At 34.6% G+C, this 144,179-nt stretch overlaps 3 protein-coding genes across 3 annotated transcripts; 1 reads left to right on the top strand and 2 right to left on the bottom strand.

Annotated features, from left to right (window-relative positions):
- Positions 1 to 33,439: 33,439 nt before the first annotated feature.
- LOC111047199 (sodium-independent sulfate anion transporter) lies at positions 33,440 to 59,668 on the top strand. Its single transcript, XM_039434719.1, is given in 14 exon segments — positions 33,440 to 34,068; positions 39,523 to 39,710; positions 42,708 to 42,903; positions 44,296 to 44,516; positions 46,134 to 46,287; positions 48,810 to 48,882; positions 48,884 to 48,975; positions 51,699 to 51,860; positions 52,484 to 52,624; positions 54,452 to 54,597; positions 55,307 to 55,426; positions 55,428 to 55,478; positions 56,834 to 56,987; positions 58,183 to 59,668. Coding segments are annotated over 14 exon segments (1,863 nt in total). The 5' UTR covers positions 33,440 to 33,983; the 3' UTR covers positions 58,263 to 59,668.
- Positions 59,669 to 61,450: 1,782 nt separating this feature from the next.
- Positions 61,451 to 72,321, bottom strand: LOC111047198 (evolutionarily conserved signaling intermediate in Toll pathway, mitochondrial). Its single transcript, XM_022332889.2, has 4 exons — positions 71,564 to 72,321; positions 68,210 to 68,436; positions 65,254 to 65,464; positions 61,451 to 61,825 (listed from the first exon to the last, which is right to left on the bottom strand). The coding sequence occupies exons 1-4, from the start codon at positions 72,006 to 72,008 to the stop codon at positions 61,509 to 61,511; spliced, it is 1,200 nt and encodes a 399-aa protein (XP_022188581.2). The 5' UTR covers positions 72,009 to 72,321; the 3' UTR covers positions 61,451 to 61,508.
- A 3,355-nt stretch (positions 72,322 to 75,676) lies between these two features.
- LOC111047197 (structural maintenance of chromosomes protein 1A) lies at positions 75,677 to 121,976 on the bottom strand. The gene is given in 23 exon segments (XM_039434717.1): positions 75,677 to 77,434; positions 78,914 to 79,092; positions 82,032 to 82,211; positions 84,181 to 84,322; positions 86,766 to 86,896; positions 87,911 to 88,033; positions 90,101 to 90,282; positions 91,797 to 91,894; positions 94,641 to 94,798; positions 96,772 to 96,837; positions 99,611 to 99,733; positions 101,549 to 101,602; positions 101,604 to 101,718; positions 106,033 to 106,268; positions 106,270 to 106,459; positions 110,196 to 110,410; positions 111,676 to 111,927; positions 113,089 to 113,301; positions 115,009 to 115,177; positions 117,586 to 117,734; positions 119,027 to 119,126; positions 120,418 to 120,538; positions 121,725 to 121,976. Coding segments are annotated over 23 exon segments (3,564 nt in total). The 5' UTR covers positions 121,849 to 121,976; the 3' UTR covers positions 75,677 to 77,190.
- Between the last annotated feature and the right edge of the window lie 22,203 nt (positions 121,977 to 144,179).

Below are 144,179 nucleotides of genomic sequence, written 5' to 3'. Positions count from 1 at the left end.
TGTTGGTGTCAGTGTATTTATGTCCTCAAGATGCCTTTGTTGTGGTGCAGGAATTTTTGCATCCCTCATCATGTTGTGTAGAATACACAAGCTAAAATTACATTGTCTACTTTCTCTGCGTTCAGAGGAATCGGAGAATGAAATATTCTAAAATATGAAGTCATTATGCCAAATGCATTTTCAGTAGTGCGTCGTGCCCGACTGTGTCGACAATTGTAAATTGCCTTTTCTCTGTCATTCAGGGCTTGTTCTCTCGGGTATGATTTCATGAGGTTATCTTGTAAAGAGAAGCCTCATCACCCAAAATCACATGGGGTACTTTAATTTCTGTACCAGCTATCGTGGCTGGTTGTGGTAGATTGAATTGATTTTTATAATTTTTCCCCCATCTTACTCTTCTTAAATATCCCGGCATCCCCTTCCCGACCATAGGATCCCACATCTACCGCAACAAATCTGTATTGTGCATCCACTATTGCTAGCAAAACTACCGAAAAAAAACCTTTATAATTGAAATAAAGGGAACCACTTTTTGGAGGACAGACGATACGTATATGTTTTCCATCGATCGCTCCACAGCACATCGGATAATTCCAGAGTCTTTCAAATCTGAAATTTTTTTGAACTGTTCTTCTGTTGGCTCTGGCATGACAACATGTAGAAATTTTTTTACAATGCTCTCTAAACATTTTGAGATTGCTTTACTGATCCAAGAATAGTGAATCCGGTAAGCAAATGCCAATGATCGGTACGATTCACCTGTTGCCAAGTACCTGAAAAATGAATGATTACAATTCTGTATTATTCTTGAAGACATCTTTTGATAAAATCTTATTAAAGCTATTACTTTATCCTTAATTTCAGTGGAAGATTGCAAATCAAGACGGAAAGTAATGAGAGATTATCAGAGGCGCCAAAAAGCAGCAAATAAGAAAGGTACTGGGTCATCCTCCGACGGAATTGTTCCGGCTGATGACAAATTAGCATTCCTAGATGGATCGCATTTTGTGCAGAGACTGTAAGTGTTGCAACTCTTTTCTTTTTTATTAGTTAGTCTTTGATGTCAAGTAACCCCGATATGATTTTCAAAATTTTAAATCTAGGCTTCTTGAGTTTCAGTGTTAATAATAATAATGAGTGACCTGGCTGGCTCAGGTTCTGGTGTCAGAGTTTTCAGGTCGCTCCTGATCAATTTCAGGGCCTCTTGGCATAACCTAAAGACTTTTTTATGCACACAGTGTTATGAGACAGTGTTCAGTATTGTGAGGCAGAGAGCTTTCAAAATATTATTGTACATTAGTTATTTTTCTTATACATGGAAAATTTCCATTTCTGTCCATGAATACTTTTGAATATTATCATTTTCAAAAGAATTGCTTTTATCAATAAGCTACAAAGTAATATCACTATTCACTTTCTTGGTAAGGGCTTACTCATATATTTATGTAATAATTGAAAAATCAAAATACCATTCTTCCAACTTCATTTTATTTTCTGCATGATTGTTTCGACTAATGTCATTTTCGTACTCACTCTCTTGAAAATGACATAAATTGAAACATGTAGAAAATTTTAAAAAGTAAAGAATGTCTCTAATTTTTTAATTTTATCTAATTTTCTTATAAATCCATTGAAAAATAATGAAATCTGAAAGCATATTTCTATTATTCAGGACGAAATCAAACTTCTTAACCGATTTGGAGAAGGCGCCAGCAGTGGAGAGGTTGATGTTCATGTCGATGAGGGACAAGAAGCGATTGTTCTTGATTTGCCCGTTCTTCAAAGGATTCCTACTTCAAACTCCAACAAGAGAGCTCCGCCGCCACAGAACGAGAAGGACGAACTAAGGGTGAAATTGATGAAGAAGATGGTGGATAGACCCAATATTCCTCTTCCTCCCCCACCAGATAACCTAGAGAAATTTTTCAGTAGTCTAGCGGATACCATGCGGGGTTTCCCAAAAAAAGAAATAGCCATTTTAAAAAAAATGAGTGACCTGGTTTCAGAAGTTGAGATTAGGTTGGCAGAAGAAAAGGAAGGAGAAGAATAACTTTCCCAACCATTACAGTAGAACTCCAATTATCCAAATGCTTTTAGATAAAATAAGCAAAATTCCCACAATTTTTAGAAGTGTTGGAAAAGCATTCACAATGTTTCAGCAAAGTTGATTCATACAGCATTCAACAGGTTATAATTAAATTAATACTACTATAATATATTTTAAAAAAGTTTTTATCCAATTCCCATTATTTTTCTGTGAAAAATCCAATTATCCAAATACTAGCCGACAGGCTCGCTTTGCACGCCTTATCCGTCTAGCTAGAGGGCTCCGCCCCCTGGACCCCCGGCTGGATCATCCAAATATAGGATCAGCAGACTCACTTCGCTCGCCTGCATTTTTCATTTGAGCTTTGTTCTTTCCGTCAAAAAGTCAGTCTATTCAATCACCAGTTTTATTTTAATTATGTAGTGTAGGGTTGCAGAATTCTTTATTTTATCACAATTGATAAATATTCATTTATTTCTGAACTAGAAACTTGGTTAGGATACTATGATGATATTGTATTTCAGTCTAATAGTTCTTTGAAATTTGAAACAGTAATGATATGGGAAACTTAACAAACATACATATATAACCCTCTCAAATAAGAATATGCTTGTATGAATTTGCATGAGAAATGTAGAAAAATTATTTTAAACTTCAATGAAAAACTTGAGAAAAGTAACCCTCTAAAAAACGCTTGGAAAACGCTTTAAAAGTGCCTATATGGGGCATATCTTTGGCGTAATTCTGAGTCCTCTTAAGAATAAATTTCTAGACTCTTGATGAACTTCTGTACGAAATTTAAACATAATCTGTCAATTAGTTCTTGAGAAGTTCTTGAAAACACAAGAAAAACGCTCAAAATCCGCCAATCTTGGGCGTCTTAACTTTAGGCGGAACTTAACTCACAATACAACTTTTCTATTCCTCAGCTGAGCCTGTGTACCAAGTTAGGACATTTTTTGTCAATTAGTTCTTGAAAAAGGTGGGAAAACGCAGATTTTGAGCGTATCTTTTGATTTTTTCAAATCTGTTCTTAGTGCGCCTCTAGATTGCCAACTGAACAAACCTGACAAATTTGAATTGTTTGGTCCAGTAGATTTTCAGCTCTTTTGATTATGAATGAGTGAGTGGGTGAATGAATCAGTGCCATTTCGCTTCTACATATATATTATGTTCAAATATTTGATTAACCTAATGGGGTCAGTCCCAATTAATTCGGATAATTGGAGTTCTACTTTAATTTATTTTTTTATTCCTTCGTGAACGATTTTCAAGATGAAACTTAGCAAGGATTGTAGTTTTTTAATTGTTACTCTCATAATATATATACAGGTTGGGTGAAAAGTCCGAGAACGGCTAAATATCTCATACACAAAGGTGATTTTACGGTGGGTGTGATTGGGGATCCTACTCAAATTAAAAATAATTTTTTATCATGACTTTAAAAATCTAGTCCGCCATCTTGGATCCGCCATTCTGAATGCGACTTTATTTTTTTTTTAATGTAAAGGTTTTAATGCGATACAAGACTTCAATACATAATGTCAAGAAATCTACTTTTATACTCTTTACGAAAACACTGATTTCTCATTGCTTGTGATTTTTTAAATAAGTATTAAATTCTTGACTATGATTACCATAGTATAGTATAGTATTAAAATAGAATGACTTTAATTTATGACATGGCGTAAAACCCGCGGTGCTGATCCAACAACCTGATGGATTTTATTTGATAGAAGAGACATCAAGTCTGATGTACACCGTGTTTCCCATGAAGAGGTTTACACATTTGATTTTATATTACGTGCCCATTCATGCACAGAACTTTTTTGAATTTTACACAGTCTACAAAGTAGGTTCTAAAAATATTCTGGGAAAATTTCAACTTCCTAACCTTCGTAGAAACAAAATGGTGGCATATTGAAAAACGATACTTCAAAAACATTAAAAAGATGTTTGTGGCTTTTTAAAATATTTATTGTTGCTTTTTAGGGCAATATGACTTTTATTTAAAAAAAAAATAGAACATAGCCTAATGAAAAACCTTAAAGTCCAAAATTATTCAATTGAAACCCATCCACAGTAACACACTGATACTCACAAAATTATTCATAAGCTCTTACAAAGAAACTCCGCCATATCCGGGAAGTTCCTCTTCTATTGATCGTTCTAGTTCCCCATCATTATTGAAGCTATGGGTATAAACGTTTTCCTTCAAGTAACCCCATAGAAAGAAGTCACAATCAGTTTAATCTGATGATCGGGGTGCACAATCTAAAATAATCACTTTCACGATCAATCCAACAGCCATGAAGTTTGTCATTTAGTAATTGCATGACATGATTTGCGAAATTAGGTAGAGCACCATCTTGTTGGGAGATTGCTTGATCCATTCTGGTACCATCCAGATAACTCATGAAAGTAGTTTTTATAGGAAGCAAATTTGTAGAATTTTCAATATGCCGCCATTTTGTTTCTAAGAAGGTTGGGGAGCTGAAATTTTCCCAGAATATTTTCGGAACCTACTTTGTAAACTGTGTAAAATTTGAAAAAGTTTGGTGCATGAATGTGCACGTAATATAAAATTAAACGTGTAAACCTCTTCGTGGGACATCCTATTATATTAAGCGAGCAATTTCTGTATATCTGTTTATATTTTTATATCTGGTTATCTATGTTTAACTGATCTCGATACCGGCTCTAACGATTTTCACGAAATTTGGAACATAGTGGGTTTATGATATAAAATTCGATTGCACTAGGTCTCATCCTAGGGAAAACTCGCTGAACGACATTAAACGGATAATTCATCCTTGGCTGAAACAGCTGAGACTTTCAAGTGTGGACTTTCAGTCTGTGGATAGTAAAAAGTGAGCGAGTGATTCTGTGGAAAATCAAAATATCGCATCCCCGAAATTCATAAGCTGACGTATAGCCGGATGTAAAATATAAACACGATTATTTTAGAAAATGGTGTTCTGTTTATCAATAAATAAAAATAACGAGCGAAGCTCGGTGCCCCGATATTGATGTATAATATAGAATAAATCTGTCTAGAATAACTATGTCTTTATAGAAGTAACTCTCTGTAAATAGTTATTCCTAGCAACGTTTATATATGAACTATTTTAGTGTTAAAAGTATATCAAAATTGAAAAGATTTTGACTTCTCAATAAAATTTTATGATTTGGTAATATATAGTGAATAATCTCTATTTTTACAGTACTGTTGTTGTTACAGTATTATTCAATTGAAAGAACATATCTGGACGAAATTAGTTGTACCACACATTGAGAACACTGAGCCAAATAACTATGGTAACTTGAGACTGACTCATGACTAATTTATTGTCATCGTGGGAGGAGGATTTGATCAATATGTCATCATCTCATCTAGAACCAAAGAAATTAGAAAGAACTCTGTTCTGGTAAATTTTCTCTACTTTACTTTAACCTCCTAGTAGTAATTTGGCCAAGTGATTCAGTATTATTTGTACACTGTATTGTATGAATAAAATACCGTAGAGGTAGATTCGTTATTATCTGACCACGTAACGGTTTTGTACAGCAGATAATTGATTAGACAATGATTAAAATCTGATTAGCACTTTGAAAACTTCTGAAATGAATGTGCATTAACTGATTAGAATGAGCAAATATATCAATAGCACTCATGGCAAAGTTGTAGAATATCATTTTATGATTTTCACTTATTCTATATAGGGGCACCACTATTATTGAAATGAAATAAAAATATCGTCCTGTACCATATCATATAATGATTACATATTGCATGTTTAAGTTTAAACTCACGGGAGCAATAAAAAAAATTGAATCATTATAAATTAATTCAAATTTATGTTAATATTTTGGACAATAGCATTAAGCTGAAAATTAGGCTATATTATCTTTGTTCTAAGGTATTATAATGATACGAGTGACATCTTAATAATATAACTAATAAAGTGTAACCTTCTATTAAAACATTGTAATTTTGTAAGTTGTATTATATAAAAATTCTCAAGTTATCAAATAATCATTTGATTTTATTATACAGAGTGAGTCATATGTATGGGAACTCTTCATCAAATTGGAGACTGTTGTAGATATAGTACTGTAACTTTCAGGATAAGTTATTGGTCGAATACTCTACCTTTTGAAGTACAACTGAATTTCAACCCCTCATAAGGGGGTGACTTGGGGTTTAAACTCAAAGTGTTCTATGAACAAAGTGTCTAATCAAAATGTTCTATGATGATTGAACTTTATAAATTATTTCTTTGAAAACTATAACTTCAATCAGCTGCCATTCTGGATACAAGTATCATATAACATTTTTTATTGATGTTTTTTTTCTTGTTCTGAAAAGGCCTTTAAAATGATGTATTACATAATGGGTGTTGACGTTCGAAATATTTTAGTTACAACCCCTCATTTCCTTGAAAACTGAAAACTCAATCAGCCGCCATTTTGGATACAAGTATAATATAACATTTTGATTAGTGTTATCTTTCTTGTTTTAAAAAGGCCTTTAAAATTATGTACCACATAATGGGTGTTTACATTTAAAATATTCGAGTTACAACCCCCAAGTCACCCCCTTATGAGGGGTTGAAATTCAGTTGAATTTCGAAAGGTAGAGTATTTGACCAATGACTTATCCTGGAAGTTGCAGTATTATATCTACAACAGTCTCCAATTTATTGACGGGTTCCCATACATATGACTCACTCTTTATAAACATTATGAACATAAATTAGCATTAATTTATATTGATTCAATGTGTTCAGTTTATCTTTGTTGATTCAATGTTGTTTTGTTTATTTTTGTTCCAATTTAAAATTGGCTCTCCTGAGTTGAAAAATATAATACATTCAGTGGAAAATTGTTCAATTCTACTACTTATAATAAATAAAAAAAATGTTATAAGTTGTAGGAGTCTATATTTATTTATTGAATACAAAACATCTCTTTCATCATAGAAAATATGTTAGAATATAATACTAGATCACTTTCTCTGTTTAGATTATTCAATGGTTATTAAAACAATTAGAATTAATTAGGTAAACCAGAGAGCATTATTTAACTTTCAATTTGTAACTTCTTGATTGTGATATAAGTAATTTGAATAATTACAAGGGTGCAATAATTTTATTTCACTCTTCATAATCTGTTAAGTATTTTTTACCATATTCTAAATAAATCGAAACACTACTGTTGATTTTTCTTTTTTCTTATGAATGTTGTTTTTCATTGATACTATTGAATTAAAACTGAAATGTATTTATTCCACAGTGTAAAGGAAAATAATTTCCAATATCAACTGAGAATGACGAAGATAATCACTTCATTTTATTAGTTGGTAAAGTCCAATTATTATTCTTATAATAATATAGTCCATTGTAAAGGCTTTGGCAAAATTAAAATTGTGCCAGCAAAGGTAAACAGTATTCTGGACGAAAAATAAAAAAAAATATTATCATTTATCATAGTTTGTTATGTGCAGGGGTACATTGCTGTTCAATCCAAAGTAGTCAATGTTAAAAGTTAATGACATTATAATTGATTAACCTAATTTTTTTATTGATTGAAAGATAAATATTTGAATTCTTGAAAAGCACCAAAAAATAAGGTATCAATGAAAGTGATCTGAAAAAGCAAGCGGCATTTTTTACTTCAAGCAAATAGTCTACCACTATTACTTCAACAAAACCAGGTAATCGATCATTAGACGATTTTACTCTTGAGTTTGACGTTTGATGAACAATCAACCATCATCTATAAAAATAGATCATTATTTTATAATAATTATTACATGGTATTAAATCAGCTAACAATACACACCTTAATGTATATGGCAGGCCTACAGTAAATTAAAAGCTGGTAAGTTAAAAGGATGAAATGTCAACACATTTAATAATTCATGTAATATAAATATTGTAAAGAACTTGAAAAATGTTTTTTTATTCAACATTAATAGTGCACATACAATTATTAGATTGCAATGTAATTTTCTTACCTCAGAGTTAACGCCAATTTTTCAGAAGCTGAGATTGAATTATTCCTCCTCCTCGACGGCTCTAAATCATCTTTAACATTCTCAAGTAGCAATTCAAACAGATCTTTATCTACCCTTAAATACTCTTTGAACTTGCTGTTATTGTCTGTTAAATGCCTCATGATCAAATTTTGAAATACTCCTTCCCTATTACGTTCTTTGTACATTGGATGCATCGCCTCCTTTTTTTTTTTTTGGTTCTTCATTTTCGCTGTTCTCATCATCACTACTTTCAAGTAAAGTAATTAAAATTAACTCTTCTTCATACTGATTTTCTAATGCGGCAATATTTTAAAGTTATAGTCGCACATTTTAGCATAGCCTTATATTTTTCGTTCGGTTGAATAAGTTTGAACAAAATGTTTAAGCAAAAGAAAAAATAGGTGGCAGCAACATAGCAAAAAGTAATATAGTATAAAAACTTTGTTCATTGATGTTTGAAAAAACAAATTGTAATATCAGCTGTTTCTAGCACGATTTAAAATTTGGAAAAAGAACTAGTTCTTTGAGTGTTACTGTTTCTGCCCGCTTGGAGCGCTTGAATCGATTCTGCTTCTGCCCGTTACGAAAACACGGCTTAAGGGGGGACCTCTGCAATATTCCCCAACTTGATCTGCATCTCCAAGTGCACAATTTTTGCCACATTGTTATGACGCAACATATACTCTCTTGGGGCTAGCACTGAGCAGCCGGATACAATATTATTATTATATTATTTATATTATTATTAAGATGACAAATCTTGTAAACTACCTATAATAGAGTTGATGTATCTTTCTAGTCACAACCTGACTTCAATTATTCGAAAGACTGTTACTTGAATACCACAAGTCCAAATTGCTGTAAGTCCAGTTAGTAACTGTTAAAATATTGAACAATAACTCCAGATAAAATTGTAGTCACTTAAGAAGTTTTTTTGTACTATTAAGTATTTCGAGATTATGAAAAAATATACCAATGAATCAATCAACTTCCTAAATAATGAGTTATATCTATACAAATAATAAACTAATACTCTGTAAGCTTATTAACCAAGTGTTGTGGGTTCAATCAATTGATTTCGCCCGTTTTATCATTTTTATCAAGAATAAGTGTAAAGTATCATATACTGTACATTGTATCATTTTCACTTTATTAATACTAATAAAAATCTATTCATTCATCGTTTCTGATGCTTTTGAGTATTTATTTATATATCTCTATTCCAATTTCTCATGATTTGTATGATATAAATCTTGTAAGAATGTGGCCTATTTGGAATTCATGACATTGCATACTATATAATCTTAGGGGTAGAGGAATTTCACTGAACAAGGATAGGAACTACTATAGTGATGTCCACGTTTTAATGGCAGTGTATTATTAGCAATTGTATTGCTATCCTTGTCTATCATTCAACAAAGCGGACAGTGGTGCTATCTCTTTCTCGCTTTGCTCAGTTGCCAGATCGGCTTTTAACAATGTAGAATTGATAATTAATTAACAAAATATTTAATCTTAATTATGAAAATTCATTGAGAAATTATTGAAAAATACAATTTCTCGCTCAATAATATATAATAGATTATTTTAAACTAGAATGAACAGTTAATATCACATCAATAAACCTGTATCAACTACCGTCTATTAAGGCATTGACAAGACAGAGGATCGGCAACCTTTTTCTCGTATCTTTCTTACTATAGGAGAAATTTGTAGGAGGAAAAGCAAAGATGTCAGGTTTAATGTAGCCTCAATCTGACTATAGTGAGTAGTGAGGTTTACTTCAAACTGTAATCTGTAAATTGTAATGTTTGAATGGAAGGTGTTGGTTGGTGTTATCACAGATCGTTTACTAACTAAACATATATGTTTACTTAGTCTATTTTGTTATGTACAGTATAGGGAATGCTGAGAATTTTAAGTGAAACTCACAACACATCTCGCTCAAGAATAGTAAATAGTATTCTAGTATATAATATATATATTACTATTCTTGGATCTCGCCAACCGATTGATGTAGTACGAGTTGCCTAGCGTTTATTTTACAGGGGCAGTACTAACACACACACACACACACACACACACACACACACACACACACACACACACACACACACACAACACACACACTTAGAATGTGAACTTAAATTCATTTTTTGTGATATAGACTTTACTTTCTCCACTAATCTATTCCATTGTTATTACATTAAGTGCTCTATTTCTATTACATTGCTATTTTCCAACCTTATCAGTGATTAATAACATTCCTTGTAACCATGTCATAATTTCATCAGATAATTTTGACCCTCACGGCAACATCAATCAATATTAGATCATTCGATTTTTAATATCATAAATAACTGATCTTATCTCAATTCGCATAAATTATGCTGTCCAGTTCATTAATTGAACAATAAATAATAGGCTAGCTGTTCAATGAATTATTAGTGTCAAGTGTAATGATAATGAAACTGTTGAGAACACATTTTAGTTCTTTTCAACAGAAATATTCTTTTCCAAGTTTTTCTCTTCTACTTTTTTTGAATAATTTTATTAAATGACCTTTAGGCCTACTACTAGATACACACTTGATTCTTAGTAAGGAAAGTTATAAGTTTTCCTCAAATGTTAATTGACCGAGCGACGTGAGGTATAAGATTCAAGTCGACGGTTTGGCATTTCTCTTAATTTTTAAATGTTTGAATGTTTATATGTTTGAATGTTTATATGTTTACATGTTTATATGTTTGTATGTTTATATGCTTACATGTTTATATGTTCATATGTTTATATGTTTATTTATTTATATGTTGCGCATTTACGGTGAAACGCGGTAATAGATTTTCATGAAATTTGACAGGTATGTTCCTTTTTAAATTGCGCGTCGACGTATATACAAGGTTTTTTGAAATTTTGCATTTCAAGGATAATATAAAAGGAAAAAGGAGCCTCCTTCATACGTCAATATTAGAGTAAAAATCAGACTATAGAATTATTCATCATAAATCAGCTGACGAGTTGACTACAAATTGCATGCTAAGACGCATGCAATTCAATATCTCAATCTAACTTGGTAAAAAAATTAACAGCTGTGTAGACTATAAATTACATGCCTCATTGCATGCAATTTTTATGCACTATTGAATAGGATGCAAAGAACTTATAACTGCTCTTCTGGGCGCCTTATAGTGTGGTCCACGTTATAATGGCAGTGGATAAAGATAGAAGAATAGCGATGCCGATTCTCTGCATTAATTAATTATATTTCTACACCGTCAAAAACATAATTGACATCGTTGTGGACCAAGAAAAGGATAGTACAACCGACTTTGTCGAATGATAGACAAGGATAGCAAAACCAAAGTTGATCAAATACTGTCATTATAACGTGGACCTCACTATAGATGTCTTCTGGTTTTCTCGCGCTAAATTCCGGAAAGCGTTATATGATAATTAAATCTTGTGTAAGCATGATCTGATCAAATACATAGTTAGTGTATCAGTGTGATTGTGCTTATGGTTTGGGACGTCGTTATAACTGCGCGAGGTCTACTGTTCACAGAACTACTAGTAATTTGTTTATGATATTAATGTATTCTTATGGCTTTTATCGGCAGAGAGATCCTCTTGGATGTTCTACCTTGTCGTATTGCCCAATGTCATTTCCTATCAACACTCGAAGTTAATAGGTTATGCATGATTTTATGATGGTTGAATTCCTGTTCAATTATGCATAAATTTGGCACTAATTTACGGTATTCTGCAATACTTTACATATTCCTGAATGAATCTTAGTACGAATAATAGCTTATTGACTAAAAAAAAATCACCGTCAATACCATTCATTCTACTAGGCAATAAATTACTGCAAGGAAATGGAAAAATAGTAAACATCGTTACTATTATTTTTAACATCGTTGAATTATAATAATCACAAAGCCATTCATCAAAACGTCGGAAATACGTTGAATTTATTGTATCGTTGCATTGAGTATTGTCCACACATTTTTAATCACAAAAGACCCTTGAACTTGATTCTACAACATGGATGATTGGAGAAACTTTCATCACTTCTTTTCACTTCATCAAGGACGGATATTATCACGTTAACACTTGATGCTCAGCTGAATCTAGTCCACCTAATTTCGCGATAGCGTTTCATCATTTCACAACACGCTGGTTGAATGACCCAAACTCTTTTCAGCAAAGCCGTCACAAAGTCTTTCAAAGCATCAATTCAAACCTGAATAGCTTCCTAAACTTTATTGTGAAATCTAGCTAATCATGAACCTAATTACCATCATAAAATATCCATAGGTATACTCTATGAATAAAATAGAATGCATATCAATATTAGACAAAGGTGTAAAATGTTCTCAACAATAGTAATTGAAACCGCGACCTTACCCGTGCCGTTTATTTTGACGCTGAAAACGTTAGAGAATATATCTGTTTATTTGAATGAATAGTATACTCTGAAGAGATAATACAAAACGCCGCTTGCTTTTTAAAGCTTTATTCAAGTCTGAAACTGAGGTTTCCCCATTAATCTGTGTGGAAGATAAGCTATCAACATAATAAAACACTTGCAGTAATCACTGTTATTAAAATACTTTATTGCACTCCTTAGCCGAAAGTTCTCAAAGTATAGTGTTGTTGTAGCTAAACTGACGTCACACTTAATTAATTGAAGACGTTCACCTAAATACATTATTAATATTTATCAAAAATAGCATCCCACTTGGTAACTAGAGAAGTGCTCATCTTTTTTGAGGGTTCAGTTTGTAATTTCGTTACCTACCATGCGGTTGCATTATTACCTATCATTATTTCCAAATCAGAATATTCTGCTTCTACTGATGATAATAGAAATAAAATGTAATGTTTTATACATAAAATCATATCAAATCATTTATTGTTAAAAAACATTGGAAATGTTACAACAACGTCAAGATATTAACTAAAAATATTAACACAAAAACATATAACACGCCAATCATAATTCAACTGCGAAAAACTCATCCACCGTATACAGACATTTCCCGATTAACAAGTCTCTCAAATACGTCCTGTAAGATGCGATATCCATCACTCTCACGGTCTCACTTTACTTTACTTTTCTTGTTCGTCACAATTATTGAACTGCAACGATCCCGCAGTATATGACACGTCAAACGCCTACTCAGGTAGGCAGTTTAATTTATCAATTTATTCTTAACAGTAGCGAATATAGAATTTTTTTTGTGGAATGGGGGTCAAGGTTAATGTAAGGTCAAGTGATTTTAAGTAAACACCCCATGATAATTAATATCAGTTTTGCTGCTGATATTCAGAGGTTAATTTGCGCTGAACGCCCTTTTTACTTTACCGGCAGGCCGTCAAAAATACCTTTACCCTCAAAAATTCAGATTACTGTACTTTTTTCTATAATTACTGTACTGATTTTTCTTTATATTCATTATTTCGGGGGGGGGGGCGTGCCCCCTGACCCTCCTTATATATGCCCCTGATTCTTAAATTGTGCTCCTCGGTAATTTGAAACCCGATATCCACGGCAATCCAGTTCGCAAGCAATAATCATGTGTATTAAAAAATCTTGAATTAGTATTTATTGAAATAGTATCAATTTTTATGTTGAATTCTGATGTACTGCCACTTTGGAACTCGGTTGTAATTATTCATATAATAAGCAGTCTCTCATTTTTTTTAATTTCCTGTTCAGATCAATTAAATTCTCTCTTCAGATCAATTTAATTTTCCCTCCAAGTTCAATTTTCCTGTATCAAGAATGAAAGTAATGTAAGTCATTGTATATTAAAAACACATTGTGTTGTTTCAGATCACATCTTCTATCAGGAAAGTCTAACCCCCCTTATTTATTGTTTGCCTCAATGTTAGTTGTTGAATACGATGGAGAAAATAAAAAAGAATGAAAAAATGTCACCACCAGGATCAACGATCCATCTATTATGGCACGAGCTTTCTGGTACAATAGATTCTCCGTAGAAGAAAATCAATGTCAAGCATCTCAAGGTTATTCTTCGGTTTTAATCGGCCTTTAAATAGATGCAAACAGAACAATAGTCAAATGGGTACACAAGCAGTAGAAGAAAGATTTATGTAATAGGCTGACTATAATCATTTGATTGACACGATTTCAGACGTTGTGGACACGAATTTTGTGTAATAGAAATCACAAGGACATTTGTCTCTTGTAAGAACATGTTGTATTACAAACAAGAAACAACTCTACTGTTTTTTCGTAGGATACTAGAATATCCAACGAAGATACTAGAACACAGAAGACTTTTTGAAAACGATTCCCACAGGCTTGGCTAGAGATCTATTGAGATCTAAATACTATTTGTTTTATCAATAAATGAATGTTATCAAGACATTTTGTATTACCTAATTACTGGAGTTTTTCTTAATTGTATAATCACGGAGGAAAAAACGCGGTATTCTTAATTTTTCTGTAGTATAAGCATCCGTCACCAGGGGTGCCCAGCCCCCCCAAGGCCAATGGCGCATGCCCCCCCCCAATTCAAGTGTAATGCCCCCCCCCCAATCCATGTGTAATGACCCCCCCCCCAAGGACCCCAACTCCCAACTCTTTAGTTTTTAACATTAGTCAGTGTATGACAATAAAATTCACATCTTAAGGTGCTTACAGATATACGCGCCGCGAACATGAGCAATTCACTTTTAATCAGCTGATGCCAAGCTTTTTATATCTGTATTTTACCGTTTCTGTAAAAATACAGATATAATCAGCTGATTAAAAGTGAATTGCTCATGTTCGCGGCGCGTATATCTGTACGCACCTCTACATTCTAATCTTCCAAAGGACATTATTTACCTTTGGTCTTGTGAGGAATTCTTTGTTTTCGTAATATTGTAAAAATATATACCATCGTTTCTTATCTCTTTAAAATAGAAATAAAGTATCTTTTTGATATTATTTTTGAGACTAGCAGTGCACCCGTTCTTGTTCGGGAGGACTAGAAAGAACTTCATTACATCAGGAAAAACTACATGACACATATTTTAATAGGATATTAAAAGATAAGTAAGGGAGGCTTTGCTTTTTAAATGTTAAGGTTACTTATAAAAAGTTGAATAATAATATCATTGATAATTCTTTATTGCAAAAGAATATTGCATAGCAATCTTGGTAAACACAAATTTGGAACGATTTTATTCATACAATATATAATGTCGGCAAGTTTAGGTATTCTAAATCCTATACTATTAAACGAGCAATTTCTGTTTAGATGTTTTGATGTTTAAGTTTTTAGATGTTTATATGTTTGTATTTCACCGGATCTCGAAAACGGCTCTAACGATTCTCACGAAATTCAGAACATAGTAGGTTTATAATATGAAAATTCGATTACCCTAGGTCTCATCCCTGGGGAAACTCGCTGAAGGACATTAAAAGAATTTATTCATCCTTGGAAAAACAGCTGATAATTTCGGCGTCTGTTGATGATGGAAGTGAGTGAGCGAGTGCATGTGTGTGGGACTGAGACAAAATTATGACTCAGCTGTTGAACTTTTGTACATAATTCAATCAGGTACTTAGTGACAGTTGTACAGAAGCCGGTTAAATTTTAATCCTGATTAATTCCAGTAGAACCAACTAGATAAGCTATCTTTTTGAGATGGTCTTCTGTGATTTGGTTCACGTGACATGAATCAGGATTAAAATTTAACATGCTTTTGTGAGAGAAATTTTTGCATTCCTCTGCGAATTAATCTCAATCCACTGTGATTAGATAGAACCTTTCTGTATGAACTATGAATATTTATTATAATTTCTTCTTTCGTAATAATTTTTATATGCTTTTGTAGGTACTCTAGAGCGGAGCTCGGTGCCCCGATATTTATCATGAATTGGAATAGGTTGTCACTGATGTTGTGTTGTTGGTAGTATTTACTTTTTAACATTACAGGAGTAAATAACACAAAAATGTATCTTTAAATGGTTTGGTTTTTGGAATAAAGATATCATCTGAACAAGTACATTTTGTAAATTCTATCTATTAATACCAAATATCGGGGCACCGAGCTTTGCTCGTTATTTATTCATTGATGAACAGATTTATTTCATTGATAATCATTTCTTTAAAATGATTGGGGAAGTACTAACAGGCACAGCCCAAAACTGTTACTTACCCGAATTTTGATTTATTCACTACGAAAAATATATTTCGTCTGTGATTTATTCACAGACGAAATCATCATCTGTTTTTCCATGGATGAATTATCCTTTTCATGTCCTTCAGGGAGTTTTCTCAGGGATGAGACCTAGTGCAATCGAATTTTGATATCATAAACCTACTATATTCCGAATTTCGTGAAAATCGTTAGAGCCGTTTCCGAGATCCGTTGAACATAAATAACCAGATAGCCAGATATAGAAATAGAAAAATATAAACAGATATACATAAATTGCTCGCTATTATAATAGGATAACAACTTATAGTCCAGTCAAATGGTCGTTTTTCAGGAAACAGCCCCGAAATATTTTTTTCCGATGGTTCTATATATATTTTGGGCGCTGAATTCTAATCTGAAATTTGCTGACACACCAGAAGGCGACTTCACCCCAAAATTTTGGATTTTTTAAGTTTTCCATTTAATCTCGAGAACCTTGAATTTTTCGAGAAAAAGCATTCTCTATATAATATTAAAGATAATAAATTTCCAATGAATTGAGTGGTCGCGCAGGACTACTTTTTGGATACGCAACTTTGAATGTGCGAGAAATTTGTGATATTTTCCCCATTCTCACAGTCTCGCATATGCAACGTTGCGTATCTTGTGGAACACTTCAGATACAAAATCCAAAAAGTGGTCGAGGTTGTGATGAATTTTCTCCTCTTTTCACTCCCATGAAATATACTTCTGTTTTCAATACCGTTCAAAAGTTACAGCCAATTGAATGATGATCTTTATTTTCTCATTTTTCTTGCGATTTTACTGTTATTAAAGAGTCTCTAAAATGAGTACAATGCATGATAGAAACTTGCGATTGGTCTTAAATGAGAGAAAATTTTATGCTCTATAAGCTGAGTTGCCCTAATTTTAGCCCTCAATTGATCTTGTATTACTGTTTATATCAAAAACTGTCGAGACTGTGAAAATGAGAAAAATATAGCATATTTCTTGCAACAGCAAGGAAACTCAAACACAGGACCATTAAAATTAAAATGAAGCAAAGGAAATCAGAATAATAGTGGATGATGAAGTTATAATTTATTTTGTCAAAGATTTACCTTCAAACTCATAGGCTTAAAATTACTAAAATTCCTGCATACAAAATATTATCAATTGTGCTTATGCTTTATATTGAGTTACACTTAGCAAAATATAACATTGTAAAGGTGGGAAAAATTAACTACATTAGGATATCTCTATTTAATACCTTGATTTTCTAATCATAATTCAAAATTTTGACATAAAATATACAAAAAATCTTGCCCCCCCTCCAAAAATGTTGATGGCGCAAATTGCGCCATGCCCCCCCCTTGTGGGCACCCCTGTCCGTCACAAAGCAACATTAGGGGCAAAGCACCATAAGGGGCAAACCACCATAAGGGGCAAACCAACATAAGGGGCTAAGCAACGTAAGGGGCATCATAAAGGACAAAGCACCAAAATGGGCTTGTACGAAGAAGCATAGTATCAAGAAAAAGAAGTAGTACTCTATCTATCAGAAACAATCTGATCACTCTTGTATTAATGTAGCTTTTGTTCAGAATAAGATGTTATTAAAAGAAAAAGATGCAATCCTTGCGATCAATTCAAGATAGATAAATAACTGAAGTATTTTGATATCGCTACTTGAATGATTAATTATTACAGAAATTTACTAGTACCCTTATTATATTGTTTTATATAAACACGACTAGTTTTGAGCACTTACGCCATTTTCAAGTGTCAAAAATTTATCTAATCGAAATGGCAAGAGAATAGAATAGAATGAATTCATCTAGTTGTATTTATATAGAAAATATAAAAAGGGTACTAGTCATGTTCTATAATAATATGAATAATTGAAGATTTCAAAAAGATAGAAAAGATCCATTATCTGTAATTGAGATGTTTTCCATTTCAGAAGATGGATGAAATGGTTATGGAGATTGATGATCCATAATATTGGTCTAATAATTATACTAAATATTAACTAAATAATTATACTTTTTCGCTCTTTTTTTGAGAATAATACCCAAATGTGTCCTAGGATTGTGTTAGGCCCGCCGCAAAGTAGACCCACACTAATCCAACCCACGCCGTGGGATGTTTTGTAAACCATTGCTAGGCTTCTCCAGACATCTGTGTAATTCATGCAATGAATAATCCACTTGTCAGCTGATTGATTATGAATAATTCCATAGCAATGGTTTACTTAACATCCTACGGCGTGGCGTGGATTCGTGTGGGTCACTTTGCGGGTGACGAGAGGAATTATGAGAAATGAATAGACCCACAGTTTTAGGTGGAATGCGAACCACTAGGTTGTACTAAAACTGACCACGAGCGAGCATCTTATTCCAAGCACATGTCAAATTGTGTGACATAATTACTATTACGTAACTTTTTAATTAGTTAGTTTTTAATTGATGTAATCTCAAATTTCATTAATAATTTTAATCTAATAATAATATTGAAACAAAATAGTAGTCTGTTTAAACCGACTTGACATAACCACAACAATGAAAATGATGTAATTTCGACGAATATTAATATTACCTAATAATTTGTGGGAAGCAAAATTAGTCTACTTTTGTGTAATGTTTACACTGACATGGTGATAATATGAACACTTAATCCCAAATTTTTGGATAACTGATAGGGAGAAGATGAACCGTCAGCATCGGTAATCGAGTTTGAAGCGAAGCGTGCTAAAAGCGCTGATAACAGACCAAGAGTTGACGTAGTGAGAGGGTGGGGCGGAGGTGGAACCGCGTAAAAGTGGCCGCTAAAAGATGTCTCGACCAGTCTCTCTCACGCCGTCACTTCCGCACGGCAAATCACTCCGCAATCTCATTATTTTCATTTCGACTCCAGCGTCTCTATTATGTCTTTGACAGTGAACGTTCATAAATCTAAGCGTTTTCCGGTATCAGTTTATTCCCATCAGTAATCTTAGGATACATTTCACTTGAGAACTTTTTAGAAAATTGAAAAAAACGTTTTTTTCGGGTGATCGGGTTTTTAGGTTAGGTGTACAGTGAACGTGTGTGAAATACTGGTTACCGGCGGGAGCTCCTCCAGTGGACCTCAGAAGGATGGTGTCCATGATTTCGATCACCGATCCTCAATCAAGTGAGTGTTTCTTTTTTATTTAATTCAAGACTGCTTCAATAATAGGAAGTTTAGTTCTAGTTGAAGTAACGAGATAGTTAATGAAGAATTAATCATTGGAGAGACTTGAAATGTTGTAAAAAGTCCACTCTATTTTAATAAAAATTATTATTTTACAGGAGCATGCTTTCGTGTGTGCTCACACATCATCAGCTGTAAGTTACAATACTGTTGGGGAGTAGAAAATTTCCAACCTAACAAAAAGAAAAGCTTTTCTTTAAAAACAACATCCTAGTTTCACTTACAAAAGGAAAATCTTTTTTTTTTTTGTTAGGTTGGGATCTTTCTACTTCCCAACAGTACTGTAACTTACAGCTGATGATGTGTGAGCACACACGAAAGCATGCTCCTGTAAAATATTAGTTTTTATTGAAATAAAGTGGATTTTTTACAACATTTCAAGTCTCTTCAATTATGGAAAAGTTCCACAACATCAATATTCATGCTAAAGAATTAATCAAGTTAATATAATAATTGTTGATAGTTTGGAACGTTAGAATTGAGAAGTTAGTCTCTGTTTGTTTTAATTGTAATAATGAACTGTTTCTAATCAATTGTATCTGCATGAAACATTCAAATTTTTAATTCTAAATATTAATATAACACTAAAGGCGTCTCATGCTTTAGGCTTACATACTTTATCAATTGTTTTTCATTTGAAAAGCCTTTTTTATTTTGATACTTCTCACGAAATGATTGGAACTCCACTCTCACAGTAGAGGAGACTCTTGTTCACCAAAATTTCTCTGAAAGTGACTGCACTGAATTCAGCTATAGACCTAATACTTGATCTTTGGGAATTTGAATTTTAAATTTGAGTGAAAAAAGGTAGCTATAGAGAGATCCACTTTATACTGTTTATACTTTGTCCTGAGAAGAAGGCCGAAAAGGAGGGTTCTGACCAATCAGATGACGACATGGGCTTCGGTCTCTTTGACTAAGCATAAATACTGTCAGCACTTCTTACAAATAACAACAACACTTTCGATTCAGCCAATACTGACAACTTGCAGCAATTGAAGAATACTAAAATAAAAAGCTCAAACAATATATTCCAGTTACGGGCTTTCCATAAGATCTCTCCTAACATTTTACAACCAGCAAAATCTCTGCAATAAGATTGATCGAATTTGTGTCTGATGTTCAAGGAAATGAACCGGTGAATCGACTTTTCAAAAAATTGAAATTATATCATGCTGAGTAGATACTTCAAATTTGTTCCTATTTATTGAGAGCTCATCTCAATCGTATTTTGACTATATTTAGATGATGAATGAAGAATAATGTAAAGGGATACAACTGGAAAATTCCTATCTCACACCAATTAATATGATCTATCATAGTTAAAAATTTGATAAAATTTTTCCAGATAAAAAATTTCCAAGTACCGTACGATAATTTAAGTTTTGTTGATAACAATATTCCAAACACTGATAGCGTAGATTTTCAACGTAGACGGAAACTGAACGGAACACAGAAAATCGACATTTTGAAAGTGAGCAATTAAGCAATTGTCTTATTAATTATTGTTAATTTATCATCATTAGTATCGGCTATTGACAGATGTCTATTTTAACACTCCATTTAACATTCGTAGTTTGAATAGCCTTGTAATGTTGTAATCAAAAGCGTAAGTGAGACGTGTCTTCTTCATGGGACTATATTGATGTATAGTGTCATGAGCTATCATCCTATCAAGCAACTAAGCCCTAAATAACTATTTTTTTTACTTAGGAATCAATTATTATTATTCAATAATCAACATTAGTGAAAGTAATAACAGAAAATAACAGAGAGATAATATTGGCTAATATCATTCGAAGTTGAACAAATAGTTTAACTATTGGTTTAACGGTGGATTAACTACTTTTATCATAAAAACGTTTGTTTTTTTAAACGAAGTTCCATCATAATGAGATAGTTCCTAATTAAAAATCCATGAGCTATACTCCGTTCAAATTAACTTCAGACTTGGGATGGGCATGCGCAGCAGATAAGGCACACAGGGGCAGGGATACAACGGCGGCTATGTTGCCGTTGTGTACCGGCCAGCATTCTCTAATTTCAAGTGATTATTCAAGCGCCCATGTTAAACTTACGAAGTTTCCTTTCTGCAATCACAGACTCGACTGACTCTATTCGACAAATTGACAACTACGCTTCCACTTATGACTCAATCCATCACTGCAATTGGCTGATCTCCCTCCATTTCTCTGCTCCGTTAATTCCTCCAAGTCTGAAGAAGATTTGCACGGAGTATAAGTGAAAAAATAACTATGAGTCTATGAATTCAATTTCTGAATGAATACTCCAAACCTCTCGAAACCTCAATTTTCTACTTGAGAACCTACTTGATTTGAAGATTGCAAACACGAGTTTGATTTCTCACTATTAATAAACATGTTTCATTCTTACGATCTCAGACTTACAGATAAAAATTGACGGCTCACTTTTGAATCTACAAAATCTAGCATGTCACGAGATGGAAATAAAAGCTTTCTCATACCTAGATACTGAGATACCGACAATACAATATTACTATGATGGTTCAATATTGTTCAATACGGCTCTCAAATGAATATTCCTACAAATTTTGTAATTATTATTATTGATTCATTCAATAATAATAATACTGAGGGTGATGCTCACGAAAGCTCCAAGGCTTGTGCGTGGGTAATGAGTGAAAGGGATGATGATAATGATGAGAGATGATGATTTATTGTGAGGCACTATAAAAATACATTTTTTTCGAAATTAGAATCATTCTGAACATCGCCACACAGAGACCAATAAAAAATACTTTTACATGATCAATGAGTCCCGAATGAAACTCAATGAGAATTTTAGTTGAACTTGAATAAATTTCAAATTTGAGTTCCGCTCTAATAATTCAGGACAGATAAATGAATAAAAGTCAAAATATTAATTAACAATGAACGATTGTAAACATTGGAACTATTATTTTTGTCTCGTGATAATGATAATGTATCTATGATGATATATTGGCCAAGGCATCGAAAATTTGTCATCAAATTTATAGTAGATTCAACAATTTTTTTCTGAGATTAAAGATCAATGACCCGAGTACATGATACCGTACTATGGAGTGCAAATCATCAGCAAAACAAACTACTATGTTCAATCAAATACCAAACTTCAAAGTGATTGACGTAGAAAAAATTAATTTCTTAGTTCAGAAGTGTTTCATAATTTCTCGGAATGTCAGTGAAAGTTGATGACCTGGTTGCTATATATAGCCTAAACGACAAGTAACTCGTTCACGTTGACATTATCGTCAAAAATATAGATATAGAATTAAAAATCAGTCTAGAGAAGTTTATTCTCATTCAGATATTTTTGTCTTGTAACAGGAAATTAATTTATGGGAGGAATTCGAAGTTTCCGTCCCTCGAACTCCAATTGAATCTCAATTACCATGATTACTGAATGATTCTATCGATAGCTTTCAATCAATCAACAATTAACTTTCTTGTGTTGATAATTGGATTGGTTTTATCACTTCCTCTAGCAATACCTGAGATGAATGTTAGTAATCGATTTGAAAAGGTCATTGACCATGAAAGCCAGTGAAATTTATACATTTGTTATGAATTTATCAAGTGGAAATCGCCTGGATATGGGAACCCATTTTTCCCAATAATCTCACTTCATCATGAATTTTCTGATCTGACAAAATGATGAAAGAGGAGCCCGCTTTCCACCAATAATCTAACTTTCTCAATTATGTTATTTGACGTTATGAAGAATGAAAACAAAGAATATAATCGAAAAATGGAAGTGGAGTGGAGTCCGTGACTCTCCAAGGAGATTATAGAATTTTCTACATTTTTTACTTCTTTTACTACAATATTTTTTAGAATTCTAGTAGAATTTTCTACTACAGCTATATTTTAATGACGATACATCGCATTAACTGCATCTCGAACTCCCCAAATTCTATCAGTAATTCCGATATTTGTTTGATTGTTTTAGTTCTATCAACCACAGGACCAGTAATTTTGTGCTCCTAGGCCCATAATTGTTTTATTCTTCCCGACACTATTTAGAGTTACTAATCTCCGTTACAGATTTTTAAAATTCATAGTAGGTATGTAAATCGCTTGAACACCATATCACGGAGCAACTTCATAATCATTTTTATTGATTTAAAGAATATAAGGCTACTGGTTTGTACACTTCGAGAATTCTGAAGAAAAATAATTCAAGTGAAGAAAGGCAGAACTAACTCAAAACACTAACAGATATTGGAGGGGCTTTGCATGTGACGTTCTCAATCTGCTTGCTTCCTATTGGTTGTGAGCTGCGAACGTAAAATGGCGTCCAATCAATGATTGACCAATCAGACAGCTTCTTGGTTTTAGAGATTTTAGAGGCATACGCGTGGACATATCTTGCACTCTTACATCAATTTCTTACTGACTGAGTGATTTTAATTGTTACTGATATCACAGTGCTGATATTGTCCTGAGAAGTGAATTCAACAATAAGAATGCAATAAAAGGGTTATTTATTTATTCCTAGAATGAACTACTGAGTCACGAAAGTTTAGATTTTATTCACTGATTCTGCAGGAAATTTAGATAATCTCATTTCACCAATTCATCTTCTATATAATTTTATCAGATTTTTCAAGACGAATTGTAAAAGGAACATATGAATTTCGTAAAAGTTATCTATATAATTTTCACCTTAATTATTTGGTGCCAAAAATTAGGCTGTTATGATCATAAGTAAGTGTTGTTTTCTGAAGAACAAGATATTTCCATTTTCCTTTCTCAACTAACATTTGAGACGGGCAATAAGGGAAACTAAAATCCAAGCTATATATCTCAAAAAATGTTCAATAAAACAGGAAATGATTGTAGGCTTATGTAGCCTCATGCATTCGAATAGAATAGAGAATTTTTGGCAAAATTAGACAAAAGAGAATTTGTTTAAAGCTTTAAACAAACCATGTAAGCATCCAACATGACGAAGAGCCCATTAACAGCTCTGATTGTAAGCAAAGATCCTACTGATATAGACAGACTGATATAAAAACGCAAACTTTGTAGTGCATTGCATTCAAGCATAGGCTACACCGATTTTTATAGGCACTAGTCCAAGGTAGTTCAAGGTACTTCCGATACGTCATGGGGTGCCCAAGTCGGAAGACAAAGTGTGTGTGTACCATGCAGATCAGTACCTTACAACAATACAATAGCCGCAAACAATGCCTCGATATTTACGCCAGCCAGTTGACCGGAACAGAAAAATTTACGGCCAAAAGTGACCTCAAGGCTGAACGTGATAGGAAGTAGAGGTTAACATCAGAAGAATTAAACTTTGAAAATTATATAGGCTACTAGGCCTTCCATATTTAAAAAAAAAACAAATTATTTAATGGAAGACTACCTACTTCGCCATGCTCGATTTCTCTCTTATCTCTCCATGATGCACTATCTTTCATTTCAAATGATCTATTTGCATTTTCATTCATTTACGTTCTTTCTCACAACATTTAGCCTGAATAATTTCTTCATTGTCAGTATACACAATTCAATATCAACATATTCAATTACACAAATCTAAAATCGATAAACAAATCACGAATTCATGTAATGCTTAATAAGACACCAAATAAGTTATAAGGTTACAGGTTTCTGAATCCAATAAAATTTGGATCTAACTTAGTACCTTGTGTCTAGATAGGTTGGAATTGAGGAATTCATTGTCGTTTACATCTCTATAATGCACTACCTACGTATCTATCAATATATTATCTTTGATATATGTTTTAAATACAACCATTTTTTCGCCTCTGTGGACATTCTGTCCTTTCAACAGACACCACCATTCAAGGCACTTGGAAAAACGTGACCATGCTACATGATGGATGGTAGTATTTGATAACGTAACTATGTTATAAATATTAATAATAATGCTAATGTCCTCGAGTAATTAGGTCGATATAGTTGTGCGATATCGTTGGCCTACCAATGCATGGATGCTAACCAATGACAGGAAATAGGATAAGAGAAGGCCGTGTTACATTTTTCACAAGTTAAATGTACGATTGAAATGAGATAGATAAGACTGAGAAAGTGATTGAACTGGAATGAGTAAGATAGGGAGTGATGAGAGAGATGGTGCTAGAGAGAAAAAGAGAGATATAGATAGATAGTGAGAGAGGGAGAGAGAGAGAAAGTAAGAGTGAGTCTGATTTGAACGAGTCCGAGAGTGAGAGATAGATAGGTAGATAAATAGATAGAGAGAGAGAGAGTGAGACCGAGGGAGAGTGAGCGATGAGAGAGAAGAAGTGTGTTACAGTTTATGGGAACAGAGGATGTGATTGATTGATTGATCAGCTGCAGACGAAAAACAGAATGTTCGGTGTCAAGTCAATTCATTTATAAGTTATTAATATAAATTATACAGCTGATTGATTATGAATAATTCTATAGTCTTATTAATCCTATCTTCAGAGTAAATTATACAGAGTGTTCTGAAAAAAGATGCTCATAAGTCAAGGCGTGGTTCCTCACATCAAAAGAAGGAAAAAAGTTCTAATTAACATAGGTCCGAAAATGCTTGGTTACCGAGTTATACAGAGTGGAAGATTTCGTCTGAATTTCTGTGCCCCTGCTGAAACGAAGCCCTTCGGGTATTTGTTGGCTGTTAATTAAGATGTACAATTTAGCGTACTTTATGTAAGATGAACTGAAAAATTGAATAAAACCGTTTCCAGACCTATAGCTACAGTAATTTTTAAGATATGTGACGAAATACGCGAAACTTGGTACCGATAATCAAGTTCATTAAAGGTTTGAAGCAGATTTACTATGTTAAATGTACAATAAACACAAAGAATTTTTCTACAGAACTTGTACAAAATTCAATTCCGAAGCGAAAGATGTAGAGTAAGTCTATAATAGACAAACGAAAACTTAAAAAAATAAACCTCAATTACATTCAAAACGCATGAAAAATAGAGAGCTTAACAGATTTTGTATATTTTTCATGCGTTTTGTAATAACATTTATTTTCTCATAGAATTCTATCAACGCGTTTGGCTGTAAATGCGTACATACAACATAGCCTACATACAGACAGACGAAAGAAAATATAAAGTAAAAACATAGACCTCACTGCGTTTGGTCAATAAATTTTAATACAATATTATTATAAATTATACAATAATACTTATTATTTTATATTTAATATAATAAAATTATTATAAATTATAATTATAAATACAATCATTTTTACGCCTCTGTGAACATTCTGTCCTTTCAACAGACACCACCATTCAAGGCACTTGGAGAAACGTGACCATGCTACATGATGGATGGTAGTGTTTGATAACTATGTTATAAATATTAATAATAATGCTAATGTCCTCGAGTAATTAGGTCGATTTAGTTGTGCGATATCGTTGGCCTACCAATGCATGGATGCTAACCAATGACAGGAAATAGGATAAGAGAAGGCCGTGTTACATTTTTCACAAGTTAAATGTACGATTGAAATGAGATAGATAGGTAGAATAAATAGATAGAGAGAGAGAGAGAAAGTAAGAGTGAGTCTGATTTGAACGAGTCCGAGAGTGAGAGATAGATAGGTAGATAAATAGATAGAGAGAGAGAGAGAGAGAGAGAGAGAGAGAGAGAGAGAGAGAGAGAGGGAGAGAGAGAGAGAAAGTAAGAGTGAGTCTGATTTGAACGAGTCCGAGAGTGAGAGATAGATAGGTAGATAAATAGATAGAGAGAGAGTGAGAGAGTGTGACAGAGGGAGAGAGACTGAGTGAGCGATGAGAGAGGAGTGAGTCACAGTTTATGGAAACAGAGGATGTGATTGATTGATTGATCAGCTGCAGACGAAGAACGGAATGTTCGGTGTCAATTCATTGATAACTTGAATGGATTTTAATTGTGCTGGAAATGGAGTTGATTTCTTGCAATAAGGTGAGATCTGAGATCTGATATTGACACTCTTAATACATGATGAGTGCAATATCTATGAAGCAATCAATATGGATCTCGTTCAGCAAAGGTGAAGGTTGAATTTCAATAAACACAAGATTGAGAAATGATTCCGCAATGTTGGTGTTCTGATTGGTAGAGATGACTTTGAATGAATATTCAAATAAGTATACAATCCTGGACTCTTTCAAATATCAACGTTAAAAATATTGATTATAGCACACTTATATTCTAAATGAATTTCCCACATGAAGTGTTTGAAAATTAATCACAATAACTCATATTGAAGAATTCACAATATGAGTTTGATACTTTTGGAAGGTATTTAGATCTCCATCAGTGTTTTAAATCTACAGATCACAAAAGTCAAGATCATCTAAAGTAAAGTAAAAATCCTAATTCTTAAGATCCTGTAAATAAGCAATTATAAGAACTGGTGAATTTGATTAGTTTTGACCCATATATATATCATTCTAACATATATTCCAATTTCTCTTCGAAAAATTTTATTGAATTTTCTCACGCGCTGCTTAATATGAACGAGTTTTATAATCAAATGAATAGTTTAAATTATTTAAAGAGAAAAATGTTGGTAATGTCACACAAACCACAACCAACTTACTGCGTACTCAATTATTTTATAAGTACGTCGTACTGTACTTCTCAAAGTATACTATACCGATTGATGTATATGGTAGTAATTTCAATTTATGTGTCACAAAAAAGTGAAATGTTAAATTGCGATAATTGAATTAGCATCTCTATAGTGTAGTGACAAACTATGAGTACTGTTGTAATTACGGAAAGCGCTCTTCGTGTGTGTAGAATTTGTAGAAGTTATAATGTAATCACGCTGGAAATCAAAAATCATTCATTTTGCCAATCATAAAGATAAGAATAATAAATAAAAAGCAAATACTTCATACTTAAACAGAATAAAATAAAATTTAAACTTAAATGTTTAATTGGCGTTGCCAGCAAAACCTGTATAATTGATCAAGAAGTAATATTTGAACATTTAATTTGTTTGAAAATTGGACGATCATCAATAATTACATTCGTTTAACAAGCTTATTCTTACTTTTCCATGGTATTTTCTAAGTAGTTGATAATTCAAAGAATAGAGACTTCAAAATGGATGTAATAGTGGCAAAAAGTCACGATATCATCACTAAAAACTTGATGTTTAGTTTTCAAGTGTTTAGATGTTTCGCACTACGAAGGTCATTGAGTGGATTTTACAGTCTCTTTATTTTATCAGGTCTGCCCTGGTTGTTAATATTTAATTGGCAGATTGATAAGACTGAAATAGAACGTAATGACCTGGATAATTCTAGTCCTACACCAATAAATTAATATAAATAAACACCCCTTATCATTGCGCAAGCGCGCACCATCACATTCGTCGTCAAAAGGTCTGCTGACCCTAGAGTTGTCATTTTTTATGGAATACTATTCAGATTTAAATACTCTTACATGACAAAATTACGATAAATATGTTTCAATTTGTAAAATATGTAGAGTTCCTTGATAATAATAGAAATTTCACGATAATTGCATTTAACCATAAAAATATACAGAGTGAGTCATATGTATGGGAACCCTTCAATAAATTGGAGACTGTTGTAGATATAATACTGTGACTTTCAGGATAAGTTATCGGTCAAATACTCTACCTTTTGACGTACAACAGAATTTCAACCCCTCATAAGGGGTGACTTAGGGGTTGTAACTCGAATATTTTAAATGTAAACACCCATTGTGTGATAAATCATTTGGCCTTTTTGAAACAAGAAAGATGACATCGACAAAAATGTTCTATGATACTTGTATCCAAAATGGCGGCTGATTAAAATTTATCAATAGTTATTTCTTTAAAAACTCAAACTTCAATCAGCCGCCATTCTGATTAAAAGTATCATATATTTTATTGATGTCATATTTCTAGTTTTGAGAAGACCTTTAAAATGATGTACCACACAATGGGTGTTTACATTTAAAATATTCGATTTACAACCCCCAAGTCACCCTTTTATGAGGGGTTGAAATTCAATTGTAAGTCAGAAGGTATTTGATCAATAGCTTATCCTGAAAGTTACAGTATTATATCTACAACAGTCTCCAATTTATTGAAGGGCTCCCATACATATAACTCACTCTGTATATTCGGAAGTAGTGGTTTTTACGTTACTGTCTGTTCCTTAAATTTAAGGTACCGGTACCTTAAACACGTGGATTTCCAGACAATTTTATTACAAATTACAACTCCAGGACTGACTGAGTAGGAAATATTACACAACATTGGACATTGCAAAATAATTACAATCTATCATCGGTTCACAGTTTAGATATCTCAACAGTGACTATAAAATGTAACTATATTACATTCTATACTCTCTGTATCTCAACATCGCAAAATTTATAAACGAGATTATAAAACGCAAAATTGAGAATTATTCATACTTCTGGGAATGACAGGGTGCAAAAAAATTTCGACGCTCAGTACCTAACTCACAACTTGTCCTCCAACAGATCGATACGCATTATGACATTTCGAAATTTATTCGAGTGATCAGAATCAACAATTCAAACAGATCTACTCGCTTAGATTGAAGAGCTCCATCCTATTGTTTAGCCTGATAGCTATGCGGAGCAAAAAGCAGGAAAAATACACAGATAAATCATCTTGCAACCGAAAGATGTATGGGTGAGACTAGGAGGAAACAACCAGGTAGTCAGTCCAGAGTTGGTTTGAACTTGTACTTGATCTAGAAGCGACCTTGAATTCAGTAGGTTGCAGTATCAAGGATGATGCAGTCGTAGTATATTCATTCAAGGATGATATATTGTATGCAACAACCTTCTATATCTAAATAGATTGGTTTTCAAATAATGTGAGTTTGAACTACAGCTATCAGTTGCTATTGATCTACAGTAGCTATCAGCTACAGCTGCAGTTATTATTGATATCGGTTCATCAATCATTCATGTCGGGACAGATATGCTACTTGACGAGAAACAGGAAAAAATAAAAAATCTGGTGTGGCGCACTCACACAACTTTCCTTGCCGTTATGAAAATTTATCACCTGTCGCTAGTGTTCCCGCGCATCTCAAGTCTACTATTCAAAGATCTAAGCCAGCTGGTGACAGGACTATAACGCTGGATACACACGAGGTCTGCTATCCCTTCATAGTGAATGATTTAATAGAATCAACAGTTGCCAACAGTTTGCAATTGAAATAATAACATTTTCTCGAATTTCGAGCTTATTTTAAATTTTAGGTGAAAATGTTAGTGAACATTAATTGTAGAGATTTTCATGCTCAATCTGTTCCATTTGGAATTTTTTGTTCAAAATGTATCTGAAGCCTGGTAATTGAGAATCTAAAATCAAACTTTACCTAGATGGGGCGGAGCTCCTGAAATTTTTACAGATATGGGACTTGTGGCAGTTGATAGAGCTTAAGAATAACTATTTCAGGTATGAATTTGATCAAAATCGTTGGAGCCATTTACGAGAAAATCGCGAAAAACCCTGTTTTTGACAACATCTTCGCCATTTTAGCCGCCATCTTGGATTGCATTTGATCGAAATTGTTCGTGTCGGATCCTTATAGGGGAAGGACTTTAAGTTCCAAATTTCAAGTCATTCCGTTAATTGGGAGATGAGATATCGTGTACACAGACGCACATACACTCATACACACACACACACACACACACACACACACACACACACACACACACACTCAGGGGACCCCGAAACGTATAGAAATTTACAAATTGGTGTACGTTAATTTTTTTCGGAAAGCAATACTTAACTTACCTATGGTAATAGGGCAAGGAAAGTAAAAATCATACGCATCAACAAGAAAACAATTAATTTTGGATAAGGTTTAATCGCTATTAAAAATAAACTATGGATTGATGATTCTCCATAATTCATCTATAAATGATTAACTGAGGAATCGAATGATACAATAGAACATAACGTAGCATAAAACGTCTATAATGTTTTCCTCGACGAAATACTCAACAGTGAAATACCACTTGTTTTGTGAGAATGACTTCATCAACTCACAAGCAACAATTGTATGATAAATAATTATGGTAGAATGGAATTATGGAGTATTTTTGCTTTAGATTGAATGGAAAGTTGAAAGAATAATAGAAGCTAATAATGTAACTATATTAACGTAGCACATTGGATATCGTTATGACTTTTATTGGTGTGGAAAATCTTACGTGAGATCTAATCTCACGTAAAGAATCTCACGTAAAAATCTAATCTCACGTGGAAAATCTTACGTGAAATCTATACGTGGGATCCCTCTTACTTATTATAAATCCACCTTAAATTTTGTGTCACGATTTGAGAAACATGGTGATACAGTTTTTGTTTGGTTATGAACCACTGGGTACCCAAATGGTATTAAGAACATGATGTTTTCATGTTTGATGAAGAACAAACGAATTGATTGACGTATAATTTACTTTTCATCACACCATCAAGATGCATATTCTATTAAAATGTACCTCTGATATCCAATATTCTACAAAAAGTAGAAATTATTGCTAAAAATAGGAATGATGAAAAATACAGACAAAAGGATCGCTATTACCTTTCATGAAGATTAGTTTTTATTATTAGTCTTAATAATCCACTCAAGAGAAAAATGTAATGGTCCACTTAGTGAGAAGCAATTAACTGGAACAAAATCTATTAAACATTACAAAACGTAAGTTCATTATAAAGATCCGCTTCAATGACTAAAATAAAGCATAATGACACACTTTTTCAATCAATAATATCAAACGGCAACAATAATAATTTCAAGTTTCTTATTTATATTCTTAGTGCGGAGCTACATAGGCCTATAATAATTGCCGTTTTTATGCATAGCTTATGCATGTGGCTTGATAAGAACCCCATCTACAATGTTTGATAGTTATTATCAAGTTCGTTCAACTGGAGAGAAGTTTTCAAAGTGTCAACGTCAACTTTCTTTAAAGTTAATTTAATTTTTGAATACTAAGGTACGGTAGTTCAGCGTAAACAATAATATAGGCTGCTATGAAGGAAATTTAGTGTTATATTGAGAGATAAGAAGTTTATTATTTTGGAGTGATAATGTAAGTTTAGATAAATATGAAGTAATGTGGAAATTACTAATGAAATTTTAGCATAAATCTCAATTCACTAAACATTATTATACGACTAAACATTAATTAGTGAAAATAATTAAGAACTGAAAATTTTGTAGAGTGAACAACTAAAAAACTTAAGCTATTTCGGACTATGTGTATCCTTATCTAAATTTGTGAGAGAAATAACACAAGGTTACCTTATTTTTTCTCTCCCTATCATTTTGATGATGTACTTATTGTATTGTATGAATCAATGAACAATAAAGACTGTGTCTGTCCTAATGTATGATTCAATATTTGAAAATAAACCTCTAAAAATATTATTATACCTGATTTGAGGAGAGATTGACCATAATATCATTATGAACGTTAGATAAAGATGCAATGAAACTGATACCGGTACCACAATATACATGGGTAGTAATACTACCTATCTACCTATCTGGGTAGTACCTATCTTCGAGAAACATAAAAGGTTCTTCTAAGGTCATGTAGAGAAACATTCAGTCTGACTAGATGTGTATCCAATCATATTGTAAGTAAATTATTATGATTAAATAATAATCTCAATAATAAACATCCATTTAAGGGCAGACTTTCCAAAAATACCTCAACAAGCCAAGTTGCACAATACTTGAAATAGATACAATCTAAATTCAGAGAAACAAAATTGCAATATGTTTGATACGCTTTCAAGTTGAGTACCACTTGAAATGATACGGTATAATTAATTGCAAAAATCAATGTCATGTTAGAATAGAAGCAAATCAGTTCAAGTTGAATTTTGCTACCCAGTAATCTATTTCAACCTTACAAAGTGGACTTCCCAATCATAGAGGTACTTGAAGGCTGAAGGAAATATCGCTTTTTGCTCTCTTATATTAATACCAATATAATAATTCAAAATCAATGTAATAGGCTTATTTACGATGAACAACATCTACTGTCCACATATCCACAACAGTTGGAACTGTTGATGTGACAGTGGAATTTTTTTGGTCAACATGTACTTAAATCTCAGATGATGAGGGCATTATTTCAATAACTGTAACATTTCCCTAACCAGTAACTCAATACTGTAATTGAAACCGTTCAAATTCTAACATCTGAAAATCTTGCCTGTTTATTTTGCTATCAAGTAAATGCTAATGTTTTTCTTGCGTGGGGCACATTATTATTATTTAGAGTTATGTAAAACGATAAATATATGACAGCTTTACAGTTGAGAAATGGTGATAATCGTGTAATAGTAGTGACAGGTTTCATTCAGTGTTTCAGTCGACGCTCTCCATTCTTTTGCTTCACTTCTCTTGAAGGCTTTTGTGTATGTTTTGTGTATAGAAACTGTGGGTTAGATTTAACAAAATATACAGTGGAAAATTTTCTTAGAATGGCTACCAATTCAGAGGAGATTGATAAAGTGTTTGGATTGAATAATAACAACCACGTGCAAACGTTTGAATGGCATTCTTCAGGTAAAATATTATTAAATACCGTATCAATATCAAGATTTAACCCAATATTAACCTATATTCTATATTTATCAATAATCTATATTTGTGAATGTTCATCTATTTACAATTTCAATAATAAACAAGTAGTATTCCTTTCTTGACATCTTGTTAGATTGAGTATGCAATTTTGTGTAATATTTATTATTTATATTACAATGTAAAAAATTATGCGATGCTGTAATAGTTATATACTGTTCATGATTGAAAAATTGTTCTGTTTCAAATAATTGTAGCCTATTAATGTCAATATAAAGAACAATTTGATTTTATTTAAATATTATAACAATAAAGGATATAATTGAAGAGCAGAGCACTCAGTTCAATGAATATTATCATATACTTATTGGATATGATCATAAATTAAACTATAGTATTTTTAAAATACTGGTACTCAAATTCCTCAATTCATGAAAAGCTTTGAATCATCAATGAAAGCTATTTTGAAATGATCAATTACTACTCAACTAATTTCAAGGAGAGTAAAACTTTTTGTGAGTAGCCTATAGTTGATTGAGCAATGCTTGAGACAATTGATAGAAAGTGGGAGTATTATAATTAAGTAGTCACAAGTTTTTCCAAAAAAGTGAAAAAATTAACTTATATAAAAATAAAAATTAACTTATATTTGTGGTTTTTATGAGAGTTTACGAGTTCTGTTAAACCATGACTTGAGAAAAATACAGATGGAAATAAATAATGCTAATGAATACTCATGGAATAATTTGAAAATTTGTTTAGTAATCAATCACCAGAGAATAAAAAAAACATTATTCCGTGTGAAATCATATAGAAAAACTCACACCTTAGTTCTTGGATAGACTATGTTCTCTCAAAAAAGGTTAGATTGGATTTCAAAATAAATTGATATTAACTATTAAAAATCTGGTGTGGCGCACTCACACAACTTTCCTTGTCGTTATAAAAATTGATCACCTGACGCTAGTGTTCCCGCGCATCTCAAGTCTACTATTCAAAGATTTGAGCCAGCTGGTGACAGGGCAATAACGCTGGAGACACACGAAGTCTGCTATCTCTTCATAGTGAATCAATTAATAGAATAAACAGTTGCCAACAGTTTGCAATTGGATAATAACATTTTTTCTCGAATTTCGAGCTTATTTTTAATTTTAGGTGAAAATGTTACTGAACATTAATTGTAGAGATTCTCATTTTCAATCTTTTCCACTCGATTTTTTTGTCTAAATTGTATCTGAAGCCTGATAATTGAGAATCTAAAATCAAGCTTTGCATAGATGGGGTTCCTGAAATTTTTACAGATATGGGACTTGTGGCAGTTGATAGAGCTTATCGATGACTATTTTAGGTATAACTTTATTCAAAATCGTTGGAGCCGCTTTCGAGAAAATTGCGGAAATCCCTGTTTTTGACAACATTTTAGCTATTTTAGCCGCCATCATGAATCGCATTTGATCGAAATTGTTCGTGTCGGATCCTTATATTGTAAGGAGCTTACGTTCCAAATTCCAAGTCATTCCGTTAATTGGGAGATGAGATATCGTGCACACACACACACACACACACACACCACACACACACACACACACACACACACACCAATACCCAAAAACCACTTTTTTGGACTCAGGGGACCTTGAAACGTATAGAAATTTGGGTACCTTAATTTTTTCGGAAAGCCTATTACCTATGGTAATAGGGCAAGGAAAGTAAAAATTACACTAAAACGGCAGAGGAGGAACCTTACTCCCCTACTCTCAGTAATTTTCAAAATCAAATCAAATTTATTATTATTTCAAAACAATAATTTGTTCGATAAAATATTGTCTAAATATCAATGTACTACCGTAGCCATTTTGTATTCTGCCTCCCATTAGTAACTCAGAAGGCTAATGATGAAAACCGCCTTCCCTTATTAAACCCAGAATCATTTTTACAATATAATTAATTTTGATTTTGTGTTATTCCCCCAGGTAAAAAACTCATGTAATTGGAATTACCTAACGGAATTCATGATAATTGAAATAGGTTACAGTATGGTATTATAATGTAATAACTATTATTATATTATAATCTAGTAACTCGTCTAAAATCAATACCTATAGGCTATCACAGATAATAACACACCTTTACTTATGGTTAACATTTAATTTGGGCTACCCTTGAACAATCTTTTTGAATTTTTTTTTAGAAATCAAAATTATAATTTTGTATTATTGGACTAGTAGTTTATTAATAATGGGAGTACCTATTCTATTTTCATGGGTCTAAAAAAATTAAAAATTGTACATTTCTGAATTGAATTTATAAATCAACTTAATAGTTAAGAATAGCATAGTTTTAGCTTTATTCCAATGTTGGAATGCAAGCTTAAAAATATTAAATTTTTATCAATGTCAAAATTTTAAAAGAAATGAAAAGATTTTAATTTTTCCGTCTATTTAATTTAAGCGCGGATCCGCGGATGATAAGCTTGTCGACTTTATAAAGGTCGACTGTTTTATCGATATTGCTCTCGAGTATCGAAGCTGTCAACTAATTTATCTGTCGTCTGTAATCGTGCATGCTGCAATGTTGTTGTTCTCAATTTGAAATATTTGTTGTGAAATACAACCACTCCACTTTTCAGTTTAAATGTATATTTTGCAATGGTTTGCTTCTAGAAATACAAGTTCTTTCAATTTAAAATCATTTGAATAATAAGAGTTTCTGTCGAGCTTGATATATTTACATAGTTTGATAAGTTTGTTGGTTATGTTACTGTTATGTAACAACCCAAAGTTTTTTAGGGAGTTTTGTTTATTCATTGACAAAACATAACAAACAAACAGTAAAGTTATGGATTCAATTGCTGTTTTACCATCTATGTCTGGGGACTATAGAATCCTTCCTACCAACGAAATTCCACGTAAGTTTAAGACTTTTTGCTACCATTCTTTTGTTTTGTTGTCTGTAATGGATAGTTTATTTAGAATTTGGGCATAAATCTAGTGCAGACAAAGAACTTTTGTTTATGACTGATATGTAAACACAAATTCAAATAGTCTGACTTTATTAAATACTATTTAACCCATTTAATTTTGTGGGTGTGTGTACTGTAACAGTTCTTGTTATCTTATCAACGGACATGCTATTGATTTGTTTGTTAGAAATATTTACTCTAACAAATACCGTACAGTAGTTGTAATATTTATCATTGATTAATAATGCTAGGTAGGATAAATATTGGATTTTCTGATGATTGAAAAAGTTTATGTCAAGATGAAGTTGAATTTTTTTCTATAATAACATAAGCTATTATTTTTTCAAGGCGATTAGTTTTTGAATCATAAAAGTATTCATAGGTACTAATTGATGTAACATTACGTAATGCAAAATTTGGTTCTTCTCACGTCGTCCCTGCTAAGAAACATTAAAGCCAATCCTTTGTCTCAGACAATAACCGTAACGAGACCGCTGACAAGCTTTTCTTTACCTATACCTTTACCTTTATACCTAAATCTGCATCCTTTACCCATAATATGGAATCGATGGCGTCAAAAAGCGATAAATACGCTTCTTCAGTGTTCTCTCAGTTTATCATAGGAGGATCACCCTCAGAAGGATTTAAAAGTGTAATTAGAGTGTATTATCAAATAACTCCTTAGCTCTGAAAACTAGCATCCATTCCAACTATATGCAAGGCTGCCCGAAGAGGGGGGCTTTAAAGCAGAATGCTTCCTCGATTTTTTTTTGTGGGGGGGTGGTCTCAAATCAAATTTTGGGGGCCCAAAAATGTGTTTTTGTGATTCCAATTGAAGGGGGGTGTAGAAGCTGTATTTTTCTGATTTCAGTGGGGTGGTGCGGCTATGTGCTTGGAGAGGCGTGCACCCTTGCTATTAAGCATGAATTAACTCTCAAATGAATTCTAAAATCAGTATAATTTTAATATTATAATAATATTCGTATGGCTTTTATCGGTGGGAAGTCTGACGGAAGTTTTATATCGCCGAAGTATATCATTTAAGCCGTCAATGGGCCTTAAAAGACTGTTATACTTCAGCCGGGACCGAAAGTTTAACTCGCCCATCCGATAACACGAGAGTGACCAGGTCAAAAATTTCAGGCTATAAACGGGTTTGAACCGGGTTCTTTTTGCTGCTACGCAAGCACTTTAATATTTTGAAATTGTTTGCAACACTTTCTTACATTGAATATTCCAACTTGAATATTTATTTATGTATTAAGAGAACTCTGATGTGTTTAAACTACGATTAAAATCTACTAAATCAAACACTTGATATATTGTATCAAGTCTTATCAAATTCAGAATTTGTATAAATAATTTGATAACAAGTGAATCTAATGCAAAAACAAATTTAAAAATTAGAATCCCTACTGAGCAAATTTTTCCCTATTGGTCGCTCAAAGTTTGACAATTATTACACATTTCAATGTCTGATAATGTTATTATTGACGTTAACTTGATATCAATAATATCATTTATTGACATCATATGAATGTTTGACTGTATGAAGATTCTCTCGGACTATATCATCACATAGCATAATTCACTTGTTTTTCAAAAAAAGAAGTTCTGGTTGATCAAAATGTCACTCAACCCAAACTTCAAAACTGTTATCTGGTACCTGTTTTATAACAAATTTTGATATTTATTTCATTTTTGGACAAATTGCATGTTTTATATATGTTTATCAAATAATTCTAAAGGTTTAAAGAACAAAAAGTTTTTTTGAAAGTGAATTTTTCACGAAGAAATTTCAAAGGCAAAATTACGAATGTATTCCAACCTTAAAATGAAAGTGTTATTGTGCATTACATTATGAGTGGTTTATGGATTCTCAATTTGAATCTCAGTTTTTGCAGGCCGGACACAGCAATGTCTCCCGGCTACATAGGCCAAAGAAGTTATTGACTCTTTGAATGTTTTTAATTTTTGTATTGGCCTATGTGGAGAAGAAAAGTGATAAATAGGGATGTACTGTTAATGATGACAAAGGAATGTGAAGTTGTTGCGACTATAAAGAGAAGAAAATTGCAATATTTGGGCCATGTAATGAGGGGTGAAAAGTATGAGCTGTTGAGACTTTTATTGCAAGGAAGGATCATGGGAAAGAGGAGTGTGGGAAGAAGAAGGATATCCTGGCTGCATAATTTAAGAGAATGGTATGGCTGCAACTCAAGGGAACTATCCAAGGCTGCAATCAATAAAGTGAAAATTGCCGTGATGATTTTCAACCTCCGATAGGAGAAGGAACCAGAAGAAGAAGAAGGAGAAGATTGGCCTATGAGTGCATGTGCATATATCTGGTACCTTTACTTTTCGATCACTCTATATAATAAAACGGTTGCCGACTTTTGTCTACTGAACCTTTAATTGTAGTTCCTCCATCATCCTCAGACCATCTTATTTAATTTTATTTTTTTGTTTTGTTCTAGATAATGAAAAACGGAAAGAGTCGTGTTGCAGTGTGGAATGTGTGAAGAATCGACTTCCGGTCCTGAGATGGGCGCCTCAGTACAACTTGTCCTGGCTTATCAGCGATCTGATAGCAGGAGTCACAGTCAGTCTCACAGCTGTACCTCAGGGCATCGCCTATGCTGTTGTTGCTGGTCTGGATCCCGCGGTAATTAATCAATCACCGTACTATGTTGTTTGGCATTTTTTTCTGAGGAAGACGCTCACATGATCTTTATGCTAGGACGTGGGTAATTAGAATAATATTAGTGTATACTGTAATAGTAATAATAGAAGTAGGTAGTTGTTCGGATGCTATCAATGTTGCTCTGTTGTCTGGCGTTGTGTGGTAGAGGGGGCAATTGAGGGTGATGCGCAAAGCATAATTGTGGCCAGTTGCCGATTGACAGCCAATCGAACAGCTCACTTCTCGTAATGTCGATTTTTGCAAAGTGATCTATTGATTATTTATTGTGATTTATTACAAGTGTCGTCTCGTCTCGTATCGTGATCTGGACCCGGGATCCTGGAAGCAAGGAGGATTTGGACATGAAGGTAGGCCTATGTTATTGTGCACTTAGCCATTTTAATTGTTCAACTTGCTACCCGACGCCAGACAACCCAAAAGTTCTCGATGTAATTGATACAGTCCACAAAACCAGAGTGCTGTTTGAACCAGCCTCTGTCGAATAAACAGTAGTAATATTATTGATAGTAGTATTCATATGACGTTCAATGGTTGGGGGTTCCTGACGAGAGTCCCACCTCGCCTGATACATACATATATTTATTTGAGTCGTCATTGATCTCACAACGTGTTGCGTGTTTCCAGACAGTCTTTGAAAGTATTGAATCAGCTTCATCACTGGTTTAGCAGTAATGCCTTGAAATTGAATTCAAAAAAGACAAATTTCATGAAGTTTGCTCCTGGCAGTCATCCAGAATTGGGTTTCCAGGAATTGGTTCTTGATACGGGGGTGAAGTACAATGCTGTTTCATCAGCAAAATTTCTCGTAGTAGAGCTACAAGGTAGTCTCAAGTGGAATAAGCATTTAAGAGTTCTGATGAACAAATTATCGCACGATCTTTTTGCCGTGAGAACAATAGAAAGTATTTCCAATCAAAAGACTGCGCTCACAGTCTATCACGGATGTTTTTTGTCTCTTATTCGTTATAGTATTCTTTTTTGGGGTAGCAACGTGTCAGATTTGCAGGAGATCTTCCTGATACAAAATAAAGTAGTTCGTGCTCTTGGTGGTATTAATCCTTTTGGCCGCGATTCCTGCAAGCCAATTTTCTTGAACTTGAACCTGCTGACTGTTCCAGCCCTTTATTACTTGGAAGCAATTATGTTTGTTATGAAGAATGGGCATAAATTTGAAGCAAACAGATCTCAACATGCGTATGGCACCCGAAATAAGAATTCCATCCTATATTACCCAGTTCATAGAATAACTTTGTTCGAGAAAGGACCATATTATTCTGGAATAAGGTTCTTCAACCAGCTCTCCACATCATGGAGAGATTTAGATGTTAAGACTCTTTCAAGAACTCTGACTCAAAGGCTGTTGGAAAGAGTACCCAACACATTGGGTGAATGCTGTGAAGCTGTCAGGGGATAGAGACAACTTCAGCATATAGAATAATACTACAACTTGACGTGTTGCATGCTGCAAGAGCCCTGCTCACTTAAGCGGCTAAACGCAACAAATCAATAATAATAATAATAACAACTGTTAGGCTTGGCGCACACCAGTTAGTCAAGACAAGACAAGACATGATCAGACACGTTTAGGCACAATACTTCATATAGTTGCTTATGACGCAACACACACTGATTAGTCATTGCAATTAGACATGTCTACATATGCAGCTATGTGAAGTATTGTGACTAAACGTGTCTGATAATATCTTGTCTTGACAAACTGGTGTGCGCCTAGCCTTATACTTCTGTCAATGTTATACCGCCAATTAAAGTAACCAGGCGATAACTCTGGAGTGGCCTAGCTAAAAACTAAAACTTTTGATTTAAACTGCTTAAGGACCAGCCTACCAGCTTTAGGGTCACCACTTGAGCCAGGCGAGTCTCAATCCTGAATTAGTTTGAATCGAAGTATAATTAAAATAGTAATATTATGATGAGAGATAAGAAGAACTACTGTTGTATGTGAGTTTGGAGCTCATAACCTTCTGTTAGTAGAGCAACATGCAACATGCAGTCAATCTTACTATAGAGAAGCTGAGAGCAGGAAAATGATCTAATCTGTGCGAATTTTACATCTTTCTGATGCAATTTGTTTGTCTCTAGAAATTACATGAATTTATGTACACGTGTTACCCATTTTCTAAAATTATCTTTTTATATTTTATGAGAGGTATCCTTCAATTTCTTCGTTTACCTATTTAGTAATTACATAAATTTCCTTGTACATGAACCTGTTCTTCCTATCTATTATTCTGGTTCACTTCCTTTTTAAGCAAACCAAAAGTTTTTTGAGTCTCTTGGTATATCTTAATTGACATAAAATACCCTACATTTAATAATCATTATTAAAAGAAAATCCAAATTAAATGCTGTAATTCACCCCGAAGACTTCTGCTACTGCAAATATTGACAACAGGGTAAACAGCCAAATGGAAATTCGATAATACAGCATTTAATTTGGATTTTCTTTTAATAATAATTATTAATTCATTAGCATTTGAATAATTGTAATATCTCAGTAATTTCCATCTGTACCCTACATACATTTGTATGAATTTGGTATAATCTATTTGAATTACTTTTGAAAATATACTCAACAAAAACGATTAAAAATAAGATAATTATTGATTTAATTTATTGGTTAATTATCAATTATAAAAAATGATATCTATATCAAAGTAGAAACCACATACACTTCGAGCATACATCATGCCTTCAAGTGATATTATTTATTGTGCATTGTTCTTTTCCTCCTCTCAAATTCTATTTCCATCAAAGTTTTCAACAAATTTTCACTTGACATTTGATACTTAAATCATAGTAGGAACCACATGCGATTTGTGGGTACATGACTTGATGTGATATTGTTTATCGTGCATTGTTTTTCAACTCTTTTTTCTACCAAGTTTTACACTCCATATTATACCATTCTCCAAATGTTCGCTTTATGTTTTGCTGCAGTATGGTCTGTACTCGGGCATCATGGGAGCATTCGTGTACATGCTGTTGGGAACAAGCAAAGATGTGACAGTGGGACCAACCGCTATTATGGCACTCATGACGTACAAGTATGCCAGCGCTTATGGTGTCGACTACGCTGTACTTCTCTGCTTCATATCAGGAGTAGTAACGTTCATATTCGGTCTTCTTCATCTCGGTAAGTTAATGCCACCCATGCTAGTGTATGATTTAAAACTATACCTCTACCAATAAATTTCCCAATCAATTCAGATATAAATTGCGTTCATCCCATTTATAAAATGTATGGCTAATGGTTGTTGAGTATAGGAGTGAACTATATGGTCTGAAATTTGAATTTCGGTACTGTATGATATTGAAAAAAATGTTTCAACTAAGATACCAAAAGATTTATAAAATATACTCAAACTATCAAAACTAGTAGTTCTGTGAACAGTAGACCTCGCGCAGTTATAAACCACTGCCTCCTCTTATACTGTCCATCATAGTAAATCCTGTGTGTATGTCGTGTCGGTGAGATATCGGTGTGAAAACGGCTAATGGCTGTTGGGGTTGGTGTATCGAAAATGCTAACTTCAAAAGCTAATCTCCTCCAAGACATACTGGCAATAGGTCAACCCGAGTTCAAAGCAGAGAAAGGTCAAGAGACAATACTATGTTATTTTAGTTATTAATTGCATGCGTTATTGCATGCAATCAATAGTTCATTCAACAGTGCATAAATATTGCATTCAATGAGGCATGCAATTAATAGTCCACACAGCAGCTGATTTTTTCCAAGTTACATTAAGATTATAATTGCATGCGCTATGGCATGTGATTTTAATAATTCACTCGATAGCTGATTTATGATGAATAATTCTATAGTCTGATTAATCCTATCTTCAGAGTAGATTATATATAGTGATATCGGAGTATGGAGGGAATTCCTTTTCCTTTCATATTATCCTTAAAATGCAACATTTCAAAAAACCTTCTATATACATCAACGCGCAGTTAAAAAAGGAATGTTCCTGCTAAATCTCATAGAATTCTATCAACGCGTTTAGCCGTAAATGCGTTACATACATACAGACAGACGAAAAAAATCTGAGTTGAAACATAGACCTCACTAAGTTTGGTTAAATATCCCCTCTTCTTCACTACCTTAAAACTGTATAATGAATATTAGTTAATTTTGTTTTGAGATGAGTCTGGATGAGAAAATGTTTCATATCAATAGTTGAGGAGTTCGGCTACCATATTGGTCATAAAGCTCAACCATTGTCATCCTCATTGGAATAATACCTGAGTCTCATTTTGTTTAGCTTAAAAGTTTATAGATCCGTGCATAAAATTCCATATATGATCAATTTACTATTTGTCGTATTAAACCATTCCTTCATCAATTTGTTCTTATTTTATTTTACTCTTGTTTTATTCTTAGCTTGTTATTCATTTGAAATCTATTTTCTGAATGAAGAATGTTGTAATGTTTCAAGAATACATATAAGGGTTTAACCTGTCGTCTCCATGTATGTATTTATGCAAATAAATGAATAAATTTGTGACTGATGGGTTGGTTTGTCAGGGTTCCTAGTGGAGTTCATTTCACTGCCGGTGACGTCAGGGTTCACATCGGCGGCGGCCATCATAATAGCCGTGTCGCAGGTGAAGAACATCCTGGGCATCGACGGAAAGGGCAACGGGTTCATAGGCGCTTTCACCAACCTCTTCCACAACTGGCACTCGCTCAGGCCTGGTGACACCATCATGGGGCTCACCACCATTGTACTTCTAGTCATAGCTAAGGTATGGGTCTCAATGAGTCTCCTCATTTTTAAATTATCACTGGTCTCAACAATTCTTCCAATTAAATTTAATTATTGTTCGTTCCCAATGATTATTCTATTATCAAATCCTGCATGATCTAAATTTGAAATTTATGTTTTGTATTACCTTATTTTTGGATTCAGTCCCATAAGTTCACATGTACCATCTACGTTTAAAGGTTCATACGGACTTATGCACCACGAACACGTTGAGAGTTTTAGTGTTATTCTTCATTTTCAATTGAAGAATTGAGCACGTGCATTCCACTTTTCAATAGCTGATGCTTTGCTTATTATACCGGGTGATTCAAAAAAGACTTTACAACTTTGAAAATTCATATAAATCTTATTAAACAAGGTACAGATCTGGTTTTTGGTGTTCTTTTTAACGGAAACACTACACGTTTTTTACCTCAAACTAAAGATGTTCTATGTGACTCCCGTTGGTTATCCTGCAGACATCCCAACGATAGTCGATTTCTTCCCAGACTCGCACTAGCATTTCAGGTGTAACGTGCTCAACAGCAGCGCAAATCCTTGCTCTAAGTTCAGGTAGAGTGGCTGGCAAATGAGTTACATACACCATATCTTTTATGAAAACCCCACAAGAAAATATCCAGCGGTGTTAGGTCTGGGAAACGAGGGGGCCATGCGATTGACGCATTACGGCTAATCCACTGATTTGGAAAGCGGCCATCAAGAAAATCCTGGACGTCAGTCAGATAAAGTGGTGGTGCACCATCTTGCCTAAAGAAAACATTTCGTTTTCGGTCATCCTCATCGATCTGTGGTATCAAAAATTTTTGCAACATATCAAGGTACACTATGCCGTTAATGGTTCTCTCATGGAAAAAAGGGGCCGTACACTTTCCTCTTACTCAATGCACAAAAAACGTTCACTTTAGGGCTATCACGCACATGTTGCAATGTTTCATGCGGATTTTCACTTCCCCGAATCCTACAGTTATTTGTGTTAACTTTGCAACTTGAATGAAAAGTTGACTCGTCAGAAAAGATTATGTTATGTTATCGTTCATCATCATCCACTCGATTCAAATATCCACACAGAAATTCCTACGGGTAATGCTATCAGTGTCTTTAATTGCTTGTAAAAGCGAATATCGGATGGTTTCAAATGCAAACGTTCTCTCAACACTCGCCAAACTGTCGATTGTGGGACTTGAAGCTCTCGAGATGCACGCCGGGTCGATTTCGTAGGGCTCTTGACAAAATACCCTGTAATGTATTGTATTCTAGTTATTCCAGTGAATTTACAGGATCAAATATATATTATCTAGGTTTTATGATTGTATCTGGTGTATCAGGTTGTGTATGTAGCATCCAAAACTTTGTCTCACTTGCTCAACGACTTCGTCAGATCTGCTTGATGATGATAAAAGGATAATTTAACAACAAATATTAAATAACAAAATAAATAAGAAGAATCGGAAATACGAATACCTAACCTCAAAAAATTTTGCTCGAAGAGTTTTGCTGTGATAACACAACAATGTAAGTCGACTGTGTTTGTGCATGCATGTTCTACCGTTATTGGCCAGCCTAACAGATTTGAAAAATGTGTTTCCTTCTTTTACAGAAATTGAAAGACTACTCGAGTTCGTGGGAGAGCCGATCATTGCGAGGCGTGATGTGGCAAGTGGGCGTGGCTCGTAATGCCATCGTTGTGATAATAGGAACTTTGATAGCATTCCTGTGTGCCAATAGTGATTTACAACCGTTTAAGCTTACTGGTGAGTTGAAATCTATCTTCTTTCAGAATAAATCAATAGTGATTGTGGCTTGATGTACTCCAATGTATTCATTATTTCTCTTTGTTGTAGTGAAGATGATGTTGTGGTAGATGTCCATATTGAATACAATTACTTCAAAGTTTTTAAAATCACTTATTTATTGAAGAAACGAAAATAGGCTTCAATGAAATGAAAATACTGTTCATCAGGCTGAGTTAAGACTGTGGAGTCTTTTCTACCACTCAAATTTTATAAATTGACTTATCTAGCTTATTACACCATTTTAAATCTCTTGTAACATGAGACGAGGACTAGATCATCGGAGTTTTTTTTTCAATAAATGGATGATTGTAACAATTTCAAGTTTTTATTCAACGTTAATTATTATTGATACTGTATCTGAGTTTGTCTTCTGACCAACACAAATTACAAATTTGTCAGCTCCAAGTCATATAAAATGTGAAATTTCCATATTTATGACAATATTCACCACCAATATATTTGTAGATAGAAGCATATTTTTCACCAGAATTTGGGCAACCGAACACGGGATGTACTGTACTTATTTGTTATGTTACATGATCAACATCTTATTTAATCTTATTCAATACAACATCTTATTCAATACTTTATTTACTTGGGTAACATAGATTAAATTAGACATAATATACCGGGTGATTACAAATGAAATAGACAGTTTGAATAGCTTGTAGAGAATTTATTATTTAAAAGTTTAGATCATTACTTACATGATTACATAGAAGAATTCTTGAAGTTTTTATTGAAAATTTACAGATGTTCAATGTGTGCACCATTTGCAACACGACAGATATCAACACGGTAGTCAAATTCTGACCACACACGACTAAGCATCTCACGGTTAACTGTAGCAAGAGCATTTGTGATTCGTTGTTTAAGATCATCGATATCAACAGGAAGCGGTGGTACGAAAACTGTGTCTTTTACATAGCCCCACAAGAAAAAGTCGCAGGGCGTTAGGTCCGGACTAAGAGGTGGCCACGGCTGAAACACAACGTTTTCCTCACTTGCACGGCCATCCATCGTCTAGGAAGATGTTCATCCAGATACCCTCTGACGTCTGAGTACCAGTGAGGCGGAGCTCCATCTTGTACAAAAATGAAGTTACAACTATCTTCATGGAGTTGAGGCATTAACCATTCGGTTAACATGTCCAGATAAATTCTTCCGGTTACTGATGGTTCTTGGAAGAAGAAAGGCCCGTAAACCTTTTCACAAGATAAAGCGCAAAACACGTTCACTTTAGGAGAATCGCTTATATGCTGTACAGTCTCTCTTGGGTTTTCTGTTCCCCATACTCGTACATTATGTCTGTTAACTTTTCCACTAATGTGAAAAGTGCATTCATCACTGAATATTAGGCGATTAAACAATGTGTCGTAATTTTCAAGACAATGTTGCATCTCTTGACAAAAATTTTTACGTACAACATTATCATTGTCATTTAAACTTTGTACTAATTGCAATTTATAAGGTGTCATTTTCAAACGTTTCCGCAGAATTTTCCACACAGTAGGTTGAGGAATTTGCAATTCTAAACTCGCTGATCTAGTCGATTTTCCTGGACTTCGTACAAAAACATCACGAACACTATCAATTTTTTCTTCTGTAACAGAAGGTCTTCCAGTACTCTTCTTCTTACACACACATCCACTGCTTTCAAAACGTTCATACCAGTCATAAATTGATTGCCTTGTTGGTGGTGGTTTACCGTATTTTGTTCTGAAATGACGCTGCACAACAGTAACAGAGTTTGTTTTGGCTAATTCAAGAACACAATAAGCTTTCTCCACTTGAGTAGCGGCCATATTGCTAAACTAAACTGGCTGTTGTAACACGGAGCAGCCAACAATAGCCAGCAACAGTTCTACCAACATAAACTTTAAGAAATTCCCTACAAACCTATATCACTTACTATGTTGAAATACACCAGTTTAATTTTGTACAGGCTATTGAAGTTGTCTATTTCATTTGTAATCACCCGGTATGATATTATATTGGTAATAGAAGTGACATACTATAGTAATGTGATTGTAATATAATAGTAATAGACATAATTATATGAATAATAGATATTAAACATAGTGAAAATAGTCATTACAAAAAGACAATTGAACTAAAACCAAACCAAATGAATTAATAGAAAAGCAAATATACTAAACTGATACTCCATCCCCCATAGGCTAAGCTCGGGATGTTTTTCTTTTGTTTCCACTACTTTCCACAATTATTAGACACTGGACTTTTTAAAACTGTGACATTGTATTTTATTTATAATGATTTTTTTATGTGGCCTGGCTGATGTACTGATGTACTCTGGCTCAAATAAAAATCATTGAATCATTGTGATTTTTCTTTTGTATGATTGAAATATGCTGTCATTGAATAAAATTGGATTTGATGTGTTGAACTATAGGCTATTTCAATGTTTATCTCTCTTTCATATTCATAGTTTATTTGATATGTTTTCAATTTTTTGACAGGTCACGTGAACTCTGGTTTGCCGCCAATCAGTCTGCCGCCATTTTCCCACTGGGACGGTAACCGCACGGTCACCTTTCCGCAGATGCTGCACAATCTCGGCACCGGGACCATTGTCGCGCCCATCATATCCATCCTCGAAAGTGTATCCATCGCCAAAAGTATTCGGTAAGCACAATGACATTCACTTCATATCCAGTTTCCAATTGTACCCCTATGCCAATTAAAAAAATCTGGTGTGGTACACTCACACAACTTTCCTTGCTCATTGAACCATTTAAAATTTTACATCTATTTTCGCTTAAAAACCTTTCCCCTTATTTTGATCAAATATTTCTCTTGTAAAAAAAACATCCACGGAACAAAGTGCCCTTTTTATAACCCTACCTTAAAATTTCCAATACAGTTCGCTAAATAAACCTAAGCCTCAATATCAAACGAGAATAATTTAGGAGAAAAACATAATGACGATTGACGGCAACATATTTGCAACTACGATCAGACTACTGTATAACAATTGTAATAATTGTTTTCAGAGTACTTTTTCCTTTATGTAAATATTGTGAAATTCTATGTTTTTTTTTTTGAAATTCGTCAAAACAGCTGTTCTACAGATGAAATATCTTGACTATGACTGTGTTCTTTTTATAAACTGCTCTACCTACCCACGGTATATGGAAGAAGAAAAGTAAAAACCGTGTTCCTACCTACCTCATGCACGAGAAGGAGGTTACAAAGTCCATTTCTCAAGGATTGGGTGGACCCCCATTAGTACCCCAGGAAAAAGACTCATGTCAGTTGATAGAGCTAATAAATAACTATACAGGGTATGGATTTGAAAAAAATCGTTAGAGCCGTTTTTGAGAAAATCGTGAAAAACATGGTTTTTTAGTAACTGTCATTTTTCTCAAGAATATTACGGAGCTCCTGCAATTTTCACAGAAATGAGACTCATGTCAGTTGATAGGGCTTATAAATAGCTATCCATGGTATAAATTTGAAGAAAATCGTTAGAGCCGTTTTCGAGAAAACCGTGAAAAACATGGCTTTTTAGTCATTATCCGCCATTTTTCTCAAGAATATTACGGAGCTCCTGAAATTTTCCCAGAAATGAAACTCATGCCAGTTGATAGGGCTTATGAATAGCTATCTATGGTATAAATTTGAAGAAAATCGTTGGAGCCGTTTTCGATAAAACCGTGAAAAACATTGTTTTTTAGTCATTATCCGCCATTTTTCTCAATAATATTACGGAGCTCCTGAAATTTTCCCTGAGATGAGACTCATTTCAGTTGATAGGGCTTATAAATAGCTATCCATGGTATAAATTTGAAGAAAATCGTTAGAGCCATTTTCGAGAAAAACGTGAAAAACATGGTTTTTTAGTAATTATCCGCCATTTTTTCCGCCATCTTGAATTGAATTTTATTGAATTTCTTATTGTCGGGTCCTCATGGTATAAGGACCTTAAGTTTAAAATTTCAAGTCAATCGGTTAATTAGGAATGGAGTTATCGTGTTCACAGACATACACACACACACACATACACACACACACACACACACACACATACACACACACATACACACACACACACATACACACACACAGACCAATACCCAAAAATCATGTTTTTGGACTCAGGGGACCTTGAAACGTATAGAAAACTTGAAATTGGGGTACCTTAATTTTTTTGGAAAGCAATACTTTCCTTACCTATGGTAATAGGGCAAGGAAAGTAAAAAGGGTACTTAGATTTCTATTTTTATCTATATTCAAGAGTATTCCTAAAGATAAAAAGACAGTATAATATAATTTTATTATTAAATTAATTAATAAATCCACTATAGTGCTTGCGTAGTTCAGCATTAAGATCCCGGGTTCGAACCCTCTTATTACCAAACATTTTTCAACCAGGTTACTCGGATGGACACGTTAAACTGTCGGCCCCGGTTGTCAAGTATGACAGTCGTAAGGCCCATTGACGGCTTAAATGATATATTCAGGGGAGGTGGGACCTTCCCGCAAGAGAGTCCCCATCAACAAAAAGCCATATGTATTTACTTACTTTCAACTAGTGTGCAACGGTGTAGCTGACTGTATATCAGCCTGCAACGGAAACTTGATACCGTGAAAACTTGACGCACTGAATGGCTCAATTTCCCATTTCTTTCAATATTTCAAGGACTGGTCAAAATAAATACTTGCAAAACTGAAAACTTCAAGAACTGATGTCTTCTTCTTCTTCTTCTTCTTCTGGCATTACAGCTCGATGTGAGCTTTAGCCTCTCGCACTAGAGCCCTCCACACATCACGGTCACATGCCTTTCGTCTCCATGCCACAACTCCCATTCTCCGGAGATCATCCTCCACTTCATCACTCCATCGATTGCGTGGCCTCCCTTGTCGTCTTCTACCCTCCATCCGGGCCTTATAAATTGCTTTTGGCATTCGTTGGTCCGCCAATCTCTCAACATGACCAGCCCAGCGCAATCTTTGTGATTTGATGAATCGTACCACATCCTCACCCTTTAGAATTTCATTTATTCCATCATCAAGAACTGATGTACTCTCCAATAATTCCAACCCCCCAATTATACTTGGAAGCTTAAACGCAATGTTGATCGAAAACTGATTTTTGGTATAGATTATTATTGCAATTTCTGTAATATTCACAACAATATTGATTTTGTTAAAATAAAAACAGAATATATTGTCTTTTCTACTTGTAATGTTTTACTTTAACAAAACCCAGGAAAAAGAAAAAGTCTGCAACATCTTTGAAAACAGTGTTCAATTTATTGATTTTGTTATTCAAGTTAACTCTTATGGTTTTCTTTGATTTTGAGCTTGGTCCTATCCTATATAATGATGTTTTTGTTGTTTTACAGCCAAAGGCAAAACACTGGACGCTAGCCAAGAAATGATAGCTTTGGGTTTTTCAAATATTTTCGGCTCATTCGTGCAGTCAATGCCAATAACTGGATCTTTCACCAGAACTGCCGTCAACCATGCTTCAGGAGTCGCCACACAGTTTGGAGGATTTTTCAACGGTTAGTATTGACTGTCTTATTTATGGTATATTTAGGCCTTCATTATAATGTGTATTTAATGGTCGATTGAATATTCTCTGTCAATTGATAAACCTAGAAAATACTCAATGAGTCACGTTTACAAATGATTTTTAAAAGTATCAAGAGATGGAACATTTTAAAGCTGCGTTTACACCAAAGTTATTAACAAAATGTTTATTTTTCCGTCCTTATAGATTCTATTAGATTAAACGGAACTTGACAAACACATATGTTCATCATGTGTATTATAAGTTATGATCAATCTAATAGAATCTATAAGGACGGAGAAATAAACATTTTGTTAATAACTTTGGTGTAAACGCAGCTTTATAGTAATTGTGGTAAAGATTCTTTCACAAATATTTAATATTTTGAGATTCACGTCACAAACGTGAGTACCATGTTTATCAGCGTATTTACTTACAACGCGCTCACATCCAGTGGAAGAATTCATTTAAATTATAAATAATCTTATTCAATTATTACTGTTCCAGTACCTATTTGTCGTGCTTTTACTCCATTTAATCCAAATTTTGTTTCACTGTTCCAGTATTTTCTGTGTTATTATTAAATTTCAATTTAAATTTTGTTTATTTTTTCAGGCGTGATGATAATATTGTCGTTGAGCTGCCTCACTCCAACGTTCTACTACATTCCTAAATCGACTGTTGCCGGCGTTATCATTTGTGCCATGTTCTATATGGTTGAATATCATGTGGTGCTTGTACTCTGGAGGACAAAAAGTAAGTAATTGAAAATAGTTATTTGTATATCTAGAGTGAAAAGTACGACTTTTTCTCCCTGTGGGAAAAAGTTTGAAGCCCGAGGCGAAGCCGAGGGCAGCAATTTTCCTGAGGGAGAAAAAGTATTTTTCGCTCGTGATGTACACAACATTTTTCCTCCATCTACATTTGTTTATAGAAACTGCAAATAAAATCATTCTAATAACTTACGTATTGGTGAGAATGATTCCTAACAACATAACCTAAATCTAAAACCTAAAAACCAGTCGTCTGATTGGCACTGCCGATTGCGCTATCTATCGGCAAAAGTTGTAACAATTATATCAGCTGAGCAGCTACCAAAAATGGCTGACTCCAGATCACGCGGTTCAGATTTGAATTGCAGATCAAAAATATTTGTTGGCTGGTATTTTGAATAGAATAAAATATTTTAAAAATTGTATAAATTTTTATTGTCTACTAATATTAAGAATATAATAATTATCATACAAACATATATTTCATGAGTTAATCAAATTTCTGGTTGTGGTATTGAATTCAGTTGACTCAATGACAGACACCTCTATTATGCTTTCTCATCTGAGCTTAGACCTTCTAACCTATTACAATGTAAGTTTCAAAATAGAGACGCTAGCCAAGAAATGATAGCTTTGGGTTTTTCAAATATTTTCGGCTCATTCGTGCAGTCAATGCCAATAACTGGATCTTTCACCAGGACTGCCGTCAACCATGCTTCAGGAGTCGCTACACAGTTTGGTGGATTTTTCAACGGTTAGTATTGACTGTCTTATTTATGGTATATTAAGGCCTTCATTATAATGTTTATTTAATGGTCGATTGAATATTCTCTGTCAATTGATAAACCTAGAAAATTCTCAATGAGTCACGTTTACACGTCGGATTTTTAAAAGTATCAAGAGATAGAGCATTTTAAAGCTGCGTTTACACCAAAGTTATTAACCAATTGTTTATTTTTCCGTCCTTATAGATTCTATTAGATTGAACGAAGCTTGACAGACACATATGTTCATCATGTGTATGATAAGTTATGTTCAATCTAATAGAATCTATAAGGACGGAGAAATAAACATTTTGTTAATAACTTTGGTGTGAACGCAGCATAGTAATTGTGGTAAAGATTCTCCACAAATATTTAATATTTTGAGTTTCACGTCACAAAAGTGAGTTCTATGTTTCTCAACGTACTTACTTACATTACGCTCACATCCAGTGGAATAATTCATTTAAATTACAAACAATCTTATTCAATTATTACTGTTCCAGTATTTTACGTGTTATTTATTCCATTTTAATTCAAATTTTGTTCACATCTGAAAGAATTTTTTTCACGGTTTCAGTATTCAATTTTAATTGAAATTTTGTTTATTTTTACAGGCGTGATGATAATATTGTCATTGAGCTGCCTTACTCCAACGTTCTACTACATTCCTAAATCAACTGTTGCCGGCGTTATCATTTGCGCCATGTTCTATATGGTCGAATATCATGTGGTGCTTGTACTCTGGAGGACAAAAAGTAAGTAAATTGAAGAAGTTTATTCTGTAGTTGTTGTCAAATTTCATAATAATTATTGATTTTGTTGAACTAAATCTGTGATATTGAAGTCTTCACTTTATTCCCAGTGACTTGCTGAAAAAACTGTAAACTAACAAAAATCTAGAGCTTCAACAATTTTATAGTCTCGAAATTTATATTATCGAATGGAATGTTCAATATTACTAAGCATACAATGTTCTATATTTCAATAGAAAATACATGAATGTACAGTATAATATTGAATGAGCATTATCAATGTTATTATTTCAGAAATGGACTTGGTACCATTCATTGTGACGTTTCTGTGCTGCCTATTTGTCAATCTGGAGATGGGCATCGTATCTGGAATAACTGTCAACCTTCTGTTTATTCTCTACAATTCTGCCAGGCCGAGAATTCTTCTACAATGGATTTCGGTAAGAGGAAAATAATATAATAATCATAATAATTGATGATGTACTTGTAGTATGAATCAATAAAGAATGAATAAATAATATATTGTAATTTTCAGCTACAAAAATTCTATCTAGAAATTCAAAATCCATTCAACTTCTTGCAAATAATTTTTTTCTTGAATATTCTATGATTCTCAAGAATTGAAACATTATTGATAAAGTAATCATTCATATTCGTATTTATTCATCCATATACAGTACATATTAAAAACAACAGTTATTCACCCAAAACTGATTTAAACCTTAATTTAGAATACACAGTCTAGAGGTTATATAAAAATGATAACTTAATTCACACTCGATTTTTAAGTAAGCACTATTGAAAACAATTTTCTGGAATGATGAAGTATCTCTAGTTAAGAGCAATATAGCCTGTAGTTATTCTTTTTTTGTGATTGAATAACTAATAATATGGAATCCCTCAATATGTAATTATATTACACTTGATAAAACTTTCTCTTGACTTGTTCCAGTTGTGCGATTTTGAATTAATTGAGAAATTAAATTTTTTATTTTCACTAAAATTCAAATCCAATCTATTTGATACATAACTTACCTAAACCGTAAAAATTATGTTTTCAATTTCAATTGATTTATTTAATGAATCAATTTCTTTAATTATTGATTCTTTTCATTGATCAATTTCTTGTTTTTTTTTTTGTTTCAATAGAGCGGTAGAGAAGAGGTTCTTCTAGTGACACCCACACAGGGTCTAGTATTCCCAGCAACAGAGTACCTGCGGGAGGTCATCATCACGTCCTGTGTCAATCGAGGAGACAGCAATGCCCCGGGTTATAATCGATGGCACTCACATTCATTTCATAGACTCCACAATGGCCAAGGTAAGGGTGATTCTCATATTTTTATTATACCACCAAGTGATTCTATGAAAAAGTATTTCATTTTATGAAAAATATCAAGAAACACATTAGCAGGATGGTTTGGTCCTACCAATTGTTGCTAATTGATTTATTTGATAGAGCAAAAAATACAATAATCGGAGAAACAGGCTATTGCCCAAAAATTCTTCAATTTACTAATTTTGTCTCAAATCTTCCAAATATTTTCTAGGTTATGTCCATTTCAATTTCTACACCAAATCATCAATCGAAACCGAGAAGTTTCATTCCTCAAGATATGAGTGAAATCTGCTCTTTTTAAAGGATGATTCAGAAATGTATTGTTGCTGTGCTTTACACTTTTTGAGAGTGCCTGAATTTCCAGTGGCTGTGAATTCATTCTATGTCCTTTGTTCGACCTCATAAAAATTATTCTACATTCGTGGGCATACTAGGAAAATCCACTAAGTCCATAAAAGTAAATTTTTCAGGAAATCAATTTCTAACATCAATCATAATTATTATTCCCTTATAGTGATTTTTCACAATATAATTCCATACTGCAAGAAATTATATATTCTTCATTTGTTTGATAATTAATTATTTAACATTAATAGTTTATAGAATTAATTAAAAACTAATAAGAAATCAAAGTTTAGAAAAATTGAACTTGTATGCCTATTATTATCAATTATTAGTGAATAATTTTACAAAAATTATAAAACTTTTTTCTGTACAGTACTTACTGTTTCACAGTCTTTATAAGTACGATATCTCAATATTCATTTCATTTAATTTATTCATTTCATTTATATTTCATCATATTCTTATTTTATCTTATACATTATCTTAGTTGTCACCCACAAGACTCATGTGAGCTACATTAGTAGCATAAGAAAAAAAATCTTTATTAACAATAATAAACAGGCACTGAAATTAAATAATAACACAGCCATCTAATGTATTAGAGGTGGCTATGATAATAAGCGTCGTACAATCTTCTTTCTCATTCAAAAAAAATTACAATATTGCTACCCAGATATTAACTTGTTATTGAATTTCACCAAGACCTCCTATATACTACCGGACCTGAGCCTAGAAAAAAATGACCGGCGTATGTGGTGGTCTTATAGAAATTCCTACTGAGAAAAATCACTAATCAGCTGTTAGAGAGCGTCTCACTTTGTCGAAATCTCAGTTCGTCCAGTTCTCGTTTAAAATATCAATGCCGGCCACCACATTCGGCGGCCATTTTTTTGCAGGCGCAGGTCCGGTATATAGGAAGTCCTGATTTCACTGTATATATTATTTTGTCAATTGTAAGCTTAAAATTCACACCTACTTATTTGTATTTTCAGGGCATCAAACTTCTCCTAGACGATCTATTAGTTCGAAAGCAGAAAGTGTATCTGTGGCACTGGAATGACGACGTAGTCGCTACCATAACTGGATTCGATCCCAAGCTCGCGTCGCACTTCCATTCGCAAGGAACGTTGCAACAACTGATCAAGGGTAAATTTATAATCATTTTACATTTCATGAAGAAATAATTCACCAATATCAAGTTGAATAGTCAGGCTAGGCGCACACCAGTTAGTCAAGACAAGACATGATCAGACACGTTTAGTCACAATACTTCACATAGTTACTTATGAAGCAGCACACACCGATTAGTCAATGCAATTAGACATGTCTTCATAAGCAACTATGTGAAGCATTGTTACTAAACTTGTCTGATCATGTCTTGTCTTGTCTTGACTAACTGGTGTGCGCCTAGCCTGACTATAATCGATGGTTAGTCAGTGATTAGACATCGAAGTGGAAACATTTTATAGAGCATCTAATATTATTTTAGTAATAGTTGTGATATTTAGTGTACTCTAGACTACTGACAGAACAACAAATTACCTTACGCTAGAAAAATGTAGGTAGTACTTGTGTGTGCGCGCGCAGAAATACGGCAATAGTTCCCTCGTATTCACATAAGAAAATATTAGCATTTATTTATTTACAATGACAAAACAACTTAATTATAACATGATTGGAAACGGAAAAACAGGCTTATAGCCCTTACTATCATTCCCGATCATCAGCCCTTGAGATCATTCCCGAATTTTGCTGCATATTGGTCCAAAAGAGGTTATAATAATTAATATTCGTATGGCTTTATTGGTGGGGAGTCTGAGCCTTTCGATTGGGCCTTTCGATTATCATACTTCAGCCGGGACCGACAGTTTAACGTGCCCATCCGATAACACGGGAGTGACCTGTTCAAAAAACTTCTGGCTCTCAGTGGGTTTGAACCCGGATCTCTAGCTTGCTACGCAAGCACTCTATCCACTAAACCACGGATCACTCCAAAAGAGATTATGATTATTCAGCAGTTTTAAACACATACATTTTGATTCCAAAATAACCACAAAAGATTTTGAATTCAGAATTTATATCAGCATTGCCATAAGACACCATGCTGCAATATAGGGTTTGCACAGACTATAGTGCAGTTGATTTTTATATTAAACATTATTAAACTCCAGCATATTTATGCGAATGAGAACTTGTCACAGCAAGAACTAAAAATGATTGAATATAGTTTCCTTGAGCTAATATAAGAGCAAAAGACCGCGTAGATCATCATGATAAGATTCTTGGAATGTTTAATATAACCTAATTGATTTTTATATTATAGATTTTTCGAATGTTTCAGGAAATGAAGAGCCTGAATACGTGGTCGATGTGCTGAGTGGTCCTGAAACAAGGAGATCGTCCGAGAGAAACATCCAATAGTATTCCTAGTATTTTATTAACTGTGCAAGACATTTTTGGAAATGCACTATCCAGAACTTTACAGCTAACGAGGCAATTTGCTTCTCATATTTACTATGGGTGCAACAAACATCGTGGAGCGGCGAAGGTAGCAGAAACTCTGTATGGTTCTCATCATAATGAATGTGAAATCTTCTAGCCAAGGTTCTCTCAGACTGTAGTTACTGTATAAAGTAACATAGTAACTGTATCCAGACTTCCTAAGCATTCTGTATCACTACTCACTGATTGCTGCAATCTTCCGAGTTCAGGAAATTATTCGGTGTATTGTAGTGTGTTGGGGGTTCAGTCTATTACCATATACGTTTACCACAGTAGATTACCGTTCAGTATTGAAAAAGCAGCATACATCATGCATTCCGCTACTAAATCTTAGTTACAACCAAAATAGATTAATCTAATTATTCTAGCATCTTTCTCGATAATTGTTATCGAAAAAATACGTAGAGAAGGCTGTGGTATTACTCAATTAGTGGAATCTTAGAATGGAAAAGTAATTCAATGGCATATGATCGTTTTTATTCCTAATTCACTCATTTAATATAATGTTGAATAATTTATTGATTCTTCTAATGGTTGATTATAAGTAGAATTGATGATTTAATCGATACCAACGAGTTTCTTCATAATATATTCATATTAATTTAATTTCATCATTATTATCTTAAATATCTTATACAGAATCTTTCCTGTCTTTTGTAAATAATTTCATATTAGATATAGGAGGTATTCCGTAAATGTAACATAATATTGTAAAATATTTTTACGATTTGTACAGATTTAGTTTTAATTAAATTAATGAGATAATCATTCATTTCTAACTTATAGTGTCTAAAGTATTTGGTCAATACCTACCACTGATATTAGTAGGTATTGTTTTGTTGCTAAGGGAGGTAGCATCAAGATCATTCCATTATGATATTTTATATCAAAGACGTTAATTTTTACTAAGATTTTAGTGCGGCAAAACTAGCTATTCTGTAGTTTCAATATTTTTTTGAACTTTTGGACGATTTTAATCAATTTTGAAAGTGTTAATATTTGAGAAATTCTTCCCAAAATTGATAGAATAAAATATCGAATTTAGGGCTTTCATTGTACTGTTCGGGGAAATTAATTGTGATATTCTATCGTCCAATTCATTAAATGAATATTTCGTTGATAATGTTATAAAAGATATTCTTTGTTTTAATTTGAATCTTTAGCAAATTGAGTCGAGTGAAGCATTTTAAGTAATGGTAAATAATTTTGTTGTTTTCATTTTGCATCCGAAATACCACTCGACTCTCAAAGACAGATTTATGGTTTATTCAAATAATATATTTTTAATTGAAATTTGTTCAATAAAGACTTTATTCACCATGAAACTGTTCTATTTTTTAATCATCCCTAGAAAATTATACAAAGTAAGAGTTTATGAAACCTGGAGGAATTTTGCTAGTGATCTGATTGATTTCTTACAACAGAATTAAACCAATCTTATAGATTTAAGGCCGAGACCACTACCTCCGTAAACAAAGCCGTAGTGCATTCGTGTGACGTCAGCACAGGTAGGGCTCCTACACCAATTAGAACACTAGCTGATTTAGATCAGCTGAAATCAACGAATTTTTATTGGTATAGGAGCCCTACCTGTGCTGACGTCACACGAATGCACTACGGCTTTGTTTACGGAGGTAGTGCCGAGACACACTTGTCAAGACGAGGCCACACCTGACTTGCAGCGTTCCATCCCACCACCGATCCGATCACGGATGACAATGGCCTAGAATGAGGCATGGCACATATGTCCGTCATGTGATCTAACCTTCCACCCCACAGATATATCGGACATGAGTAGGATCGGAAAGCTGCATGACAGTTGTGGCCCCGGCTTCAGACGAAGCATCCCAGCCTGATGACCTCTTCATTTGTGAATCTGTAGCTCATGAATCATGAACTATCGTTTTCAATAAAAGGTCATAGTTTACTCATGAAAGGATTCTTGAATTGGAATCTGCTGATTTGCTCTCATTTTCTCGAGTTAGTGGCCCGTATTTTGATCTTTATCACTGTCAGAAATCTCAATATGAAGAATATTTCAAGGCTACTTTCATACTACAGAAAGCAACTGGTAATGGCAAAGCAACGGAAACTGGAGCAACTCTAGATTTAAATTACTTGCTAGTCCCTATGCTATCATCTCACTTAGGTCCATATTAAGGGGCGTACAGACTTTCGCTCTGCTCCACAATCGAACGTTACTCGATCGATTGATGATCGACCGGGGAGCAAGAATGGAACGCGAGAAGAGCTAACATCTCACGTAACGTTCATGATCGGAGCGTGTTGGAGGCGCGTATATCTGTACGCACCTTTACATGCACTATTCCGGTTTAAATGGAGATCGATCAGCTGTTGGTTCAAACCAGGTATGAAACAAATAATGAATGTGCCCATATATTCATTTAATCGTGGATTAGCGTATTACATAAATTTATAAGAGCAGCACATTCAAGTTAAGGTGAGTAAAGATCATGAGCCCTCTACTACCGTTGTAAAGGTGACCACTTCAAGAGCCAACTTCTTTAAATAACATGTATGAGTTTAAAAATCACTAACAGGTGGTTCGGAACTCACCTAGAACTGTAGGTAGAACCACTCTCCTCTCATCATCCGTCTCATTATAGTTTGAGCTCATGTGGGCATCATACTCAGCAAAAAAAAAAAATGTGAAGAACAAATAAATTTTGCGTTGCTCTCTGTATGTGAGGAGCTTTGATAATTGATATTCAATTTTTTTTTAAGTGTGAAAACCGAAATTGTTTCTTAATTTTAAAACCTACAGACAACGTTTGTTATCCAGGTAGAGTAGTTCCTTTGTGATCATGGTAGTTGGATAAGGGAAGTTTGCACAGTGTTAGCTTGATCTTTATTCTTTATTTATTTATACAATAAGTACATTATCAAAATGATAAGGAGAGGAAAAATAAGTTAACCTTGTGCTGTTCCTCTCCTAAATTATCTTACAAACTCAATCTGAATTGAGTTTAATCTCAAAATTAATCACATTGCAAATGAAACTCAACATTGATTTAAACCAGTTGAAGCTGAGATTCTGTTTAAACTGGCACTGTGCAAACTTTTCAAAGTATAAGAAACAAAGCTGATAAATTTAAATAGAGCTTTTAATATCATCTCCCTAGATTAAAATAAACACTATGATCATTATGGATTGCTACCTGTTGTCTCATTCGATTTTTGACTATCACTTTTCGTTTCATCTTTACTGTCCTTGTCTTTAGCATCGGTTGAAACAAGATCGCGAGTGGGAGACGAGAATTTGAATAGGATGGGCACTTCGCCCAGGATAGGATTCGTCCTCTGCAGTATCCTGACCCAGGACAGAAGCGAGTCCTTGCCTGAGGATCCTGTACAACAGACTGCATAGTAAACGCCGTCTTCCTGTTCATGTACAGAGGTCTGGATGGCCAGTTCTGATACGGGCGGTGCGAATAGGCTGGCAGGCTTGAAGCTTGACACATCTGAAATTAGTGCAACGCCATTTCAAGTATGCAATACTGTTACTGTATAGTAATATACAAACAGTTGATACACTCCAATTTCTAATACATCTTTCTTAAATTGAATATTAAATTCAAATTTTAATTGAGATATTGGAAGCATATAAGGGTAAAGGTGCGTACAGATATACGCGCCGCGAACATGAGCAATTCACTTTTAATCAGCTGATTATATCTGTATTTTAACAGAAACGGTAAGATACAGATATAAAAAACTTGGCATCAGTTGATTATTAGAGATGAATTGCTCATGTTCGCGTAAATCTGTACGCACCTTAATACATCAATATTGGTTTCACGAGTGGAGTAAACCCTGTTATGTTATGTTTGAAGGGACGGATCCAAAGGTTCAAAGAACCTCACACATCAACCGGGTGCTTATTGTGTGTCCCAAGTAGGTACGTCGGTTGGGCAAACAAATACCTGTGTCCTTTACAAGATTCAGGAGTTTCCCCTTATACTAACATCCCATTTATTACCTGGTAGCTTGCAGCTAAACAGAGCCCTTCTCCTTGCCCCTAGTCTCTCGCAATCCAGTGTGATATGCTTGCCAGTCTCTTCAGACTGATTGGTCCTCGTGACCTACGTGAGTTCCACTCCTGGCCTTCTTTGTAGGTCCTTGCGCTGAGGGAGGTGTCGCCAAATTGCTTCTAGGGCGCTGGCCACAGAATAGGTACAGAATGGAAACTGTCAATAAAACGCCTATCTAACCAATGCTTTTTACATGGCGCAAATACTAGACACGTCACGTGACCTTGGCGAGATCCAATCCTGGTCTTCTGATTGGCTCGTAGCAGCGAACGAGATCAACCATCAATAGGATTTTTGCGACAGGGTACTAGCCAAGTTTCCATACTGTATGTATACTGTGGCCTGGCCACCCTCGACTCAGCCTCTTTACCACATTTGTGCCTGGAGTTTCAACCATCTCAGGTCTCTTGGTTTTTTCTTTTTGCTCCTCCGAAACTTTGCATGGTCAAAAGCCTCATTTCTCTCAAGAAGTTTTGCCTGAATGGCTTCCCTTATTTGAGCAGTGGTGAGGTTTGGTGTCTCCACCTACAAACTGCTCGGTTGCTCTATTTCATCCTCAGGCAGTCCTGCTTATTCTTGCCTTTCGCGATTGCTCTCGCGACTTGTGAGAAGCTCATCACTCCTCTCCAGTTGGGATGGTGTGATTGAGCTTACGTCATCCATGTCGTGATCAGTAGAAGCCTTCTAAATGTTGATAGCCTCTACAAGAGACCGCAACGGAAACTCCTGTGTTCCTGAAGCACCCATTTCAAATTGAGAAATCTGCCCTGATGGGGCAGATCCCGATGGGCTTGAAGACAAGGCAACTTCTGGAGTTGTTTTGGAGTTTGGTTTTTTTGTTTTGTTTGTTCATGTGGTTCCCACGAAGAGCTGAGGAGTAAAGTTTACCCAGACAGAGCCCCGCATGTGCAGGCTAGTCTAAATACTACAGGAGGGTACCTGGTTTCCTGCAGACACCATATAAAAGCACCACCCTTCAGCAAGGTCCACATTACACCTTGGGTTGGCCTAAGAGGAAGTAAGTATATGGCCAAGGAAGGCCGACATATAGAAAAATAAAGAGAGAATGACACACAGCTGTCAATGGTACAAGTGCCATTCTAGAAATGAAAAGTTTCAAAGCAGGAGAAGAAGTTTTGGAAGAAGGGCTTTGGAAAGGGGGCCCCTTTTAGTCGCCTCCTACGACAAGCAGGGATACTGTGGGTGTATTCTGGTTTTCAAAAAATCTTGAGTCCGATATTCGACTCACCCCAACTCACAGGGGGCGGAGCAAACCCTACCAAGAATGTCCAAATCGACAGGATCTTGAAAGCCTGTAACGGTAATATCAATATTGATTTATGACTGGAGCAAACGCAGGCAATCTTAACCGAGGATTATGCTCACTTGAGATGTAGAAAAACGTGAGAAATTTATATCAAAATTTGAATATAAACTGTTTATTACTTTGTATTTGTGTTTGATCTTTGGTGTTTTTTTTTTTTTGATAAATTAGAATTTGAAACACCCTAGTAAACTTGAAACGATCAATATTCACAACAAGTCTAGCCAATTGATTTTCAGCGCCATATATCTCGAGAACTATCAAAATCGTGGATGAGTCAAGTTGTAGTAATTCAGGTAGCTTCACTTTGTATTTTTTAAGCATTTTTCTAGGGTTAACCGTTCTCAATATACAGGTGGTGAAACCAGAAACATTGTACTTTCTAACCAACCCCAACGTATGCTCTAACCCTTCCCCCCAAGGTTAGGGGACATTCAGTATTAGGCTTAGTATCATTATATAGGCTTAGTATCATTTCCTAAATCTGAAATATCTCTAATCAATATAAAATAATTACATACTACCTTTTTTCAAAACTTTCCTACATAACTTGTATAAAACACAACTAGTTACGGCTTTCAAGTCATTTTCAATTTTTTCCAAAAAGAATAGTTCATTTTCATACTATGTAATTATTTCTATATTAATTAACAGTTCAAGTGGCCCTACTAAAATAATTTATTAGCTGATTATGTCACATATTTCAAACCATCTACAATACATTCATTGCCTGGAATATAGTGAGGTCCACGTTATAATGGCAGTGTTTGATTAGCAATGGTATGCTATCCTTGTCTATCATTCAACAAAGCGGATAGCGCTATCTCTTTCTCGCTTAGCTCTGTTGCCAGATCGTCGTTTAACAATGTAGAATTAATATTCATTAACAAAATATTTCATCTTAATTAAGAAATTATTGAAAAATATAATTTCTTGCCTAATAAAATATAATTGAATATTTTAAACGAGAATGAACCGTTAATATTACCTCAATAAACCTGTATCAGCTACCGTCTTTAGAACATTAAAGAATGTGATTTTGAGAATTATGTGTTTGCCGTGTATTTTTATTTTTCAATTTTTATTATTTGTAAAGAATAACCTGCTCTCATTCTCTAGTCATTTTGATGTTCATTCGCACAACAAATGAAATAGGTTGAACCTTAGAAACGATTATTGTCGTTAAAAATCTAGTCATATTAGTTTTAGGGCTTGTGCAATTAGGTTTTATAATCAGTTACCGTTACATATAAGAGCATAATAGTGAGTGAATATAAACTTAAAATTAAGGATTTTCTAATAGGAAACTGTTTTTATACTAATGATGAATATTTTGCCTTCAATATGGAGAATTTTTAAAACGTTGATGTGATGATTTTAAAGGCATTGACAAGACAGAGGATCGGCAACGTTTTCCTCCTATCTTTCTCCACTTCCATTATAACGTGGACCTCACTATAGTTCTATCTGTTTCGAAATATCCTACAAGAATTTCCATTTGACACAAAGAAATAACGTGAATATTGAATCTTACCGTCAATATCGGCTTCGACTGGATCAGGTGGAGGTCTTGGATCTCCTCGTAGCACAAAATAGTAGACCGATGATTTCCTCAGCCATATCCTGAATGCTCCCTCAATGTAGACGGGAGAATTCTTTTTGTGACTGGCCAGTAGTTCCTGCTGTGTTGGACTCTGACCGCTTATAATCCACGTATCATCTATGGAGTCTTCCACATCTCTAGTCTGTCAAAATAAAATTGTTTGTTAGAATAAAAAATCTGGTGTGGCGCACTCACACAACTTCCCTTGCTGTTATGAAAATTGATCACGTGACGCTAGTGTTCCCGCGCATCTCAAGTCTACTATTCAAAGATTTGAGCCAGCTGGTGACAGGGCAATAACGCTGGAGACACACCAGGTCTGCTATCTCTTCATAGTGAATGATTTAATAGAATCAACAGTTGTCAACAGTTTGCAATTGGATAATCACATTTTCGCAAATTTCGAGCTTATTTTTAATTCTAGGTGAAAATGTTACAAGACATTAATTGTAGAGATTTTCATGCTTAATCTTTTCCACTCGAAATTTTTTGTTTAAATTGTATCTGAAACCTGATAATTGAGAATCTAACTAACTCACGAATCTAACTTTGAGATATCAAACTTTGCATAGATGGGGCGGAGCTCCTGAAATTTTTACAGATATGGAACTTGTGGCAGTTGATAGAGCTTATCGATGACTATTTTAGGTATAACTTTAAGCAAAATCGTTGGAGCCGTTTTTGAGAAAATCGCGAAAAACCCTGTTTTTGACAACATTTTTGCCATTTACGCCGCCATCTTGAATCGCATTTGATCGAAATTGTTCGTGTCGAATCCTTATATTGTAAGGACCTTACGTTCCAAATTTCAAGTCATTCCATAATTGGGAGATGAGATATCGTGTACACAGTCGCACATACACTATACACACACACACACACATACACATACAGACCAATACCCAAAACCCACTTTTTTTGGACTCAGGGGACCTTGAAACGTATAGAAATTTAGAAATTGGGGTACCTTAATTTTTTTCGGAAAGCAATACTTTCCTTACCTATGGTAATAGGGCTAGGACAATAAAGTCGTATGGCTTTTGATGGTGGGGAGCCCTTACGGGAAGGTCCCAACTAGCCTGAATAATCGATGTAAATAATATAACTCAAGTGTTCTTTAGAATAAATCACGGTTAGTTTGACGGAATGATTCAACCAATGATAGATATTACAATGTATGATATAATAGATTCATCCTTTTCCCGAACAGAAAGAAGAAAGGGAACAGAGCTCGTAATGATACACCTACAACTCTTTTACCTGGGGTTAATACAGTGAGATCACGTTATAAAGTATTCACCCGATTAACATTGGTTTGCTATCCTTGTAGATGGCAGATAGCTCTTTCCTTTTCCAATTCTGCACTGTTGCCAAATTGTTTGTTGTCTATGAAGAAATATAATGAACTACCAGAATATTTTAACAAATTCTGTACTGTTGTCAAATTGTTTGTTGTCTATGAAGAAATATAACAAACTCAATTTGAAATTTGATTTAATGATCTTATTGAATTAATAATCTCAATAATGAAAATTTATTAAAAAATCAATTAATCATATATTCTCAAAAATCAATTAATCAAAATTAACAAATCATGAGGATATAATATACTTTCTTGGTGAAAAGAGTATATTTCGAAAATAGAATTGATCATTATAACCAAGAACAAACAATGAATATGATTTATTTGATATTGTACAACTATAACTCTAGAAATTACACAACAGGGTTATGCCCGAAACTGTTCCTATTTCAATCTATACAACACTCCATATCTAGGTACTACATGTCACACTTTCAAAGATTTACAGTCCAAAATAAATGAGGATACAAATTTTAATTAAAAAAATAAATATATTAGATATACCGAGATAACTTGATGTTTTTGACTCCAGGATGAGTTGTATCACAGCTTATCCACTATTAGTTATTCAAATTCAAAATATTCTTATTGCCGTGAACAAATACATGTTATTGACAAAGTCATCAGGTAAACATATACATACATTATACATACATTTCACATACTCAAAACAGAGAAATACTATCACAGCCAACAGTTCCGGTACTTAGTTTCTTCACAGTTATATACAGTCATATTTTTAATTGGCAATAACAATATTATAATAGACGTCAAATATTAACATGAAATATCAGCTGCCAACATCTCCTCAATCGAATAAAAAGCCCTATCTTTGAATAGTTTGGAAATTGAGTACCTGAACGATCTAGAATTTTTATGACGGATACTCTCAAGCAGTTTATTAAATAATTTTATTTAGTTATAATGTAGTACAATTATCTACTATTAATTATTATTGTATATTGTGACGAAGGTAATGCTTCTGAAGACTTCAGAAGCGGTTACAATAAAACATAATTCTATTCGATTCTATTAATAGAAGGAGGTGGTAAAGGAAAATTGACACCATGCCGTTTTATCAACTCCACTGACTTTATCAAGTAATCATTATTATTGAACAAAAATCCCAATTAAATGCTGTAAATCACTCCGAAGACTTATGCTACTACAAATATTGACAACAGGGTAAAACAGCTAGATGGAAATTCGATGAGCGCTACTATTCACCGAATTTCCATCTACAGTAGCTGTTTACCCTGTTGTCAATATTTGTAGTAGCATACGGGATGATTTACATAATTTAATTTGGATTTTCGTTCAATAATAATGATTAATTCATTAGCATTTGAATAACTGCAATAACTCAGTAATTTCCATTTACAAAGTAACTTGAATCTCAATACAGGAATAATAATACCTTAAAATGGTAAATACTGAAATAAGAAGCTGCTTACTATAGGAAGGTGGTCACTATGGTAATACAGTACTTGAAAACGGTAAATACTGAAATAAGGAGGTGCTTACACTGAATACTGAAATGACAGTAGAAGGATCGACGCTGGTGATCCTCTTAATGGCGAGCATGGAGAGGTCGAATGGCTCGCGAGGCACCTCGGCAGGCAGCGGCCAGGGAGACAGCTTGCTGAACTTCGGCATCCAGTACAGCATTCTCATGAACTTCCTCACTGCCAAGCCTCGTTGGCCAAATGTGTTGATCAACAGCTCACCAAGTTCCGCGTCTGGTATCACTTCTGCAAAATCACAAAAACTCTCATGTTTTACAATAGATTATTTATTTATTTCATTGACAATCACAAATCATAATCATAATTATAATATGATAGGGAGAAGGCAACAGGCATAGCCGAAAACTGTCTTCTCCCAAATTTTTACAAATAAAAGTTTCAAAAAACAATTTCCTCTTCAAAAAATTAAAGCAATATTCTACTTTTGTAATGAGTTTCAACCCAATTCAACATTCCAATTGCTTTACTCTCAAATTCACTCCTACAAAATTACTAATTTTTCACAATTGATTGAGAAATATCAAACTTTGGAGTTGAGTTTTGTTTTAACACAATTTTCCATGTCATTTGTTTTACTCTCAAATCATGTTAAAACATAGAGAAAATATAGCATAAGAAGATATCCCATGGTATAGGCCGTTTATGTTCCAAATTTAAGCCAATTTTTTGTTCACTCAGGCTGATTACTGTCTATTATTACTGTTACAGCCGGGTGAGAGTGTAAAGGTACGTACAGATATACGCGCCTCCAACTCGCTCCGCACCGATCATGAACGTTACGGGAGATGTTAGCTCTTCTCGCGTTCCACTCTTGCTCCCCGGTCGATCATCAATCGATCTGCTCGAGTGACGTTCGGTTGCGGAGCAGAGCGAAGCAACCGAACGTCACTCCAGCAGAGCGATTGATGATCGACCGGCGAGCAAGAGTCGTTCGACCGGGGAACGCGAGAAGATCTAACATCTTCCATAACGTTCATGATGGGTGCGTGGGCGGTGCGACAGTGGTTCGATGGTGGTACGAGGGCGGTACGAGGGAGGAGCGTGCTCGGTGCGGGTTGGAAGCACGAATATGTGTACGCAGCTCAAGAATGGCACAGTATGAGAGACCACCAGCGTCACATAGCTTCACGAAAAAGAACTACTAGGCTTAAGTTAAGGAGAAATTTGGAACATAAACGCCCAATAGCATGGGATATATTCTTATGATAAATTTTTTCGATGGTTAGGATTAACAAAGCAACTATTATAACTTTTAGTGCCGTTTGCACAACAGCCGGTTAAATTTTAACCGTGATTAATTCCACAAGAACCAATCAGAGAAGCCGGCTTTTCAAATATTCCTTCTCTGATTGGTTCTTGTGAAATTAATCACGGTTAAAATTTAACCGGCTGTTGTGCAACCGGGCCTAAGTATTGTAAGAACTTTGAGGATGAATATTATCTACAAATAACACAAACGAATTTATTCAAAATTTGGGCAGGCCACAACTCAGTTCTGCGTCCATCACAAAATAATTATTGGCAGACTGGAGAGATATATGGCTTAGGTGATACAGTCCTGACGAGAGTTGCATCCTACTTGAAAAATAGAAAGCAGGCGGCCCAACTGAAAGTAGAAAGTTGTGGAGCACGGAGTACCACAGGGCTCGGTTATTGGGTCCCCTGTTGTTCATATTGTTTATGAATGACTTTAAAACAGTAGGAGGCACTAATTATTGTTTATTATTAGCAGCTAATATTGAAGTGTTAATTAATACAGTAATTTATTTACAGCAGTTATTATCATTAGGAGTAGAGCTCTTAGCAGACGACACCATATTGATTTCCAGAGGTGGATCCGGCAATGGAGGAGCCTGTTAGAATCACAGAAGTTGTGGTTCTTATGCCCGTATGCAGATACTCGGTTTAAACGGAAAAATGTCAGCTGTTCGTTTAAACCCCGTATGAAACACATTCAGATAAATACAACCATATCTACAACTAAACGTGGTTTAGCATTAAACGTAGAGTTAGCATATGGTTCTTAGCCAACAATCTGAATCTCAATGAAAACAAAACTGGCATCCTAGTTTGCTCATTGGAGAGGAAACCAGTCGCATCATATCCAGTGAAGCAGCTAGGATTCTGGATGGACGAGAGATTAATCTGAAATCACTATGTGAACCAAGTTTGCAGAAAACTGTCTAGAGTTCTATACCTCCACAATGATTGAGAAACTTGGTAGATCACAGCAGTCTTAAATGGTCTACCAGTCACGTTTCCACAGCCACATCATCTATGTCCTGCTCCTTTGGGGTCGCACACCAGATGTCCAAGATGTGTTACTACTATAGAAGAAGGCTCTTAGAAGAAAATTATGTCATTTACATCCTAAGGGATCACTGGAACCGTGGGGTACGCACGGTGCACACTCAATATGTATTATGCTTACTAATGAATATCAAGAAAATTCAGGAGCAGAATTTATTGTGGTAACTTATATACAGCTTCAGTAAGAGACAGGTCACCAAACCCTAGGTACCCCGAAGCAGGCTGGCAGAAACCTATAAGCTACAACAGGCCATAAGATTTTCTATAGCCTTTCTGGAGAAGTACAGGGCAAAATGGTCTTCTGGTTTTATAAAGCTGTAAAAAAACTACTAGAGGCTACTACTCTATTCATTTGGAGAGTTGAATGAGAAGCCTCTTTTTGGGAGTCTAGAATCTCCGCAACATGAATAACCATGCAGGTTATTCTGTTGTATTTGGAAACTTTTGACGCTGCCTATCTGAAAATTAGGCAAAGAACTCAAGTATTCTTGTGATGCATCAACTGAGTTTATAGAATATAGGATACATGTTTTTTTTCTTTATGGCTACTTTTAATAAAAATCTCAGTACCCTTTTAAATTATTTTATCACAACATGTTTTGGACTTGAAAATGGCATTAATGTCTGAAAAATGTTGTGATAAAATAATTTAAAAGGGTACTGAGATTTATATTTTATTTAGGCTTACCTCAGATTTTTTATTGCGGATGATGCCCACATGAGTTCAAGCTTAATTTGCCTACCCACAATTTTAACCTTAATGATGCCTACATGAGCTTAATTTATAGCACAGGGAAAATATTCCACTTTAGTTTGATATGGTGATAGCGATAGCTAGATCAATAAATGCTATCTTAGGGATAAAAATAATGGATAAAACTTTACTATATCATTGTACGGTATCAAAACATTTTAATGTATCTAACAATACATCTAGTTTTGAAAAATTACATTTAAATTGGTAATTAAAATCAAAATCATATAATTAACTAGCTCATGAGTTAAATCGTGAAATAAGAAAGATCTTTGTATGTTCACTTACTATTTTCTTCCATTTGTTCCAGTAAGTGCATGATGCAAATCTGCTGTTTGGGAAAATGCATAAATTCGGCTTGAACAAAGTTTCTAGGCACGAACCTTCCTTTAGGCATTACATTTACAAGAGCTTTATAAACTTCTAAATCTCGTTCAAGTCCAAAATCTTTCATTTGTTTTAAAGCTCCGTAGATGAACTCTACATGGTTTCTCTTATGAACTTCTCTTGCTTCATAATTATTTATAACTTCTAGAAATACATCCTTGCTTTTGTCTTCTACCCCACTAAATTCATTGAGTTTGGGTAGTCTTGACTTTTCATCATCAGCAAATGAGCGTTGAGGGTATTGAAAATTATAAGTTCTTGTCATTCTGGAGGTGGAACTCAAAACTCTTGTATGCCGGGTATAACCACTAAATTGAAAACAAAATCTAAGTAGCACTCGCGACATTATAACTCAAAAAATCAAACTAAGGTCCGTGTATTTTTCATTTAATATTGATTTAGTAATATTTGAGCACATTGGTTGAGGCAAAAAATACTAATTTATGTCTTTACTTCAAATATTCAATACTAAAGCTTGACAAGAAAAAGAATTATCAGATTAACAGTTTTAAATCATTAAAATTAACTTCAAAATCAATTTTACAACTAATTACACCACACAATTGCTAGAAAATTCTCATTTCTTAGGAGAAATCAGAAACACTGGGACACTAGTACACAACCTCAAAATCAGAAAATCTCTACTTTGTAGGTTATGTTTTTCCCACAGAGTGTATTGATGAGAAGACAGCTTTGAAGAAAAGTCCAAATAAAGGTTTTAACCTCCGAAGGACTTTCCATATGATTGCATGTAATTACTCAACAAATGGACAATAAATAGTATGCTGAACCATCATTACTTTGAGTTGAGCCAAATTTCCACCTTATCTACTGAATATAATATAAACCACTGTAATGTTTTAAAAAGTCTAGTCAAAATCATAAATCTTTTTCTATTATACTCTGTGGTCTTGCAAAATGAGTGATTTCCTAACTACTTTCACGAGCAAAAGTACTTATACTCGAAGGCCGTAGGTGTACAGAGCTGCATGTGAGAGCATTGTCAACTACAGTGAGGTCCACGTTATTATGGCAGTGTTTGATTAGCAATGGTATTGCTATCCTTGTCTATCATTCAACAAAGCGGATAGCGCTATCTCTCTCTCGTTTTGCTCTGTTGCCAGATCGTCTTTTAACAATGTGGAATTAATAATTGATTAACAAAATATTTTATCTTAATCATGAAAATACATTATGAATTATTGAAAAATAGAATATCTTGCTTAATAAAATATGATTGATTATTTTAAACGAGAATGAAAAATTGATATTACATTAATAGAACTTGTATCAGCTACCGTCAAGAAGACATTGACAAGACAATGTAGTTCGGCAACGTTGTTCTCCTATGTGTTTCCACTGCCATTATAACGTGGACCTCACTATAAGAAAATCAACTGTTAAGGTTGAAATAGGATCAATATGGCAATGTTCCAAGTATTATAAATTATACAGAGTGTTTCAGAAGTAGTGTCGAACATTTTAGGGTATTGTTCCTGGATGATAGGAGACTACAAATATCGTATTTGAATAGCTGCCATTTTGTTTTTTTCACTTAGGAATTGTTATCTTTAGAACGAGATGTTGTATTAATACGCAATTTGGCACTAATTCATTTATAATTAGTGTATAATGCATTTTCATCATGCATGTTCTACAGTTAGTGGCCAGCCTTATAATTTATTATAGAGGATGACAAATTATTTCTATGTTTGCGTAATTTTTTTCATATTGTTTTAGGCAATTGCTCACCCTCTCTTGCAGTGAAATTATTATGCTACAATACTTGTTGAGCCAAGCTCTATCAGCCAAAATACCAAGCAAATCTGAGACCTCTTCATTTGTTGACTATGAGAGAACTACCTACATCAATCTTTTTTAACAAAAATGTAAAAGGGTGTCATCGTCATCCATATTGTCTGATGTTTCAAATGTGCAAGAACTTCAACTTTTCTTCATTCCTGATTTTATAGTCCAAAATAATCAAAACAATTGTGAAAATATTAATCAATTGTCATTTAAAATCCAAAACCCAACACCCCTAAACTTTCATTTTACTTTAAACATAATTAAACAGAACCTTCAAGGTTAGGTTCATCTAATTTTATACCGGTACACTAAACAATTTGAGAAACTGCAGATCTGAGGAACTATGCAGCATCTATCTTTGTTATTAAGATCTATGTAAAAGGTGTAAAATTGCTCACAGTGAGGGAATTGCTATGTAGCCTAGCGGCTGCTGAATCATGGAATAAATTCCAAGTCAAATCAAGAAGTTTCTTTATCAAATTCTAAGTAACATGCTAGTTATCAATTTGATAGAGTATACATTACTTAAATATTCATTATATGAATAAAAATAAATTGAATAAATATTAGAAATTTATACTTTATCAAATTATTTAGTAGTATGCAACACACTTTAAGTAGTAGAATCACACTTTAGAATGATATATTTGGATGGATAAACGTTGCAACTTGTTTCAGAATGAATTATGAATAGAAAATATATCAGATCTGACATTGATATTTTAAAATTCCCTTTTATATTACCATACAAAAAATCATTTTATAAGTGAATCCACAAATAAATCAAATTTGAATTATGTAATACAAAATATTTATTTGTACAGTACAATAACTTGTATTTTTCTTACAAATTGAATTTGTCTCATCACCACCATACTTAATCACCTAAAATATTAATAGAAAATGTAACAAATTATAGTTGGTTCATTTTTGGTTGGTACTTTCAACTGCAATAAAGGAAGATTAGTTAATAAGAAATATATGTACTAAAAGTAGTCTACAGAACATTTTCATATGATTGATAAGATATAATATTGTATGCTAAGTCTCTTCAGAAGAGCTTTAATCGAGAAACATTCACCAACAAAACTGAGTCTTCATTCTATGAGGGTATATAATCCATACTTCTATGAGGGAATCGCCTAAAAGGATAATCATTTTGTCAAAGGTATCATTAATAGAAAAATGAAAAGCTGTTACTCAGTTACGATTTTCTGTCATTAATGCAACACAGGAGTATCTGCCAAACAACTAGAACTTACAATCAAATGTTAATTTGTATCAATATACAAACCGCATTAAATAGAATGTCACCTCGCCTAGTACGGTTTGTAACGCATTTTGAAAAGAGATGACATTCTATTTAAACATCCTTATCAACGTCTGTGGATTGTTGAGTAAAGTTGTAGTATTTTGGCAGACACTAACTAAGTTAATATTATTTTCCAAGTTTACCAATGTAGGAGTACATCGAATGAGGGATTTCTATATTCTTATACAATTACAAAGTTCTTATACAATTAAACACTTGTTGAATTTGCAATAAATTAATTACTCAAAGAAAAAAATGGTAATAAAATTGAATATAAACAACCTAATTGAATAATATGATGAGTAAGTATGACAAGTAGACCCTAAGCTTTGTAACATTAAACAATAATGAATAACTAGATTGTGTTACATCATAACTTGATGGCGAAGTAAATTATAAGCACTTAGTATAATTCATTGAAAAATATGCGGGTAGTTTTATTACTTTTTAGTATGCTTCAAAAAGTAACTAAGACTGTTGAGTCTACAGATTAAATAATTGAAATTATGGATACTTATTGAACACGCTTCATCTGAGAAAATCAATCAATAATATTATGAGAAAACTGGCAGACTAATCTCAAATTATTTGAATTGTGTTATGGAATAAAAATATTATCGATGTTGAGATAGATATTCAACACATACATATTCTCTGCAGCCTATCTTATCGTCAATATAATTATGTATGTGCTCCTACCCAACAACCCATCACACTCCACCGATCACATATAAATTAATAATTAATTTCCAATTCAACCCCTTCATTCATAACACAATAGATTTATAATTATGAGACAATTGCTATCATATCATTTGAATTTTTCTATGGAATATAATTGCCAATAATGAAATAATTATTTGAAATTATATATATTCAATGTGGTCAATATTACTTACCATGAAAATATGATTGGGTGGTACTCATTTCATTTGAAAAAAATAGATTACTAGTTATAAGAAAACAGGTTATAAGTCAGGTTATTTAAACTGTTCTATACTCAAATTACAATGCTAAGACAAATATTGAAAACCAAATATATTTCCAATAGCCAAACTTATCGTCAATGGAAATATTATGTTACTCCTCAATATTATTTGAAACAATATTGAGATACATACTTCCTGTAGCCAATCCAATCGTCCATAAAATATGCTTTACATACAATTAAATAATCGAATCATACGATAAAATGAATCAATTCAACACACGTCATTTAGGATCAAGAAGATACGAACCAATCGATTACCAATTCTGAGAAAACTGCGAGAGATCGATCAGATACACTCTCCTTATAACATATTTCACGGTTTTGATGTATTTATAATGACAGCACGTCGTTATAAATACATCAAAACCGTGTATTACATCGCAGCTCGGAATGGATCGAAAAACCATCATCTTTAACATATTTCACTTGAAAAAATGAATCGATTACCAATGTCTTATTAATATTAAAAACTATACATAGTCCCTTTAGTAATTTAGACAATCTTATCGTCCATAATAATATTCAAATAATATTATTCATAATAATATTAATTAAAACAATATTGAGATAAATAATGAGAATCATACTTATTCCCTGTAGTCAATCATCTCCATAAAATATGCTCGTACAAAATATTAAATAATCTACTCATAACATACTACTAAATCAATATTCACCAATTCAACACATTTCATTTGAGGAAGATAAGATGAACTGTTCACCAATGCTGAGGGAATTTTTGTGTGAGTTCAAAAACCTCACCTTTTGCAAAAAAGATTAAATAACCGACTCATAATATACTACTAAATCAATATTCACCAATTCATCACACATCATTTCGGGAAAATTGAATAAACTGATAAACAAAATGAGCAAAATATTAAATAATCGACTCATAACATACTACTAAATCAATATTCACCAATTCAACACATTTCATTGAGGAAGATAAGATAAACTGATAACCAATGCTGAGGGAATTTTTGTGTGAGTTCAAAAACTTCACCTCTCGCACAAAAGATCTACTCATAACATACTACTAAATCAATATTCACCAATTCAACACTCTTCATTTTGAGAAAATTGAATAAAAAGATAAACAAAATATTAAAACATCGACTCATAACATACTACTAAATTAATACTAAACCTATTCAAAACACTTCATTTGGGGAAAATGTGTGATTTAGATTGTGTTAACTCAACACACTTCATTTGGGAGGAATAAATAAACTGTTTACCTATGCTGAGGGAAATTTTGTGTGAGTTCGAGCAGGTATATAGATGGTTCAGTGACGAGGAAAAGGTCAGCTGCTATTACGCCTCTGCAATTTCAACATTTTTCCCTATTTTTCCCATTTAAACCAGTGTTTTTGGTGACTGTACATCTGCACACTTGACTTCCACTTGAATCGATTACCAATGTTGAGGGAACTGTGTGAGATCGAGCAGATAGACACGACTGATGAGACACTCTCCGACATCCGGACAGATTCCGACCAGCGAGTCGGCGTGACTGAAGAACTCCTCTTTGAGCGAGATGACAATGGTTTGCAGGGCGTTGCTCTTGCTATGGATGTAGGAGGCCACCTTGCCAATGTTCGTGTTGTCCAGAGCTGCGTCAATTTCGTCCAACACGAAAAACGGTGCTGGCTGGTAGCTGGAATTCAATTGTTTTTATGAATAATAATTCATGATCAGATGAAATCAGGTATTTAGTGAGGTCCACGTTATAGTGACAGTGGAGAAGGGTAGATAGACAGTAGTTAACAGTAATCAGCTTGAGTTGACAAAAAACTTATTGAAATTTGGAACATAAACGACCTATACTATAGGATACTATAGCTATGACTTGGGCGGATTTCACACCAAATCTGGGCCGGGCCGGGCCGAGCCGAGCCGGCCGGAGCAATGCGATGTCGAGCCGAGCGGAATCTGCCTGCGTTCGCACTGAAACCTATTGCCGTTTCGCTCAGTAGGTTTTCTAGCCTTGTAGTGAAAAGTGCATACTCTCAGATCAAGTTCTCATTGTCAGTTGAAAGTGCAATAATAATGTCATCTGCTTTGATGATGATGATGTTACTGGATAGTAGCTCCTCACTTGATGATGAACATAAGGGAGGAAGAAGATCATGAACATAAGGGAGGAAGAAGATCCTGGACTCAAGATATCAATAAAGATCACAAGCCTAGTGGACAGTTTGCAGCTCTATACAGCTTTTCTTGTATAGAATAAACTTGATTTGATTAAACTTTCTTCCTGGAGACTCTTGACAGAAAATAGGAAATCGTCAAGAAGGACTATTTGTCCAAAAAATAAAAGAATACAAATAAACATAATTATATACATCACATTCTACAATGTACATTACAATTTAACCCTCCCAACAACCTCATTCTACATCCATAAATTCTTGAATACTGTAGTATTTGCTAGATATTTTTTCAATAGCTTTTTGAAAATACCCTTATTCTCATTTTCTCTCAAAGCTGACGGAAGTTTTTTACTCATAAATTTGATATCCATATAAGAAGGCTTTTTCTGATACTGAGCTGTCCTGTGGTATTGTGCAGAAAATTTAATCTTATTTCTTGTGTCATAATTATGTATGTCACAGTTTCTTATAAACTCTTCATCTCTTATATACATAATTACTTCGAAAATGTACAGAGCAGGCACAGTTAGTAGTCCTAGATATTTAAAATACTCTCTGCAGGACTCTAATGGCTTTAAAGACCTTTTATTGCTCTCTCAGCTCTCTTTTGCATTCTAAAAGCTCTATCTAAATTTTGGATACTGGATCCTCCCCATACCAATATTGCATAACGAATATGCGACATTATGAGGGCATGATAAACTGTACATTTTAAGATGTGTTTGCTTTGCTAGTTGCCTTTGAGTAGATACAAAAGAGCATCTGTTGTTCATGGAAAAGTACATTTTCGAAAACGTTCGATGTTGAACGGGTAGTATTGTCCTCCGTCTAGTGGTCCTCCGCCGATAGGCAAAGATACAGGACCAGGACTGTACCATGGGACATCTTCTTATGATATCATTCTTATCTCTATGATGAAACTGAGTGGAATAATGTATCATAGTTAGCATCACTTTGTATCACGAGTAGTGCGGTTTGCCTACCTGTGAATGGCGAATAGTAGCGCGAGCGCGGCAACAGTCTTCTCTCCTCCCGACAGGTTGGACATGGGCTGGAAGCGCTTGCCGGGTGCCACGCAGTTGTAGTTGATTCCGTCCAGGTAGGGCTCCTCGGGGTTCTCCGGCCCTAAGAAGGCCTGCGCCGACTGGTTACGAGCCAGTGACTGCACAGACAACACATCATCAATACAAACAACTCAGCTAAAAACAGAAGGCATTCGCCCCAAACTGCTGTAAACCCTTAAATCGGAGAGTATATGGAGTGTTCTGAAAAAAGGTGCCCATAAGTCAGGGCGTGATTCCTGTATGAATCATTAGAAAAGTGAGGTTAGAGGGACAAAAAGTTAGAGGGTCGGAAAGTGAGGTTGGAGGTTTGAAAGATGGGGATTGGATGGCTGAAAAGTGGGGTTTTAGTGTTCAAAAGTGAGGTTCCAGGGTTGAAAAGTAAGGTTACATGGTGGTAATGAGGTTAGAGAGTGGGAAAGTGAGGTTGAAGGGTTGAAAGGTGAGATAAGATGGTTGAAATGTGGGGTTTTAGTGTTCAAAAGTGAGGTTCCAGGGCTGAAAAGTAAGGTTAGAGGGACAAAAAGTTAGATTGGAGGGTCGGAAAGTGAGGTTGGAGGTTTGAAAGATGGGGATTGGATGGCTGAAAAGTGGGGTTTTAGTGTTGAAAAGTGAGGTTCCAGGGTTGAAAAGTGAGGTTAGATGGTGGTAATGAGGTTAGAGAGTGGGAAAGTGAGGTTGAAGGGTTGAAAGGTGAGATAAGATGGTTGAAATGTGGGGTTTTAGTGTTCAAAAGTGAGGTTCCAGGGTTGAAAAGTGAGGTTAGGTGGAGAAAAATGTAAGGTTAGAAAATAGACAAGTGAGGTTGGCGGGTTGTAGAGCGTGATTGGAGGGTTGAAAAGTAAGGTTCCAGGGTTGTAAAAGTGTGGTTAGAAGTGGAAAAAGTGTGATTCGAGAGTGGGAAAGTGAGATTGGCGGGTTGTAGAGTGAGGTTAGAGAATTGAAAAGTAATATTAGAGACTCTAAAAGTGAGGTTTGAGGGTTACAAGCAGCATGCTATAGTGAGGTCCACGTTATAATGGCAGTGGAGAAAGATAGGTGAAGAGCGTTGCCTATTCTCTGCCTTGCCACTGACTTGTATAGAGCAAGGTCTATAGAAGGAGGCATGTCACGAATACATGATGCATTGCAGAACGGCCGAATTGAAGCTATCTAGTTCACTATAGAGTTTAGATTAGATTTTTAAATTTGCCGCCAAAATCGCTTCAATATGGCCATTCCATAAGTAAAATATTGGTGTCTAGACTTCTTCCTCTAGATATTGCTATAGAGGATAGCTGATACCGTACCAGTATATTTTGATGTAATATTAACTTAAAATATTCTTGTTCAGAATAATCAACCATATTGTTTTTGAAAAGATAACACAACTTCCAATGATTAAATAATACATTTTCTTTATTGAGATTGAATATTTTGTCAATTAATAATATTTCTACATTTTTGACAGACAATCTAGCAACGTTGCTGAGGTAGAGAAGGATAGAGCTATCAGCTTTGTCGAATGATACGCAAGGATAGCAACACTATTGTCAAACAAACACTGCCATTTTAACGTGGACTTCACTATAGGTTTCTATTGTGAGGTCCACGTTATAATGGCAGTGCTTGATTAGCAATTTGTATTACTATCATTCAACAACGCCTATAGCGCTATCTCTTTCTCGCTTTGCTCTGTTGCCAGATCGTCTTTTAACAATGTAGAATCAATAATTAATTAAAAAATATTTTATCTTAATTATATAAATTCATTATAGAATTATTGAAAAATATAATTTATTGCTTAATAAAATATAATTTACTAGTAGTTCTGCGAACAGTAGACCTCGATCACGAATAGCCTACAACTTTCAAACTAATGAGAAGGGCCATTAAGAAAGTACACTATATTGTGAAGATTTATCCAAGTCATCTATTATTTTCTCCATTGAAAGTGCTAAATACATTGTTTCCAGGGACACCGGACTTATAAATGTCTCTCAAGGAGGTACCTTCATATCGTCCCCATATTTACAATATTAGAACTTTTCTAACAATAAATTAATTACAGTATAAGAAATCTGTCAACTGACGAAAAATGGAATATGCAGTAGGCAATTTAGACGATGAATCGTCTCACAGACGATAGTGAGACGGAAAATGATTCTAAATAAGATGGGGTTGTTGGTGACAATGACAGGAGGTTGCTAAAAACGTTTTTCATGAAAAGTGGATTCAATGTTATGGCGGCTTGTTATGCCTATGCAGAATGTTTATGCTCACAAGTCGGTTTCCGACCTCATACACATACTAAAACGAAAACAAGAGCTAACTAAGTTGTGATGTCTCCAGCCGGTTCGGTAGGACTAGAAACTATTCATCTATGAAACAGGGAAATATCGTGTTGAAAAGGGAAGAAATAGTGCAATCAAGTGAGAAGTTTTCTTCAATTAATAAATACAGTATGATTTGGAGCGGCTCACACGTTTCAAGGTTCACCGCTGACAACTCTTGTATTCTATCGATAGCATTCCAACGATGATAACATTCATTCAAATGCAGCACATTTTAGAGCGGCACAACTTATTTTCAATTTATATTAAAACCGGAGGTCTTATCAAAAATCGTTACACATACGTTTCTGCGCCTTGTTTCAAAGAACTTGTATACCAAATTTCATCCAAATCGGACAATAACTGCGACTGTAATTGTGGTACAAACAAACAAACAGACAAAAGCCGATCGAGTCGAAACTAAGACCTCAGCTTCGCTTCGGTCAATAATTTCATAATTAAGATGAAATATTTTGTTAATATTATAATCTACATTGTTAAAAAACAATCTGGCACCTCAGCAGAAGTATAAAAGAATAGAGTTGTCTGCTTTGTCAAATGATAGACAAGGATAGCAATGTTAATCAAATATTGTCATTATAACGTGGACCTCACTGTAGGTTTCTAGTATATCTATATCTAGATCGCAAAACTATAAGGTTGAGTGGTAGAAAGGACATAAAGTCCTAATTCCGCCTAATAGAGAATTATTTCATTTCAAAACTGACCTTGTAAATACTGTCGATCTCGTTGGCAACATGCTCGAAGCACTTTTGGAACTTATCGTATCGATCCATTTTGACTCTGGCGAATGCCTGCTTGGCTTTTTTGGCGCGGCGACGTGCCGCCTCAAATTCCTCGTTCGTCGACTGTAGCTTCTCACGTGCCATTTCCAGTTTTTGGATTGCCTAATGAATTAAAAAAAACTAATAAGTTGAAAGATTGTCATCAATAAAAATTATAATTGTTATCCAATCAGTCATAAATAAAAAATGGTTATCCTAAGTCTGGCCACTAACGGTAAAATATGCATGTTACACATGACGTCATACATTGTTTCGTCATCACAGCGAAAAATTTTGAGGTTGGGTCTTTATATTTCCGAATTTTTCTTCGCTGCTCTATTTGAGGTCGCACCTAGAGCAGAAAATGAGATTTTTCCGGCTCGAAATCGGTTTTCAAGATTGAGAGCCGGAAAAACATTTTTGCCCGTGGTGCGAACGCTATTTTTCGCCACACACAAAAATAAACAATATATATATGAGAATAGTTGTTTACTAAGCACTTCCGAAAGCAGAAGTGGAAGGTGATAGCTCTAGCAAATCTGAGGTAATCTAAATATCAAGAAATTGTCCAAGTATTTTTATTTTTTATTCTGATTTGTCTAAATAACCTAAAAGATGATGTTCAATTATGTGGGAGGTTGAGTTTATACTTTTTTATTCTTTCAAATGGCAATAAGATGATATTATTATAAATGTTTTAATTATTGAATAATGAACACAAATAATGAAAAGTTTTTTGATCATCTTTCTTAGTTCCATGTTAGCGGCTGGAAAGGGTACTCTTTCCGGCCTAGGCCGGAAAGAAACCGTTCTGACGTCAGACGAGAGTCGTCTGCAAACAATGTCTTTCAGATCTACATAAGGACTGGAAAACAGCTGCTTTCTGTGCAGTGTGGCGGAAAATTATTTTCCTATCGTTATAATTTGTAATTTTCCAGAAGTTAATTAATTCTTATTGGATGTTTATTTAATTTTAGGCAGGCCACTAACGGTAGAACATGCATGATACACAGTCGTCATACATTGTTGTTTCATCACAGCTGTGATCACAGTGAAACGATTCGAGCAAAAATTTTGAGGTCATGTTTTTGTATGTCGAGTTTTTGTTGCCCAAATTTAAGACATGATTTTGAGAGCAGAGCTTTAAACTAACGAGGAGCTCCAAACAAACATTATAGCCTACTCAAACACATTTGCCGGCAGCATTTTATGGAAAGGGTTTTGGTAGGTGGTCCACACTGGTATGTCAAATGACATTATGTTAATGAATAATCATAAGTGTAAGTAACTTTTAGTGAAAAATTATTCTTTTATAAATATCCGCCTTTCATTTATGGTCAATCGGAGGATGAGAAAAATGACCCTCGTATCTGGAAAACTCATGAGGTAACGGTGGGGTAACTTTGTAAGAAAGATATATCACATACGAAGGATTACACAAGAAAACAGCAAAGAACTAACTCTAAGGGTAAAAACACACTGAAGGCAGAGCGGAGCGGGGCGTGGCGTAGCGTGGTCAGAGCGTTCATGATACGCACAGGAAGCGTCAAGGGCCTGGAACAAGTACGTTATTATATACAAGAGTAGAACAAACTGGCACTCGCACTGTGACGCTCCGCTTGTAGACGCTCCAAAAAACAAACCGGTTTGTTCCAAAGTTTGACGCTCCGCTCCGCGAGTAGACGCTTCCAGTGTGTAGCATCTTATTATTTAACATTATATTATTCGCGAAGCTCCACAACGCCTTCAGTGTGTTTGTACCCTAACTTACGGTAAAAATACGTTCTCGCAGGTACGATACGGCTACGATACGATAGGTGACAGGTGTATTATAAACATATCAATTGAAGCTCATTCATATTCAGCTGTTGATAAACTCTCATTTGGCAACGTTGCATGTACTCTCATCGGACTATTTTCGTGCGGTTGACTATAGTAACGCAACATACAAAAATATACCTTCATATTTAGTAATCCGGTCTCACGAGATGTCAAATTATCATGAGATTAATTGAAAAAACCTCCATAAATGATAACAACCAAATGTCGTTCCATTCTATTCTATACCTAGACCTTATACTCTATTGTATACCTTCATATTAGGCGCCTGAATTTTCTGCAATTGAAGCGACTGATCACTGATGGCTTTAGCTAGTTTGTCACCTTTCTTCTTCACCTCGTCCTCTTCTAGATCTTTTAAGCTATCCTTCAAAATCGAATAGTCCATCTTTATCCTAATCAAAATGAAAACAATAACATTATTATAAAGAATTAGAGAAATTATGGTGTTGAAATAAAATGAGAGAAAATACTAAATACAAGAAATACAATCCAAGACTTGTGTGTGTATGATTAGACGGATAGAGTTAAGAGATAATAAAGCTTCTGCCATAAAGGAATAAGATGTTATAACAATTCTAGGTAGTTCCATATCTTCTTAAAATGTATTAATTCATAAAAATTACTATTAAACGAGAATCCAAATTAAATGCTGTAATTCACCCCGAAGACTTCTGCTACTGCAAATATTGACAACAGGGTAAACAGCCAGATGGAAATTCGATGAGCGCTACTATTCAAAAATTATTTGTCAGCCCAGAAATCGAACCCAGTACCTCCTAATTACCGGTCAGGAATGCTTACCCTTACACCAAACTGACAATCTCTGGATAGCAGCGCTATCAATTAATTCAGGGCTACTTTCTTTTATTTTTACTTTCCTTTCCCTATTACCATAGGTAAGGAAAGTATTGCTTTCCAAAAAAATTAAGGTACCCTAATTTTAAGTTTTCTATACGTTTCAAGGTCCCCTGAGTCCAAAACCATGATTTTTGGGTGTTGGTCTGTGTGTGTGTATGTGTGTATGTCTGTGAACACGATATCTCCATTCCCAATCAACCGATTGACTTGAAATTTTAAACTTAAGGTCCTTATACCATGAGGATCCCAAAATAAGAAAATCAATAAAATTCAATTCAAAATGGCGGATATTTACTAAAAAACCATGTTTTTCACGGTTTTCTCGAAAACGGCTCTAACGATTTTCTTCAAATTTATACCATGGATAGCTATTAATGAGCCCTATCAACTGACATGAGTCTCATTTCTGGAAAAATCGAGGAGCTCCATAATATTCTTGAAAAAAATGGCGGATAATCACTAAAAAACCATATTTTTCACGGTTTTCTCGAAAACGGCTCCAACGATCTTCTTGAAATTTATACCATGGATAGCTATTCATAAGCCCTATCAACTGACATGTCTCAATTCTAGGAAAATTGCAGGAGCTCCGTAATATTCTTGAGGAAAATGGTGGATAATTACATAAAAACATGTTTTTCACGATTTTCTTGAAAATGACTTGACCGATTTTCTTTTCAAATTCATACCCTGTATAGTTATTTATCAGCTCTATCAACTGGCATGAGTCTCCTTTATGGGAAACTAATGGGGGATCTACCCCATCCTTGAGAAATGGACTTTGTAACCTTCTTCTCGTGCATGAGGTAGGTAGGTAGAGCAGTTCATAAAAATAACACAATAGTCGAGATATTTCATCTGTAGGACAGCTGTTTTGACGACTTTTAAAAAAATCATCGAATTTCACAATTTACATATAGGAAAAAGTACTCTGAAAACAATTATATATACACATAATACAGAAGTCTGATCGTAATTTCAAATATGTTGCTAATCGTCATTATGTTATTCCCCTAAATTATTCTCGTTTAAGAATGAGGCTTACAGTTCAATGAGCAAGGAAAGTTGTGTGAGTGTAACACACCAGATTTTTATTCTAATTTCTTGTATTATTAATCTATTATTTTATTAATTTCAAAGAGTACTATAATTCTATTTTATAAAAATTGGATGTTATAACAATTTATGGAACCAACTGATATTGTTATAGAGATGTATCACTATTTTTTCTTCAACACAATAAAAAATATTATCAAGTACTCTTTATTTTATTATAGCACTGCTAGTTTCAACTCTTCATGGGCCATTTTCGAGTGTAAAAAGTGAATACTAGAAAAGTAAAAAAATATAACTTTATTTTAACACTAATTATAACACTGCTAGTTTCAACTCTTCAAGAGCCATTTTCAAGTATAAGAAGTAAATACTAGAAAGTAAAAAATATAAAAACATAAGAAAAGTAAACACCATTTTTTACTATCTTTACTCTGTATTATAGAGAATAATGAACCTCTTCTTCATAAGCATTCCCATGTAATACTGTCTCAAATATTTTCCAAACTACACAAACCCATTGAAATCAAACATACCTTCACCGAGAAATTGGAATTTCAAGTTTAAAGTGTTTAGCCTACAACTTACAACATATTTAATTTCAAACTTCAATACTTAAATAGCCTATGCTTGTGAACTTCTGCTGTAGAAAGTCAACTTCTTCTTTTCTTGTACTGTAGTAGAAGGAGGTGGTTGAGTAGGAGGTGTGGCGGGAGGAGGAGAAGGGGGAAGAGGAGGAGGAGGGAGAGAAGGAGCTGGAGAAGGAGGTGGTATTGTTGTATTGACTCCTCCTCTAAACACGTATTTGTTCCATATTAGAGGAGTAATTTTTAGGGGAATGTATTGTAGAATGTACACTTTCTGAAATAAAATTAATTTAAGAAATTTGAAACTAATTGAAAAGTACTGTAGCTTGTAGCTGACCTGTCTTCCCTGTCATACATTTGCTGGCTTGAGTGGGTGCTGGTATCTATAGAGGTGGAGTCCATAATCGAAGATTCCACGGCTATATCTTCCATATTACCCACCAGCATTGGCACTTGGATGTCTTCCATCTGCAAAAACACAAATTACTAAATAAGCAAATAATATTAAATAATAATTTGTGTAAAGTCAATAATTACTCGTCTCACGAAAGGTGTAACAGCCGAAGACCATAGATTCTACATTATATTTGCAACAAAAAATGTCCCGTAAAATTTTCTTATATCGACCTCAGTTTTCGAGGTATGTCGATTTTTCGATATTTTTTAAAAACGTCAACTAGAAAACTATAAGCATAGCCACCTCTAATACAAGGCCCCGGCCTACAATATTGCAACGTCGCAGTGTAGGCCTAGAATCTAATACATGATTGATGAAAAAGATCAGCTGGTATTTTTTTAAATCATTTTCACCAATCATGTATTAGATTCTAGGCCTACACTGCGACGTTGCAATATCGTAGGCCGGGGCCTTGTATTAGAGGTGGCTATGCTATAAGTCAAAATCTAGCTCTAAGAATAACATGAAACAGCTGTTATGTAGCTAGGGTGAACGTAATATTTTCGAGCTCAAAATTCAAGTGGTTTTATTCTTTATTTTGTGAATTTAAAGTTTGTTTCATGTTTTTACGAAAGTTTTACTATCAATCTATCTAAATTTAAAATTGTTTGTTTTATTCTACTCTATATTCTTAGATTGTGATTTGGTGTAGAAAATTGAAATGGACATAACCTATGCATAATATTTGAACAAATTGGAACTAAATTAGGTAATTGAAAATGTTTTGGGAAATAGCCTGTTTTTTATTTTCCGATCATTGTATTGTTTGTGCTAACCTAATAAATAAATAATATGGTTGGAAAGGGAAGAAATTTTCAATGAGATTCATATAACAAGTTCCATTGTTTGACGTTTTTGTACTTTTTATGAGCTCTCAAATTTGAAAAAAGAACATTCCTAGAGTTCAAAGCCAAATATCTAATAGTTTGAACGCTGTGTTGTGTTAATGTTACTAAATGTATTCATATCAAATGAGTGACAAAATAAAATACAATTCAATTTTGAAAGAATGCATGTTAACTAGCCTTGCAGTGTTTGAGGATTTGCTTTCTCTCAGCTCGCTTCATCTCCAGCTTGGATTCGGCATTGGTCACTTGCTTCTGCAACGCCTGGATGTCTTTGGCAATTGAGCCAACCTCTCTTCTGGCCTGAAACACATAGAAAATATTTCAGAATATTTAGTGTTTCATTTTAAATGGCTTAAAAAAATTATAAGTAATGTAACACCACAAGAAAAAGGAATTCATCAAAAAGGATCATAAATGTTCAAAATGTTCTTCATTTTGATCAAGCACATCATAATACACGTACAACGTCTAGCAGCTTCGCAACTCATCACAAAAAATGTGAAAAGGTATATCTAAAGGTGCGTACAGATTTACGCGCCGCGAACATGAGCAATTCACTTTTAATCAGCTGATGCCAAGCTTTTTATATCTATATCTTACCGTTCCTGTAAAAATACAGATATAATCAGCTGATTAAAAGTGAATTGCTCATGTTCGCGGCGCGTATATCTGTGCCTTTAAGGTGCGTACAGATATACGCGCCGCGAATATGAGCAATTCACTTTTTATCAGCTGATGCTAAGCTTTTTATCTGTATCTTACCGTTTCTGTAAAAATACAGATATAATCATCAGCTGATTAAAAGTGAATTGCTCATATTCGCGGCGCGTATATCTGTACGCATTTTAAGGTAACTAGAATACAGAATTCTATTTGACTTGAGTGAATCCAATAATGCCACAGCTGCTGATTAATATTTTTCAATGTCAAGAGGTGAAGGAAGACCATAATTTATCACGAAATGGTTTTCAAGTACGGTACCTTCTTTGCCACTTGTTATAGCTTCATTACATTTAAACAGACTTTGGGATGAATCACGAAATAGCAAGACGAAGTGCTCTTTGCATCAAAACCACTAACGTAAGGTTTCACCGAATATTTTCGACTGCAGAGCAACGAAGTGTCATTAGAATACTGGGTGTCACATACAGTACATGATTCTCACACAGTTCAAAGAAAGTTTTAAGGTGCGTACAGATTTCCGCGCCGCGAACATGAGCAATTCACTTTTAATCAGCTGATTATATCTGTATTTTTACAGAAACGGTATAAAAAATCTTGGCATCAGCTGATTAAAATTGAATTGCTCATGTATATCTGTACGCACCTTTAGGCTAAGCGCACACCAGTTAGACCAGACAAGACAAGACATGATCAGACACTTTCAGTCACAATACTTCACATAGTTGCTTATGAAGACATGTCTAATTGCAATGACTTATCAGTGTGAGTTGCGTCATAAGCAACAATGTGAAGTATTGTGACTAAACGTGTCTGATCTTGTCTTGACTAACTGGTGTGCGCCTAGCCTTAGTGACTTCATTAGTCACAACAAAATCAAAGTGATTGATGAAACAGCACAAAGAGTCGAAAGTAAATTCGTATGGTTTTTGTTGGTGGGGAGTCCCTTGCGTGAAGGTCTTACCTCGCCTGCAAAAATATAATTCAAGCCGTCAATGGGCTTTAAAGTCATTACACATCCAGCTACGTTTAGCAAGAAATACGTCTTCAGAAGACGTAGCCGTCTCACAATATTTAAAGCTACGCTACGCTGGTATGAACGGGACAGATTAGTAGCTTGGATTTAGCATTTTGAGAGATAGGACGGCTACATCTTCGCAAGACGTGTATCTAAAGTCTGTGAGATATCACTTTTAACTTGAAGAGGAGAAACCCAATTCTCCTTCCACAGTTTGTAGCATAGACACAGACGGAAATCCTGCGCACAATTGTATGCGCCATGTCATTTCGCTTCAGATTATTGTGATAAACACATATCCGTAACATACACAAACATACGACTTTTGGAACATTGCCAATGGAGGGGAGTGCGCTCTCTCACACAGACACAAAAGAAGAAGAATGCTGCTAGGTAGTGGGAGAGATTAGTGGAGGATAGAGCATCTCGTCATCGAGAAAGAGCCGTGTTAAAAGTAATTTCTCATTGACTTCAGCTAACGTAGCTTAGTGTGAAATCATTTTTACCAATGTCATACTTCAGCCGGGACCGAAAATTTAACATACCCATCCGATAACACGATACAGCATAAGAAAGGACACCTTTAGTTTTGCAAATACTATATGTATTTTTAATAATAAATTCCAGAACAAAATAACTGAATTGCGTTAAATGATGGTGCGACCGACCTCTCCAATCTCTTTGTCCATAGCATCGACCTCCGACTTCTTGTTTTGTCGCTCGGACTTGAGCCGGTCGATCTCCTCCTTGTCCTTCTCTATTTCGGCCGACTGCTTGTTCTGCGCCTGCACGGCTCGCTCCAGTTCGTACTCGTCATCACAAACGGCTCGTTCCCAGCGCAGCACATTGTCTAAATTAATAAATAAAGTGAGTTGATTGGTGTATTTTTCACTTCAAATTTTCTGAAATAACTAAATTAGCTTTAAATACTATAGCTTTTTACTACTATAGTACTGCTAAATACTATAGCTTATAGCTAGAAATAACTATAGCTTTTGGAATTATTTCTGTTTATAAAATTTTGGAGAAAACCAGTTTTTGGCTGAGCCTGTCAATCTCTCCCAGTCATTACGATATGATATGTGATTGTGTTGATTGCTGAAATAAATGAATGGATTTATTTTATTGCCATGAGAGTATATTATATATAAGGATCATTCTTTTCTCAACCTCCGATTGGGCATAACTAGAGGACGAATATATATAGATATATAATATATCAACCAATCATTTGTTTACTGGAAGTTACTTACACTGAAAGCAAGAAAGAAAGAAAGAAAGAAAGAAAGAAAGAAAGAAAGAAAGAAAGAAATATTTATTGCCAAAATCATTAAACAAACTTTACAAATGTGAAAAATTTTCATATACAATACATTACAAAAACTTAAAATTAAAATATTTTCCATTTAAAAATCGATTATAATATTATCATTGGCGTTACCAGCAAAACTAAGTAGTTTGAGCGATGGCAACGAGTAATCAGTCGGCTATAATTAGTGGCTTGAGATTCAGTCGAAAATGGAAAAAATATAATAAAGAAAAAAGAAACATATGGAATGTATGAAAAACTAGAAAAAGAAATAAAATTTCAATCCGAAAAGAAGAAGTACTAAGAGTGAAATACTAAGAGAGCAGAAAAACTAGAATTAATTCATAATAATTTAAAAACTCAAAAGAAAAAGAGATGGTTCATGTAATTATTAATCTACAATTCACTGTACATATGTAATCCATTTAGTAACATAATGTAATTCATTTGTAGCATTGATGATTATTCTTCAAAATAATTTCTGTGGTGATTGAGACATTACCAGTGGACCAGACTACCAAGACCCTCTTCATGAAATGTTGCCGCCAAATGATTTCAAGTGGGCTATTTGATGTTGTTATGGAGCTCCTAATAAGCTTGGAAGCGCTGCCCTCAAAGTCATGTCTTCAATTTGGGTAAAACATTTGAGTTACTTTAGGTTCAGCGATGATCGAAATTATCCCATTCGACTTGCTGAAGAAGCCGTTGACAGAGAAAAGTAAGCGATTTCCCATGAAATAAACACAACAAAACAACTTAGGCTAACAGATATATTCAAAAAGCATTGAGACTCTTTTTAAACTGGAAGTAGAGTTTACATTAGTCAAGTTTCCTTGAATTCAAGAAAACTTAAAAATACAGAAACTTGAATCCAATATACCAATGTAAACCATTTTTCAAGTTTTCTTGAATTCAAATATTCGATAATTTTATTGAGTAGGCTACAATTTTTATAATAAATAAATGAGTTGCTGGAAGTTGATATTATGTAATTTGATATGACTTCATTAAAAAACAACTCTGATACTATAAGGGACATCTCACTGTAAACTTACTTTTGGTATCCTTCATTTTTTCAAACTCCAGCTGATTTATGATCCTGTTACGCTGGTTCTCGAATTCAAGTCTCTTCTTAGCTCTCTCCTGCTGCGACCTGAAATAAACAAAAACAATAAAATGCTGTGAAATTTTAAAAGATGCCGAAATTTATTTTTATGCAGAATTTTAGCTTTGTTCAAATTTGACTCAATGTTATCCAATAGCATCTCTCAAGCCGCTACCATGAATTTTCCATTCAATTAACAAATTTATAAAAATACTGTACAAATAAAACAGCAAATCCGGGATTCTATAGTGAGGCCCACGTTATGATGGCAGTTAGCAATGGTATTGCTATCCTTGTCTATCATTCAACAAAGCGAATAGCGTTATCTCTTTCTCGCTTTGCGTTCTTGCCAAATCGGTATTTAACAATGTAGAATTAATAATCAACAAAATATTTCATCTTAATTATGAAAATTCATTATTAAATTATTGAAAATATATTTTTTTTCTCAATAAAATATTATTGATTATTTTAAACGAGAATGAACCGTTAATATTACATCAATAATATCAGCTACCGTACTGATTGCATCAGTATCAGCTACCGTTTATAGAAGACATTGATTGATAAGACAGAGGATCGGCAACGTTGTTCTTCTAACTTTCTCCACTGCCATTATAACGTGGACCTCACTGTTGACCTAACCTTTAACCAACATTTCCATAGCCCATTCTCACCAATACCTAACTGGTGTGCAAATGTGTAGCTGACAGTATATCAGCCTCCACAGAAAACTTTATACCGTTAGACATGAAGAACGAATGACTCGAATTCCCATTTGTTTCAGTATCGCAAGAAATGGTCGAAATATGCACTTGTCGAAGTGAGATCTTAACGAACTGATACCCTCCCATTTTGTGGTTGCAATGGTACTTGGTACATAAAGTAAATTCGTATGGCTTTTGTTGGTTGGGAGTTGCTTACAGGAATATATATTTTAAGCCGTCAATGGGCCTTACGATTGTCATACATCAGCCACGACCGACAGTTTAACATGCCCGTCCGATAACACGGGAGTAATCTGGTCTAATCTGGTCAAAATATTTTGGTGATGAATGGGTTTGAAACGGGGATCTCTAGGCTGCCATGCAAGCACTCTATCCACTAGACCACGGATCACTAACATAATTTACTTTAATAGTACCTGACCGGAATAGCTAACATCATAGTTGAATGAGGTTGTTCAGAGAGAGCCTAGTGGGCGACAACGGAGAGGTACCGGGTTCGATTCCCGGTCTGGGCACAGTTTTTGGACATTTTAATTCTTCAAATTGCATTCTGCTATTCAGTTCTTCGGTCAATATTTGCAGTAGCAGAAGTCCTTAGTTCTATTTATACAGCTTTCACTGGATTTTTGAAATAATAGTAACTAGTAGTTATGTGTACAGTAGACCTCGCGCAGTAATAAACCACAGCCTCCTCTGTCCATCAGAGTACATTCTGTCCTGTCCTGTCGTGTGGGCGAGATATAGGTGTGAAAACGACTAATAGCTGTCAAAAATGCTAACATCAAGAGCTAATCTCCTTTTCAAGACATAGGCCTACCGGCAACAGGTCAGCCTAATTTGAATGCAGAGAAAGGTCGAGAGAAAATACTATGTTACTTTCAGTTATTAATTGCATGCGTCATTGCATGTAATTGTAGCTACGGTAATTTTCAAGATATGTGACGAAATACACGAAATTAGGTCCCGAAAAACAAGTTCCATTAAGGTTTGAAACAGATTCACTATGTTAAATGTACAATAAACACAACATATTTTTCTACAAAACTTGCAGAAAATTTATTTTCGAATAGAAAGATGTAAAATAGGTCTGTAATAGACAAGGACAACCTTTAAAAAATAATCGTTAATATTACATTTGTAGAAAGCTTAACAGATTTTGTCTATTTTTAATGCGTATTGTATGTAATTAAGGATTATTTTTTTAAAGGTTGCGTTTGATTAGACTCATTCTACATCTTTCTATTCGAAATTAAATTTTCTACAAGTTTTGTAGAAAAATTTGTTGTGTTTATTGTACATTTAACATAATAATCTGTTTCAAACCTTAATGGAACTTGTTTTTCGGGACCAAATTTCGCGTGTTTCGTCACACATCTTGAAAATTACCGTAGCTACAAGCCTGGAAACGGTTTTATTAAATTTTTCAGTTTATTTTACATAAAGTACGCTAAATTGTACATCTCAATTAACAGCCAACAAATACCCATAGGGCTTCGTTTCAGCAGGGGAACTAAAATTCAGACAAAATCTTTCACCCTGTATAACTTGGTAACCAAGCATTTTCGGACCTATGTTAATTAGAACCTTTTTCTTTTTTTATGTGAGGAATCACACCACTACCTCCGTGTTTTCGGAGGTAGTGATCACACCCTGGCTTATGGGCACCTACTTTTAGAACACTCTGTATATACGTCGACGCGCCTTGTTACAAAGTACTTGTATACCAAATTTTATGCAAATCAGAAAATAACTGAGACCGTAACTGTGGTAGAAACAAACACACAGACAAAAGCCTATCGAGTCGAAACTACGACCTCAGCTTTTTCTTCGGTCAATAATAACAATACAGAGATACTTTAAGGCTCAACTCACACTTACGTGACTCAGGTCGAGAAGAGACTCGACTCTAGTCGAGAGCATATGTTTCCAAATGGTGACGTCGCGGATACTAAAATCGACTGGTCTGAGTGTCAGCATTTGGAAACACATACTCTCGACTAGAGTCGAGTCTCTTCTCAACCTGAGTCGCGTAAAGTATGAGTTGAGCCTAATAGTATTGATTTTACCTGAGTTCTCGTTCCTCATACTGCCTGATGTTGGCCATGCCGATCTGATCGCAGAAGTCTTTGAAAATGTCGTCTTCCACGTTGTTCAAGCGCTCTTTCATATCCTCGATCTGGGTTTCGCGCGTGCGCATCGATCTCTCAATTGTCTCGGTTCTTGGCTAACAAAACAATACCAAATAATTAGTCAACCACAAATTTCACCAATTACTACAAAATAATAGTTATAACATCAATATAATGGTATTTCACCAGCTACAATATAATAGTATTTCACCAACTACTAAAAAATAATAGTTATAAACTTAACTTGAGGAGTTTGATGGAAAAAGGGCACTAAGAACTTTAGACCCTTTTTCCGTCAAAGTGTTTTTTATATTCACCGCCATTTTTTCTATGTCTAAAAAATTGCATACCTCTGTTTTTTCTGAACGATGCGACAACAATTTTAAGAAGGCAGCGTCAAGCGTTTGAGCGTGGTTTCTAGGTTACATAGGCTCTCTACTGCTACACATGGTATTTAGGCATGCACGTTTGCTATGAATAATAATAATAATTGTTGTAAATCGGAGTGTTCGCGAAAAATACATGAAATTGAGTCAAAAATACGTGAAAATTGGTTACTAAACATTTGGGACTGTTCTTGGATAGAAAAGTTATTCTGATATTGGTGGACCCACTCCATTTCAGTTCCTGAAAACCCATTTTGATAGTGCTATTTTGTTTGAAAAAGTAGGTTAATTAGGTTAAAATGTTTGCTTTTTTCTTTGAAAATATTTTTTTATATTAAAAGTTTATTCCATATCAATAAATAAGAATGAAAAATCTCAGTTGTGATCTACTTCATTTGGAGCATTTCCTCGAAAAATCACTTTGATGGAAGAAGGGCCTCTGTTTATAATGTTTTTTATCCAATACTAAACAATGTAGGAAGTGATTCTCAGTTATTGTAGCACAATTACCAGACAAATTGAACTTTGAAGTTCCATTTAACTAGAATACTAACTGATACACAAGATAATAGTTTCCTATAAATCACTTAAAAATCTTTGACAGCGTTTTTCTCAAAACATGGTTTTTGCACATGGGCCCTTCTTCCATCAAACTCTTCAACTTGACTTATTGTGCGAAATTTTGAATGACATTTAGACTCGATTCTTGGTTGCGAAATCAATACCAAATAATTAGTCAACCAGAAATTACACTAATTACTGAAAATAGTTATGAACTTAACTTGACTTATTGTGATAAATTCAATGGACATTTTAGAAATATAAGTGTTTGGTGTTAGAGTTTTCTCTCTTCCAAAAGTTGTCAAGTTTGATAAATAAATGAAATAATAAATAGTATCAATTTTATAATGTATTGTCTAGATATGGAGTGAGTGGTGGTAACTGAAGTGATAGTACCTATATTTATTTGTTCTTTCATTAAAAATATACACAAATCATTACAAACTATTATAATTTACATAGATGTCTACTGATTTACATTCTCATTTGATCACTTAATTGCAACTATTGAGTTATTCAAAGTGAATTTTATTTTTATTTATTATTGTATTTAATTATTTTATCAGTTAAATTATTTAACTTATTCATAGTAAAATTAATATCTTACTGTTCAATATCTAACAATATTTTCAAGTTTTTCTTTTGGTTTTCCGAAATATAAAAAAGTCACAGTTTATTTTGAAAAATGAATTCTATTGATTCGTTCGGGTTAGAAATATAGGTCTTATATAGTTAGCATTGTTGCGAAGTCATGTATTTTGGCAAAAGGACATCATTTACAACAAGAGGTTCGAAAAGCCTTTTGAGAGACCATAGAAAATTCATAATATCGAGCTTTTTGTGGAAATTTCTACATCTTATGGAGATGTTTGAAAAAAACAAAAAAAAAAATTCGTACTCATTCAACGTTTATTTTTTCAAGATCGAGGCTACACTGTATTAAATACATTTGACAAGAAATAACAAGAGTACAGAACAATAGTTCATCACAGCAATCTGATAATGGACCTATGCATTCAAATTTTATAAACATAGAAGTATGTTGTTACAAGCCTAGGGATCGTGCGGGGATCAGCACCAACAAAAACAAGTTTTTCGATATTAAATTAATTAACACTTACTCCGATTTCTTCTTCCTTCTCTCTCAGTCTTATTAGTTCTTTATCAAGCATTGCAATTTGTTGTTTCTGAAACAAAAATTCAAATTCAATTAATTAAAAAACAGTGGTCATAGACTAGACTAAGGCCGGTTTACAGAGCTCGACCGACCGTCAGTGCGTATGTACAATCCTGACCGTACGCTTCGATGAATCAGTTTTACACATTCAGAGCTCGACCGACCGTCAGTGCGTATGCACCATCCTAACCATACATCAGTTTTTCTGACTCACAAAATGGACGCCTTTACAGATTGTTTAATTGCAGCTTATTATCTTCGTAAACAAAAGATTAAAAGACGTAGATATCAAGTTCACCCGATGGTCGCCCAAAGAGCATTTCAAAGGGAATTTAGTACCATTATAAACATCATTGCTTGGGGTGAAGATACATTTTTCAACTACCTCAGAATCTCCATCAGAAATTTTGATGAGTTATTTCGAGCTTGTATCACCATTGGGAATACTTGCAGTCACTTTAAGCTACGGATCAAATAAATGTAGATAATATTAATAATATATGATTTTTTCAATAAAAAATTTAGAAATGATAGAAGGAATGTATATAAAAACTCTGAATTCAAATATGACACTATTAATTTGAATTCATTCTTTATGCTATTCAATTCAATATCAGCTGATTGTCGGGCAGAGGTGTCAGCACATTGGTTATGTTGCGATCAGTACAGCTCTGAAAGCTTCTATTTGCTTCAATAGCGCGTCAGTCGACCGATGGAACGGATGCGCACGAGATCGACCGATGGTATTCATACGCTGTATAAAACGCATGGTCCTGACCGTGCGCGTGCGTGCCGTCAGTCCTGCTCTGAACGGATACATGGAATATCTATGGAAAATACAAGCGCGAGCTCTGTAACCGGCCTAATAGTTTAGAAAGATGGTAAGTTTTCAAAAGTTGGTTCGACAGAAAACTATAAAATGAATTCAAGCTATATTCCAAATCCTTGCTTGTATTGAATTTACTAGTTTATTCAAATATTAATAAAATAATTATATCCAAAGGATAAAATATATATTTTGAAGGAACATTTAACGCATTGGATTGATATTGATCTACACTTCAATCAATTTCATAATTGAAATTAACAAACATGTGGGCCTATACTGCACTCAATACTCAAGGAAGTTAATGAGGATGCATAATTGATATTGTATTATCCTCAGTTATGTGTTGCAATGAAATAATTATGAATTATATGAATTTTTACCAAGTACTACCAATTCGGGTGCTGGAAATATCAAGGATAAAGGAGTTTAAACGAAGTTTGAAATCATTCCCAAATGAGGAGTGCTTTTATAGTCTGAAGGACTATTTTAACTACTGTAATAGAGTCAAAGACAAATAGTAACTAGATACTAAATATAAATTTCATGTCACATTAATGGTGTCTTGCTTTTTTGCTAGCACTTTGACTTGCCTGACGCCATTCGAGGCCAACGAGACGTAATATATAATACCTATCATAAAGTTTTAGAATCAATGGAATCATGGTCATTTTTGGAACAGTTAGGTTTATAACACTCCACAACTATAGATTAATATGCTAAAAATTAACTTAAACTTGTTATTTAAATGATAAAATAAACTCTAATATGCTGTGTTTTCGTGCCATTATGGAACAACTCTACAACTCTCTTGGGCTGACCACATTGAGGCTGTCTGTTGCAGGCTGAGCAGAGTGGTTTTCCTGCTCAGGAAATTGAAATCCTGTATTCCTGCTTCCTAACTTAAGGTCTGCTATTTCTGTTTTTTCCAGAGCATTGTCCTGTATGGCCTCACGCTTTGGGGTGGAGGCACAGATGTTTCACGAGTGTTGTTCATTCAGAAGAGGGCCCTGAGGAACCTTTGTGGTGCTGAGCGTCTTGCCCATTGTCGTCCCCTCTTTGTGAGAGAGAGAATCTTCACAGTCTTCTTCCTCTATGTACTTCAGACCCTCTGCAGAGCACATGCAAATGTGGGGGAGCTTGTAACAAGGCAGAATTTTCACCCACATGAGACTAGAGGGAGACAGAGGCTGGACGAGCCCTACCAAAGACTGAGCAGGACACGATCGAGCTATGGCCATCTATCTGTCAGGCTCTTCAACAAGCTGCCGGTGATGGCTAGGAATCTGCCTGCCGGCAAATTTCGTAGGGTCCTGAGAGACTTATTGTTGGATAATCCTTTGTACTCACTCCGTGAGTTTTTCATGTTGGACAGCAGCTTGGTAAGCGCCTATTTTTGATTAATTTCTTTCCTCTTGCTTGCTTTTATTTGTTTTTCTTTTGGACTAGTAGGTCGACTGGCCTACTTGTTTCCGTTTGTTTTCTCATGACGTGTCCCTGGGGGTTTTTATGCCCACCTTATGGACTTGACATAAAATAACTAAATAACATTTCTGGTGTTAATTGAACAGTCTATTGCTTTTGATGTTGAAGGAGTAAATTCTTATAGCTTTTTGTTGGTGGGTAGTCTTTTGCGAGAAGGTCTCACATCGCCAAAATATATCATTTAAACCATCAATGAGCCTTTTACGACTGTCATACTTCAGCCGGGTCCACAATTTAACATGCCCATCCACTAACATGGGAGAGACCTGACTAGAAAATGTTTGTCCTTATCTGTTGATGTTATCTAATAACGTATTTCAATAGAGCTACTTGATTTGTTGATTAATAAAAAATAATTCCATAGTACCCTCTTGTTTTTAAAACTTTTGTTGATGTTAATTAAACAGTATATTTCTGTTGATGTTAATTGAACAATATTTAATTCAAGAAATGTGATTAAATGTTTGTTTACCTTTTTCTGCTTCAAAGTGGACATTTGTTTGTCGTCCCATCGCTTAGCCTTTCGTGCCAGATCCAAACTACCTCCAGACATGATACCAGATTTATGGTAGCATGTACCATCCAATGCCACCGCCTGAAACACAATCAATAACCGGTTAAAAATGAACGTTTACACCAAAGACGTCCATCACAGTACAATAATCTTGTAGAAACATCAGTTCAAACACTATCATTAGCTATTAGCAAGATAATTATAATATTGTATGATATAGTGACACAGAAAAGCCAATCAACAATAGGTTAAAAATAAACGTTTACACCAACGACGTCCATCACAGTACAATAATATAGTAGAGACATCAGTTCAAACACTATCATTAGCTATTAAAAATATAATAATAATATTGTATGATGTAGAGTGACACAGAAAAACGAGAACTTTTAAAAACGCCATAAAACATTGATGGGAAGGGCAAAAAATATTTTATTCAAACTAATGTAATGTTCAAGACTTGCCATTTGAGAATTATTAATAACATCTATCACTTTTTGGCAATTACTCCTGCACGAATACACTCTTGAAATCTGTGTTGAGATTCCAGAACGATTGCTACAACATTTCATCTGGGATATTGTTAATTTCATTTTGAATTGTCTGTTATGATTGAACAACAGTTATTGGTCAAGTTGTGAAAACGTTTGATTTGAGATAGCTCCACAAACAGAAAATCGCAGGTGGACAGATCATGGGACCAGGAAACGCAGATGTTGCAGCGATCAATGAGGAATCGTCAACACAGATTTCAAAGAGTGTATTCATTCAGGAGGAAGCCATCTTAAAGAAGTAATTGTCAAAAAGTGATAGATCTTATTAATAATTCTTAAATAGCAAGCCTTGAACTTTACAATAGTTTGAATAAAATCATTTTTGCCCTCCCCACTAATGTTTTATGGCGTTCCCGTAAGAGATTCTATAAGTTCCCGTTTTTCTGTGTCACCTGTGTATCAAAACGTTTCTGAAAATGACGAGTAAATTTCATAGATTTGATTTGCGGATTATAAATTGAAAATATTACTAGCTGAAACAATGTATATATTGCAGTAAGTAATTGATGAAGGAATTCAAGACTTTAATAGTAAATAGAGTTACGATAGGTACATGTATTCTACTACAGTAGCACTGCCAGGTTAACGGTGGTTCATTAATTTATCTCTAATAATGCAGAGTAAGCATAAATTTTATTATTGAACACATTTTATAGGTGAATAAAAAAAGTAACAAATAAGTGTTTTTACATGAATATAGATTTATTGAAAAGCCAATCTATATAAATAAAAATCGAGCCTCAAATTTCGACATTCAATAACTTTTTCATGTGTTCACCGAATTTGATAATTTTTTCTTAGTTGTGTTAGTTATGTTCAGGAGCAGGTTTATGGCCTAACAAATTTATGATCCGACTTCAGGACTCTTTCCTACGGGCCTTCAAAGGTTACATGTAATTCTTATGGGAGAAGATTTGTAAGCTGGCCACACACATAAATAAAAATCAGCTGCTATAATCATTGTGTCATCCACCTGACCTCTGAGAAGAGGTCTATCTATCTATAAGAGAGCTTCATGCTAATGACCCGCAAGATTATAAAGCTGTGATGAAGCTGGCGCGCCAGTAAAACAAAAATATTTGTTCTGCTGGAACTGCCAGCTGCTGGCGCGTCCATGACTTGCTGGCTTCTCCAGAAACTGGCTTGAGCCGTTTACACAGTGCCAGTCGTTGGCATCCAGTGACTGGCTACCTTAACTGGCAAGCCGACTGGCACCGTGTAAATCAGCCTTTATGCATTTCACAATAAATAAATAAAAATAAAATATGTACATCATTTAGAAAAAAAATGAAAATAAAAGATGATGATGGATACTCACTATCAGTTCTTGAAACCTACTCACATCGTATCTGTTCTGGCCGTCCATTTCGTAAGCGACTTTCATGGCGTCCTCGGGGCGTGTCGCAGACCAATGCGTTGTTGGTGGCGAACAGAATGACTCGCTTGATCTCGGGCGGGGAGTAGTTCAGCACGTCGTACAGTAGTTTCACGTTCTTCGGCTCCTTTATGTTTCTGCAAAATGCCATGGATTTGAGCTCCTCATACACAAGATAAAAGATTAATTTCAATTGTGACTGCATAATTTACAGTATATCATCATCAACATCATCTAATTTATAGTATCATCATCATCAACTATATAGTATTTAATATTACGGTGGCAACTATATAGTATTCAATTTATGTAACTAAGATTCGTGACACTGGCAGCGCCTTTACACAATTGCTGCCAGTTTAATTCAAAGACAGAGATTCTTTGTAGAAATTTTGTTATGCAGAAAGGAGAATAAATTTCATTTTCATTTTTATCATCAATCATCATCCACATTTTGGCCGAGTCGTTCGCCCAGCCTGGTAACCCAACGTAAGCCAATGACGGCCAGTGAGGACCACGTTATAATGGCAGTGGAGAAAGATAGGAGACAATGCTGCCGATCCTCTTTCTTGTCAATGCCTTCTATAGACGGTAGCTGATACAGGTTTATTGATGTAATATTAACTGTTCATTCTCGTTTAAAATCATCAATTATTATATTTTTAACTGTTCATTCTACATTGTTAAAAGACAATCTGGCAACAGAGGAAAGCGAGAAAGAGATAACGTTATCCGCTTTGTTGAATGATAGACAAGGATAGCAATAACATTGCGAATCAAACACTGTCATTATAACGTGGACCTCACTACAGATAGGAGAACAGAGTTGCGATTCTCTGCCTTGCCATTGCCTTCTAAAGAGGATAGCTGATATCTGATGTAATATTAAGTTTCCTTTCTTGTTAAAATAGGTACTCAATTATATTTCATTCGTCAAGAGTAGCTATTTATGTATTAAGAGCGTAATGCGCGACGAATTACATACACAATTTTTTCTACAACTGCCCAAACCTGTTAAATTACTTATATCAGCTGAGTTACAATTACCGACTTTTTAGGTTAAGATCTGACCTTTTGGCGAGCTGCTTACCATCAGCTGATTGGCGAGCGTAAAGAAACTCTTTCTGCGCATGCGCGAATGATTGCGAGCGTAAAGAAAATTTACTGCGCATGCGCGGATGGTTAGCGAGCGAAAAAGCAGATTCTCCTCAGAAATTAGCTGTTCTAAGACGAGAATTGAGTATGTAAATTCTTTTTTTACGCGCAGTTGTAGAAAAAATATATTTTTTAATTGATTGTCATAATGAAGAAAAAACTACAAATAATTGTTAAAAAACTACGTAGCAACGTTGCGTAGGAGATAGAAAAGGGTAACGCTATCTGCTTTGTCGAATAATAAACAAAGATAGTAACACCAATGTTAATCAAATACTGACAATAAAATGAAGACCTTACTATAGCTTCTCTCTAACAGTGTAGTAGCTAACTGTACAGAGTGAGTCATATGTATGGGAACCCTTCAATAAGTTGGAGACTGTTGTAGATGTAATACAATTACTTTCAGGATAAGTTATTGATCAAATACTCTACCTTTTGACGTACAACTGAATTCCAACTTCTCATAAGGGGGTGACTTAGGGGTTGTAACACAAATATTTTGAATGTAAACACCCATTGTGTGATACATCATTTAAAAGGCCTTCTCAAAACTAGAAATATGACATCAATAAAGATGCTCTATGATACTTTTATTCAGAATGGTGGCTGATTGAAGTTTTTAAAGAAATAATTGATACATTTTAATCAGCCGCCATTTTGGATACAAGTATCATAGAACATTTTTATTGATGTCATCTTTCTTGTATTAAAAAGACCTTTAAAATGATGTATCACACAATGGGTGTTTCTTTCTTTCTGTTATAGCTCTACAGCCCATTGTGGGCTTTGGCCTCCTCCACAACATTCCTCCAAACGTTTCTATCCATTATAAATCCTCTCCATCCTCTATAACCCATCCTTATCAAATCATCCCTTATCTCATCTTCCCATCGAATTCTTGGTCTGACAATGGGTGTTTACATTCAAAATATTTGAGTTGCAACCCCTCATTTCCTTAAAAACTAAAACTTCAATCAGCCGCTATTTTGGATACAAGTATCATAGAACATTTAATTGATGTCATCTATCTCGTTTTGAGAAGACCTTTAAAATGATGTACAACACGATGGGTGTTTACATTCAAAATATTTGAGTTACAACCCCTAATTTCCTTGAAAACTAAAACTTCAATCAGCCGCTATTTTGGATACAAGTATCATAGAACATTTTTATTGATGTCATCTTTCTTGTTTTAAAAAGGCCTTTAAAATGATGTACTACACTACAAAATGTGTGTTTACATTTTAAATATTCGAGTTACAATCCCTAAGCCACCCTCTAATGAGGGGTTGGAATTCAGTTGTACGTCAAGAGGTAGAGTATTTGACCATTAACTTATCCTGAAAGTTACAGTATTATATCTACAACAGTCTCCAATTTATTGAAGGGTTCCTATACATATGACTCACTCTGTATATCAGGCAGCAACGAAAACTTGATGCCGTGAGACCTGACTCACGGATGGCTCAACTACATTATAGACCTCACTATAGTGGCTTTGACAATTGCAAGCAATTTTAATCAATATGTACCACAAAAATCTCTACCTCTACTACACAACAAATCACACAAATTATTCATTTGTAAATCTGTGAATTTACATTTTAAATATTCGAGTTACAACCCCTAATTTCCTTGAAAACTAAAACTTCAATCAGCCGCTATTTTGGATACAAGTATCATAGAACATTTTTATTGATGTCATCTTTCTTGTTTTAAAAAGGCCTTTAAAATGATGTACTACACTACAAAATGTGTGTTTACATTTTAAATATTCGAGTTACAACCCCTAATTTCCTTGAAAACTAAAACTTCAATCAGCCGCTATTTTGGATACAAGTATCATAGAACATTTTTATTGATGTCATCTTTCTTGTTTTAAAAAGGCCTTTAAAATGATGTACTACACTACAAAATGTGTGTTTACATTTTAAATATTCGAGTTACAACCCCTAATTTCCTTGAAAACTAAAACTTCAATCAGCCGCTATTTTGGATACAAGTATCATAGAACATTTTTATTGATGTCATCTTTCTTGTTTTAAAAAGGCCTTTAAAATGATGTACTACACTACAAAATGTGTGTTTACATTTTAAATATTCGAGTTACAACCCCTAATTTCCTTGAAAACTAAAACTTCAATCAGCCGCTATTTTGGATACAAGTATCATAGAACATTTTTATTGATGTCATCTTTCTTGTTTTAAAAAGGCCTTTAAAATGATGTACTACACTACAAAATGTGTGTTTACATTTTAAATATTCGAGTTACAACCCCTAATTTCCTTGAAAACTAAAACTTCAATCAGCCGCTATTTTGGATACAAGTATCATAGAACATTTTTATTGATGTCATCTTTCTTGTTTTAAAAAGGCCTTTAAAATGATGTACTACACTACAAAATGTGTGTTTACATTTTAAATATTCGAGTTACAACCCCTAATTTCCTTGAAAACTAAAACTTCAATCAGCCGCTATTTTGGATACAAGTATCATAGAACATTTTTATTGATGTCATCTTTCTTGTTTTAAAAAGGCCTTTAAAATGATGTACTACACTACAAAATGTGTGTTTACATTTTAAATATTCGAGTTACAACCCCTAATTTCCTTGAAAACTAAAACTTCAATCAGCCGCTATTTTGGATACAAGTATCATAGAACATTTTTATTGATGTCATCTTTCTTGTTTTAAAAAGGCCTTTAAAATGATGTACTACACTACAAAATGTGTGTTTACATTTTAAATATTCGAGTTACAACCCCTAATTTCCTTGAAAACTAAAACTTCAATCAGCCGCTATTTTGGATACAAGTATCATAGAACATTTTTATTGATGTCATCTTTCTTGTTTTAAAAAGGCCTTTAAAATGATGTACTACACTACAAAATGTGTGTTTACATTTTAAATATTCGAGTTACAATCCCTAAGCCACCCTCTAATGAGGGGTTGGAATTCAGTTGTACGTCAAGAGGTAGAGTATTTGACCAGTAACTTATCCTGGAAGTTACAGTATTATATCTACAACAGTCTCCAATTTATTGAAGGGTTCCTATACATATGACTCACTCTGTATATCAGGCAGCAACGAAAACTTGATGCCGTGAGACCTGACTCACGGATGGCTCAACTACATTATAGACCTCACTATAGTGGCTTTGACAATTGCAAGCAATTTTAATCAATATGTACCACAAAAATCTCTACCTCTACTACACAACAAATCACACAAATTATTCATTTGTAAATCTGTAAATTTGTAATTGTAAATCAGTTAATTTGAACTCACCTCAGGCGCTCCTTCAGCGGCTTGGTCTGAATATAATCCAACGGCAGGAAGGTCTCCGGATCCAGCATATGCTCCTTGAGATAATTGATGCACATGCGTGCCGTCTTCTCAGTGTCGACCACGATTGCCTCCATGTACTTGCCGAGCACTTTGGTGATGGCCACGTTGAACCGTTTGTGAATCGGCTGACACATGTTGATGAGGCGATCGTAGACGCCCGGGTGCAGTCGCTTGAAGTTTCTCCACGATTTCCTGCTTCTTCTTGCGACGCGAGTCCTCGTGTTTGTCGACCTTGGCGTCACCCAGTTGCTGTTGGACAGTTTCCAGTTCGGTGTTGAGTTCCTTGATGCGCTCCTTTGAGGAGCCCACATAGGACTGCAGCTCGTGGTGAAGAGCCTTCTGCTCTTCCAGTGCTCGTTCGCTTGTTCTGTAAAACATGATGACAACGGTTTAGGACTGAAGTTTAGTTAGTACTATTACTCTACGATTAGTGCCTCAAGTTAAGTACCTCGAGTTTAGTGCCTCAACTTTTTTCGTTTGTGCGTAAATGCCGTCGTCGACAGGATTGGGTAAATTTCAATTTGTCTAAATAACCTAAAATATTATATTGAATTATTTTTTAATGCGGGAGGTTGAGTTTATAATCTTTTATACTTTCAAATGGTAATATGTTGATATTATAAAATGTTTTATTATTGGATGATAAACACAAATAATGAAAAGTTTTCTAGATCAGCTGTTTTAGAACACTTGAAATTTGGACAATATGGATGTAAACAATGCTTGTCGTCGTTCGTGGTAACTGATTCAGGAACTGAATCTGATCTCTGTGATCAGGAAACAGCTATTCAAGTCGCTAATAAATTGATTCATCCTATGATGAGGTCCACGCTATAGACGGTAGCTGATACAGGTTTATTGATGTAATATTAACTGTCCATTCTCGTTTGAAATAATCATATTTTATTAAGCAAGAGATATTTTTCAATAATTATTTCATAATGAATTTTCATAATTGAGATTAAATATTTTATTAGTTAATTATTAATTCTACTTTGTTAAAAGACGATCTGGCAACTGAGCAAAGCGAGAAAGAGATAGCACTATTCGCTATGTTTAGACAAGGATAGCAATACCATTGCTAATCAAACACTGCCATTATAACGTGGACTTCACTATAGCATCTCACCCGTTGAACATACCTGACAATTATTGTTATAAAGTGGTTTTTCGTCACGGAAAACATTTTTTATTGATGAAACTCCACGTAATTTACATACCTGTTAAGCTTCTTAATATTGACGAAGCCGTTACCACAGAATACATTACAGAATGGAAAGTCGGCTAATATCCTGACGCAAAAATCCGCCATCTTGAAAGAAAGTTAAGCATAGTAATAGTAGAATTTGGATCACTTTACTGATCCGGGTCAATCGGTCTCGATCACTGCCGCGACCCGTTCAAAAGACCCCGATAGCAGTAACTATTATTAAATGAAAATCCCAATTAAATGCAGTAATTCACCCCGAAGACCTCTGCTACTGTACTGCAAATATTGACAACAGGGTAAACAGCTAGATGGAAATTCGATGAGCGCTACTATACAAAAATTATTTGTCAGCCCGGGAATCGAACCCAGTACCTCCTAATTGTCGGTCAGGAATGCTTAAGAATGCTTACCCTTACACCAAACTGACAATCTCTGGATAGCAGTGCTCATTTTATACAAAACCAAAGCGGCCAGCCAGTCTACAGATGGAAATAAATTGGAAGTTGCATTTGTTCAAATGCTAATTAACGGATAACTATTATTAAACGAAAATCACAATTAAATGTTGTAATTCACCCCGAAGACTTCTGCTACTTCAAATATTGACAACAGGGTAAACAGCTAGATAGAAATTAGATTAGCGCTACTATAGAAAAATTATTTGTCAGCCCGGGAATCGAACCCAGTACCTCCTAATTGCTGGTCAGGAATGCTTACCCTTACACAAAACTGACAAAATCTGTATTTCAGAAACTGATAATCTGGCAAATACTGGGTTCGATTCCCGGGCTGACAAATAATTTTTGTATAGTAGCGCTCATTGAATTTCCATCTAGCTGTTTACCCTGTTGTCAATATTTGCAGTAGCAGAAGTCTTCGGGGTGATTTACAGCATTTAATTGGGATTTTCGCTTAATAATAGTTATTCGTTAATTAGCATTTGAACAAATGCATTTCCAATTTATTTTCATCTGTAGGATAGCAGTAATTTTAATTTCTATCAAGATGACGCAGTCACGTGACGTGGTCTTGATGCACTCAAGTCTTCGAGACATGTAAAATGCATTGTTTGGATTGATACTTTCCATTCTGTATGTATTCTGTGCCGTTACATATCTTCTAGGATTTGGATCTTCAATAAGCTGATAAAACCGGTAGTAAGCGCCTTGCTTCCCGATTTGTTGAAAATACCTGATATGCTCGTTGAGCTTGTCGACTCGCTTGGCCGCCTCAGCCTTCTCGTGCTCCTTCTGCTTGATGGTGTTGGCCAGGTCGGACCGGATGCTGGCCTCGTTGTCCAACTTGTCCTGCTCGGCCTTCTGCTCGCGGTTGATCGAGTCCAACTCCTGCAGGAACCTGGCCGACTGTTTCTGCGCCTCCACTTTCAGTCGGTTGTACTCGTTCACCTGACACCAACATTACAAGCATTCATTCATTCACTCATCTATGTTTCAAGATATTTGATATTTATTTAATGCATCTTACATTGCCAGGTCTGACATGACCTATGGCAAACACTGGTAGCAAAATAACAACACTTAAAAATTAATTACAATAATAGTACATAATAACATATTTGTGACAATTCATGCTGAAAATGAAAATGACGGGTGATATTCATTTATTTAATCATTCAGAATTACACAACTTACAGAAAAGTACCACATGCTTATAAGCCCAAAACGGTTCCAATTCTAATTTATACAACAGTCCAAATGTATATAAGTTATATGAATGAATTAAATCTGCAGAATTTACAGGGAAGTGGAAAATATGAAAGGTACAAGTGTGAGGATATTAAGACTAGGTGAGGGGTAGGGATGTAGAATATGGAGGATTATGGATATAAAGGAACCCGGATTTTCGGTGGGGTTCTACCACTCTAGCACCTTGGGTTGTTGGGACACTAGGAAGTACTTCTTCCTAGTAGAAGAAGAAAAGGAGGAAGAAAAAGAGGGGTAGGAGGACGAGGAGGAAGAGAAACGGGAAGAGGAAAAGCAACAGGAAAACGGAAAAAAGGAAGAGGAAAGAGAAAGAGGGAAGATGTAGAGGAAGAAGAAAGAAAAGGAGGAATAGAGCATAGGAAAAACAGCAAAATTCTATTAGGGCCGGTTTCCGAACTCGGGATTTGGCTAAATTCTAAACTTTAACAGCTGGAGTCAGAAAATTGGCTTTCCGAAACGGGCGTAGTCGCAGTCCACGTTCAAAATACCCCGATAGCAGTAACTATTATTAAATGAAAATCCGAATTAAATGCTGTAAATCACCCCGAAGACTTCTGCTACTGTACTGCAAATATTGACAACAGGGTAAACAGCTAGATGGAAATTCGATGAACGCTACTATAGAAAAATTATTTGTCAGCCCGGGAATCGAACCCAGTACCTCCTAATTGCCGGTCAGGAATACTTAACATTACACCAAACTGACAATCTCTGTATTTCAAAAACTGATAATCTGGCAATTACTGGGTTCGATCCCCGGACTGACAAACAATTTTTGTATAGTAGCGCTCATTGAATTTCCATCTAGCTGTTTACCCTGTTGTCAATATTTCCAGTAGCAGAAGTCTTCGGGGTGAATTACATCATTTATTTGGGATTTTCATTTAATAATAGTTATTCATCAATTATCAATAGTTATTTACAAATGCAACTTCCAATTTATTTTCATCTGTAGGATTGCAGTAATTTTAATTTCTAACAAGATGACGCAGTCACGTGACGTGGTCTTGATGCACTCAAGTCTTCGAGACATGTAAAATGCATTGTTTGGATTGATACTTTCCATTATGTATGTATTCTGTGCCGTTACAAACCTTCTAGGATTTGGATCTTCAATAAGCTGATAAAACCGGTAGTAAGCGCCTTGCCTCCCGATTCGTTGAAAATACCTGATATGCTCGTTGAGCTTGTCGACTCGCTTGGCGGCCTCGGCCTTCTCGTGCTCCTTCTGCTTGATGGTGTTGGCCAGGTCGGACCTGATGCTGGCCTCGTTGTCCAACTTGTCCTGCTCGGCCTTCTGCTCGCGGTTGATCGAGTCCAACTCCTGCAGGAACCTGGCAGACTGTTTCTGCGCCTCCACCTTCAGTCGGTTGTACTCGTTCACCTGACACCAACATTACAAGCATTCATTAATTCACTCATCTATATTTTAAGAAGTAGAAGAAGGAAGAAAAAGAGGGGTAGCAGGACGAGGAGGAAGAAGAACGAGGAGAGGAATAGAAACAGGGAAATGTAAAAGAAGGAAGAGGAAGAGGCAGCCCCGGGCTTAGGTGAATGGCGCCCTGGGCGAATGTTCTACCGACGACCTCCTTATTAATATAATGTAAAAGCAAATAATCTATGCTACTTATATCTTAGGAAGAGATTAACAAGAGATAACAAGATCACGTTTTTCAAACACATAACTGTGGACCTCTTAATATTCTCCAGACTAATATTCTTTTCATCATCTCTTCTTTGTGCCCTCGAAAATTTGGCGCCCTGGGCAAATACCCAAATGAAGAGGAAGAAGAAAAAAAAAACAAAATTCTATTAGTCAAAAAAAGTTGAGTAATGCCACTACTGTCTCACTCATCCCGTTTACGCATAGGACATATACGAACTCCAACCCGCGGTCAAATGAGAGCGGATCATGGCTCCTATACTCACGTACATTTTTTATGCCGTACCGTCATCTATAGTGAGGTCTACGTTATAATGGCAGTGTTTGATTGGCAATGGTATTGCTATCCTTGTCTATCATTCAACAGTGATAGCGCTATCACTTTCTCACTTTGCTCTGTTGCCAGATCGTCTTTCAACAATGTAGAATTAATAATAAATTCATCTTAATTTTGAAAATTCATTAAAAAATTATTGAAAAATATAATTTCTTGCTTAATAAAATATAATTGATTATTTTAAAGGAGAATGAACAGTTGATATTATATCAATAAACCTGTATCAGCTACCAAGTAAGGCATTGACAAGACTGAGGATCGGTAACGTTGTTCTCCTATCTTTCTCCACTGCCATTTTAACGTGGATCTCACTATAGTAGTAAATGAGGTAAACTTGAAAGTACTGAACTATTAAATTCAATCAAAAAATAATATTTAGTAGGGTGTAAAATATGTTCTAATGAGCACAACATCAGTAGTAGAGAGTCATAAATATTCCAAAATATAATATAGAAAGGATGCGTTTACTTTTGACACAGTTGAAACGACGATGTTTCTGTACTAATACACATATAATAAGAATAGTATCTGCTGATGAAAAGTGAAATGATCATGTTCGTGGTGCATAAGTCTGTACGCACCTTTGGACTACAAGTGGTTCAGTCAGGAAGAATAGTTTCTCTTGGATGCACTTTATCAATGAACCTACCTGAGCGTCCTCCAACTGCACATCCCTGCCTTGCGATTGGCTCTCGTCGGCCAGCTGCTCCTCCCACTGTTGCCTCTGCGCATCCACTTCGCGCAGCTCCTTCTCCAGTTCGGCAATGTCCTTCTCGTGCGCCTCATTGGCAGTTCGCACCTCGGTCAGCGACTTCTTGGCCGTGTTCAGCTTCTTCTTGATGTGATCCACGCGCTCTTTTGCCTTGATGAACGACGGACGCTTTTTGCCCGCTTCCACTTCCTAAACAACAGATGCAGCAATGTAGTTGATAGTTTGAAGCAGGGAGGAAGGAATTTGGAACAAAAACAAGGAATAGAGAATGGAAACGAAACGAGAAAAAAAGAGGAATAATCAAAACTAGAGATAGAATAGCCGAATCCCATCGAATAGGCATGGACGTTTCATCATCTCTTATTAATTTAGTTTTGTTTGTGTAAACAATTGATTTATAATGAGGCTTGTTTTGGTATAAAGCTGTAAGCCTCTATATGTTGTAATTTTTCTATTGATGTAAATAAATAAATCATCTCATATTTCATCCTCACACTTACTATTACCCACATACAAGCAAAAAGCTCATCAGGGCATACTCCGCAATAAAAATGAATAGAAAAGGAGGAAATTGAGAGATAAAAGTTGTGGAGTACTCGAAAACTATATAAGAATAGTGAACATAATGTGTTAGTTAAAAGAACATTCAAGAGAAATGAGGAGAAAATGAGAATATGATAGTGAAAGGATAAAGGGAAAAGCATGGTTTGCAACTAAAAATGTTGAAAATTTAATTGGATGGCTGTAAGGATTCCCGATGAATGCTAGAAAACAAAGAAGAAAATTGTTCAACCGAGAATCGAACCCAGCACTTCCTAATTGTCGATATTATTCAAACACATTCCAACGAATTCTTCATCAGAAATGATAGTACTTGACGAGAGGAACAATGATATGCCATCAGATTGGCGAAATTCGCTCCCATTCCAGAGTTATAAGCATTTTAAAATGTTTGATTCTTCTTATCTGAGAGTGGAGAGGAAATTTAAGTACACGTGAGTATAAAAACAATGACTTCCTAATAAAGGAGACAGCTCTAGAAATCTGTTTTGAGAGTAAAATGTAATAAATTGAAGACAAATTAAATTTCAAATATACAAGTATGTTATGAATAATAAGTGAGAGGAAGAAAGGAATGCATCGCATTAAAGAACTACAAGACTTAACCTATTTCGGACTGAGTGTTATCTATATTTGGAAGAGGAATAGCACAAGTTTATCTTATTTTTCCTCTCCCTATCATTTTGATAATGTACTTATTGTATAAATGAATGAATGAATAAAACTCAAACTAAAGCAAATAATTCCCATACTGGAACATAAATATTATGTAGTTTGATTCACACTCACCATCTCTCTTATCTCCTGTTCAATTTTAGCAAGTTCTCTGTTCAGTTTGCCATGTTCCTTCTTCTTTTCTTTCAGCGCTTCTTCGGCTTTCTCCTTCTTCTTCTCAACCTTCTCCACTTCTCGCTTCCTCTTCTCCACCTCTTTCTCGTAATGGTCGATCTCGTTCTCGTTGTGATAGAGACGGAACAGCTGGTACTCAACTTCTTTCTCAACCTATCAAAAGAGAACAATTCATCAAAATTCGATATTATAAATGTTAAATTAATTATTCTCAAGGGTTCCTCATATTAAGCCCTATACCTAGGGGTGCACACCCAGTACCACCTAAATTTAGACCAGCCGCAAAGTAGACCCACGCTAATCCACGAAAAGCAACCCACGCCGTGGGATGTTTTGTTAACCATTGCTAGGCTTCACTAGACATCTGTGTAATACATGCAATGAATAATCCACTTGTCAGCTAATTGATTATGAATAATCATCGTGGGTTGCTTTTCGTGGATTAGCGTGGTTCTACTTTGCGGCGGGCCTTACATTTGCATGGGGGGTGGGCCACTACCACCAAAATTTACAAAGCCATAGCGCTAGGCTGTCACGTCATAAGTAGTCCATGGAATTATCCAATCAGAAAGCTACAAATCTAGAGTTTTAATTCAGCTGATTTCTAATCAGCTTTCTGTTTGGATAATTTCATCGACTACTGATGACGTCACAAATTAACGCTATGGCTTTGTAAATCTAGGTGGTAGTGGCACACCCCCATGCAAATGGTCGCACCCCCAAAATTAAGAAAAAATATCAGCTTCTACTCCCTCCACCCCACACGTCATTAGTTATTTTTAAACACCGCTACAACCCCTGTGGGCACCTCTGCTTTACCAAAATGATCAAGGATTAAAATTATGTATTAATACAACATTATTTTAATTATTACTGTGTTATGGAGGTAATAATTATTATGAGGAATACTGGTTATTTCTATGTTTTCATATAATACATGAGTAAATAATGATACATTCATCTCAAAAAAGGGTTCCTCATATAAATCTCTTTTCCAAAAGGGATTATTGAAAATTTCAAATGATTTTTCATAAATATGCTGTTAATTTAATTTCATTTATATTATTTTCAAATATTATTTATATAATATTGATGCTGATGCTAGATACTATTGTGTTAATCAAACTATCGCAATTCAAAATATAATAATTAATCAAACTCTTACATTTTTGGATCAATTTATTAATTAAATATCAATACACAAAATGATTATATGTTTTTTAGGCATTGATTGTGATTTTCCAAGTTATTTTGTAATTATGGTAATTTCATACTCTGTGAAAAAATATATACTGTGAAAAATGGGGAAAAATTGAAATAGATCTAAATTGAATTAAAAAAAGAATTATAGAACCCGCATAGTCTGTGTGTGGGAGCAGTAAGTTCTTGACTTGTGTGTAACAAGATAATATCAGGCTATCGATACAATAACAATATATCATGTAACCAAACACTCAAACTTTACTGAAAATTGACTAAGAAACACATCCTTGAAAAGTTAAATTCAAATGAAACGAGCCAATTCATTCTTGAGTCTCTGATACTTGAAATTATTTATTCATTTATTCATAAGCAGATTCAATCCAGGTAAAAGCAACAGGCATTTGCCCAAAACTACTTCAAACCTTAATTTAGAATACACAGTCTAAAGGCTATGTTACTAACGTAACTTAAATGATAACTTAATTCGCACACAATTTTGAGTCGCACACAATTGACTACGATGCACTTTCTTGAAAGGTTAAATTCAAATGAATCGAGCCAATTATTCATCCTCGAGTCTCTGATACTAGAAGTTATGACGGAAATTGACTACGATACATTCATTTTCTTGAAAAAATAATTTCAAATGAAACGAACCAATTCATCCTTGAGTCTCTGATACTTCTCGGCCTCTTCCTTTTCCATTCTGGCTTCCTTTCTTTCTGCTGCCACTCCTCTTTTCTTCAGATAGGAGTAATTAGTTTCCTCCTCAGCCTTCAACATTTCAGATTTCAAACGATCGTAATCCTCTTTCAGCGCACCAGATCTGCAAATAAATAAAGTTTTCAATTTTTTCAATTTCAATTCATTAAAAACACACAAAACAAGACAAAACAAAATTACATAGAATTATGAAACAAATAAAACACAATAAAATGTTACAAATATAAAAAATCATGGGCTTTGTGGTTGGGTATGTTGGAGAAGAGAAAAAAAGAGAGGAAGATACCTAGGAGGAGGAATAAATAAAGTTTAAAATAATATTTCACCAGATCTGCTAATAAATAAAGTTTAAAATAATATTCCACCAGAACTGCAAATAAATAAAGTCTAAAATAATATTTATGTTATAAACCATCAAGTACATCAACTCATCTCATCGTTTTCATTTCATGGATTCGGTCTATCTTCTTCTCGGGCTACCTACATTAATTATTTTTTCATTCGGTTTGTAAATTAGCTCTTCCATAGGCAAAAACGTACAATAAATAGTATTTATTCATGAATAAGCTCTTGTTCTAATATGTCATTAAATGGATGTTGAATACTATAGTGTGGTGCACGTTATAATGACAGTGGATAAAGATAGAAGAATAGCGATGCCGATTCTCTGCATTAATTAATCATATTTCTAAACTGTCAAAAACATAATTGACATCGTTGTGGACCTAGAAAAGGATAGTAAAACCGGCTATGTCGAATGATAGACAAGGATAGCAAAACCAAAGTTGATCAAATACTTTCATTGTAACGTGGACCTCACAATAGTATATAGTGATAGTGAAAGTATTTCCTCATTTTACGATATAAAATTGGCTATTATATTGATTACTATTAAATTATATTATATGACACAATGGATAGAGGAAACACTGTATATTATGTAATGAAGTTATATTTATTGAAATACTACTAGAAAGATTAGAACTACTTCAATTTTATATTTATTGATTACCAATACTTATAAATACACAAACATTTGTAAATAATAGAACCCGCATAGACTATATAGGTATCCAGAAGTTACACGAACTTTTAAACTTCGGTTTCATAGGAAAATAAAAAATTCTCCCTATAAGTAGTAGATCAACCCATGATTAACCCGATTAATGATAATGATAACTATCGAACTATAGTAATAATGGATTGTTTGTAGATATTCTATTCTCATAAGAATGTAGTTGGATTCCCACATTTCAGTATCAGTGTACTTGTCCGGTATTACAGTGGAATTATACAATTCCCATGAGTTCTAATGGGACTATTCCCACTCAGCCACCCGGACAAGCGAATATGAATAGTTTCATAATGGAAATTATGAAAATAATATTCTCACTGTACCAGACATGCTCACTAATACTGGTATTTATTTATTCGTTTATTCTTCATTAAAAAAAAAACATACCATCAAAATTTTTGGGAGAAACATTAGAAATTAATTGAACTTCGTCATTATCCTAATACGTGGGATTCTGCATTGAGTGTCGATGTTGTTATACCGGGTGATTCAAAATGGACTTTGAAAATTCATTTAAATCTTATTAAACATTATACAGAGCTTGTTTTGATGTTGTTTTAAAGGAAAACACTCCAAGTTTTGACTCGCGTAGTCCGCTAGTGCCTGGTCGCGTCGCACAAGCGGTAGCGGCAGTTACGTCAAATATGGCTGCCTTCACTGGATCCAAGCGTGCTAGCTGTGTGTTTTGGTTTGAAAATTGGCTAGTGTACCTTGATATGTTGCAAAAAAGTTTGATACCACAGATCGATGAGGATGACCGAGAACGAAATGTTTTCTTTATGCAAGATGGCGCACTACTACACTATCTGACTGACATCCGGGATTTTCTCAATGGCCGCTTTCCAAATCAGTGGATTGACCGTAATGCGCCAATATTGTATGGCCCCCTCGTTCCCCAGACTAACACCGCTGGATCTTTTCTTGTGGGGTATTATGACAAATATAGTGTATGTACCTCCTTTGCCAGCCACTCTACCTGAACTTAGAGCAAGGATTTGCGCTGCTGTTGAGCAAGTTACACCTGAAATGCTAGTGCGAGTCTGCGAAGAAATCGACTATCAATGGGATGTCTGCAGGATAACCAACGGAAGTCACATAGAAAATCTTTAGTTCAAGGTAAAAAACTTGAAGTGTTTTCCTAAAAAACAACACCAAAACCAGCTCTGTACCTTGTTTAATAAAATTTATATGAATTTTCAAAGTTGTAGTCCTTTGAATCACCCGGTATAATATTCTTTTCAGCCTTTCCCCACTCAGGTGGGGTCAGCGTTTCGGGTCAGTCGCTTCCAGGAGTCTCGGTCATGGGCTTCGTTTGGTGTTAGTCCCTTCTCTGCAAGATCTTCTGAGCGATACAATTTTCCCACTTCTTCCTAGGTCTTCCTCTCTTCCTATGTTGTTATGATAATAAATGTAGACGACTTTAGAAGAATACTCACCCGCTGATCTCCTCGAAAAGAGCGGTTCTTTCCTTTGGATTTTTCATAGCAATCGACTCGACCGCACCTTGGAACACGAGAAAGTTCTTCGCCTTCACGTTGATACCGATCGCTTCCAATTCGCTCAGATATTGCTGTGTTGTCACAACCTACCGACAAAACAATCCATCTTTATTTTATTTGAACAATTATTTTGAAGGAAATGAATAACACCTTAATTGCACACTTTCAATAGTATAAATAATCATTATCATATACTTTCAATAAAAACAAGAAACTAGACGCTTGGATGAATGTAGTTTTGGTTTTAGTGATAGAAAATTCAACATTTTGTTTGAGATAGAAATAATAATAATATCGAGGGACCTGGCTGATTCAGGTCTGGTGTCAGATTTTTCAGGTCGCAACTGATCAATTCCAGGGCCTCTGACATGACCTAACGACTGCTCTTTTGTTTAAGATGATCTTGTTTAAGATATCTAGACTTTTATATTTTAAATTGTCATTCAGAGTGGTAATTGTCACTCTTGTTCAAAGAAATATTTGATCAGTTAAGATCCATGCAGCCGCTAAGTACTGCCGGTTTGTACATTTTCTATCCAAATTTAGAAAAGGAACAGTTTTGGGCTTTAAGCCTGTTGTTCCTTTCCCAATCATTCATAATTGTGAATTATATTGTAACTATCAATGTATAAATAAATGAATAAATTATAACCACTTGAAGAATCGATTTCTCTAAAATATTATTTTTGTCAAAGTCATTCAATTTCAGCTGTTTTCCATGCATGAAATCAAGCAGGTAAACAGCTGTTGGTAGAAGAAATAAACATATGATTCTTATTACAGCATACTCTACTGTAATGAAACCATATGTTTTCTTTACAGTCGAGTATGTTTCCTAGTTCCAAAATAGGAACAGCAAAACTGCTACAAAAAAAAACACCGTCAGCGCTCCAGGTGGAAGTTTTGTCAACTTCCACAAAATTCCTGATTCAGAATTTGTAAACTAGGTTATTTTTATAGAATGCATGTAGTAACGTCAGCACAAGCAGGTAATGTTTTCTATTTCTTAATTATTCTTCTTTGGATTATTATGACAAAAAATAGTGTACGTTACTTGGACGTGAATGTCTTTTTCAGTGCTCGAATGAAATTCTAGTCTCGGATAACGCCTCGACTAGAAACATCATTCTCGCCTGCAAAAGGCCTCTTCCCGTCCTCGTGACGTAAGATACTATTATGAGTTTAAAAACCCTATCATCCGTCTCAATACCACAGCACAAGTCTGGAGCTCATATCGGCATCAAACTCAGCAAAAAACAAGTAAAAATGGGAAGTATATCAAGATAATATCAGAAAATAAAAAATCTACGGAATTTACATATTTCAAGAACCTGTACAATATAAGGAAGTAAAAGATGAGATCTGGCAGTATATGTACCTCTCTGTTGATTCTGTAGTCTGAAGAAGAGCCTTGAACAGACCTGGTGAAGCGTTTTTCCGTATCATCTGGCATTCGGAAAACAGCTGTTACTGAAGCGCTGTGAAAATAACCAGATACTAGGTTAATTAAAGTTTATCAATATTTAAGAAAGTACAAATCATAGTTTTAAAATATATTTGTAGTTGACAACTCTACAGTCAAAAAAGTAGAATCATTGTTCTGTTCAAAGATAATATAGCAAATATTAGATTCATTGAACTTTACGGCTATAGTGCTCACACTAACGCGACTCAAATCGCAAAAGCGACTCAGTTTCACGAACGGTCGGCAAACTACTCGTTGAAAAAAAAACTACTACAGATACAATAGTACATTAACTGAAATGATAGAAAAAAGGTTGGAATAAATTGACAAATGATTTTAAAATGACAACGACCCGAACCGAACGAAACCTTATCCAGTTCCATTAGTTTCGGTTAGCTTTCTGTTCGTTTATTGTCGATTCCGACAAGTGTAAAAAGGTAATTCGGGATTAATTCGTTACCGAATAGAAACAGCACAGAACCGAACCACCCTTCGAAACGAATAGGGGTTTTTCAGGTTTGATTTCGTTCAGGGACCAGCAAACAAATGATGTCACTCACACACTAATGAGATAAACCTGCAACCTGATGAGATGAACACTTTCAAAATCGTCCATGTCAAAATCAGCAAATGACCAGCAAGCTACCTTCTTGCTGGTTAACATTAATAAGGTCTATTTCACTAATCGGGTTTTTAGATATTGCGAGAACTATTGTAGATCTACTATTGCATTTAAGAAGATATTGTAGACATTGAACTTGCATCTTGAATTGGAGAACTCTTATTGCTCTATTCAAGCTCTATTCAAGCTCTTTTTTACTCTTCCACTCAGAAATACGAGATTTTCACTTAACTTGCCTATCACATCAAGAACTTCCACTAAGAGTTTTGATATCAATGGTTTTTCTTATAATTGTTTATTTTTTTTACTGACACTTAATTAAAGATCATCGATAGCATGTGTTTCACCAATTCGGCAACCCTAACCTTACACTCTTGGGCAATACCAAGTAAACGGTCATAGAGGCCTTGAGCCCTCTGGTATTTGGTGTATTTAATATTCACACATTGAGTATTATGCAATCTTTGCAGAAACCTTCACAGAAAAGAACATATTCTGAATCTGAAGCGGTTTTTTGCAAACTTTAAAGCCTGCAAACTGTTAGCCAGTGCCATCTCAATCGTCACTGAGAGTCGTACAATTTGAGTTGAACTAGTGTGAGTGTAGCATCACAAACATTTTTTCAGATTTCAATATTCAGACCTAATTATACATTTGAAAAAGAAACCCGAAATATGATTACCTTCTAGCAACAGGCTGGCCAATAGAAGCTCCATGGATTAGATCGCTCAATCGTTTCACTCGAAGAGACGTTGTTTTCTCTCCCATAACAAAACTGATAGCGTCCATGAAATTTGATTTTCCTAAAAAGAAATAATATCTTAGTAGTATATTAATAATTGAGTAATTGATATTGCTCAATAATTCCACAATTGATTTCGAAGTAAGTAAATGTTTTTATAATATATACCACAAGTAAAAATGCATAATTCATCGGCAAATTCTGATGTTCGTAACTATAGTGAAGTCCACGTTATAATGGCAGTGTTTGATTAGCAATGGTATTGCTATCCTTGTCTATCATTCAACAAAGCGGATAGCGCTATCTCTTTATTGCTTTGCTTTGTTGCCAGTGATCGGCTTTTAACAATGTAGAATTAATAATTAATTAACAAAATATTTCATCTTAATTATGAAAATTCATAAACTTATGAAATTATTGAAAAATAATTCCTTGCTTGATAAAATTTAATTATTTCAAACGATGAACAATCAATATCACATTAATAAACCTGTCTCAGCTACCGTCAAGAAGGCATTGTCAAGACAGTGAGAATCGGCAACGTTGTTCTCCTATCTTTCTCCATTGCCAATATAACGTGGACATCACTATAGTAAAGTTTTTGTATTCAAATGTCAGACTGCACAATTCCAAGTTTCATTACTGCGTCTGAGTTGGAAATTGAGAAAAACATAGCCTAACTTTGAAATATCACATTACAGAAAATTTGATATGTAGAAATAATAATCTGTATAACCCATAGTAGCCTATAAGAACTGAATCCTTTGGTCGCGTTCTTGCTCGTTACAGAACAAGTCTGTCTCATTAGATACCACCTTCGCTGTAACAAGCGGAGATGCAAACAAGAGAATTTGGTCGCGTTTATTCGATTGTAGACTATAGTATGTATCAAAACCTAAACGTACCGTAAGTTAGGTTAGATTAAAGGATTTGCCTGTACTTTATGATTGATTTTCAAGTCACTGAAAATTAATACACCATAGATTTTGCTATATTACTCTATTATCAATAAAATAAATTGAAACACATGGATTGCTAAGCCAACTTCAATATAATTATAGGACAACGGTTTCTTCAATCGAGTATAAAATGTTATAACTAGGTTATGTTATTGTACAATGTTTTAATAGAAACATAATCAGCAAGAGAAAATTTTTTGAGGTAAAATCAAAATAATAAAACTTTAATAAATTTCAAACTGTTGAAATCAATAATAAATTACTAAAAAACAATGCAAACTAACTTACCCGATCCATTAGGACCAACTACCGAAGTGAATGTTTTCATTGGACCTATTGCCAATCTTCCTTTATAGGATTTGAAGTTGTCAACTTCAATCAATTCTAAGAAAGGACCCCTTGTTTTTGCCATTTTGGCAAGCCTATTCTACAATAATCGTTGAAATATCAATTTGTCGTTAATCAAACACGTACTGTCAAAGATCAAATCCCACAACTAACAACAAAAGTTAGCAATCCGCCATCTTTACTTTAGAAAACAAAACCGCCAATATGAAGTATCGATGTTGAAAACTATCGATTAACCATGTATCGATGTTCGAAAGTATCGAGCTTCGACATATCGGTGTTTTGGCGCTGAATTTGAATAATAAATTTTATCGTCTATAATAGTGAGGTCAAAGTTTAAAATGACAGTGGAGAAATATAGAAAAACAGTGTTGCTGATTCTCTGCCTTACCACTGCTTTCCGTATAAGATAGCTGACACCAGTATATCTGAAGTAATATCAACGGTTCATTCTTGTTTAAATAATTAATTATATTTCATTTGTCAAGAACAATATGATAAATTAATGAACTTCCATAATAAGGATTAGATATTTTGTTAATTGATTGTATTTCTAGATTGTAGAAAAACGATCAAGTATTATTGCGGAGCTAGAAGAGAGTAGCCCTATCTGCTTTGCTGAATGATAGACAAGGATAGCTACACCATCTTTAGGTAATCAAATAGTGGACCTCACTATAGTAAAGCTCGGTTGACCTGATCAAGAAAGCAGATTGAAATCAAATTTAACAAAAATGAATATCAGCATTTATTTATGAATTTGGTTATGGAACTTAGACATACAATTCCCTATAACAAAACGTGAAAATTCCTTTTCTATAGTAAATATATTATTTTAGGGCATAATAAGGCTCAGCCACATACTTTATTTTTTATGATGTCAATGTTTGAGTGATTGAAAATAGTATCCCATATTTTTTTTTAATTGGCATAGGGTGCAATCCAAAAATCAAAATAATTATCCATAGCATGTATTCTCATGGGTAATATCATAATTAATATTTAATTAATTGACCGAGCGAAGTGAGGTCTAAGATTCAAGTCGACGGTCTGGCATTTCTCTTAATGTTTAGATATGTTTATACGTTGCGCATTTACGGCGAAACGCGGTAATAGATTTTCATTAAATTTGACAGGTATGTTCCTTTTTTAATTGCGCGTCGACGTATATACAAGGTTTTTGGAAATTTTGCATTTCAAGGATAATATAGAAGGAAAAAGGAGCCTCCTTCATACGCCAATATTAGAGTAAAAATTGGACTATAGAATTATTCATCATAAATCAGCTGACAAGTGATTACACAGATGTGTGGAGAAGCCAGTCAATTGCAGTATTTCCATAAGGTCTATAGTTTCAATCAGGTACTTGTGGATGAGAATACTGCGTGAGGTCTACTGTTCACAGGACTACTAGTATAATATTTCATAGTTGGATTGAAAAGTAAGGCAACAACTCGAGTTCTCAAGCTGAGGGGACATGTTACAGAGGCATATCTTGTCATCGTGTATAATGCACTCTTCCACTGTCATATCTCCTACGGTACAGTCTACTAATCATGTGGGGTCATTCAGCCTCGGTTTTGGTCACTGAAGCTACAAAAACGGGCTGCCAGGATCATTACCGTAAGCAAACAACTTGCTCATTGCAAGTTGCAAGCCAATTTTTGCTAGGCTGGGTTTATTAAAACAGTGTAGAACAGTTCTTCAGTTACTTCAATTTTTCCAACAGTAATCAGCCACTTCCTCCTTCTTTCTCTTTGCCTTATGTACGTCAAGAAGAATCAACAACATTTGTCAACTCGGTCTGATTTACATCACCACAACACTATATAGTGAGGCCCACGTTATAATGGCAGTGTTTGATTAGCAATTTGTATTGCTATCATTCAACAAAGCGGAAAGCGTTATCTCTTTCTCGCTTTGCTCTGTTGCCAGATCGGTTTTCAACAAATTAGAATTAATAATCAATTAACAACATATTTTTAATCTTGATTATGAAATCATTGAAAAATATAATTTCATGCTTAATAAAATATAATTGATTTTTTTAACGAGAATAAACTAAACTTGAATTTTAAAAAACACTTTTGAAGTGAAAATACACTTACTTTTGTAGTGACGATCGTTTCGACCTGTTGTTGATCATCAGACTGTGGGAATTTACTCAGATGACAAGGCTATGTGTGGTAAGGGATGAAGGTGGTGGAATAGGTTGTGGTGGGGGTTGGGTTGGTGGATACTTAGTGAGGCGGTTGAACTGTGGACTATTTTGTCAAAGAGTGTGTGGGAAGAGAAATTTACTTGATCATTTAGGAGACTGTTGGGAAATTGTTTTGTGTGGTTGTAAATTTCATATTGTTCATATTGGTTTTTACCATACATTGGTTCATATTAATTTTAACAGTGAAAAAGTATGGATATACAACAGAGAATAAACTGTTGATATTACATCAATAAACCGGTATCAGTTACCCTTCATAGAAGGTATTGGACAATACAGAGGATCGGCCACGATGTTCTCCTATCTTTCTCCACTGCCATTATAACGTGGACCTCATTATAGGCATCGAGAGCTGTTTGACGTCCCCAGGGCGCGCCTCCAGAGATCGCGGGTATGCTATGCTATAGGCGCTCAGCACTATGCTACTTCAACAGGCTGCATGCAGGGGTGAAACAGTTGGACCTCAACGTGTTCCCGAGTTCGAGAGGACAGTGACTGGTTTCCTGAGAGCATCTAGAAAATAATACTTTATAAAAGAATATATATATATATATATATATATATATATATCTGGCCGAAGTGCCATTAAATTAAAGAGTAAGTACCGGTTGCACGTACGTCGGTTAAATTTTAACCGTGTTTAATTCCACGAGAACCAATCAGAGAAGTCGTCTTTTCAGAAACGTCTTTTCTGATTGGCTCACGTGAGAATAATCACGGTTATAATTTAACCGGCTTCTGTGCAACCGGGCCTCAGTCCTTAAATGGTTATTAATTTTTGATTTGAATTTTATCCTTGCCATCTTGATCAATAATTAGTGTTATTAGTTTGTTTTTTTATTTTATTAATGATATGACGCCATCGATCCTAAAAGTGTGGGTAATGGATGATGAAGAAGGTATAAGGAGAGAAAACTTCTATACTGGATTGTCTATTCTATAGTATAAGCTATATGTATAAAGAGAGATAAAATATAAGTATAAGATATAGTTATATTTATTATAAATTATATCTCTTCTCTCTAGTGGTTTATGGATTCTAAGGTCTGAGGCTTCGCATCTTCAGTCTGCTTTGCTCCGCCTGGTCGTGGGTTCGAATCCAGCACGGTGGTCGTGGATTCGAGTCTAGCACGTCGGCTGTGGCGCATGGATATTATGCTACATGAATAAATTTTGAATAAAAATCCAATTTCAAATCAAATTTGATAAAAATTCAAAAAGTTTCATCTAAAAAATGTTGTTACTTCATGCAAAAGGCTATCTTACTTACTTACTAATGCTTTCTTAATTGATGTAAAAAGTATGTGGGCATCACCCTCAGATAAAAACTTGAAAATTAGAGAGAATGGAAAATGTCAGAAAAGCCGTTATGTACTATTAGGTGGCTCAGTGATAATGACTCCAATGAACAACAGGAAAATACGAGTAGATTATAGATCAATATTGAAAATCAAGAAATGAAAGCAAGAGATATTTCCAATGACCTTCAATTGAAGGCTCCGCCCTATTGGGCAGTGTTCTTTCTCTCTTTAACGTGTAGGTGGTGGAAGGGGGAAATAGAAGAGTAGAACGTGAACATGCAAAGTACTTTCAAGAGCATCGAAAATAAAAATAGCGTTCACAAACATACTAAGTAATATCTTTGTCATGACGTAGAATTTTGGTTTATGAGAGAGATAGCACGCGATTCTTTAGTAGTCTACTTTGTTTTATTCATCTTTCAATGAATAATCTTAGAGTTGAGAACATTTTTCACGTTGAGAAATTGAATGTTTTACTGTAATTCAACAATACTCCATCATACATCATCACGACTATAGGCCTACTCCGTGCTAATTTACTTCAGACTTAGAGGAATTTGCGGCGCTGAGAAATGGAGGGAGATCAGACAATTGCAGAGATGGATTGAGTCATAGGTGGAAGCACGATTGTCAATTTTGTCGATTAGAGTCAGTCGAGTCTGTGATTGCAGAGAGGAAACTTCCTAAGTTGAACAGGAGCGCTTGAATACTCACTGGAAATTAGAGAACTCTGGTCGGTACACAATGGTAACATAGCCTCCGTAGCATCCCTGCCGCTGTATGCCTTCTCTGCTGCGCATGTCCATCCCAAGTTGGATTTATTATATAGGCATGCAACCAGAAAAGTCCCATTTAATTAAACTGTTTTTCAAGTTTCATTGACTTCAAGTGTATTCTAGGCCTGTATTCGAAAATCAATTAATTACATTTTACCTTCGTGTTGTTACTTATCTATAATTATGTTTTTAATGAAAATCACTGTAAAAATTGGTGGTACATAGATGAAATATTTCGTCGTATTAACTCACCTTGATAAAAGTCTTGTCTCTAGAAGTGACAGCAGTTTCATTCTCATCAGGTGATTCAGTATTATGATATTTACTATTTGGAAACAAAAATTGAGAAAATTAATTACTATTAATAAGAAGCAAAATAACCGGCATTCAGCTAGTAGATGACCTAGTTAGGTTCACGTTATCAAGTCAGTGGAAATGATGAGACGGCCGAGTAGCCAATTTTCTTTTATCACTGCTTTCTAAGGTATATAGTTGAACTGTATATAGGTACTATCCGGTAAATCTTCTTGATATTAATTGTTGATTTTTGCTAATAATTATCAATTTCATCTCAAGTCGATTTTATTCGTCAAGAAAATATAATAATAAATTTACATTTGGATGAAATGTTTGGGTGAATCATCAATCATCATCATGATGATAATCATCATAATCATCATGATCATAACATCATCAGAATATTTGCAAATACCGTAGTCAACAAAACAATAATTATTGGCACCAGTGATGACTTGGAAAAAGATAGAGCTATCTGCTTTGTATAATGACAGACAAGGATAGTAAACCAATATCAGATGCCGACTTTATAACGTGGATCTCACTATAGGTTCCTATCCCTTCAATATACTGTCAAGACAGCGTCATTGTCTCTTATCGTTCCGACAATTAGATGTGAATTAGTTCGATATAAGCTACCTCATTAATCACAATTATCAAGAAATTAACTTCTCAATCATTATTAATGAGCTTGTTATCCTTGTCCTAACTGACATTACCAACTGCACTACACCAAATGTTCCTCTGATGATTATAAGACGTTCATTGGTCTTACTTATTCTCAACAGCATATTCAACTTTTTGTCTTGTAAAAACAGTTTACTTGTTATCAGTTACTTTGATTACCAGTTTCCAGGTAAGCAGCTTAAGTAGGTAAAGTGAGCAATTATCCCAAAGGGGTGAAGCCGCCCTCTGGCGTGTCAGCAAATTTCAGATTCGAATTCAGCGCTCCAAAATACATATAGAACCGTCGAGAAAAATTCTTTCGGGACTGTTTCCTGAAAAACGACCATTTGACTGGATTGTGTCCGTATTCAGGATTGAATCCTGATCATACCTTCATTATGATGTTTTGAATCAAGTTCCAAGAAGAATACATATAAATTCAATCAATTACTGAAAGGTAACAATACTCACTAAACATAGCGACCATATTAACACACATTTGTGATATTCATTTATTTTCCTCCACCTACTGGCTAAAGTACTTACTTTACTCCCTGAAACATAATACTAAAGTGTCACTTTTTCGCTCTCGGTAGTAAAAAACAGAAAAAACTCCCTAGGGAGTAAAAGTGACTCCATTTAAATAACATGGGAAGCATCTCTATTTTAAAAACTTACATTATAATAGGTTAGAAGGTCTAAGCTCAGATGAGAAAGCATAAACAGGTGTCTGTCATTGAGCCAACTGAATTCAATACCACAACCAGAAATTTGATCAACTCATGAAATATATGTTTGTATGATATTATATTCTTAATATTAGTAGACAATAAAAATTTATACAATTTTTAAAATATCTTATTCTATTCAAAATACCAGCCAACAAATATTTTTGATCTGCAATTCAAATCTGAACCGCGTGATCTGGAGTCAGCCATTTTTGGTAGACACCCAGCTGATATAATTGTTACAACTTTTGCTAGATAGCGCAATCGGCAGTGCCAATCAGATCCAGATGGCCGGTTTTTAGGTTTTAGATTTTAGGTTATGTTGTTAGGAAACATTGTCACCAATACGTAAGTTATTAAAATGATTTTATTTGCAGTTTCTATAAAAAAATGTAGATGGAGGAAAAATGTTGTGTACATCATGAGTGAAATATACTTTTTCTCCCTCAGGAAAATTGTTGCCCTCGGCTTCGCCTCGGGCTTCAAACTTTTCCCTCAAGGAGAAAAAGTCATACTTTTCACTCTAGATATACAAATAACTATTATCATAGATGAAGGATAAGTAAGTAAAATAATAACTATATTATTCTTGTCTCTGCTATTATTATTCATAAAAAGTACTGAAAAAAACTAAGAATAGAGGAAAGTCTTCTCTGTATCCTTATAATGACAGATACATATGCATGAAACTGTAAAGATGCGTACAGATATACGCTCCTCCAACACGCTCCGCGCACGCTCCGCACTCGCTCCGCAATCGCTCCGATCATGAACGTTACGGGAGACGTTAGCTGTTCTCGCGTTCCACTCTTGCTCCCTGGTCGATCATCAATCGATCTGCTCGAGTGACGTTCGATTGCTGAGCAGAGCGAAAGTCTGTACGCACCTTAACATATGTATGGTATGTAACCATTCTCAATTATTCGAAAGATTCACTATGAAGAGTTGAAAGCCAAAAAAATATATACGGCACATTCTGTGTTGTTAAAAAGGTGATATTATAGTATAGTAGATGTCCGTCCATATTGGTTGAAAACAGCTTGATATAGCTTTCGTCAAAACCACTGATTGACAATGAAGTAACGACCCAAACATTCATCTCAAATTGTTTCAACAAATCAGTCATTTTGACAATAACAAGTGGTTTTTATTCTAGCATCTCGGGAAGATCTAAACATAGTTCAAACAAAAGTTTCAGACACTAACTTGATGAAACAAGAGTTGATATTATCAATGTAACTTTTGGATATAAACGTTCATCTCAAATTGGTCTAATAATCAGGGATTTTGACAATAACAAGTATTTTATATTCAATCTTGGGTAGATGTAAACATAGCTCAAACGAAAGTAACTTGATGAAACAAGAGTTGATATTATCAATAATTTATTTATAATTTCCAACTTTTTGGATATACAGTAGCATAGAGGAAAGAATACTAAATTATATGAAAGACTATTGAATAATCTGTCACAGTAGTAAGTTAGACAATGAACCAAACTTAAATACAGAATTTGTATAATTTTATCTTCGGGCACTGTCACTAACAACACAACAAATCGTATCACTCTTAGAAACGTCATCATGTGAAAGAATTGGATTAAAAAACATGGAGATACGCTCAACTGAATGGTCTCACAATGACATTATTATTTACGAACGAACGATGTTACTGCCGATCATTCAGACAAGTAAAAGCGGACGATTCGTTTACAAAATAACATTTTCCATTTGCCTCAGAGATTGGTGTTGGCTGAGTGCTTTCCTCACTCATTCTCTCACATACTCTCTCTATTTTTATCAGTCTCTTCCTTTCTCTGTCTCCTCACCTCACCGCCACGAATTTGCGCAAAACCAAACCAAGCCGGCCTACAAACTCCAACGCCTCTCTCCACTCTCAAAGTTCGTCCCCTCTACCCCCCTTCCCACGGCCAGGGTGCCCCCTCGTGCCCCCCGAGTGCTTAGCCGGTGCTTCGTCGCTGTGCTTTGTCCTCAGTCGAGTCACGACCTCGCAGCAAGCAAGAGGACTTCGAAAGAGCGATTTGAAAATTTTGCGCGCGAACTGAACACTCACTTGGCTGTTTTCGTTCGTGTTGATACGCACATACAAGCGACAAGGTAGGGCAATGAAATTGAGTTAGCTTTCTCTAATAAAGTTCCTTTCATTGATTGATGTTTTGTTGACAATAGAATTGAAAATGTTTTGGTAGTTTCGTAATATGCGGTAACCAAGGTGGATCTATTGCGTTGTTTGATGAGAGGTCAGAAAACACTGCGAAACTCTACTTATCAACTGTTTACTACAAGAAAAACATGTTTATTTTTTATGAGAAACTGTTACAGGGTCAAACTACAGTAACTTTATAACAGTTATATAGCTACTGTAGGTCAAACATGTAGCTCTAGAATCACATGAAACTTCATAAAACAATACAGAAAACTGAGCGAATTGACATTCATATTCTATACCGTAACATTTCAGAGAGAGGTGCTTTTGAATTGATTTATGATGAAATAATAGCACAATATGTTGTCTTATTCGAATAGGACAGTTATATCTGTACAACATTTGAGTTTCAATGCTGATTCTATGATTATCATTTTTGTTTAATGAGATGAGACTGAGTTGAAAAAGGAGTATTGTGTTGCAATTCCATTCCATACAAGAACATTTTATACACTTTGTAGTGACCTTTCTATGAAGAGTTTCCCTGCATAAAATAGAATTGAATCAGAGTAGAAAATTTCAGAGAGAGGTGCTTTTGAATTTATTCATGATGAAATGATGGCACAATATGTTGCCTTATTCTAATTAGATAGTTATATCTGTACAACGTTTGAGTTTCAATGCTGATTCTATGAATATCATTATTGTAATGATATGAGACTGAGCTGAAGAAGACAAAGTATTGTGTTGCAATTCCAGTTCATACAAGAACATACTATACACTTTCTACTGACCTTTCTATGAAGAGTTTGCCTGCATAAAATAGAATTATTGAATCAAAGTAATATTATTGAGAAATGATTATTTTTTTCTGATCCGGATATTCAATTCAATCTAAACTTACTCGAACAACTCAATTCAAATTTAGTATGGATATGATAAGATCTGATGAACTATTGATGTGATGAAGAAGCACTGGTTATAAAAGTTCTTATGAATCACTACTAATTACTATCACTGACACTGAGTATACATATTTATGATTATACTGCTTATTCACTGAGTTGTAACATAGAGAAACAATAGCGTAAGTAGATATCCCATGGTATAGGGCATTTATGTCGCAACTTTTACTGTTATCTCAAGCCGATTACTGTTGATTATCGTCGAATTTTACTGTTTTGTTGGGGTGAGAGTGAACGGCACAATATGAGAGACTACCAGCGTCACACAGCTTCACGGGAAAGAATTTCATGTACTAGCGGCTTGAGATAACAGTAGAAGTTACGACATAAACGCCCTATAACATGGGATATCTACTTATGCCATTGTTTCTCTATGGTTGTAATCTATAATACAATAAAGAAAATAATTGGCTTATACACGTACGGTATAGGAAATTCACGAATGATGCATCATCACGTATAAACTGATGAACTTGAAACTTTGCATGTAGATTCCTCATTTACCGAGGATGGTTATAATAGGTCTATTTAAAACTCTTCAAGATCTTGGTAGATCAAGTTTTCAGGAGCTCGGGCTACCTGCTAGTAAGTAATAATTGAGTGTGAACATTAAAACTGATCTCTCACACACACTGAAATTCAGTGTCTGAATGCCTCATTCTCAATGATTATTCACCAAACTTGAGTGTTTTTTAGTTGAGTATGAGTAATTGATTGGCAATTGATTACGGGTTTATAATTACTGTTTTATAATTAATTATTATTAGTGTTTATAGTCAGAACTATTGCAGATAGTGATAGTCTTTACTATCAACGGTAAATCTATTACTCACATAGCTCATACACAATGGTTATCCATAGTTTATATTTTATAAAATAAAATACCTATGACCCTATGACTATGGTTGTGTAATCAGTTGAAGTAAGATGCACTTTCAACTGTCAACATTGATTGAATGGGAAGCATTGATGTTATTTATATGGAATGCTGACAACTTGAAGTGAATCTATCTTCATGACCTATATCTATGATTGTAGTAATTCCAAATTTGAACTGTGAAGCTTCTTATCAATTATTGATTGTTACTTATTGTGAAACTTATTTACTGTTGACAAGTTTTTTGTTCACTTTTCTTTAGTAGTTCCAATTCTGAAGAGTTTGTTCTATGATTTCATTTCATAACTATAAAATTGAATTCTGATGATTCATCGCTGTTAACATGAACGGTAAATCTATTGCTTATTGCTTTTACAGTTATACGTTAAGTACATTCTCAGGTGAATGATGAATGAATACTATACAATAGATCGTTGTCAATGAATGTTTAAATTGGTAGAGAAATCTCATATCTTGAGGGAAATCTTGATAAATTCAATGACTCGAAATCTACGATGATATCTTAGGATATCACAGTAACTAGGCTACTGCGTGCTTTTACCACAAACTATCATGATATTTCTAGAAGATTCCTGGAATAGAATTCTAGGCTATCTAATTCACTTTCAATAGAACTTTCGGCGATAGATTAATATCAGCCAATTTTAGCTTTTCATCGTGCAAGAAAGCTATAACAAAATCATTTTTAAGTGTTTTTTTTCTAAGTAAGTATAGCTTTAGAGGCTTGGAAAAGCTTATTAGGAAATGTAGTATTCTTCCATGTTGTTGTGAAAGTAATATTGTGGTAGATCAGATACCGGTATCCTTATTGAAATATAATTATTTGATATAAACAAAACCACTAATGTATTGAAATTTGATTCTTCAATGTTGTTTACCATCACGAACTGCTTACTATTAAATCACTTTTTGCTATTAGAAAAAACGACTAGCAGTCAGATATTTTAAAATAAATGAATTGGTTGACAACCAAGAAGATGGCGAACCTTCCGAAAGATCTCGTTGTCAAAGTGAGTGATTAATTCATTTAAAATTTGAAATAATCGTTTCGATTGTTACACCATTATCAATATCTAGTAAACTGAAAACATAAACATTGAGCAGCAGAATATATGAAATGGGTGAAGCTCTATGCGATTGGCCAGTAGCTGTTGACCTATGAGCGTTGAGCTCTACTGGCATTGGTCAATACAAGCAAGACACGCCCAAACTGTCAAACAACGATCAATTAGGAAAAACATTTTAACAAAACCAATAGTAAACGCCCTTAAACGATGCTATAGTGAGGTCCACGTTATAATTGCAGTATTTTATTTTTGGTGTGGCCATCCTTGTCTATCATTTGACAAAGCAGATAGCGATATGCATTTCTAGCTCCGCTACGTTGCCAGATCGTGTTTCAACAATGTAGTAATATAATTATATAACAAAATATTCATTCTCAATTATGAAAATTTATTATTTAATAATTTTATATTTATATTTTGATCAATAAATATATTTTCTTGACGTATAAAATATAATTGATTATTCAAATCAATAATGAACAGTTAATATTGCATACGATATACCGGTATCAGCTACCTTCCATAGAAGGCAGTGGCATGGCAGAGAATCGGTAACGCTGTTCTATCTTTCTTCACTCCTACCATTATAACGTGAGACTCACTATAGTACCAGCTAGCATAAAAATAAAACATAGAATAAAAAGATATACCATGGTATACGTCGTTATGTTCAAAATTTAAAACCGATTACTGTCGACTACTGTCTATCTGTTTTAGCCGGGTGAGAGTGTAAGAACGGCACAGTATAAGAGACTACCAGCGTCACATGGCTTCACGAAAAAATCTGGTGTGGCGCACTCACACAACTTTCCTTGCCATTATGAAAATTTATCACCTGACGCTAGTGTTCCCGCGCATCTCAAGTCTACTATTCAAAGATCCAAGCCAGCTGGTGACAAGACCATAAGGCTGGAGACACACGAGGTTTGCTATCTCTTCATAGTGGATGATTTAATAGAATCAACAGTTGCCAACAGTTTGTAATTGAAATAATAACATTTTCTCGAATTTCGAGCTTATTTTCAATTTTAGGTGAAAATGTTACCGAACATTAATTGAAGAGATTTTCATGCTCAATCTTTTCCACTTGAATTTTTTTGTTTAAATTGTATCTGAAGCGTGATAATTGGAAATTTAAAACCAAACTTTGCATAGATTGGGTAGCGCTCCTGGAATTTTTAAAGATATGAGGCTTGTGGCAGTTGATAGAGCTTATCAATGACTATTTCAGGTATGAATTTGATCAAAATCGTTGGAGCCGTTTTCGAGCTGTTTTTGACAACATATTCGCCATTTTAGCCGCCATATTGGATTGCATTTGATCGAAATTGTTCGTGTCGGATCCTTATAGTATGAGGACCTTACGTTCCAATTTTTTTCAAATCATTCCGTTAATTGGGAGATGAGATATCGAGTACACAGACGCACATACACACACACACACACACACACACACACACCACACACACACACACACACACACACACACACACACCACTTTTTCGGACTCAGGGGACCTTGAAACGTATAGAAATTTAGAAATTAGGGTACCTTAATTTTTTCGGAAAACCTATCTTTTGTCTATGCAGCTAGTCACTAACCAATGATGATAGTTGACTCCCATGGAGGTTTGAGTAAATACGGTGTGCTTGTCAAGTAGTAGTATCTGTCCCAGAGACGTGATGCGTTTGTACGAGGCCAAAACTTGAACAACCATAGGCTTGCAAGAGACAACTCAACAATGATACACTATCAAGAGTGAGTGAGAGCAATATTCTACAAAGAAAATCTGAACTAAAGTTTTATGAATTAAAATTCACTATGATACTGATATCGATATATTTGCTGCCTTGATAGCATGAAACGCGATAGCTGATATAGGCAAGGTCATTCATTATTCCATCAGCATGAATATGTTCAACACTCAAACCTGTCAAAATATACTGTATACGAATAAAAACGCATGAGTATTAGAACCATTATTGTGTAAGATTAGAGCATTTCACAGCTTCTCACTACGACACACTTCCTATCTTACCCAAGGTCACACTAATTGGCTACGTTTCAGAAAAATATCGCACTACCAATTTCCAATAATCATGATCGATGAGGGTGATTCTGACATTCTCTTTTGTAATAGAAAGGGAGGCTCTTTTGGGGACTTTGATGGAGCGACTCAAAGACCCACCCACCCAAAATCCGCACTTCCGGGACTTCTCCGGGTTCAGCAAAATTCTCTCTCTTACTCTCATTCTATCTCTCTCTGTTTCTCTTCCACTCTCTCTGTCGACCCTCAAAAGCTTCCCGGTAAAAGTGGTGACTCACGCGGAGTAGTTTCTTCTCTCTTCACTTGCTAAGTGCCTTTCATCTCTTGTAACATGATTTATTTGGCAAGTTCGTCCTTGTAGACTTCTCTGTGGACCAAGAGCGTTATCGATTTTCATGATATCAGGGTGCAAGAAGCCTCTATGTTTCAAAGCTTGTTGTTGTGCTATCTATATGTACCTGTTTAATGCTGTAATTTGCAGCACTATTCTAAATTTCTTCTAATTTATAATCAAAGTGAAATATGGATAAAAAATCAAAATTCTGTTTTTCAATTCTGTGTTTCAATCCTTTATGTTTCAAAGCTTGTTGCTGTTCAGCGTACCTGTGTAATGCAGAAATTTGCAGCATTATTCTAAATTTCATATAATTTTTAATCAAAGTATTATAATACCATATTCATAAAGTGATGGAGTCTACTATTGATTTTGTACCTAGATACATTCTGATAAAAATTGTCTATTAAATGTTACGGAATAAGCCCACAATGCTCTCACATTTTGTCACATTGAGTGTAACATGACATTTCGCTGTTCTGTAATTGCTATTACATGACAATGTACTCAGTTTTAGTCGATATTATCACGCCAAACTCTACGGCTTTGTCAAATGATATCTGGTCTACGCCTTTCAATGTAACTCACAAACCTTTCATAAATTTAGATAATTCCATCAAAATCCGTTCTTGATGAGTGATCCTTCTTGAGATTTTATTTTTAAAAATATCTTAATCAAGATTAATTATTATTAAACGAAAATCCAAATAAAATGCTGTAAATCACCCCGAAGACTTCTGCCCGAAGGCTACTGCAAATATTGACAACAGGGTAAACAGCTAGATGGAAATTAATTTTTGAATAAATGCAATATTCCTAAAATCCCTAAATGTAATTTTCATCTGTAATCTGTAGTAATTCCCATTGATGGAAATTCGATGATTGCTACTATTCAAAAAATCATGTTTTTGGACTCAGGGGACCAAACGTATAGAAAACATGAAATTAGGGTACCTTAAATTTTTTTGGAAAGCAATACTTTCCTTACCTATAATAATAGGGCAAAGAAATTAATGTAACGTATAGAAAACATGAAATTAGGGTACCTTAAATTTTTTTGGAAAGCAATACTTTCCTTACCTATGGTAATAGGGCAAGGAAAGTAAAATGAATTCTCAACCGGGAATTTCCATCTGAATCAAGATTGATATCGGACTGATAGTGAGGTCCATGTTATAATGGCAGTGTAAGATTGACAATACTGTTGCTGTCCTTTTCTATCATACAACAAAACAGATAGCGCTATCTCTCTCTAGCTTTGCAATATTGTCAGTTTGCCAGAATATTTTATTTTTACTTTTGTGACTGTACAAAAGTAAACAATTCATTATCAGTCGCCATTTTTTTCTTCATTCTATCGAAATACGTGAGTACACAAGTCATATAATTGATTTAAAATGTATTTTTGAAACAATTAAATAATTTTTAGACATTACCGTATGAGAAACACAAATTAAAATACCTGAAATGACATTTTAAAAGTTGATAACTAACCATCCTAGACTTCATCCATGCTTCAGTTAGCCTTCACTTATAGGTTAGACCTACTCGTACCGGTATAAATAATATTAAAAGGTTATTTCAGAATTATTTCCATTGAAATTACTTATTTTAAATAAGATTTCTATTTTTCTATCATTTTTAAAAGAAATTGGAATAGAATACCTACCAAATAACTTAATTTCTGTTGTTTTAAAATTCAGATTGTTGTATCACAGCTTTTTAAATTAGCCGCCATTTCAGGTTTGTATAAAAAAATCTGATCCTAGTTATGAAAGCAAATTTTTAATCAAATAATGAAAAATATATTTTCTTGATTAATTTGACATTAAATTGATTATGTAATCAAGGAAATGATAATTATTATTAGATCAAATTTAATGGGATGAATTGAGTAACAGCTGAGTACACTCAGTGGCAAAATGGAGAGACTTGGCAACGTTTATCTCCTATCTTTCCTCACTGCCATTATAACGTGGACCTCACTATAGTAAATTATGACTACATTATCATCAGCTGAGAGTGTACCAACAGGCTAAAGTAACATAACACGTCTAGATGACTGAATGGTTATCTAAAGTAACATAAATTAACAGTCTAAATCAATTTCACATGAGAGAAATGAAACTATGAGAAAACAGTCTTTCATGTATTTGAAAGGAATCGTTGGACAACAAAAACTATGACTTGGAAGTGATTTACAGTTCGTAGAGCTTCAAAGTTATTTGCAATTCTCATTTATCATTTGAAATAGGAATTAGCTGGTTATGTAGGAGCTGGACCGACATAATACTATTCCCTTTCACAATTATTACCATAATTCCTCTCCATTGAGTATTTACTTCAATAAACTATTGCTATTCCACATTCTTATAATTTAATTGATTGGTTCCAAACTTCAACATAAACCATCAAATCAATAATTCTCAATAGGAAAGGCGTATTGATATAGTATTGCAGAGTACTAGAACTGCCACCGTTCCTCGTCAATGTTTCTTTACTAAAATAAAATTGAATCCATGCATTTTATTTCCTTGTTACTGTGATAAAAATTGAATCCATGCATTTTATTCCCTTGCTACTGAGATAATCAATCATTATATTGAACTGTGTTTGGAAGTGCTAAAGAAGCATAAACTTTCTTGGACAAATTTGTAGGCCTAATAAAAACTCAGAAATAAAATAGTAAGTGCTGTTAAGCCTGTTTTTTATTTCCTTGCCCTATTATCATAAGCAAGAAAAGTATTGCTTTCCAAAAAATTAAGGTACCCAAATTTCTATACGTTTCAAGGTCCACTGAGTCCAAAAAAGTTTTTTGTGTATTGGTCTGTATGTATGTTTGTGTGTATGAGTGTGTATGTACGTCTGTGTACACGATATCTCATCCCCAATGAACGGAATGACTTGAAATTTGGAACTTGAGGTCTTTACATTATAAGAATCCGACACGAAGATGGCGATCCGACAATTCAAGATGGCGGCTGAAATGGCGAAAATTATGTCAAAAACAGGGTTTTTCGCGATTTTCTCAAAAACGGCTTCAACGATTTTGATCAAATTTATAACTAAAATAGTCATTGATAAGCTCTACCAACTACCACAAGTACTATATCTGTAAAAATTTCAGGAGCTATGCAAAGTTTGATTTTAGATTTCCATTTATCAGGCTTCAGATACAATTTAAACGGAACATTCCAAGTGGAAAAGATTGAGCATGCAAATCTCTACAATTAATGTCCAGTAACATCTTCACCTAAAATTGAAATGAGCTCGAAATTCGAGGAAATGTTATTATTTAAATGCAAACTTACGAGTATAATGGAAATTTTCATAACGTCAAGGAAAGTTGTGTGAGTGCGCCACACAAGATTTTTTTCATTCTCAATCATTCTATTATTATATGTTTATTGATTAATTGTTGAAAATTAATTACATTGAAATAGCAATTCCTTTTCATTGACTCTTAACTTGATTCATAAGAGCTATTTTAATCCAAGCTATTCCATTTTCTTGTAACCGTATATTGATCTGGTCCAGACTTCAATGAAACGAAATCCATGTCATTTTGTGAGGCAGAACGCATGTGGAGATTCGGCTAGAGGCAGGCGGCTATTCCGAACGAAACAGCCATTTCCATGTCAAATCCAATCCAATTTCAGCGAAACTGCTAGTCGCAAGCGAAATGAGACGACCAGACCAGACAAACAAGTCGGGGCTTGTAGCTGGCAACGGAACACAGTCAAGCCTATAATATGGGTTTATATGCTGGCTGCGACTAGATCGAGAAAACGGTTGAGTTGGTTGAGAAGGAAAATAGATTATGGTGGGTAAGAGAGAGGTTGTAGAATCATTGAGTGAAAAAGAAAAAGAGAGTGAGAGAGTGTGTGAGCTAAAGGATGAAGGTAGACAGAGACGAGGTGGAAAAGAGGAAGATCAAAAGAGAGTGAGAAAGAGAGAGTGAGAGAGTGGGAGTGTGTGTGTATGTGTGAGTTGAAGAATGATGGGAAGACAGAGAAGGGATGGGAGATAGGAAAATGAAAAGAGAGATAGGGAGAGAGAAAAAATAGAGAGAGAAAGAGTGTGTGTGTTTGAGTTAAAGAATGATGGGGAGACAGAGAGAAGGGATGGAAAATAGGAAAATGAAAAGAGAGATAGGGAGAGAGAAAAAATAGAGAGAGAAAGAGTGTGTGTGTTTGAGTTAAAGAATGATGGGGAGACAGAGAGAAGGGATGGAAAATAGGAAAATGAAAAGAGAGATATTGAGATAAAAAATAGAGACAGAAAGAGTGTGAGTGAGAGTGACCAGATAGTGAGGAAATTAAAAGAGATTTGGATGCTTGCAATCTGTAATGGAAGTAGTTTGAAGATTATTCAGTCTAGTGAATATACAATAAACTAATCAATAAGGAGGTAGGAGGAATGATAGATATTTCAGTGAAACATATATGGTGCATTTTAGTAATATACATATAAGAATATACATGTATCATAGAAACAACTTTCTGCGGTATTGTTGTAAAGGTGAGGTTTTGTTACATATCCGTATTGACTGAAACCGACTTATAACTGTCGACCCAAAAATCTATTAAAGCAATTTGAGATACTAGTTTCGGTTGTTACGCCCCTATCAATCTCTAGTTAACTGCATGCTTAAACATTGAGCAGCAGAATGAATGGTATGGATGAAGCCCCACGATTGGCCATTAGCTGTTGACCAATGAAGTTTGAGCTCTACGGTTATTGGTCGAGTCAAGACACGCCCAAGAATGACATAATCTTATTTGGAATACTGGCTAGTCTCGTCCAATGACAGTTGAGTTTTGCCTTGATTACCAATCTTTAAATTCGATCTTAGTAACTCAAATTAATTAGTGTTTTTTACAATATTGATTCGTTTTCAAACAAATTATATATTCAATTGGAGAACCTAAATACAATAATTGAACATGATACTTCCTTGTAGAAATTTATGGGTGGTTCGATTCATTAAAATCTATGGAGTTAGATGCATCAGACATGAATTAGATATATTTATGAATGAGAATTTTTGAAAGTCATCAAATTATTTTTCAGAACATTGATCCTATTCTAAATTTTGATTGTTAAAAAACAACAAATCAACACAGTTTCACATATCTACTGGTGGAAAAAGTCTCTAATACATTTTGAAACATTCAATTAATTTACTGTTATAATACTGTTATAATTTACTGTATATCAGTGAGAGTACTCAATATTAGAAATAGAAAGGAGTGTCTAGAATACAATTTATGCAGGTGTTGACTTAATGTTGCCTTGGTGCTCCCCTTAGTGTTGCGTTGGTGTTTTCTTGGTGTTGCCTTGATGTTGCCTTAGTGTTGCCTTGGTTTTGTCTTGGTCGTGGAGTGTTGCCTTAGTATTGCCCTAGTGTTGCTTTGATGTTGCCTTAGTATTGCCTTGGTTCCGTCTTGGTCGTGGGTGGGACCACAAGAGAAGAGAACAATCTATAATTGAAATTTTGGGATTGAACGTTTTAGAGAAAATTGAGATATTGGAAAGGACTTACATCTCAGCTATAGCCCATGATAAAAATTACTATAGTGGGATTCACTTTAAAGTTTCAGCATTCCTTATAATTGTTAACACCAAGGTTTCATTCAACTAAAGCTGAACATCTATTGTGAATATCACTTAGGATAGGCTGTTATACTATATACACAGAAAACATAACTTAATAAATTGTTCTTATTGAATGCTATTGTGGGAATGAGGAAGGAGCTAATCAATGATAGGGAACTGATCCGATGAATGAAGTTGAGTTAACTTTATTACTTTTATTGCTCTTTTATATAAAACCTTATTTGAGTAGCTTTGTCAATTTTTAAGGCTCAGTAGGAAGTGGAACGTTCGCATTTATTGGAGAATTTTCAACTAAACTTCGATTTGTGGGTTGAATAGGAAGATGAAAGTTTGCGTTTACTGGAGAATTTTTAATTTGAAAATAGATAAAGCACTGAAGATTGACAGCAGCTTGAATGGAGAACGTGATCACCAATCACGCGTGAGAACCAACATTGCTGATCGGAGATTGGAGGCTGATTGACGTTTGCGCATCCGGCCGAGAGAGATAAACGGCGAGTGTCGGCCAAGTTAAAACAAGGGATGAAGAGAGATAGAGTGTGCAAACAAACTGATGAAGAATAACTGGGAGAGGAATGTAGTGAAATTATAGAAAAAGGGGAATAAAAGTGACAGGGAAGAAACAGGAAAGAAAAGAGGAGAGTTAATGAGAAGAAAGAGAGAGATTAGTTTAGATCTCTTTATATAAATCACAAGATAGAGAGAGAGAAAGAAAGAAAAAGAAAGCGAGTGTGAGAGAGAAGAGAGAGTAGAGATTGATTGATTGATTATATACATTTATTAGGTCGTAGAGGAGATGCCCTTATAGAGAGATAGAGGAGATAAAAGAGAGAAGCAAGATATGAATAGAGAATAAGAGAAAAAAAGAAAAAAGATACAAAGATAAAGAGATAATGATAACTGAGGAGAGAAAAATAGATAGATAAACGAGATAGATAATAGAGGAAAGTGAGAAAAAAATAAGTCAGGTTGGAGGAGAGTAGAAAAGGAGACAGGTGGAACAAGTTAAATAAAGTTAAGATAGACAGAAAAGTAGTGGAAAATTGGGAAAGAATAGAAGAGGGTCAAGAAAAATTAAAATTGAAAAACAGGAGAAGAAATGAAGAAAAAATATAAATTAACAATGTGAAGGTTGAGTGGGAGAGGTGGATATGAATATAGAGGAAGAGGAAAAAGAAAAAGGAAGCAGAAAAGTGAAAGTAATAGACGAAGAGCAAAAAATAAGAAAGACATAGTAGAAAAAGGAACAGAGCGCACAAAGGGATAGAGCCAGGCAAAGATAAAGTGCATGAGAGATAAAGAAGAGTTAGTGGGAAAATGTTGACAGACCAAGAAAAAGAAAATGAAAGAGAGATGAAAGATGGTAGATGAAAGAGAAATGATTGTAACAAGTAATCAGGAAAAAGAAGAGGTGGGTACAGTATGAGAGAGAAAGAGATAAGAAGAGGGAAAGTGGAGGGACAGGGCAGAGATGATACATAGAAGAAGGGAACAGTTTGAATGGTGGAAACTGTAAAAAGGGACTGGATTCTAGAGTTTAGGATACCCAGAAGTTGATGGTGATCTCAAATCTCCAGAAATACTGAAAGCCCCGAGAGTGCAGAGCAGAAAAAGTGGAGAAAGTTACGAAAAAGAAGATGAAAGTGAGAGAAAGCAGTGCTAGAAGTGAGAGTGACCTCTCTGTTGCACACAGCACCAAGGGGCTGCTTGGTAGTTTTCCGGGTAAATCGATAGAGTACAATAACCGCTGGCTGCAGCCAGTCCCTGGTCTAGCCCCTCTCATCCCCTCTTCTACACCCTTCCACCCCAATCTCCCTTGTTCCAGCTCTTCTATCCCTCTTCTACCCCTATCATCCCTGATCCAGCTCCTCTGTCCCTTTTTCACCCTCTAACCCCTATTCTAGGTTCTAGGTTTTCTTCTCCCTACCTCCTCTATTCTAGCTGCTCTCCCTCCCTGGTGTACCTCCTATCTACCCCTCCTTGCCCCTCCTTGCCCCTGATATCCCCTCTCAATCCCCTATCATCCCTTCTTTATCACGTATTTTTGCTTCTCTACTCCCTATCTTCCATTCTTTACTATAATATGTCCTTCTTTACTACCCATTTTCCCTTTTTACACCCTATCATCGTTTCATAATCCCCCATATCATCCTCTCTGTACCCCCTCTGCTCCATCCTCTTGCCTTTATCAATTCTCCCTATCGTTTCCTCTTTCACCCGCTCTATCTCTCTCTTTTCCTCTTTTTATCCCCTCTGTCCCCTCACCAACTGACTTCTTGTACCCTCTCTATCACCTTTTATCGTTTTTCCACTTTCTCTTTCTCATTTTTCTCTCTTTCTCCACTTTTTATCTATTTCTACCCTCTCTTATCCCTTTTCTAGCCCCTCCTACCCCTCTTCCACATCCTCTTCCCTTTTTTTACTTCCTTTCCCACCCTTTTTGCCTCATTTTCTATCCCTTCTTCTATTTTTCCACCCCCTCACCTCTTTTTCCACGCCCTCTTCCCTTTTCCTACCCCTCTTTCCCTCTTCTACCCCCTTTCCCCTCATTCTACCCCTTTCTCCGCTTCTACCCCCTTCTTTCCAATCATCTTCCACCCCCCACCCATCATATAACTTACCATTCTATATCATTCCCCACCCCTTACCATCATCACGCAACTTCCATCCCAAAAATCTCTCCTTGTCTCACCCTAGTCTCCCTGGCTATCTATTCTGCTCTAGTTTGGACCAGATTAATCTAGCCGACCAGAAAAAGCCTCTGTTCAAACAGGTTCATCAGCATCTCCAGATGATATGCTGCTGATAAAAGTTCACGGTTCATTCTTTAACTCTGCGGATTCTCATTAAAAGAGAGCTGCATCTCATCTAGTATTGTACTGGATGTTTCAATGGTTCTCAGAGTGAAACTTTGATCAAGGTTCGAAATGGTTTTGAAGCTATTGGACTTGAAAGAGTTGTGTATTCTAGAAAATTTTATGAAGTCTTCAGCTGTTGTTAATCATCGTTAGTAGACAGACTGTCTACTAACTTTGGTTGTTAATCTAGAATTTCCACAGTTACACAGGAATCTACATGCAGATGGGAATTGAGAATATGCATACGATATTTCATTTATTAGTAATCCTTAGCCTGGAAGCTTCGTACAAGATTCAAACTGCGCTTACGTTTAAAATCCGTTCTAAAGTTTTGCACCAATTCAATAAATTTCTCAATAATTATTACAGTTTGTATAAAATAAGTTGAGACTTGGCCCTCCATCTAAATAAATTAAAGCGTTGCCAATTTAAGGTATGCGCACACCGATGCG

Source organism: Nilaparvata lugens, chromosome 8, assembly GCF_014356525.2.
Source record: "Nilaparvata lugens isolate BPH chromosome 8, ASM1435652v1, whole genome shotgun sequence".
NCBI lineage: Eukaryota > Metazoa > Arthropoda > Insecta > Hemiptera > Delphacidae > Nilaparvata > Nilaparvata lugens.
Note: the sequence above shows the minus strand (reverse complement) of the source record. Positions and strands in the feature narration are given on the sequence as shown.

Excerpts from the sequence above, each read along its gene's own strand:
- LOC111047198 (XM_022332889.2), bottom strand. The coding sequence starts at position 72,008 with ATGTCGCGAGTGCTACTTAGATTTTGTTTTCAATTTAGTGGTTATACC. Across the intron at positions 68,437-71,563 it reads GGAACAAATGGAAGAAAATA|AAGTGATACCAGACGCGGAA; the intron begins GTAAGTGAACAT and ends GTGATTTTGCAG. Across the intron at positions 65,465-68,209 it reads CTGTCATTTCAGTATTCAGT|ACTAGAGATGTGGAAGACTC; the intron begins GTAAGCACCTCC and ends TTATTTTGACAG.